We start from the raw sequence: 144,179 nt of genomic DNA, 5'->3' as shown, positions 1-144,179 counted from the left end.
CATCCCCATCCATCCCCCTCTCTCTCAACACATCTCTTCTTACATCCATGTCTATTCATTTTGTTTTATGATCCACCAAGACAACCAGGGCCATCTGTGTGATAGTGAGCTGGGAGCTATCCACTGGAATCTGGTGGATTCATCAGAGAGTACACAGAGAAAGACATTGAGTCCCTCTCTCCGAGAATCTACCTGGAGCCAATAGTTTAGAGGCATAGATTTTTTTTAAGTTGTCAGCGGAAATACAAGAAAATAGACCAACGTTAACAATAAATATAACTTGAGTTGACTGAAAGCAAGATACAGGAAGGAGAAAAGTATACTAATCATTGTGATATTAACATTTATATTTTGGATGATGACTGATTATTAAAATAGTGTGGAAATGCTGAAAATGGACAAAGCTTCCCAATTGAGTCTCATTTCCTATGATAATTAATTTTTATGTTTGATGAAGAGGTAGGGGAGGGAAGAAATGAACAGACTCAGTTGATTATCTTCACTTTATAGGTATGAAAAGGAAATAAAGCACCAATTGATATGGGGTTGCTCTAGAAGACAATAGCTCACTGTTTTTTAAAATTTTGGTGTTCTTCAGAATATGTGAAAGTCCCAACTTAGTCATTAAATCTGGGGCATGTTGGGAGGGACCTTCATTCCATACTAGTCCCAAGAACAAGATAAGACTGCTGGATGGAGCATCATGCTATGTGAGTACCAACATTAGAAATGCAGTAAATTCCATTGTGAACCTACCTATATTATGACGATTACAAAGAAAAACCTGCTTCCACAAAAATATGGAGGTTTTCTGACACCAAGACTAATGCAACTCTATCATCTACTGTTGGATATAGTTCCATGTTAAAATACATTTCTGATTGTGAAATCAGAGATGAATCAGAGAATGGTTGCATTTAAACGCAGAAACCTTACATAGGACACCCTGCCTTAGTTACTTCCTGTCGCCATGCTCTCACCATGATGATGATGAACTAACCCCTGAAACTGTAAGCAAGCCCCCCAATTAAGTGATTTCTTTTGTAAGAATTGCCTTGGTCATGGTGTTCCTTCGAGCAATAGGACAGTAGCTAAGACCCACTCCAAGCTTTCAATGTAGGGTTGTAATTTCGATGTTGGTGAGACATTGTTAGTAATATAAATTGCTAGCTCTACATTCACAGCTTTTGATTTTTTTTCTAAAGAAAGAGAAAGAAGGCACGGAGTTGGATGGGTGAGGAGGTGGGGAGAATCTGGCTGGAGGGGTTTGGGGAGGGAAAAACCATGGTCAGAATATATTGTATGAAAATTTATTTTCAATAAAACCTCTCTCAATCATTTTAGTGTCCATTTAAATAAAAGTTCCTGAGAGACTGAGGCTGAGGAGAGTCATGGTGATTTCTCCCAGGTGCAGAAGTGAAAAAGGAGAAACACAGCTTTAAGAAACCTTAGAGGTAAAATCAACAGGCTTTATGCAGATGCTACTGCAGGCTATTGATTTTACAGCAGACTGCAGTCTTTGCGGTACAGCAGTCTTTGCAGTACAGCTGAGTTAAAATCCTCCTGTCACCTATGCTTGTGAAATCTAAGTTTTATTACATATATTATATAAGACTATCCCATTTGTATTTGGCTTTGTCTTTTGTATTGGGTCCTTTCTATTGATTTGCCAATTCTGAGCCAGTACTACAGTCTTTTTATCACCATATATCATTTTATTACTATGTGCCTAGGTTTGCTCTTCCAGGAGAATATGAGTTGGGTATTACAGTCCCAAAGGATCTGCATAGGGTTTTGAGTGACATTTCTTAGAATATTTAGATTACTGTAGTGTCTTAGTTAAGGTTTCTATTGCTATGAAGAGGCACCATAACCACAGAAACTCTTTTTTTTTAAAGATTTATTAATTTTATGTATGAATGCTCTATCTGTATGTACACCTCTATGCCAAAAGAGGAAATCAGATACTCCTAAAGATGGTTGTGAGCCATCATGTGGTTGCTGGGAATTGAATTCAGGACCTCTGGAAGAGCAGCCATTGCTCTTAACCACTGAGCCATCTCTCCAGGCCCCATGGCAACTCTTATAAAGGAAAATATTTAATTGGAACCTGCCTACAGTTTCAGATGTTTATCTCATTATCATCATGTGGACCATGACAGTGTGTAGGCAGACATGAAGGTGGAGAAGAAGCTGAGAGTCCTACATCTTGATCTGCAGGCAGCATAAGGAAAAACTGTGTCACACTGGCCAAACTTGAGCTTATAAAACCCCAAAGCCTACCTCTATAGTGACACAATTTCCCCAGCAAGGCCACACCTAATTCAAGGCCACACTTCCAAATAGTGCCACTCCTTATGAGCCTATGGGAGTCATTTTCTTTCAAACATGTGTTGAACCTTTCTTTTAAGGGATATTCCATTGCTCATGGTATAAACATTTAAGATATAGTACTATATTACATTAATAATTTTGGAAGTATGCTAAATTTTTTTCTAATGGTTATTTTAAAAAATTTTATATAATCATTATCAGAGTCTCATGTGTGTATAACTCTCACTGTACACAATTTAGGGAAGGTTTTACTTTGGTTTCAGAAATTAGGCATTATTTAAATGCATCAATGTTTAATGCTTAAAATAAGCCAGATCTGCAGTTTCCCATGAAGATGTCCTAACTTGATTAGTGTTTTCAGTTGTTGGACTCTAGATATGATTCTTTGCTTCAGTCAAATTACATAATTTATACTTCACCATAATGCCATGGCATCTCAGATTTCACATACTATTCGTTGTCAAGGGGAGAGAGTTGGTTCTTGGTGCTACAAAATGTCCCCAGTATCTTTCATAACTGAATTCTCTGCTATTGATGTGAAGTGTCGGCTTCACTTCCCCCCTCGGATTATTAAATCCACTGCTGCTCTGGCTGGTGCTCCAACAGCTGTCGCTGCCACTGCTTTCCAAGAGCTACACCTGGGGAACGTGTGATTAATCCCACTTCTTCCTCTTCTGTTCTGAAACTCATTAATACCTTTATGAAATCACTCCTGCCACCTGCCTTGTGTGGCTTTTGTGATCTCCCCGGGTTCCTTGTCTTGGATATTTAATTAGCTGGTTGTAATGCTTTCACAGTTTTCAGTATAGCTGTTTAGGACAACCCAGGCTTCTCAGGGTGCATCTGTGGCTTCCTCTCTTCCAATCCTTTACTTGACTCACACACAATCACACTTGTTTTAAATAGGTTTGGGTGACTTATCCACACCTAGTTTGGGTTTTGGTTCTTTAATAGAGCTGGCATCCTGTTTTTGTTTTTGTTTTTGTTTTTTTTCCATTTCATTCCAGCTTCACATTGTTTCCTAAGCAGTATTTTTTAGTTGTGTTTGAGTTCTTTCCCTGGCCCAGTCAGTGCATTTTACCTGTTACTGTTCTTGTTTTGTTCCTTTGGTAGTCTGTAGTCTATAATACAGTCCATGTGCTTTTTCTTAAATAATTCAGAAGGAATATGATTCTAGAATTCTATAAATGAATTCCTAAAAGAATTCTTAAAGCTAACTTGAATTAGCACGTGACATGGGGACTGTGGTAGACATCAGCAATTCTCCTATATGCTTTGTATAAGAAAGCATGAACATCCCTAAGACAGTATAGGGCTACTGACTGAAAGGATCAATAAAATGTAAATAGAGGTGACTAATGTGATATTCACCACCTCACACACAACCCCTGTAATGTTCCAGAATGCAGAGGCCAAACCCAGCTGCCACCTTCAGTACCTTTGTATTTGAGGATCTACCACCACCTGGACAGTTCATGTGAATGAGAAATAAACCTTAATAACGATGGACATTTCAGAGTTAAGGGTTTTTTTGTTTTTTGTTTGGGTTTTTGGTTTTTTTTTTTTTTTTTTTTTTAGACAAGTTCTCATTGGGTAGCCCTAGCAGATCTGGAACTCACTGTGTATACCACCAGACTGACCTTGAACTCTCAGAGATCCACCTTCCATTGCCCCCAGAGTGCATGAATCAAAGGTGGCGTGGACCACTATGTCCAGCCCCATAGTTAGGTTTTTAAGACAAATACCAGCCTATGTGGCCCAATCTAAGTAGAAGCAAGATGATGAGCTCATGCAGTGTGACCTGAAATCAACACTCAAATAGCTGATACTGGTTGGAGATAAAGAGTTGGTTCACAGGGAAGACAATTCAGAATAAAGACACAGACTTGAGAGTCAGTCTTAGTCTTATTTATGAAATGGAGTTAATAACCTTCAGGGACTTCTCTGAGTGTTATTCAATAAGACAAAATTTTGTTAAGTTCATGAAGTTTTACTTTGTTCCAATGAATGGATATACAATAATTGTAACTGAGTTATATTTGCTTATTCATAACCCATCACAAAAAAAAATGTTGCTAAATTTTTCTGCTGGTAAAATCGTACTAATATCAATGAAATTTATCAAGTAAAGTCATTTAAAGTACTGGTTCAAATCTCATTATTTAGTGGCTCATTTTAAGACTTGAGTTTTCTTAAACAAATGGCACCCAATACACATATGGACTGTATTTGAAGGGAGCATCAGAACACACCCAGACACCAAATTCTCAGCACAAAGGAGGTTTGATTACCCCTGATGAACCAGCGGGAGGAGGGGGCTGCCTCTGGATCAGACAAGACAGCGACAGGTGGCTCTGCAGAAGCGCTTTAGAAGGAGAAGAAAGAGGAAGTCTGTGCCAGGGTGAGGTGGTAAGTCCCGACTGGACATGCTAGTCAGTATAGCCAAATAATGCATTTTGATTGCTAGACCTTGAAGTTTCAGTCGGGCCTAAGGAAGTGGCCAAATGAGGGGACAGACCTTGTTTGTTTTAGTGAATGAGAGGGAAGTGAGATGGGAGAGACCTCCAGCACCATCTTTGCCATCCTTGGACCTGTTAGGCAGCCCTTCAGTATTAAATTCTTTCTCTGGGTGCTGTTGGAGCTTGGTATTCTTTATGTTGCAAAGTTTTATACCTAGACATTTTATTTCCAGATAAGTATATGAAAATATAAATATAAAAAATATAAAATGCAAAAGTTGTTTAAAAACATAGTAACAGATTTGTTCTCTCTCTCTGCGCCCCCCCCAATACCACATATCCTAGTGAATATTCTGTAAGTTTTAATGATTTAATATTCTTGGCTTTTTTCTTTCTTGTTATTATTTCTCCTGTGTGGAAGGGCTGCTGTGTGTACTGTAGTGTGAATGTGCGCACACGGGTGGGTTGTGAGTGTGAGTCCTCAAGCTGAACAGCACAACACTCTCCACCTTTTATTTTTTTGAGATAGGATTTCTCACTAAACCTGAGACTCATCAATTAGGGTAGGCTGACTTGTCAATGAGCTTCAGGTATCTACCTATTTCTGCCTATGCTCTGCCCAGTTATGAGGTTACAGGAACATGCTCATAACCCTGATTTTTTACACAGGTTTTGGGAATCCAAACTCAAGTCTTTGTGCTTGTGGAGAATGCACAGACTGACTGAGCTACTTCCACAGCCCTCTTATTATCCTTAATTACTGAGAAGTTTAGTTTCCATGACCACATTTAAAAGGCAACTGGGTTTATTTTCTTAATTTAGAAATTAGAAATATGCATGTATATGCAAATATGTATAGGAGCATATATATGTGTGTGTGCATGTGTGCGTGTGTGTGTGTGTGTGTGTGTGTGTGTGTGTGTACACACCTACACATACCAAGATTCATTTTTCTTATGTCATTTACAGGAAACTTCTTGAAATATGATTAGTTACAGTTGTCCTTTATTTAATCCTTCAGGCAGGACTATATTTTTCTGTTAGGTTAACAAATAATGAGATTTAGACAAATTCTGAAGCATACAACTGAACTCATATATTCACCCACAGTAGAATTTGGGGAATCAAGATATTGCTTATCTGGAAAAATAATAATGAATTCAATGCTTTAAAACCTTCCCTATACAAAATCTAAAACAACCGAAGGCAGGCTTCACAAATACTTGATGCTAAATCTTTTCATAGATGGTACTCAATCTGAAGTGCTGCAGGAAAAACAGACTAAAATATTTAAATACATTACATATATATAATTTTCTTTCCATATCAGGAGTAGATGCCTCCCTAGCCTACCTAGTATATAACTAGGTTTATGGTTAGTAATTTGGTTGTAGAAATGTGATTTAAAACATATTAACTTAATTTCCAAAGTCCAAACACACACTGAAGAAGTCCTGTTAGAAGTCATTAAAGAGGGGAAGGGGGAGGACAGAGCTAACAGATAATCTATTTATCCTGAAAACTGGGAGCTGTTATCACATCAGCCTGAATTTTCTTTCCATTTCCAAACTGTGTTCCTTCCAGAACTGGTCAAGAAAACACACACACAATAAGAAGGAGAGAAACGCAATTATGGCCATGGCAACAAGACAGAAAGACTTTGCCAAGGGATCATTCAGATATGCATACGTTTCAATGGATGTGCTCCAGACAGCGAATGCATGGCTTATGAGGGTGGGGTGGTCTCTTTCCTATCCCAGGGAACCCCATGGGCTTTCAGCTCTGCAACTCACATCTGATGCCAGTGAAAGGGACTGGGAGTCCAGTTGGCAGCTAGTGTCCCTGCTCCCACTTTCTACCTGGCTGCCTGTCTTCTCGGGCAATCTGGAACATTATTGCATTTCTTGGTAAGGACCTAAAGAGAGAAGGCATTTCCCTGACAAAGAATTAAGAGAGAGACTTAAATTGGGACTTCTCCATTCTACTTCCCAGCATTAGCACTGATAATGGGTATTCTCAAGGGACAGAGGCAGAGAATAGAGAAAACAGAAAAATTTCACCTGGCAAACATTGCCTGGAAAAAAAGGATATGATCTGTTTGTTGGTTTTAATACAGTACACAAAAGGCAAATTCTTACTGATTAATTTTAGCAGCTATAATCATAAGTGGGCCAGGTTCTAGAGGTTTTACAGCTTAAAAAACCAAAGCACTTTGGGCTCCAGAATAAAACAGCGAAGAGGAGTGACTCTCCTCCCCAACATGACCTGACGCACCCACCCAGGCAACACTACCTGCACCATTCGAGACTCAGAACTGCTCCCTGTGAAGTGGAAAGCATGGAAACACAAGCTTGTTCTGAAAACCAGGCTAGTAGACTCAATAATGAGACCTATAATGGAATTAATTTTGTAATTTTAGCTTCCCATGAACACATGAATCTTGGGCAGACAGTGTTCTCTTTTTAGGGATACAGATAAAACTAAACGTTCCCCCCCCTTTCCTCTTCCATTCTTCTTTTACTCCCCTGTCTTCCTACCATCCCCTCTCTCAATTCACTGAATCCCCCTTAGCTTCATTTTGGAGGCATCACTGGTTCCGTTGCTAGTGGGCAGTGACATTAAATGTCGAGCTTCCCAAGCTCCCTTATCCAGCTTATTTTCTAGCTTATTCCTTTGGCTTTGTGTCTTTGGACATGAAGAGAAAGAAAAACTACAGTTATGATGTTTTTCAGAAAACATAACATTTGTTTTACTCAGAGATTTATCCCTGGAACAAATGGTACTCCCAAGCAATAACACTATCATGTGTAAAGCATTTTTTAAAACAGAAATCCTACTTAAAGTTGTCCTGGGAATGAAACTCTTAGACAAAAATGACAGGCAAATGCAACTATTCCCTTCAATATAGAGAAATAAAATAAAATGCAGAAGCAAATTCCAGTGACATTGTGTTTAGGATGATACTGAACTTTATGTCTCTATGGGGCAATGTGCACAAGCTAGCCAGGGAGTCAGGTTTTGCAAACTAGAGTACTGAAGAAAGGCCTGGGGACTCCTGGGGGTTTCCTCAGCAACACAGGTGGTTCCATTACATACCTCTGAGCAAGTTGGCTAGCCTTACTGGACCTCCATTTTCTTTGTACTTAGTAGTTGAATATAGGACTTCCTTTCTTCTCTAGAAAATGACTCCATATTCCTTTTAATTCTCCTATCAGATCTAAATCAAGAAGCAAAGGACCTTACAATATGATGCTTGAGCGATACTCAGGATAAGATGCAGATTGGGTCTCCACACTCATCCCATGAGAGATGCCTTCCCCAAAAATTATAATCAGTTTCCTGATGAAATGGATGTATGTGACTGAGACAAATAGCTTTCCTGTTGAAAGCATGTTTGTCTCTGATGTTTATGCTGACTGGGAACACCCCATCTTGGATTTATCCATTGGTTCTCTAGAGCAGCTCTTATCTGGCAACAAATTTAGTTGCAGGTTTTGGAAGGTAGTTCTCACAAAGGTAAGATTTAAACACAAGCTCACAAATCAAACAAAAGAGTCTGATTCTGTGAGAAGAGAGGTTTCAGACATACCTGGGGTGGCAGCTGTAATGTTTGGGTGATTAATTCAGGCTCTTCTGTTAGACTTTAATTTTTTCCTACTAGCCAACTTCATTATCTGGCTTTTATCTCTGATGTAGCTGGAAGAGAAGTAATGGGCCCAGCCAAAAGAGTGGTACTCTACCAAAAAAAAAATGCTTTATAAGTACTCCAAAAGGGACTGTATTAAGAAATACCATGGATGACAATAAAGAGGATGATAGTCAACACTAACATTGAGGAGAACTTCTATCCCTTTCTAGTCAGAGACACAAAATACTGGGCAGTCTGTGTAAACAGAGTGAAACTCAAATTGATCTTAGTTGTAGAACTCTTCTGCAAAATATTCCAGAGCACTAGAAAGTAGGAAACATTTAGAGAGCTCCGAGAAGCATGATGGAAACCCAATTCATGCCTGCTATGTCTCTTCAAATCCCACTTCACACTGGCAGCACCCCAACTGCCTCCTATTTGTAACATGGCACCATTGAAGCCACTGGATATAGCTGGGAAACCAGCAATGAACTCAGGCACATCTGAGTTCCAGTCTCAGTTCAAGTTCTGTGAGCACCTTAATTACCTAGATCCATGCTGATTTCTTCTTCTGAAGATTAGAAAAGATAACAGGCATAAAACATTAGCACATTACCCAAGTGACAGTACAAACACTAGCACATCACCAGAGTAACAGCACAGAACCTTAGTAAACATCTTTGTTGGAGGCAGATTCAATTAGAAGCTGACACTGAGCTCTTCCTAATAAGCTTAACTGCTGAGGTTTGGAAATTACTTAATAGGAATCTCACGATCGGAGGAGCCTTTGATGGGTATTTTCAGTTGGGAAGTATTCTTCTTCTTTATACCATCTCTCTTTCATACTGGGAATGTGCATAAAGCAAGGATAAACCACATGGCCAGGATCACTTCTGATTCAGGAACACGAGACAGAAAATGCAGGTCTCCTCCTGAGATAAGAGCAGATAACAGCACCATTTTTATAAAGGAAAGTAGAAATAAAGTCATCCACATACATTCCTGCAACACCAAACCAGAGAGTGTTAGGGGCAAATAATTAAATGTATGTTGCCAGGGGAATCATTCTTCAGTACAACCCATGCATTTAAACTCTCACAATAGGATCATTTAATAAATGATTCATCCAGACACTAATATTTAATCAGTTCCTACTTTTAATTAATTTAAAAGGCTCTCAAATACTATGGCATATTTAAAATTTTTTCAGGATTCTTCTTTGTCCAAGGTTAATTCCTTAGTCAAACTTTTTTTAAAATATAAATAATAGATGCAAAAAGCATATTATTGCATCATACAAAACGCTAATGTTGAATTAATTTATTTAGATAAGTAATATATTTATCTTCGAAATTTTCCAATAATTTAATTGCTTAATTAAAGCTGTCTTTGGGGCCATGCTAACTCTGCTTCATTACAGCTTAGAGATAGATTTCAGTTGCCCTGTGGACTTGCTTTTTAATGTTTGCTATATTGCACATTTTAACTACTTCATTTTATATTGCAAGTCATTGATAAAATGTTTGCTGCATTCAACAAAACCATAGATGATGCCAGATTATTATTAGCAGGTTTTCCTTGCATTGAGCCCTCTGCCTCACAATCCCTTGGTAGGTAAAACTGCTGCCCTGAATTATTACGTTTTTCCACAAGAGGGCTCTAAACAAAAGCGCTGCCCACTGCCAGTGATTTCCCTACATCTATTGGCGAAAACTGGAGACAAGAATTTGAACTATTTCCCAGAGAATTAATTACACTTAAAAAAAAATAAGTAAGCAAATATTTTTACTATCTCCAGTGAGTTGATAGTGGTAACAACCAAGTTTGCAGAAGCATCCTTTATAGCAGAAATATACCTATTACTGTGACTGCTATTGTTGCTAACATGCTAGACTCAGTTGTGATAAAGGACGTGACTATGGAGCTTGACTTCGGAGTCTGAATCCTAGTCCTTCCATTTTTATCATTTCTGTACCATCAGACAACGCACTCACTCTTGCTATCTCTTTTATTAGTCCTCAGCTCTCCTTGTATGAAGTGAGATTTTTGTAAGGATTAGGGAATGAAGACACATAACAGCAGTGAGGAGAAATTCGTGGCTATATTACGTGCTTTGTAAACTTTGGCTGCTGCTCTTTCTACTGACACACAGAGAGGATTAAAAGACAAGCCCCAAGTCACATGCCTATTGGCCTAGAAGATAGCCCTGAGCAGTGTGTTGAGGTGTGTAACAAGCAACAGAGACATCTGACAACGTTGTCTCTTCGTCCTTCCCTCTCTGCCGGCACGACAGGACCCAGTCTACACTGATGTCTTCGCCTGGAAATTACCCAAACCTCTAATGCAATCACACATCTCTGTATTAAGCTTAGACCCAAGACTACTTGGGAGTCAGCACCATATCTTATTTATGTTTATATCCACATCACACAGTAGATACAAACCAAGGGTTAATAAGGAGGATTTTAAAACAATGAGCATGCTCTAACTTCTGCAAATGTCTTGCGTGTATGGAACCACAGTTCTCAAAGGCTCTGTCAACCTGACCTCAGAGTTTGGGAATTGCCATGACTTCAAAACCCATGGTTTGTCGTTGGTGTTGTTTGATTTTTTTCTATTTTATTTTATTTTATTATTTTGAGACAAGGTCTTTCTACACAGCCCTGGCCATTCTGGAACTCACTCTGTAAACCAGGCTGGCCTCAAGCTCACAGAGGTTCACCTGCCTCTGCGTCCAGAGTGCCATCACACCCTCCTAGCCTGTGTGCAGTTTATTCCTGCTTATGGTGTTCTGTATGTTTAGTGACTAATGGGAAACCACAAAAGCCACACCAAGAAGCTTATCTGTCTTCTGGAGACACTGGAGAGATGAGGAAGGAAGGATTAGAAGAGAGGAAAAGAGGGGGGCGAGGAGGTGAGAGGACAGGAGACTGTTTTTCCACATTATTCTGTTCTTTATAAAAAAAAAAAAATAGCTATTCAAGGCCAGAGAGATGGCTCATCCCTCAAAGGCTAGGCTCGCAACCAAAACTTCAAATATTAAGTATAGAAATTCTCAAGTTGTTTTCTTTTAATTTCCCTTCAATTTTTTTGTGAAAATCTTAAAAATACAACACAGGCTAAAATTTAATTTTATTACCATAAATAAGCAAGCCATATTTAACAACAACAACAACAAAAAACACGGGTCCTATTAGGATGAGACAGATATGAATGCAGTAATCACCCAGGTGATTGACAATCAGAAGTCAAAAAACACTCAGGAATGGGAGTGTCCCACAATGAAGACATGGCACTCTGTCCACTCTGTGAAAGCCTCCTCAGGAGACAGCTGAACTAAAAACCAAATGATGGGCTAGGATGCGGGAAAGGATGAAAAGAGTAAATGTCCAAGCAGAAGCCACCTGTCCAAGGGCCTGTAGAGGGGGCACCATCCCACTGAGGAAGAACTAAGAGAAAGGGTTGGAAAGCAGGGTAGAGTGTTCAAGAAGCAGCTCAAAGGTGGAAGGCAGAGAATTCATTCCCCTAGGAAATACAGTACAGAGGATAAGAGTAATAAATAGCATTACTCTGAGGGAAGCACGTAAGTCACACACACACACACACACACACACACACACACACACACACACATGCTTAGAATATATTGAAATCATGACAGCCAGGGTGTTTGGCCATCCAATCACCAGAGTAGGTCAGCTCAAGCACTCTCTCGACCATTGCCAGTAGTCTACAGTGGAGGTATCTTTGTGGATTTCTGGGGACCTCTCTAGCACTCTGCTTCTTCCTATTCCCCTGAGTGGGGTCTTTTTTGGTGCATGGGCTGGCTTTTTGGAGCCTAGGGCCTATGCTGGGACACTTTGCTCAGCCTTGGTGTAGGGAGGAGGGAAATGGACCTGCCTCAGCTGAGTCTACCAAGCTGGACTGACTCCCCCGGGGAGACCTTGCCTTGGAGGAGGTAGGAATGGGAGGTGGATTTCAGGGAGAGGGCTGGGGGGTGGGAGGAGGCAGGATGGGGGAATCCGTGGCTGATAGGTAAAATTAAGTTAACTATAATTTTTTTTTTTTAAAAAAAGGATATATTGAAATGAGAATTGTCATCCAAGTCCAAAATGTGTTGAGAATACAATAGAAGGCATGAGTATTCCTGATTAGGGAGCACAGCAAAGAAGAACTGGAAATGAGTTTAGTGAGTGGCTGACATGGGATCTGAGCATTCCAGGTAAGAGCAGGAAGAAAAGCTTTGACTAATAAACAATGTTCACAGAACTATGAAGTAACAAGCCACTTGAGCAATCTAGCTATTGGTTTTAAATTACAAAAGAAATCTATTCCCTGAGGGAAATTTTAAAAATACATAAAAAGAATGGGGAGAAATGTTAGTGTTTTCTATTCACTTGAGTGCTTAAAGGCCATGTCTCACTGGAACAGGTATCAGTGGTGAAATTTAGAAAATGCTTGGAAATAAGCGATCGCTGTCATACCAACATGCACAAGGTGTGCACAACCATGTCTAGATGAAAACTTACAGAATTATGTGCAGATATAAAGGGAAATATGAAAAAAAAATCAGACCTTCAAATTAATTTCAAAGCAATGAGAAAAACAACACAGGCGAATAGATACTAAGCATCCAGCAAAGCAGAAATCGACTCCCAGGAAGGACAGCACTGAATCTCTAAATCAAATGGAAAGGATGACGGAAAAATAACATCAGGCCCTGCAATGAGCATCGCGGACAGCTGTTAAAAAAAACTACAGACATGGGAAACAGTGTTGTGGCCAAAAACTGCTAAGGTGAAGCCAACAAATACGGAAGCACCATTTTACAAACCTGACAGGAATCGCTGGACAATCAGAACTGTGCTGTCTCTGACAAAAAGGAAGAGTGTATTTACTGAGGTAGCCAGGGTTTTTCTGGCTTCCTACCAGCCAGAGTGCTGATACTATTCCGCATTTCCGACTGCGACCACCAGGTGGCAGACGTTTCCAAACTATGGCGGGTAACCGTGTATCTGCAGGACACCATTTGTGTGTGTGTGTGTGTGTGTGTTGTGTGTGTGTGTGTGTGTGTGTGTGTGTGTGTGTGTGAATGATCTGCAATCAGGAACAGAAGGCTTGTCAATGTAATGAACCATTTTCATTATCGTCGCCTGAGTACCTGCATTGTTTCCATGAGACAAAAGATACCAACAGGAACAAGACTGTGTTTAAAAATATTTAAGAACAGGGTCGTTCGATTAGCCAGCGTTGAATCCCACCCTAACAACAGAACCTTCCACTTCAGGCTCAGAACAAGGCCAGGGAAGTGGAACAGCCTAGCACAGATTCCCATCACCATGACAACCTTTCAGCTCATAGCACAATTAAAGCTCCAGCATCATCTTTTTCAGAGGAAAAAAAAAATGTATTTGAGTCACGACTAGTATTCATTTTTTAAAAGAAATTAAAAATTGATCCTAATTAGGGAAGCTAAGTTATTGGAGGATGGAAGGACAAGGGTTTGAGAATGCTTCACATAACATCCATATAATTGAAAAGATGTATTTTGTATGACCCAGTGTACCGAAAGTATTGCTATCCTCTTCTGCCTTCTTCCACAACATCTCCTTTGTCCCAGGTATTCTCAAAAATCCTGGCTTGATCTCCTTTTGAGGCTTGCTGTATTTGTGGATGAAAAGAAAACAAAAACTGTTCATCTATTAGCAATTAGATTTTGAGCAGATAGTCTAGAGCACGTCGGGACTTGCTAGGGGTCCTTCGATACCCTTCTCTTCGGCCTATGAGATCCTTTTCCTCTTTGGAAAATAGTGCTGAGATTTTTCAATTGTCATTTGAGGAAGGTTGTGGGGCCCAGCTTCCCTCTGCCCTGAAGGGATTGTTTTTCTTTTACTTTTTCTTTTTTTAAGAATTTAAAATATTCAAAGTGGATTTTTAGGAGGAGGAGGAGAAACATACAGAGAGGGTTTTGTGGGATAAGAGATCGGTATTGAAGAGCAAATAATTAAGAAAGATTTTGTGATAACAACATTATCCAGGGTACAGGATACATTAAAATATTTGAAATGGTGAGTGAAGACAGACTGTGTTTCTTCATTCAGAACATATTAGTAGAGTGTGGTAGTCAGGGTTCTCTAGAGGATCAGAGCCTCCAGCAGGAGTCCGTGAGGCTGGATGTCTCCGCTGGTCTTCAGTATACATTTGATGTGGCTCTAATGCTGGTGAAGGAATGGACTTGCTAGTGAGAGCAGTCAAGCAAAGAGAGCAAGCTTCCTTCTTCCATGTCCTTTACATAGGCTGGCAGGTGTGCCCAGACATTTGGGTTTTAGTTAACTGAATCGTCAGCACACAGTCGCTCTGGGGAGGCTGTCAGATGGATTGCAGGACTCATTCAACAGCCAGCACAGCCCACTTGATTGACAACCACGCCAATGACTCCTTTAAAGAGAAATCAATTCAGACAGCAATTGTCCGAATGAAAACTGTGATTGTCCCGTAGCCTCCCCATGCATAAATACAAGCACACACACACACACACACACACACACACACACACACACGAACATATTCCTATAAGCAGAACAACAGGACTCAGTTTACATGCTATTTGGTGAGCTCTTGAACGTGAAAGACTTAGTTGAACTATAGACATTTCTCAGATACCCAAGGATGGAATCGAGATGGCAAAGTGTTCTAAAAGGTCATTTTATAGAAGCACAGAATGTGCTTTGTTTTTTCCCCTTCTGGGAGTGGACAATTATAGTTTTTCTGAAATCAGAGGGAGGGGACAGGAGGCTGACTTTGTCCAATATGGTTCTCAACCCTGGCTCTTATGTCGTGTGTCCTGGGGATACAGGTCCTCATGCCTGCTCATCCAGAGCTCTTACCCATGAAACCATCTCCCTGGCTCCTGAGTATTTTTATATATTTATATATTTATTTATTTATTTAGTTTTTCGAGACAGGGTTTCTCTGTATAGCTTTGTGCCTTTCCTGGAACTCACTTGGTAGTTCAGGCTGGCCTCGAACTCCCAGAGATCCACCTGCCTCTGCCTCTCGAGTGCTAGGATTAAAGGCGTGCACCACCACCGCCCAGCTGAGTATTTGTTTTAAAGGTGCCAATTTCCCATCTTTAATTGCTTTGATGAATGTCCATATTTTGACTATTTAAAACCTTTCTTATTTCTCTACTTTTGAATATTAGGAATTTTTCATAAGTTTTGAATATTTGGTTTACCAATATTTCTTTCTAGTGTGTAGCCAAAGTTTTCTGTTTTTTTTTTTCTTTGTTTTGTTTTTTATGCTTTGGCATCACATCTAACGCTTTTTTTTTTTTTAACACCAGGTCACAAAACTTTTGTGTTCTAAGCTTCTTTGGATGATCTCAATACAGAAACAAGTTTTAAGAAACTGGAGAGATGTCTCAGTGGTGAGAGCCTGTACCACTCTCACTGAGAATCTGTTTAGTTCTCAGCACCCACGTTGGACAAATCATAGTCTCTTGTAATTCCACCTCTAGGGAGACAGATACCATCCCTTGACCTATGAGGGTACCTGAGCTCACATGCACGCTCGTGTGCGCGCACATGCGTACACGCTCACGCGTGCACACGCGCACGCGCGCGCACACACATAATTTAAAAATAAAATAAAATTGAGAAACACTACCACTCTCATGGTAAAAAGTTTGGTCTTAGACTAACCTATCTCTATAGCTAGCATTGTGTGTAAATAAGAATATCTGATCAACATGACAAACACACCCCTGGTGGTCTTGCTATTTAAAAGACAGAGAGCTATTTTGGGGCGCGGAGGGCGGGGGTTCTTCATATTATCTAGTGTTGCTCAGTAGTGTCCTTGGTTGAAATTCTGTATCAATTCTAGCAGAAGGCAAAAAGTTAAAAAAAAAAGAAAAGAAAAGAAAAAGTTTCATTTTATTCAAATAAACTAGAAATATTTATTCTTTAAAAAGAAATGAGGAAGGGTTATTATTCTCCAGCGTACAACAGACTTCCAGAACCCATTTCCTCTTGCATTTGCCCGGTGCATCCCCAGCAGCAGCAGCAGCAGCAGAATTAGTGGCAGTGCCAAGTTGAAATGGCCCTGGGGAGCACACTGCTACTTCCCAGAAGAACCGTTGCACTAGCAGAGATCTGAGAAGCAGTAGTGCCCAGAAGAGAAAATTCTCTGTCCCTTTGGAATGGCGACACCTTCTGGAAGTGTAAAGTACACCTGGTAGCTAATCAGGTGCAGCCTAGAACTGACAGATGGACACCAAGAAATGGAAACAAATAACCAAAAACCAAAGAAAGGGAGACATTCATCAGAAGGGCCTTGGCTCATCTCAAATTGAATTGCAGCCTACATGAAAAAAAAATAGCCATAATTTCACAGGAAAAGCCACCAAATCCCTTGAATATTTTCTCATTCTCTTTGCTCTCCTACCTTTCTCACACCGTACCCATGGTCTTGCTCTTCTTTTCCTGCCAGATTTTTTTTCTCTTATGGCAGGCTGGCTACCTCTTCTGGATTAAAAAAAAAATGGCTTCTGTATTTTGAACTTTTATCTCTGGCATCAAAGAAGGATTAAGCCCTTTTTAAAATTTCTTAATCCAGTTGGAAGATTCTTAGAGAGGATTCTAATTTTACAGGCACGGGTGAGTTCCCAAAGACTAAGGCAATAGATTGCTTGCTATTCATAGAATGAGGTAAATGAAAATGTGGTAACACTCCCCAGCCGCTGAGACAGAAGGAGAGGACTGCTACAAGGCGGCTTACTGAAGGGTCTGGAGTCTCTCTCTCTCTCTCTCTCTCTCTCTCTCTCTCTCTCTCTCTCTCTCTCTCTCTCTCTCTGTGTGTGTGTGTGTGTGTGTGTGTGTGTGTGTGTGTGTGTGTGTGTGTGTGTAAAATGTATATACATCATGCCCTCAGGAACAACTCCATCATTGTCCTATTAATTTATCATCTATATAGTATTTTGAAGATCAAGCATATTTCTATTGTACTTTGTTTCATTTCTATTTTTCAAATACTAAAATACACATGACAACCAGGGATGAAGTACTTCTTAGAAATGTCATGTCTACTATGGGCAAGAACTGGCGCAATGATCAAGCATTCTGTGTCAAGCCCAAGTCTAATATTGTACACTGTTATGCCTACTTAGCACATGGCATAGGTGCTCTAATTTCTACTCAACTAAGACAGAATTACCGCTCACTGAGGTGGGTGCATAGCACATCCATGTCACCACAGTTAATGAATGGAAATCCATTTGGGGTGAATGTGCTTCTTCACACCATGTTTAAGCCCTTTGAGAACAGGTAAGTGCTTTCATTAGTTAGAATATAGATGGTCCTTTTATCATCTTTTAAATTAAAGGCCCAAACTTCCACCAGGAATTGACATTTCTTAATAGTCAATCAAGAAATGTGCAATGATTTCTGCAAGGTCACTGTCAAAACGTGCACATCAGACCAGGAGCACATTTTGGTTCAAGAGAGAGCCAACCTATACTTCCACTTTCTATCCCTTTTCAATGCATTCTGGAAAACCAAAGTGAAAAGTTTAAGCACAGAATCTGTATCAAATTTATATTTACATGTGTTATATGATGTCAAAATCAAAGTATACATTTCACTCATGTGAATACCCAGTTGGACCAACACTGCTTATCAGGAAGGCTGCCCTTCTCCCTAGTCACTATCTTGATCAAGTCTTCTCTTCAAATTTTTTGTTCCATCAAGTTGGATTGTTCCTACCATACATTTGGCTCTATTTTTTTTAAATAAGTGTCTAAGTCAGCCTCTTGGTTTTCTCAAAGCCTACTTGAATGTTTGTTCAGATTGTATTAGTATATAAGTCAATCATGGACATGCATCTTTCCATTTATTTATTCCTTCTATAATTTACCTGAGCAGTATGGTAGAGATTTCAGCCCACAGGTCTCACTTGTTTAGGTATCATGCAGATGGAGAGTACATGAGTGAGCTAAGCTGGACAAGGATCTGGAGCCAGACAGGAAGCCAGGGGTCAGGAATGGATAGACTCCAGGAAAACTAGTGTCACCTAGGAATTGGTTGGCTCCTTTCCTTCAAGTGATGGTTACACCAACAATATAATCTTCTAATTGAAAAGAATATTATGGTAGCTAATACAACAATCCTTTTTCTTCAAGTTGCCAGATCGTCAGATAATGTCATCTACAAGCTAACATCACAGTGATACCTCATTCTGTGTGCAGGGAAATCACTGGTTACCATAGCTTGGAAAAGTAGATGTGGAAATCGTTCCAAGAAAAGTATTTGGCCACCAGATGAGAGAAGGAAGGGATTCTCTCCTAGGACTGCTGAATGATGTATGGGTTTGTGGCTGACTTCATTTCATACTTCAAGTTTCCAGAAAGGGGACAGAGTAAATACCGATGGTTACAAGTCACCTAGTTTGTGGACATTTGTTTTAGCACCTATAAAAAGACAATGCTGGGCAGTGGTGGCGCATGCCTTTAATCCCATCACTCAGGAGGCAGAGCCAGGTGGATCTCTGTGAGTTCGAGGCCAGCCTGGTCTACGGAGTGAGTTCCAGGAAAGGCGCAAGGCTACACAGAGAAACCCTGTCTTGAAAAAAATAGAAAAAAAAATTACAACAGTTGGTCTGTAGGTATAGATTTGGAAATTATAGGCATAAAGGAAGATGGAATGATATAACAGAAACTTGATAGAAAAAATATTTCAAGCACTGTCAAGTGCTCAAGAATTACCAAGTGAGGTAGAAAGTAATGGAGGGCAACAGGGAAAAGTCGCTCAACAAGCTTATAGTCAGACAGGAGGAACAAGATCTAGTGTTTTGATATGTAGTCAAATGACTACAATTATAAATAAAGTGTGTGGATTTCAAAACAGTGAGAAGGGAGTATTTTAAATGTCCTCATCACAAAGAAGCAGTAGATGTTTAAGGTGATGTGTCTGCTGACCACTCTGATTTGATCATTACGCAAAGCGTGTGTGTGATAGACACCTCATAGCACTTGCAGGATATGAGCAATGATTATATGTCAATCAAAAAGAAAATTAATAGAAATTTTATCAGGCTTAGCTACAGATGTGGCAACAGGAGCCTTGGTGTCAGCAGTTTTATTTTGAAGGAAAAAGCAGGTTTTTCTTCACTGGATGTTTTTTACAAATGCCAGTTCTGGATCTCTCTTGTTTTAAACTGTTTTACCTGGAAAGTGTATGGCTCATTTAAGGGTCTTGTTTACTTCCTTAGAGTTTCTACTTCAAACTATTTTTATTCTTTAAATTATTTTCTTTAACTCTGTAAGTTAAATTAAATTGTTTAAATTATTTTTAAGGGGCCCACTGGCAGTAGGATCAGGATCCATCCCGGTGCATGAGCTGGCTTTTTGGAGCCCATTGCCTATGGTGGGACACCTCATGCAGCCTTGATGCAGGGGGCGGGGCTTGGACCTGCCCCAACTGAATGAACCAGGCTCTGCAGACTCCCCATGGGAGACCTTGCCTTGCTGGAGGAGAGAACTGGGGGTGGGTTGGGGGAAGAAGGTGGGAGGAGCGGAGGAGAGAGATCTGTGATTGGTATGTAAAATGAATTTTTAAAAATCCTTAATAAAAAAAAAAGAAAAATTCTTTAAATTATTTGTAGCTTTGAAATGGCAAAGCGAAGAAGTAGAAGGTAAATTAAAGATGCAAAAGGTAAGAGAACTAGTCAACGGGGACACATCCACAGTGCCGGCTCGGAAGAGCTTCGACAGGGAAGAGGGTGGTGGCCTGCGTGGGCTACATAGTGAGTTTGAGGAACACTGTGGTCTGGAACTTGACTAAAACCAACACACACACACACACGCACGCACACGCACGCACGCACGCACACGTGCACATGTGCACATGAGTGCACCACTGCTCTTGCCACACCTCCAACAACAAAAGAAACCAGAACGCAATTCTTGAGAACACAAGTAAGTTTAGCATCCAAAACTCCAGGCAAAGGGCACAGCAGCACCTTTTCTGTTGGAAACACATCGTGAGGGACGTCTCAGACCCGGAACATCGTGTGTAGACTGAAAGAAGCTGAGAAAATGGAGCGTGGTGGTTTCTACTTTCCTTTACAAAAATGAAGGTGAAACGTTTTTATTAAATTAAAGGTAAGGCCTGGAAGCAGGACGTTTTTTAGTACTTTTTTTATACAGACAATGAGAAAGAAAGCCAGTTTGAACAAAAATAATAGTAGGAGTGTCTGCATAGACTTGAACACACAGTTCGTTCAGAAACTATTACTCTATAGAGGTACCAGTGTGCACACAGGGAGTTTCCCCTACTGTGTTCAGAGTCTCTCTTTTAATCAGTCTGGACGCTAAAAGAACAAGCTAATGGAGATAAGGACAATGGCAAGGAAATGGTGAGACAGTGGATGAGCATCTAGTTTCTGGGCTTGATGGGGTTTGTTTTGTTTAGGATTTGTTTTCCATCCCTCTGCTAAATGTTAATGAATAAAAAGGAGTGTTATTTATGGGAGAAAAGCAATCATTGAAAGCAAAACAAAACATCAAAGAGGCAAAAGGCAAGAGAAACGAGGCTGAGTTGAAGACAGAGTGACCTATCTGAGGAAAAGAATGACTGGGACAGGTGTGGATCACAGTGGTACCTCTGCCAGTTGATGAAACAACTTGAAATGTTAAATATGGTTATCTGGTTTTACTGGTGTGAAGTGATACCTTGTGGTGGCTTAATTTGTGTCTCCCTGATAATTAATGATATAGAGTTTTTCATATACCTATTGACAGTGTGTGTGTCTTCAAGTCAAGTTTGTTTTGTTTTATACTTATTGAGCAGTCAGTGCTCCTTATATATTCTAGATATTAATTTCTGTTAGATGGATAGTTTGAGGGGGAAAAAACCCTCTAAAAATAACAAAGCCTGGCAAGATGTGGAGAAAATAAAAGTATTCCTAGAGTTCTGTAAATGGGAAGATGAAAAGGTTGGGGGCTGGAGAGACAGCTGAGCAGTAAAGAGTGACGATTGCTCTTGTAAAGGGTCCCAGTTTAGTTTCTAACATCTGTATCAGGTGGCTTAAAACATCTGTTACTCCAACTCTAGGGATCTGACACCCTCTCTTGGCCTCTATGGGAACTAAAATGTTATGAGGTCTCTTTCTGTATTCTGAATATGTGTTGCTCCCATTGGTTAATCAATAAAGCTGCTTTGACCTATGGCAGGGCAGAGTAGAGCCAGGCCAGAAATCCAAGCAGAGATACAGAGAGAAGAGGGAGGAGTTGGGGAAACACCAGCAAGCCACCCAAGAAGTAAGATGTGAAAGTACCGATAAGCCACAGGCCATGTGGCAATACATAGATTAATAGAAATGAGTTAATTTAAGATGTAATAACTAGCTAGGATTAAGCCTGTGCCATAGGCCAAACAGTTTTATAATTTATATTAAGTCTCTGACTGGTTATTCAGGAACAAGCAGGAGGGAGAGATCCGTCCATCTACACTAAAACATACACATGTACACATAATTAAAAAATAAAATTATTTTTAAAAGATTAAAAAGTAGACTATCATATGATATGATAATCCCACTACTGGCTCTGAATCCAAAGAAAATGAAAGATTGTTGAAGAGGCACCTGTATTCCCGTGGTCATTATATCACTATTCACAGTAGCCAAGAAAAGGAATCAACTTAAATGCCCATCAAAGGCTGAACAGATAATTGTGTGTGTGTGTTTGTGTGTGTGTGTGTGTGTGTGTGTGTGTGTGTGTGTGTGTGTGTGTGGTTTGTGCACATGGGTATAGGTGCCAGTGAAGACCAGAAGATGATATTGGTTCTACTGGAGCTGGAAATGGTTGTAAGATACCCAATGTGGGTGCTGAGAACTGAACTCAGATCTTCAGCAGGAGCAGTACTCACTTTTAACCACTAAGCCATCTCTCAAGTAGATGGCTGAATGGAATTTTAAAGAAGTGTGGTGTATACACAATATTAACCAACCATAAGCAAAATTAAGTCCTGTCATTTGCAATGAGTGAGATGGAAATCACCATGTTAAATGAAGTAAGCCAGGGATAAAACAAGTGCCATGTGACTTTACTAATATGTAGGACAAAATAAAGTTGCTTTCATGGACACTGAGAACAGAATTATGGTTACCAGAGCCTGAAAGACCATTTAGAAGAGGAGAGAGAAGGAAAGGGTTGACCAGCTAGCCATTTAGAAGTAGGAATTTCTGATGATACACCATTGAAAATCAATGTGACTACAGATAACAAGAATGGGCTATGAATTTCAAAGGCCTGAAAGAAAGATTTTTAATATTCTCATTATAAAGAGGAAATAAATGTTTGAATGGATATGCTGTTTATCCTGATTTAAACATTTTCTAATGTATGCATGTGCTGAAATGTCACATGGTACCCTGCTGTGGATATCGCTCTGTATACTGATTGGCCAGTAGCCAGGCAGGAAGTATAGGTGGGACAAGCAGAGAAGAGAGTTCTGGGAACAGGAAGGCTGAGTCAGGAGATGCTGCCAGCTGCCACCATGAGTACCAACATGTAAGATACTGGTAAGCCACGAGCCATGTGCAAGGTATAGATTTATAGAAATGGGTTAATTTAAGATGTAAGAACTAGATAGCTAGAAGCCTGAGCCATTAGGCCAAACAGTTTAAATAATATACGAGTCTGTGTGTTTATTTTATAAGTGGGCTGCCGGGCTTTGCAGGACCCAGAGAGAAAAACTCTAGCTACAGTACCCAGTGTCACATGATCTTTTATGTTTTTATATATGAATTTAGAATTCATTTCATTGGTAGTGTGGCTACCCATGAAGAGCTTGTTAAGATTAATTTTAAGCAGCTGAGGCAAGTGAGGATAAGGGATTCAAGATAAGGGGAAAGCATGCCTAGCTACAGACCTCAGGTGATTCCTAGCCCACCAAATATAGCATATAGTACCAGTTTAATTGGAACTTCTGTAGATCACAGCAGAAGGTTTAATCTAAGAAGTAATTCCAAGCATTGCATGTGGCAAAGTTAAATTTAGAATAGCCATGATGCATCAGAAATCCAAACTGTTGTATTTTGATTTCCAGAATTTTCTAACCATATCATTCCTTCAAGATGTTGTAGTCAATTTCCCCAAGAAACAATATTGTACAACCATTACCCTGAGAGATTAAAGTGATAAATGTTTTTAAAATGTTGCTCTTATAATGTCTGCATCCTGTAAAATTTTTTGAAGAAAAGGAGGTGAGGAACTGACTGTGTATTTAATTTTGAAGATTTTCCTTCATTTATTTTCTTCTGAAAGGCTCCATCTTGTATCTGACAGTATATTCCAGAAATAGATCTGATGTTTATTAAGGTTCATATCACTGGATTGAAGCTGTGTTCATGTTCTGACTGTTTTGCCTCATCTTGGAGCTATCTAAATGAAATCTGTCCATGTGTAAGTCATAAATGAGTAAGTGCATTTAGCAGGCTTCCTGGAACTCCCAGAAAGCCCAGCCTAAGAGAAAAGATCAGACTTGTGGAACTAAAGACAAAGGAAATAATGTCTAGTGAGGTCTTTTAAAATGGTATTAACATAGTACAATAGCAATTAATACCAGTTAGAGTAATTACTAACATCATTGTCTTAAGTGTTTTGTATGTACTACTGTCAGAAGAATCTTATGGATCAGATATTATGAATATGCATATTTTTTAAAAATGAGATTCAGACATTACATATGAGAAACAATGATTTTAAAAGGGCAAAGCAAGGGCCACTAGGGCAAAAAAGTGTTACTTTTTAAAATATAAATGTAAAGGAAATTCTCAATTAATGCTTTATGTATGAGAACCACCATGTAGAATTCGTCAATGATGTTAAAGTTTAACACTGAATATGTAGAATTATACATATAGGAAGATGCACTTTACTTAAAAGAAATTACTAAACACAGAAGGAGCACACTGCCAGTCAGAATCAACTCTGTGACTGAAATCAAAGAGGTAATGAGCAAGTGATGGGACACTTGTTAACTGAGGCAGATTCCTGTTTCCATGAAAAATATGTTTCAACCTTACTTCAGTAGTTCAAAGCTCATTCTTAGATGTGAATTATTCTCTTAATTATTAATAAGGTAAAATACTACATTTGATGTCATTAAGTTATGTCACAATGATGAAGGATATTTAGTCACATTTTCTTTGCTGTCACACAGCACCTGACAAAAGTGACTTAAAGAAGGAAAGGTTGATCTGGGTTCATTGTTCAGGGTGACGTGGCCCAACATGGTGGGAAGGAAGTCAGGGCAATGGGAGCATGAAATAGCTAGTCATAGTGCTGTGCAGTCTGGAAGCAGAGAGATGAATGGAGGTGCTCATTGGACTTTCCTGTCCCTTTTCCTCCTGTTATGCAGCCCAGGCACCCCATCCACACTTAGGGCAGGCCTTTCTGCCATAGTCAATCTCTGGACACCCTTCACAGACATATCTCACAGGGATAGCTCTTAGATGATTCTAAAAGAGAGTTGACAATAACAATTGCCAAGACAGAGAACAAGTGTTTCACTCATGGGTCAAGTTAGTTCCTGTACATTTTAAAACAATTGTGTATGCAAAATACTTAACTTGAAAAAAAGTAACACATACTCAAAATTTCAACAATATGGATGTAGGCCAGGTAAAAAGTAAAATTGCTCCTTAACTTGGGAGCAGGTAACAGAAAGGGCTTGGGGTATGTAGGGAGCATGAGCCTTAGAGTCTCATCATCTTTTGCAAATGCCATTTGCTAGACAATTTTGATTTGCATACCTCATAATGGCCCTGTCAAAATGACCTGTATCACTGCAATGTACATGAAAGCCTGTGATTAACCTTTATCTATTCTGAAAACAAACACATTGCCTAAAGCCATTTCTGTGAGAAAACCGTTGCCTCCCTTTGAGGTTTTCTTTATGTATAATAAGCACTGCCTTTAAATATTTTCTCTCTATGTTGGTAACCAATCTCTACTACCCTGAAGAGATGTTTACTAATAACTGGTAACTAGTTATTAGTAAGCAATTAGTGCATTCAACTTTTACATGTATGCATAGGTTACTAATTCTAGACTTCATTTTTCTTCCTATATTATTGGGATATGTGACTTTCTCTAACTCAGAGATGACTTTGATGAGATAATAGGAGGTAATACAGGAAAAAGCAACTGCTGTCTTTTGCTTATTGATTCCTCTGTATCAGCTAGACAATATACTCCACAACTATGTAGCAAGTGCCTCTGCCGGCTTGACACTACTGTATACCTCAGAGATATTGCCATAGACAAGACAAAATTCCTTGCAGGTGTACTGAGTATACAACTCCTACTTTGTGCTACTCAGGAATAGACTCAATGATGGATCAAGCAATTTCAAAATTCTATCTACACTAATCCTTCCTTCACACAAACTGCCACCATTCTTTAAGACTGAGTCTAATGCCTTTAATGATTTCTGCTTCCAGGTCTTAAGATGAAAGCTTATTAAAATTTGGATTAATATATAACCTATAACAACTGAAATACACATAGTTGTAGCTTTATACATTTAATTATGTGTAACTATTCATGTACAGCTGTACACAGTTATAAGAATCTATAAGAAAGAGATGTTTGAAAATATGTACCACAAGTATTGTAGTCCACGTAAAAATAAATCAGTGAAAGCTAGTCTATGAACATATCCAAGACTATTCAAGCTTTGAAAAGCCTTTGCTGAGCACTGTGTGGAAAGCTGAGTATAGCATAACAGAGTAAACAATATGAAACTCCATCTTCCCTGAGTTTGGAGCAGAGTGAAAAATACCAGCACCAAAATGTATAAATTTACTGGTGAATCCAGAATTTTTGACTCTGCCATAAGACAGGAAGATAAGCAAATTGCAATCTAAGGAATGACAGCCAGGACTTAAATTGAGGGCAATATCACACAGAATTTGGCCCAGCTGATCTTTGAGGTAAGAGAAGATCTCAATGTTAATAGAATTTTATCATTACCTTCTTATGACCTTGAAAACATGTCTGAAAAACTCCAATTAAATGCTTCACTCAAAATTATTTCAAAATCTTATATATGCCATATTCTCATTAAATATGATTTAACCTTTGAAAACTTCTGCCCCTTTACCATAAGTGACATGAACATAACACATCACTAGATCCAATTCTTAACATAAGGGTAAAAATCATTTATACTTGTATAAGTATAATAATAAATGTCTCATAGATTCAAAAGATACATAAATTTTGTCTTAAAATTCAGTGAAAATGATTTGTCCATGTTTTCTGATAGCTTTTTATAAGGTAAGGGTACAAATATGGGCAAATGTTTATAATCTCTTTGCTTCATACCTGACAAGCAATGGAATATACAGAAGAAATTAAAAGGGTGAGCAAAAGAAGTATGGAGTGGAAGGTCAATGGAAACTGGATGGGAATTGTTTGTCCTTCTATTTGACTATGTTTTGAAAAAAAAAAAGTGTAGAAAAGTTTTCAGTCACTAACAAGACTTCAAATGGTAGCAAAGTAACCACAGTGACACCAGCTTCCATATAATGCTCATTTACAGCATGCTTGGCCTCATGCTTCCCAAAGAATACCTCACTTAATTCTCCTGGAAATGTTATGAAGTCTGGACTATAATGAGTGCTTTTTAATCAAGAAAACGAGTTCAGAGAAGGAATGAGACTTATCCAGGATGACACATAGCTCATCAAATGCAGTCAGAATTCAGTTCCATGTCTGTCATGCCCTGTCATTGGGTCTTTTTGTTATATGGTAATGAATGTTCTACCTTTCTTTTGTTGCTGTGCATAATAACAAAAGCAAATTAAGGGAGGAAAATCATTATTTGACTTACACTTCCAGGTCACTTGACATGGTTGAATGAAGTCAGGGTGGGAACCTGAAGACAGACCTGCTTGCTGTTCCACAAAGAATTACCTTTAGCCAGATAACTCACTGGCAGTCAAGGAAGTATAGCAGAAGGCATGGAGCATGTTGCTTGAGGAGTCTGTAAAATCATGCTCAGATGCCTTCTTTGGTAGTTTGAATGTAATTATCCCCCTCCCCTAAGCTCGTAGGCGGTGGCACTTTTAGGAGGTGTGGCCTTGATGAATCATAGGTGTGGCCTTGTTGGAGGAAGTGTGTCACTGTGGAGGCAGGCCTTGAGGTCTTTTGTGCTCAAGCTACTCCCAGTGAGACAGACCAGTTCCTGTTGCCTACAAGTCAAGATATAGGAATCTCAGCTACTTCTCCAGCACCATGTTTGCCTGCCAACATATCACACCATGATGATGATGGACTAAACCTCTAAAAATGGAAGCCATCCCAATTCAATGTTTTCCTTTATAAGAGTTGCTGTGGTCATGGTATCTCTTCACAGCAATAGAAGCCCTAACTAAGACACCTTCAATGTGTAGCTCAGGACCACTTGCACACAACTGGTACCACCCACAGTTCCTGGGCACTTATATGTCAATCTGACAATAAAGACAATCCCTTAAAGACATACAGACAGATTCGTCTGATCTAAGAATTGCCTCACTCGAGGCTCTCCTCTCAGGTGATTTCTAGGCTGCAGCATGTTGATAGCTTTAAGCTAATTAGGACAGGTGACAACTCTGTAACCTAAGCAACGCTGTTCACAAGGTCAGTGGGCTTTCAGAACGTTTTGAACTCTTTTCACAATTTAGAAGCTATAGAAGTCTGAGACTCCAGACTACTGTCCTGTCTTCAGTGATGGCTCTGAACTAGGCTCCTGCTTTACACTGATTTTCATGGGTACAAAAACTCCTTATAAAATCTTACCCTTTTAGTGAGGAAAGAGAGCAGTCATGAAGCTTCTTCCAAATCCTTTATGGCTTTGCAACATCTTCCCATACCAAATGTTTTGTGTGCCTTCCTAGGTATTTATTTGTCTGTGAGTCAGTGCAGTATGGATGATGAACTAAAAGCATCATTTATATTAAATTTAAGGCTATTGCTTTCCCTTCTTCAGTGGCACTTTCTGAATGGTAATTTGTGTTTCAATACATTTCTTTTTACTATTTCTGTTACTGGTGACTCACCCAGTGCTACAACATTACCCACCAATATGGCAGCTAAGCTTTAGATACCCAGAGAACAAGAGAACACACACACACACACACACACATGCACACACACACACACACACGTATGCACTCACGCACACACGCGCACACACACACGCAATCACATGCACATGAACATATACATGCACACACACACACACACACACGTGCACATGTGAGTGTACATGCATCCCATATGCATGCACACATGTGCTTTGGCTCTGAATTAGTTATTGAGTGTGACGAAAGACCTAGTTTTACACTCACTTAGCATCTCATAATGATAAACATTTATAATTTTTCTGTTTCTGTTCAGCAGCATCTCAGATGGGAAATTTTGGCTCAGTGGTCTCTTTAAAGGTTTCTTCATGATGCTGGTTAGGGATGAGGTCACTGAGAGTTCTGACTGAGAGGACAGACCTCGTCACAGATGGCTCCCTCATTACTGCCTGAGGTCTCTGTGTCTTGCCAAGAGGACACTTATGGTGACTGTTCATATGGCTGCATGACATGGTAGCTGAAACTGACCACCACTCTCTCCTCGGGATGCTGAGTGGTGTTGTTAAGAGCACCGTGGCTTCAAAGTACATCCACAGAACACATGACATTAAAACACAAGAGGAGCCACACAGTGGGAGGAAGGGGATCCCCAAAAGGAGGAGGAGGGATGAGGGAACATAGCAAACAGGGGCTGAGAAAGTATTATGAAATGCCATAATGAAATCCATTATTTTGTATGTTAACTTTGAGAATAAATTTTAAACCAAGGAAATATATTCACAGGTAAGAACATACACAAAGATGGAGGCTTGAATGGATTGAGACTGAATTCAGCATCCCAAATTTGACCCACAAATCTGTGTTTGTCTAAACTTACAGAGTTATATAAATTGGCTTTTCTACTAAAGTCTGTGGATTCTGACTGCATCAAAACCAATCCTAGAAATAAATTTTATTTTACTTACAAAGTTAATTTTGTTAACTGCTCCCAATTCTGAAATTGGTGGACTATAATAGAACATATGGTATTAGACAGCTAAAGGTAACTCTTGTTCCTAAATATTCATTAGAAACAGTTTTAACCTGAAAAGTTACCCCAGTGGCACAAATTTCTTGATTTACTATTATAGGACCCAGCTCTACTCATGCCAGTACAACATCCACTTGAGAAATTAAGAATATCTCACAGATAGTAATGCCTATGCATTAATTCCTAGAGAATGAGAGGCAATTTAATGTTAATCTGTGTCATCGGTTGTGGTTTGAAAGAGAATGTCCCACATAGACTCATATGTTTAAATGCTTGGTCTCCAGTTTGTAGGACTGTTTGGGAAGGATTAGGAGGTGTGGCCTTGTTGGAGGGGATGTGTCACTGGGGGTGGGCTTTAAGGTTTCAAAAGCCTATGCCATTTCCAGTGTCTTCCTCTCTACCTCATGCTTATGGGCCAAGGTATAAGCTTTCAGCTACTGGTCCAGCATCATGCCTGCCTGCCACAGAAATGTCCCACACCATGATGGTCATGGAGTCATCCTCTGAAACTCTAAGGCCCCAATAAACTCTTTCTTCTATGAATTTCCTTGATCATAGTATCCTTATCCCAGCAAGAGGAAAGTAACTAAAGTAACTAAGACATCATCTAACTTAAAACATTAATAGTGATGTAATAATATATACATGTGGGGTAGATGAGATGGCTCAGTTGCTAAGACACTTGCTGTCAAACCTGATAGTCTGAGTTTGATTCTTGAAACCCACAGGATGGAAGGAGAGAATCAACTTCTGCAATCTGTTCTCTGACTTGTAACACTGTGCCACGTGTATGTACACACACAAAATAAATAATTATAAATAAAGTAATTACCATTTTATATGATTGGCATTAAAGGGACATTAGAAAAATCGCTTTTCATTTAATTTTTCTTAAACTAGGTATGCTAGTTTTTTTTAAAAAAAAAAAAAAAAGTTCTGAAAGCCAAAAGGACCACAAATGCAACTTTGCTCTCTGGTTAAGAAAATAATGCTACATGAATGCTGATTTTAATTCCTCTGGTGTAGAAATTTGTGGAAGGAGAAACAAACTCTTCCATTATACTGGCAATGTAGTACAATACCAGACTTTTTAAGCTCCAAGTGATCACTCAATAATTAGAATTTTCTTAATATTTTGGAGTAATTTTCTCTTTGTAAGGGCTGGGCAGGATTCTTTATATTCGCCCAGTAAATACAGCATCTATATAGGAAAAGGAGTGTTGTAGGCACCTTATTAGTTGCTATGAGAGTTGAATGCCAAAAACACACATCCTTTCTTAGGAAACTTAAGGTCTATCCAGTGATGCACATCATAGAGGAAGAGCTACACACACCATATTTCCTGTCTGAGTACTGTCAGATTAATGTTTCATTGATTAAGTATTAATTTTTATTCCCTTTATCAGATAGGTCAATCAAATACGAAAGAAAAGCAAAAATATTTGTTGAGACTATGGCATACAAATACTTCTCTTCAACTACATGGGAAGTAAAAAGTATCTCAACTAAAAAGAAACAACTAGTATTCATTACATAGTGATTCCCTCCAAAACATTCCATTTTAGAAGCTTGTTAAAAGCTGAGGATATTTGAAATCAAAATGAAACATTCCATCCTGTGGAAAAATTTATTCAGACTCAGGAAATAAGCAACTCAGTCACTTCAGGAAATCCCTGAAACTGGCCAGATTCACTAAGCCTCTTCCTACCTAAGTTTATGTAAGCAGCAAGAACTGGTGGGGGACACTGGCCAACCTATTGAGCTATCTTCAGGTGGTGCATTATACTACAGGTTTCCAGTTTTTGTGAGCTCTCACTCATGCGCAGGTGGGTTTTGTGATGCATCTGTCTTTGAGTCACTTATGGTCCTGTAGGTAACTCCTCATCCATACTCCTGTTAAAGTAAAACTAATGAAACCCCATTGGTTCACCAAGTTGGACTTTGAAGGCATCCTTTCTTTGGCCTGCAGTTAGCTCCCCGTATCTAGGATGAGGAGACATTTGTTTCACATCTTCCTAAGGGATATCATCACAAAACTTAATTGAGGAAAGAGAGTTAATGGAAAAGAACCAAAAATTACAAATAAGATTCTGGTAAACTGTGCACACAAAATAGAGTGGGAGGAATCCACTCAGGAAATAATGTAAAGAATATCATTATACTTCTTGATGCCAAAGTTAAACCAATTTAGAATTGTAATATTGTCTTTAATACTATTGGTAACCAAATGCCTATTCATTACTTAAATGTTTTGCTAAGCAAATTTGATCCACCATAGCATAAGGTAGTTAGGGATACTTTTAACTCTTATATACAGTTGTTTCACATAAAGAAATTCAAACCAGGTCAAGGGTGGAATAAATAGCATCCTCTTCCCAGCAAGTTCTGATCACTCAGAGCTTTGCACATTGGCGATGGACGAGGACATTCCAACACAGCCTCATTCACCTTCACTTGAGCTGTGGAAAATCAAGAACGAAGCGTGATGACAGCAGAGTTTGTAGATGGGCTGATGTAACTTGACCTTGTCTTATGATACCTGTACCTGCTATTACCATCATCACTTGGTCTGGGTTAATTGCTGCTACCGAGCAACTGATCTGGTGGCAGGGTATCCCGTGACAGAGAAGGATGGGGGCAAGGCTGTATGCCTTCATTTCAAATGCTGGTTGGCTTATTCTCACTGACTAAACAAAAGAAGAGACTCTGGTGCCATGGTCTGAAAACTGCCTGGCTTACATTTAGAAGGAATTTAGAAAGAAACAGCAGAAGAAATTAATCTTTTGAAGGAAAATAATTTATGATGATAGCTTTTAGACAATATTCATATCTAGTCATTTTGAGAGAAACAGCATGTTACTTCAAAAATACACATACATCAAAAGTTACAAGTTGATAGAAAGGACCAAGTTCTCACCTAAAAAAAAAATCCTTGCCTAAAAAAAATCCTTGCCTACACATCAAATAATAATCATTTATTACCTAAAATTGATCACAGCTAAGTGTTTGCTAATGACATCCTAAAGGTCTACTTTAGGGAGGTAGGAGTTGACGGCTGAGATGAAGAGATCAGGTTAGCCTCCTTTCCAGAACCCAGCTTGAATGTGGCTGGAATAATAGTTCCTCTGCAGCCAGCCCATGCTGACCTCATGTCTTCTCTGCCATGCATGTGAACCTCCAAAACATCTTCAACTAGGAAAATCACCCCACAGATCCCTTCACTCTTTCACATTGCTTTGGAGATAAGAAATTACCAAAGGACAGCACAAACCAGCAACATGAGTTGAAAATGGAGCCAAGCATTTCCCTCCCTTTTTTTTCCAGTTGCTTTAAACAGTTTGTTAATGTGAATGCATTTTCTTCTCTTTGAACTTTCTACAGATTCCTTAGAAAACTAGGAAGCCTTTTGTCAGTGTTTTGATGAGAAACTTCTTTCTCAAGGACCTGAAATCCACCTCTCAACATAAAGGAACTGACACCCATCCCCCAGTCTCTAAGGTAGGGTAGGTGCCTACCTTCCCTGTACACCTTTCATCTATATACAATACCTCCTCTATTCAAGAAAAGACAAAGAACCTGAGTTTCCCCTTCTCTGGATAAAGACAATTATCTAACTCAGAGGGACCCTCCATTTACCAGGTCCACTTAAGGGAACTTGTGCTTTACAAGGGGTGCCGTCAAGTCCTGGTTGTGTTCTCCTTGAAGCCTGCAACAGGTTGTACCACCTTAGTACACAGAGAAGCCTAATTCTTTCTTTCTGCAATCCCTTAAGTAAATTGTCTCAGCTAAACACCATGTTCTCTTTCAATGTTTATGAAATAATGACAGTTGTTGGGCTTTTTACCCACTTTATTGCCTTTGTGAATAGGAGAGATGGAAGATTTCTTGTATTTTGCTTGTTTTTGTTTGTTTGTTTGAATGGTTGTTTGTTTATTCTATTTCTCCAACATAGGCTAAGTTCTTCTGAATGCCCAGAGATCTTTTCATTTCTGGCAGAAACCCCAGTCTTGATGTTAGAATCAAGCACTGTTTCACTCATTTGACCCAGAACTGGCCCATGCAGCTCCTGACTCAGCATAAAGGAGGTTTGGGGCACTACATCTTATTGTAGTGATATAAATGCCCAGAGTGCTCCTAGTAAGTGCCTTTAGACTGCAGCTACATTAGTTTCTATCTTTTTATCCTCCTCTGAACAGCACCTGTGGTGAACCAGAACTTCCTTCCGCATCACGAGAGACTTTCCCTCCTAACAAATGTTTAAGTGCACAGCTCACTGTTACTAACTGTGTGCATGTAGTTTTACAACAGATCTCTACAATTGTATTGTGTTGCAAGATTGAACTTTGACACCACTGAGCAGCCACCCCAACCTTTTCCCTCTTCCAACCCCTGGACTGTGTTCTATTTCCTGAATCCATTTTTCCAATGCCTTTAGATACCCCTGATAAGCATAATACTATTATTTATTTTTCCATGGCTCGATCATGTGATTAGTATGCTATCTTCTGTGTTCATACTTATAACATAAACTAGTACTTCTTTCTTTAAGACAGAGTAATACTACACTGTGTGTATAGATCACATTTTCTCTGTAAATGTCAAGTGTTTTTCTGCCTCTTGAGGATAATATTGCAATGAACGCAGGAATGGAAATATCTTTGGGGGTCTTGTCTTCGATTTTAGGGGATATAAATATGATTGTTAGATGAGGTGACACTTCTGATCTTCAGCTTCTTATTGGTTTCATAACAGATGTACCACTTTTCGATCTCACCACCAACTCCCAAGGATTTCAGTTTTTCCACATCCTCACTAAAACTTATTTGTAAATATTAAAAGTGACCACCTTAAACCACACGAGGTATCTCAGTGCACTGTTGGTTTGCATTTGCCTAATAATACATAATATGAAATATTATTTGATAGACATATCAGCATACTTTCATTAGAGATTTGTCTATTCAAGTCACGTGATCATTTAAGTTGAGTTTTTGAACTATTGAACATCCCATCCCTATGTATTTTCAAAATTGGACTCTTAGTTAGATATTTGGTTTATAAAATTTTTCTCTCATTATATACATTGATTTTAATTATGAGTTAAAATATCAATATCAATTTAAATATAATTACATTAATCAATTTAAATATATAATTGATCTTAATTATTAATAAATTATTACTTATTTACTTTCCTGCAGAGAAATATTTGTTTGCTGTCTTCCTTTGTTATTGCTCATGGTGCTTTTGGTGTTGTGTACAAGAAGTCATTTCTACAGCCAACATTTTAAGACTCCACTGTTTTCTTCCATCTGAAAGTTTCAGAGTTTAAGTCCTATAGTTAATTTCCTACTGCATTGAGGATTTATTTTTATATACATACAATAATATACATACAATATATTTCATACAATAATAGCCATTGTGCATGTAAACATCCAGTTTTCCCCCACTATATTGGTTGAAGAATCTGTTCCTTCACATTGTGTTGTCTTAGTATCTCTGTTAAACATTTTTCTGATCATGCACCCTGACTTAGGTCTAGCCTATTTATTCTGTTCTATTGGTCTATATATCTATCTTAACAATGGTGTTACCACACCTATTTGATCAATGTCACTTTGTACTGTGTTTTGAAGTCAGGAAGTGCAAGGCCTCCAGTTTTAGTCTCATTCCTTAGGGTTGCTTTGTCTATCTGTGGCTTTTTCTTTATTTAGAAGAGGTTTTAGTTTAGTTTATATTTTTAAGTGCTATTTGAATGTTTGAAGGGTTGCATTTGGCGTGCAGATTGCCTTGGGAAGCAAAGACATTTTAAATTTTTGTTTATTTTAATACACTATTTTAATTAATTCCTCAGGAATTTAATGCGATATATTTTAATTTCATCCCCTCACTAATCACCCTAACTCCTCTAAGATCCCCATCTCCACACAAACCCCAACTTTGTGTCCTCTTTTCTCAAATGACCAACCAACTCCAACTTGTACTGCAATATATTCATGAGTGTGAAGCCAACCACTGGAGTGTAGTCAACCTTCCAGGGACCACAAACACTCCTAAGGGAAACAGGCTCTCCATCCCCCAGAAGCTATAACCTGTCAACAGCTCCTCCATTAGCAGTAGGGACGCATGAATCTCTCTTCCCTCCATTCTAGAATGTTGATCGGCATCATCTCATGCACACACTCCTGCCGGGAGGGAGTTCATGAGTGTAGAGGTCCTGCTATCTCCCTTAGACACTGTATTCCTCTGGTCCTCTTTGTTTTCTGTCTCTTACAGTCCTTCTATGCCCTTATTCATCATGGTCCCTGAGCCTTAGGTGGATATGGAATGTGCGAATATATATATATCCCAGGTGTGGCTAGGCACTCTGCAGACACTTACTACTTACTCTGCAATTTGACCAGTGTAAGTTTTTTGCATTAACCACCATCCACTGAACAAAGAAACTTCCCAGATGACGTCTGAGAGTCATACCAATCTAACAGTCATCTCAAATCCTTCCAAAAATTCCAGAAGGAAGCAACCAACACTACCAAATTGCAAATGAAGGATAAAAATTAACCACGACCTCTACGGAACTATGTTTTAAAGGGGAAATCAATTAAATGTATTGTACATGTTAATAATACTAATGATCATAGTAACATCACCACATGTGATATACCAAAAACATCCAATGAAATTTAACGCCTTTTCATGACAAAGACACTCAAAAAACTAGGAAAAGAAACTTCCTAAATTAAATGAAAATCATTGTTGAAAAGCTCACAGCTAGCTAGAATACTACTCCTTAGTGAAAAACTGAAGGTGTTCCTTCTACAATAAAGAAGAAGTGCTGAGCTACACAGTAGCTCTGTCATTAAAGTACTCACCTCAGAAGTTTGAGTAACTGACTTTCATGTCCAAGAACCCCCCTTTTTTTAAAGAAAATCTGTGTGTGGAGGCATGCTTGCTTACTTTTTGTTTATTTTGAGACTCTGTCTCAAAAAAAACAAGGTTGACAGACACTGAGACACAACTATCAAGGTTATCCTCTGGTCTCGAATGTGAATGTGCACACAACAGCACACTCACACAGGGCATCAGGAAGAAAACAAGGATGCCCATTCACTCCACAATCCAGAAATATTATCATTCACAGCGGCGTAGTAATAAACTTAACCAAGGAGGGAGGCGGTAGAAAGCTTGTAGACTAAAAGCTACCCCACACAATTGAAAGAAAGGAAAAAAGATCCTTTGTCCCCTCCAAGTGGGGTGTGTTCCCACCCTCTTGTCAGTGGAGCTAAATATGTAGACATACATTTAGCCTCTTTAGCTCTGATCAGAGTTCCTTGTTAATTCCATTACTTTACAGTTATAAAAAGATGGAAAAGCATCTCCAGATGGGGTAAGTAAAGCTGATTAGGTGGATGAGTTTAATGTAAAACAGAAAAGGAGTGGTGCTGTGTGACAGAGAAGTGACTGAGAAATGCAGACTCTGGGGAAAATATTGGCTATGATATAAGTCTGACTCAAGGTTACCATACCTCATGTGTCAAAGGCTGGCTCCCCATGCAACAGAGCTGAGGCCTAGGGTTTAGGGAAGGTGAATGAATCATGAAGCTACAACCTTATCAGTGTATTAATTCACTGATTCGTTCATAATCTGATGTCATTGCTAGGAGGTCATAAAACTTTAAAATGAGGACACTAATTGGAAGAAGTAGATAAGTGGGTCATGTTCTGAGAGGGTCTGTGTGCTTTTGAGCTCTCTCTTTGGTCTCTCTCTGATTCCCAACCCCCTTGAGATGAGAAGCCTGTTCTATGTTCTTCCACCATGATGACCTGATTCAACTCAGGCCAGAAATAATGAATGCTTCTAACACCTGTGAAAACATGAGTAAAAAAAAAAAAAAAAAAAAAAACCTTCCTGTCCTTAAGCTGATATTCTCAGGGGTTTTGTTACAATGATATAAGACTAACGTCCTATAGAATCATAGGAAGAGGAAGAATTAATACAGTCCAATGATCTGACTTTAGTAAGATGCGTACAGGAAATGAAGATATCTGTTACTCTGGACCAAGAATTTGATGTTGAAAGTGATTAATTCAGATGTGTTCAATATCACATGAGATATCCCATTTTCTTGAACAGAGAATTATCCCTTGAGCTGATTCAGAAAGGGTCCTAACATGCAGCAAGAGCAGAGATAGATGTGATCTGACAAAGTTAAGTTCTAGAAAAATAAACCACCTTATGTAGTAGCACAGGCTCCAGTAATATGATCAACATAAAATCTGCTTTTTCCTATGTAGTTTATTTACAAGAATCTTTATTCAGTTGCAAAGTAATTTTCATACATCATGAAATTAGGTGAGCTTGTGCTTATCTTAAAGCCACTGCAAAGGGGAACTAAGACACTTCTTCCGGTGAGCCTAGAAGACTAATTGTTCTTAGTCTCTCGATTGATGCTGCTAGAAGAGGCTAAAGGCAGAGACAACATGCTCTGATAAATGTATTTCTAAATACATTCATTGTCTGTTATGCCCTATCACTGTCCATGCTTCCTGTCCTCCTCAACGGGGCCTTGATTACAAATGCTAAAACTAATTGTATTTGAGAGTCAAATTTGTCCACTGCCGGCTCTGATAAGGAAGGGACAGTGTAGGAGAAAAGGTAGGTAGCATGTATGACAAGGCCACCCAAGAAACATTGTTGTATCTCTTCCTCTTGTGCTACTGACCTCGAATGACTTGAAAGAACCACGTAACCCCTTCTGGCTCTAGCTGCTCCTTCTAGAAAACCCCAAGGGATAGCAGATGGAGTGTTCAACTTGCAATGACTGAGAACTGTGAAAAGGTTTATTAACATGCCTCGGAAACCACTTACGTGCCATAAGTTTGCTAGAGACGTTGCCTGACTTCCTAATTTCTCATAAAGTGGGGAATGAGACAGAGCTGACACGTTTTAAACTCTCCAGTTTTACTTTATCCTTTGGCCTAGCCATGCTAGTATTTCTGAAATGCCCATTGGGCTGATTATGACAGAAGAGACAGCTTCTTCAGTTAGCGACCCTTTTCAAAAGCACAAGAGATACTAAGGAAGCAGGTGACTTGCTTGACATAATGGCTTCATATCTCTGATGGCGGTGCTTCACAAACAGTGGCTATTGAAGAAGGGCACTGACCTTGAGTCAGGGGACATGCAATGGCAATAATTATGATGTTTGTACCAGGGACATGGAATTCACAGAAAGAACTATTTCAGTCTGGGTCATGACAAAGAAACATGGATGTCCTTGAAGAGGACATTTCAGTAATAATTTTGTTATGGAGTAGAAAAACCTCTTTTCTCCTCAAAATATTTCCCCAATCATCTCTTGATTTGAAGGCAACTTTAACATAGATGATCAACCGTGATCTCTTCTGTAGACACAACAACTACCAACAGCTTTGCATCTAGTTATTTCACTTTACACAGTGTTTCTACTGTTTCTTCACCTTTATATCCAAGGTGGACAGAATTCTTATTATTGCTAAAGACTCTAGGGCTCAGAGACCTCATTCGTGCACCAACCCCTAGGTATTGCTAGTGCATGAGCACCATCATCTCCCTGGAGAGTCTCTGAAAGAAAACAGAAATACATAGCAACTGTAAGAGAGCACCCCCCTTTAGCATGGGCAGTCCCCAGGACCAAAGATCAAAGAAAGGCACTGGCTTAGATAACTTCAGACTCATTTGAGCATGCACCATCAGAAATGGCAAGTAGTGTCCCAGTGAACCATGATGAGATTAAATAACCGTTTGAGTGTGAATGACTGATTTGTAAAATGTGATCCTTAGGCAGAATTCTTCTCTAGTATTGCTTCAGAATCACCACTCCAAAAATAAGCTAATCATTCAAAAATTACATTTCCAACAATCTCTAAATGAGAGACTTGCCCATAGCCAACTCCAAAATTTGGCCTGGGACCACAATATTGATTTAATGTACAATATTTTACCTTAGTCCAGTATGGTAACACATATAATTTCAACACTTAGGAGGTAGGGACAGAAGAATCAGGAGTCCAGGGTCATCCTGAGATACATAGGCAGTGTGAGGAGAGCCTGGACCATCACTAACAACCATGGCTGACCTCTTGCCTGTTTACTTTAGTGTGTGTATGGGGGGAGGGGGGAATGTCTCCTTTCATAGAAAGTTGTAATAATCATTTGATAGTCAAGCCCTTCGATGTATGTTCTGGATTCTCAAAGCAGATATTAACCTGCCCTGCTAATCACATAACTACTAATTATTAATACTCACTTCTCACCCTGTCTACATGTCATAGCACCAGGCATGTGAAAGATGTAGACAAACATGAGATGATGAAGCAGAACCCTTGAATTGTGAGGATTAAGGCAGCACATGTGTGAAAACATTTAGCATTCTATAAATGCTTACTCTGCACCCATTTAACACACTCTTCTCAGAATCTGTACTAGTTGAGCAATAAAATACCTTAGAATTATTGCTAATAATTCTCTTTACTACCATGTTATTTACTGCTGATAATTGTAGTTAAGATAATAGTCTAATTCAGTAGTTCTCAACCCGTGGGTCATGACACTCTGGAGGATGAACAACCCTTTCACAGAGGTAGCCTAGGACCATTGGAAAAAACAGATATTTATGTTATGATGCATAACAGTAGCAAAATTACAGTTATGAAGTAGCAACAAAAATAATTTTATGGTTAGGAGTCACCACAACATGAGGAACTGTATTAAAGGGTCAAGCATTATGAAGGTTGGGAGCCACTGTTCTAATTAGACTCATAGTTCCTGTTTTCAGCATTAAAATTTAAATAATAGGGAACTAATTGAAAATAAATCACAGTTTTGATTTATGCAATTTTCAGAGGATACTACAGGTCCTGGAATCATACCTAAAGAAAATGACTTTTAAAAATGTCTGGTTTATTGTGAATTAGCATGAATGTGTAGGTGACATTCTACAGTCCATGTGTGTGAGTCACAGGACTATGGAGTTGGTATTTACCTTTCACCTGACTTTGGTTCCAGGAATTAAACTCAGGTCACTAGGATTACAGAGCATGTTCCTTTCTCCATTGAACCATCTCACTATCCCTTAAAATATCCATTTAAAAAAAATTTCAAAAACTGATGTCTTCTTTGGGTTCCAGTATTAAATCCAATGTTTTCATTCTTCTTTTAATATAGAGTATGTGCTAGATATTGGAAATATATTTAACCTCTTCATTGTTGCTTGGTTGCAAAAGATTTATTTTCTTTTTTCTTTCTTTTTTGACAAAATAAAATGTAATAAGATAAAGCAACATTATCAAAATTGACATGGAAATTCAACAGAAAGATTTCCAAGAGAAGGCACAAGAGTCAGAGACCCATTGTTCTCACACTCAGGAGTACCATGAAGATACTAAGCTAATAGCTTGAATAGATACTCAGAAGACCTGGTGCAGAGCTATGGGAGCCTTGTGCTTGGAGCTTCGGTCTCTGTGAAATCATAGGATTTGTGCTTACTCCAGCAGACATGAGTGTAGAGCCCTGAGTGAGTAAGGTGAACAGCTAAAGGATAGGGAACATGGATGGGGCGGGGGGCTGGAGTTACAATTGAATGTTGGGAAACAGGCATGTGCCTAGAGGTGGGTGTAAGGGTTAAGACTGAATGTAGCTGTGAGAAATGAGCCAGAAATAGGTACAAGGAGGGGCAGCTAAGAAAGGAGAGAAGATATGATGCAGCTGTAGCTCCACAATGGAACAATCAGGCCCGGAAAATAGAAACATTCAGCCAACTGATTATCCTGCTTCCCAATGTGCTCAGGGATGAGCATGACCATGACCGCTCCCAAGAATCTGATGCTGGAGTCAACCAGCTAGGTGGGTGTTGGGCTGACTCTAAAGCTATTCACCATCTCTGCATTTCTGGGTGACCTGCAGTTAGGGTTGGTCTCAATCTTTGTGGGGGAAATACGGGGTAAGTGAAGGAGAGGAAAAATTGGTTACATCACATTAGGTGGTGGAGAGCTGACTCACTCTTAGGGCAGACCCATGTAACTTTTAGTATACTTCTAGGTCCTCTCACATTGATTACGAGCTCCAGTCACTCCTGTCTTGACTTAGAAAAAATTAATTATGCTCAGCTGTAGATGGGACATCTATGGTGGTCTCCCACCCACCCCTGAGGTTCAGGGAACATCCTAGAAGAGGAGATGGAAAGAATGTAGGAGGGCATGGGAAGAATGTGAGAACCAGAGGATGACAAGGAGGAAAGCTGTGGAGATTCTGACTTCTGAATGACATAGCTTTATGCACATGAACTATCAGAAGCCCTGGTTGCCTGAATAAAGCCTGCACAAAATGAAGACAGTTAAAATTCCAACATGGGGATGCCCAAGACCATCCGTAGATAAGGAACTATTGGCCATTGATAGTTGCCAAGGGAAGGAGAGTCGCCTCTCCTTAGGGCTGTGGCAATGACAGGTTGCCTATGCCCCCATGGGTGGCCCCACATTCATGCTCATGTGGGCAGCACTCACTGGACTCAGTGGAATATAATATATACATATATATGGATAGATGTGAAAGCTCATGACATGGGGAGTGAGGTGTACCGAGAGGTGCCTGGAAATTGTTGGAAGGGGGAATGGGAGGTAGATAGAACTAGCCACATTGTACATACTTAGAAAATTTTCAAAGGACAAATAAAAATATTAAAGATAGCAAAAATAATCATTAAAAAATCCTTTCAGTAATAGCCTAGACCACAATCAAAGCGGGAAAGCTAGGAGTCACTGTGCACTTAAAAGACCTTGAGCCTCCAATAACTTATGTGTCTCTCCTCTACTGCACACATTCATGTGCACACAAACACGCAGACACACCTATGTGCACACAGAAACTCACGCACATACTAAGGCTCTCCCTTCTCCCCAGGTATTGTTTCAGGACTGACAACACAGACAACACCACAGCCTTCCTGACAGCTTTCTGCTGCTGGTCACACACCTTACTTCTCATACCTTCCCCACTGGGAATTCACGCTGAATCTCTCAATCTGACCTTGTGAAATATTTACATAAAATCTAAATTGCTATTAAACTTCCCTAAATGTCCTTAACTTCTTTTGTATTTTTTGCCAGTAATAAACAACCTTCTCTACAAGACACACACATAGACACACTAGACACACACACACACACACAGGACATCACACATCAGACATATCCACCCAAACATATACTACATCTCACATTTTCTCAAACCCTGCCATTACTGTCGTCTTGATCTAAATGTGACCCATTTAAAGTGCAGGCCAATTTTACAGCTCCATGGAGTGGCATTTTAAGGCTCATTACCAGGCCTAAAATGATTTGCATCGCCTCCTACTCTAAAATATAAGCTTTTTAAAAATAAAGTCTCACTATAAATAGCACTGCTCTGAAATTACACGGGGCACGTAATTAAGTGGCACACACTGAAGTACTCAGAAGCCTCATCAGTCTCCAGGAACTCATGCTGTGACACTGACATTCAGAAACGACACCGCCCTTATTCTGGAACCATCAGACCAGTGGACACCGTAGCCACAGATGCAGGTCCCCTGGGTAAGGCGTGCAGAGCAGTGGGTAAAGCAGCTACATGTGCAGCCCCTCTAGATGGGCTGAGAGGACCCAAACCAGTAAGCATTTTGTTCTCAACTCTAAACCACTGAGACACTAGCATCTCAACTGTGCCATTGGCCATTGCCCCGCTCGGTGAACCGGGGCTGACCTTTCCTCCTGCTTCAGGGTAGCCCAGGCAGCTGCTGATACAGCATCAGAAAGTGGACGACAACCTAAGGGAGCGGAGCTTCTCTCTGGGCAGCAAATCTGCCACGCACATGGGTTTTTCTGTCCTTGGCAAGCTTGGGGCCCAGAGACTACAGGAGAGCAAGTAACAGATAGGAGGCAAAGATGCCTAACGTCTCTTACCTGCTGCCAGGCTGCAGCTCCTCTTGCCCGTGCAGAGTGCCAGCCACAGTTACTTTAGTAGGTGCCAGTGAGATGGCATCAATATTTAAATGGGGAAAGGGACATGGTAGGAGGGGGTGAGGAGAGAGGGAGGACTAAGAAGTAATCTTTTCAGAACGAGGCCAGAAAGTATCTACTTTCCTTCTCTAATGACTGATTGTCTCTGGGCCTTGGGGCTGAGTGACAAGGCCTTTGGCAAACCTTTTCTGGACAAGGGTCAGAATGCAAAAAGGAAGGAGAAAAGCGGTGTGGAATAAGAAAAAAGAGGTGGAAAGTAGAGAGGGAGCGAGCAGGAGGATGGGAGAGAAAGAAGTGAGGGTATTAGGGGGAAAGAAATTAATAAAAATAGAGATTAATAATAAAAAACGAAAACCAGAACATAAACATGTTGAGTGATGGGAGCAAATTCATACAAAATCAAATCCTGGAGGAAGACTATTTTACTTTTCTGAACAAAGAGAAGAAACAAAGATAAATGATGATTTATTCTACAAAGAGTGCTGAATGGCTCTTGGGAACAGGAGACAAGGGGATCTCTGTGAGTTCGAGGCCAGCCTGGTCTACAGAGTGAGTTCCAGGACAGGCACCAAAACTACACAGAGAACCCCTGTCTCAGAGAGAGAGAGAGAGAGAGAGAGAGAGAGAGAGAGAGTTCTGAATGGCATCATGTGGGAAAGTCCTTGATCAGTAACTGTCCAAAATTATAATGGAAACATTCTATGCTAATACCAGAAAGAATTTGGGGCTGTGCAATCGTTATGATGCCGCGTGCGGCTTTTAAGGAAAGTGGCTTCATTTTCTCTTTGCTCATCTCTTGAAGCAAAGGGTTCACTACCAAAAAAGTTATTTGTGGCCATTTTATGTAATTATCAGACAAAGGGATTTCTTCATTCTTTACAGCTGAAAATATTTCTGTTAGAACTTGCTTACAATAACAGAAAGAACAGAAAAGAAACAAACCAAAGGGAAGGGAGGGTGGGAGACTGTAACATCCTAGCAGGAAGGGAGATATTGAAAGAATCATGTGTGCCCCTCCCATGGGCTGTTGGACTATTGAAACAATAGACCTTGAGAAACTGGGCTTTCCAAGAAGTCTCTTACTGGGAGAGGAAAAGGTTGAAGCCTGGTCTTGGCCAGAGAGGAAGAAGAGACACTAGAACCAAGAGAGTGGATCAGTGGTGGGTGAGACCATATCTGGACAGGACTGCTTAGTTATACACAAACTTCGCCTTCTATTTAAACCTAAACTTCATTACTTCACTTTAGGTCCCAGCTGGCGAGCTTGGTGCCAGGGTCTCTGGACCTCTTTGTTCTTCTTCCTAATGTGGCCATTTTGGCGACATCTTGCTCTGTTCTTCAAAATCAGCTGCCTCTTAATTGGAGTGTTGACGATGGGTAGCCCAACCTGACCAGGGTCATCAGGTTTCTCTATCCTAACCTCACAACTATGACAACCAAAGTATAGTGGTAGGTCACCTGATAACCAGGACTTAGAAAGACACATTCTACTCCTTCTTAAAGGAATAGAAGTATTGAGACTCACAACAAAGAAAGAAGTTGGAAGAGGAAGCTGTGAAAAGATATCCACCATAGGATAAACACACACACAAACTCTCTCTCTCTCTCTTTCTCTCTTCTCTCTCTCTCTCTCTCTCTCTCTCTCTCTCTCTCACACACACACACACACACACCATGGTGGGGGGGTGACCTAATTATTCTTATCTAATTGATTTTATTTTAATATTTCTCTGATGACTTACTTCTCTTTTCCCCCAAATGGAACTTTATTATTCTGGGGAATAAGGATAACAGCTTTAATTGTCTTTTATGCTATAATTCTAAAACTGTTGTTTTTCTCTGATTTTACAAAGGCAGTCACAGTCTCCACTACCCAGTCTCTGATTTAAGGATGATGAAGTTAAATGTGTGGCTCTTTTATCTAACATGGTCATTACACGGTTGGAGATACAGTAATTGCTTTTTTGTTTTCCAAGTGTTAGTGATTTCTGTGCTATAAATAAAGTGGATGTTCCCTAGTTATTCATAAACAACTTCCATCTGGGGTCCAAAATTATAATAGCTTTGGCTTGCTGCAAATTTATGTATTGCCAGCATCTGAAATCTACTAAAAGGAGGAAAAGTTTATCTACTGTTCTTAGTCACAAGTTCCCAAATTTCCAACTAATTTCAAATTGCCCTGTTCATTTGTGTTTCTTGAGAGCAGATATAACCTCACAGAGACAATAGTCATCTGTAACTACTCCAAAAGGGTGCCATAGGAACAGATTATTACTGTGGAAAAATATTCCCCTCTCACAATACATTAGACTAAAAGAATTCTAATGGAAATAACTACATCATAAATACTTTTACTGCTTGTAGGATATTTTTGTTTGTTTGTTTGGTTTTCCTATCTATTGATTAGAGATGTTTGAAGTAAAGACATATCTGTGATCAATGCTATCTAGTCAGAGAGAGTGTTCTAAAAGGACTATTGAAGCTAAGGCTTAGTTTAAAGTTTGTCGTTCAAAACAAATGCCACAGGGGATGGAGAGATGGCTCAGTGGTTAAGAGTGCTTATTTTTCTTTCAGAGCAACTGAATTCAGACCCTAGCATCTCAGGACTGTCTGAAATTTCAGCTTGAAGGGATCTGATGCTCTCTTCTGGCCTCTGTGAACATCTGCACTCACGTAAACACACATACACACACACACACACACACACACACACACACAATCACAATAACAACCATAATAAAAATAAAGTAAAACTCTAAAAAGATAAATACCTCATTTTGAAAATTTTCAGCATTTCCTATAAATTCCTCTAAGCAACTTGACTTGAGTGCTAGAAAATTTCATATAAACCCTCATATGAGCATATCATTTGAATGTTGCTTTTGAATTGTAAATATTCCTGTAATTTTTGCATAGAAAAGTTTTCCATAATTAGTTTCACCATTCATTTTTAATTTTAGATTTACCATATAATAGAGCAACACGTTAAGTAATCAAAAATATTCTCCACACTGTTAGGAGAGCACATTTGTAATTAAGGAAGGCGTTTTTTTGTGTGTTTTTTTTTTTTTCCACCAGAACAAAACAAAAAGCAGCGATGTTTGCTTATTTCAACAGACTTACAGATAACTGGTGAGAATGCTGATGATAAACAAGCCATTCACCAGGTTGGGTAAGACTAGCCCACAGGCAGGGCCACTCTTTTCCCCAGGGTAAGCTCTGTGATCTGCCAAAACTGGAGAGAGACTATCTGCACCAACAACTTCTGCTTTCAGCATTAATAACTGAACGCAAGAAAAATCGCCTTCTCTCACTCAGAACCTTTATCTGTTTTGTCTCCAGATGCACTTCCTGTTGATCCCCTATGATGGAACTGTTGTTTAAGAACTGGGTGATGAGTAATACAGGAACTGGACTGTCCTATGCCACCCAATAGCTTTTGGTGCTTTTTGGTTGCACATTGTTTTATTTCTGACAGTAGAACTGTATTAAACAAATCTCTCTCTTCCACAGTCCCTCCCTCCCTTCCTTCCTCTTTCCTTCCCCCTCTAGATTTCCCATCCCTGTTGTTTTTTCCAAATTATCTTCAAATATTTTTTAATTACATATGTTGGAGATAGAGGATGTGCACATGAGAGCAGATGCCCTCAAACCAGAACACAGTATCAGATCCCTTGGAGCTGGGGTGACAAGCAGTTGTGAGCCACTTGATGTGGGTACTGTGAACTAAACTTGGCCCCCTGAAAGGACAAGAAGTGCCTTTAACTTCTACACCATCTCCCCCAGCCCTGTTTCCTGCAAATTTTACAAAATACAAAGTCCTAGCTTTGCCACCATTATCCATCTGGTCTGTGAGATTGCCCATCTGCTTAACCTTTCTGGCTTTTCTTGTCCTCAGAGGAGACCGGGGATTAAGCATTCAGGTAGTGAGTTAATCAGCTTTGCAAAGGGATGTAATACTTTATAAAGAAAAGGGTTCTTTATCTTGCAGTTTTGGTGTTCTTACTTGAAGAGCAGTTGTAGGAGGCACTGGCTCAGACACAGTGAGGGCATCTGGTGGGGACACATTGTGATGGAAATGTGTGTCATATGGCCATACCTTGTGTGTAAGCAGAGAATAAGAGAATGGGCACTGCTCTTAGAACAATGCTCATGCTCAAATTACCAAAGGAGTCTCATGAGGAATACCTCATGTCCCCAGTCCCTTAAGTCACTCTACTAGATCTCACCTCACAAAGGTTTCCCAATAGCTTTGTTCTGGGGACTAAGTCTTTGACCACAGTAATTCCATCTAAACAGGAGCAGCAGGGTAACCTTTGGATATCTTGTCACATCTTGTCTTGAAGTTCACTCTATGTGTATAATTACTATCAATGCTATAAAAATTTAAAGTCGGGTGTGCTGGGATATGACTATAATATCAATCCTCAGACACTGGGACAGGAAGGTCACGAGTTGGAAGCCAGCCCAGACCACATTGTGAGACCTTCTCTCAAAAGAAACAAAAAAAAAATTAAAACAATAAAAATCTATCAATTTTCTAGGATGGAAGAATAACATGGGAAAGGTTAAAACAGAGATAAATGATGACCAAACACTCTATAAAATTTAGGAGAATCCATATAGTGATGTGAATTTTATAAAGAACATAGAATGGTTATCCTTTAAAGGATGTCACAATGTTTACCTTTTTAACAAAATAATAACTGTTAAAAGGAGAAAGCAATTGTACCATCAGGAATAAAATCTTTGTTCAACAAGTAGAACTCTAACAAAAGGAAAGACAGCTGTATTTTCTTTAATAGGACCATTGATATCTTTTATGTCGGAGACAACAGACAAGCCTCGGGTGACTTAACTTGACATACATATTAGGTATTTTTCCAGGAACAGGTGAAATAAAACACAGTAAGATAACAACAATTAAAGAAAAAGGGGTTCATGAATTTGAGAGACACAAGTGTGGGAGGTACACGGGAAGGGTTGGAGGGAAGAGGGGGAAGGGGGAAATGACATAATCTTACTTTAATTTCAGATAACTAAAATACACTATTTTAAAAAGATATGTGGATGTACTGACATCTACAGAAATGATTAGACAATATCTAAATATGCATTAAAATATCAGGCTTTAAACCCTTGATAGATGGCAAGATAATGAGGGGTGGACCACGTTGGGTACATCCATACCCATCAGAGAGAAGATATAATCCTAAGTTCATTTCAACCAGAATTTGGAGAAAGAATTAATCAGGGAAGGAGGTGTATATTCACTTTTGTTTTGTATTGAAAACTCATGTCCTTTCTATGTCGTTGAGCACCAGAAGCCAGGTTTTCTGAAATAAGCACTTACTTCAGATATCATGTTCCCTAGCTGGAAACGATGGTAAGCAAGTCTGGGAATCTCACTGAAGTTCTGAGAGCATCCTGAGGGTGAAGTTGTTTTCTTAATCCCTCAAGAGCAAAAAGGCACGCCACACTGATAAGCTGCAGGTCCTCTTCCAATCTGATGACATTGCAAAGCTCTAGTTGACCACTCAGGTCTGATCCTACAGGAAAACATAAAGCTCTGTGTTGGATTTGAGAAGTGTAGGGGAGAAAAAAAAATGCCTGAGCCCCAAAGCCTGCCATGACAGCTCTAGAAAGTCATTGTCTTAACACATCATTTTCATTTTCATTCCTTTAAACTTTAGTACCGAAAGCGTGTGTCTTTGCATTGTTGGGTGAGGCACTCTATTTGACTTGATCCTAGAAAAAAATAATTCAATCTCAGACGAAAGGAAAGTGAAGAGGATCCCCCAGCCCCCAGAGGATGAGGATTAAACAGAGACCTAAAATGCTTTCAAGAGTCATGTATTTCAGTAAGACCATGGAAGGAATGAAAGTAACAAGCAACCTGCCCTAAGACTGCAGACACTGGCCCAACTTGACCAATCACCTGTGACATCTGGGCCTCGGAGACAAGGAAACAGACACCAAAATAGGGCAAAAGCTCTGGGACAGCAAGTGTGGAGGCTGCTGACTTGCTCAATGGGGATATATTTTGAGTGACAGCCACCTCTAGCAGAGACATTGTTCAGAGTCCATTTAGGTTGCTACAACAAAAGACCATAAATGGGTAGCAAACAAGTACAGAAACTTTTCTGCAATCTGGAATCTGGAAGGTCCATACTCAAGGTGCTGACAAGTTGCATCTGTTAAGAGCTGATTTCCCCTTCATAGGGAACACCTCCTCAATGTCGTTTCCCATGTTAAGTCACTACTTTAATGTATAAAACTCCACATAGAATCATAACCTTACTTAAAACATTATGTTGCTTTCCACACACACACACACACACACACACAGAGAGAGAGAGAGAGAGAGAGAGAGAGAGAGAGAGAGAGAGAGAGAGAGTGAGTGTTTTGAAACTACACTATTGAGTACTGAAGCTCATGAAGAGTGTCATGTTCCTGCATCAAAAGGTTGGACAGCCCTGAAGTGTTCTATTTTATAAGGGTATTGTTTGCATTCACACAGATACCACCATCACAGCTTAATCACCTTGCAAATACCCTGGCACCACATCCTTGGAAGTTAGAATTTCAACACGTTAATTGAGAGGGACACAAATGTTCAGACTACAGCAGAGGTGTGTGGGAAATACTGGGAGGGGGTGTACCCGGACAAAGTACTGCTCAAACAGGTTTGTTTGTGGTTGGCCATCCATTCTTGGCTGCTGTGGCTTGAACTCCAGCAACCCTGACGCCAGCAGAGTCCCCACAACTGGTTTGGCACCTTGAATGTCTTGCTCCTTCTCTGAGTGCAGCTCAGTCATCTTAAATCTAGTTCCAGGAAACCCTACCTGATGAGGGCTTAGCCCACACGCTGCCAGTAAGTTAATAGGAAGTGAATGCATTCTGTGTGCATCAGGTGCAACATATCGGTTATCCCTGAACAGGGAACAATGTGATTTCAGCCAGTGACAAAGTTGATTGCCTTTCAAAAATAACTGTATGAGCATCAGCCAGTGGTTCTCAACCTTCCCAATGCTGTGACCCTTTAATACAATTCTTCATGGTGAGACACCTCTCAGTATCGAGGCCTGTGTGAGAGACTGTGGGACCAGGAAACTGTTTGGCTCCATTTTTGTGTGTTTGGTTTGGCTTTCCTAGGTTATATGTGGATATGTGTTGGGCGCCATTGATAGGTGGGGTTTGTCATCAGGACTGCCAGCTCCCCAATAACGAACATGGAGACATTACTAATTAATTATAAATATTCAGCCGATAGATTAGGTTTGGTGCTAACTAGTTCTTTCAACTTAAATTAACCCATATTTCTTTTCTATGCTCTGCTATATGGTGGTACCTCTTTTCAGCATTGGCATGTTCATCTCCTGCTTCTTTTGCATCTGGCTGACAACTCTGCCATCCGTCTTCCCAGAATTCTCTTAGTTTGGCTCTCCCGCCTAAGCTCTTCCTGCTTAGCTATTGGCCAGTCCGCTCTTTATTAACAATGTGAGCAACACATATACACAGCACACAGAAGGATTATTCCACAGCATGTGGTGACACCCCCAACCATAAAATTATTTTGTTGCTACTTCATAACTGTAATTTTGCTACTGTTGCAAATTATAATACAAATATATGATATGCAGGAGATCTGATATGTGACCCCCCCAAAGGGAGTCCAAAAATGGAGCCAAACACAGTTTCCTGGTCCCACAGTCTCTCACACAGGCCTCAATACTGAGAGGTGTCTCACCATGAGAACTTCTGGTAGAATCTGATAAGAAAAGTAATTTCTAAACAAGATTGACAGAACAGCTGTAGTTAAATATATATAGTCCTGCTGATGATGATCCTGAATTCAATCCCTGGAACCCACAATGTGGGAGAAGAAAACCTACCTCTGCAAGTTGCCTTCTGACCTCCATATGTTTTCTGCATCACACAAGTATCAACACATAAGCAGGTACACACACATACACAAACACACACACACACACACACACACACACACACAAAACACCCTCACAAAAGAACTAAAATGTAATTTTTAAATTTTTTTTTTTTTTTTTTTTTTTTTTTTTTTTCGAGACAGGGTTTCTCTGTGTAGCTTTGCGCCTTTCCTGGAACTCACTTGGTAGCCCAGGCTGACCTCGAACTCACAGAGATCCGCCTGCCTCTGCCTCCTGAGTGCTAGGATTAAAGGCGTGCACCACCACCGCCGGCTGTAATTTTAAAATTTTAAAGAAATATCAGTGCTATTTTTCCAAATGAAGAACAGACTACAAGTACTATATAAAAAAATACTTTGAGGGGAGAGTGTTGATTTGAATATGTAAATGTATATACTGTTGAAAGGACTCATCAGAATATTTTGTAATTTTTTGGAAATAGGAGGGAGGGTATTTTGCCTTCATGATTTTCTATTTCAAGTTGTTTTTGTTTTTGCATCAAGGATGTCATATCAAAATGTTTTATATATGTTTATATATATAATTTAATAAGATGAAGCAATGTATAGTGAATCGTGTAGCAGGTGGAAAAGCAAATATCTGCATTCTGAAAATTGAAAAATGGTCATTTTGCCTGTCGGTGGTGGCACACGCCTTTAGTCCCAACACTCAGGAGGCAGAGCCAGGTGGATCTCTGTGAGTTCAAGGCCAGCCTGGTCTCCAGGAACGGCGCAAAACTGCACAGAGAAACCCTGTCTCAAAAAACAAAAAAAAAAAAAAAAAAAAAAAAAAAAAGAAAAAGAAAAATTGTCATTTCATACACTTAAGGTTATTGTTTAACTTGTATTTCTCATTGTTAAAAAATACAATAGAAGGCTTGAGTCAGTAATTTTTTTTAAATGTTTGGGATTACCATGCATGTCTTCATCAAATGAAAAGGATCATGTCTCTAAAATCATTTTAAATAGAATACAGTTATAGCCTGCTCAGTCCACTGCCCCACTAACAGGCACTGTAATGAAAGGGAAGTGTGACTGTTATCTCAGGCTGCCTTCTCAAATGTCCCATCCAGTACATTTTGTAGACCTCCCCAGCTCTTCTTATTTGAGAACAGCAGATGGGCATGGAAGCACACAGTGTGTTAGAAACATTTACTCCTCCTACTCAGTATTTGTGCCAACAGATTTCACTCCATAATTTCTCTTAAACTGTACCCTAGCCAATGCCATTATGGAATGAACTCCAAGCCAGCGATGGAGCCCTTGGTAACGTGCTTGGCAGCAGAGGGTGAGCAACTGACACTTAGTTGCCATGATCAGGATGCTGGATTTGATCAAGGGTGCTTTCTCTACATTTTCAACTGAGAACAGAATGATAACGTCATTATTTAGTGAGGCACAAAAGGAAGGCTAGGTCTGTGGGAATCACACTGCTTCTGACCTTGTTGATACCTATTAATGTATGTCATCACTGCGAATGCTCACTGTACCATAAATTTCACCCAAAGTTGTTGATCAACAACTCTTGTTAAAATTCTACTCTGTTTATTTTGTAGCTTTTTTATAATTGTAATATGGAATCATAAACAAGATTATACATAATTACTTTTTATTTAATCCATACAAGAATATAAGTTCTTCAGAAATAAGTTTGAAACAAATATAGTGCTTATGTGCTTTGCTCAGGGAACTAAATAATGTGAATTCCCATAATAAAGCTTAGCCATTGTTGAAACAGTGTACAGTTGGTGTCTTCCCCCTCCTATTATAAATATTACAGTGGCAAACATAATTGAAATCTGCGAATACAAATTATAAGTTAGAGAGTGGTACTATTATTGTGTTTCTCTTGTAAACCCTGACCAAGCAATTGCTGATGCTTTTTATGCAGCTCATTGTAGACGTCACTATCTTCGCTTTTCAACACACTTTGAAATCCATAGGACTTTTGTGTAAAGGGGGAATAATCTATGAGATGCCATGAGAATAGCCCCTGCCAAGATAATCTCTGCAAACCTATGCTGATTCACTCACACACACACACCCAAGAAGGGGGCTTTTAGCAGCCCTTCTGGCTAGTGCATTTCCTGAGGCCCTAATCTGGTAATGAAGATGATAGAAAGAGATATCCAGTCTCGTGCTGCTGAAAGAAACCTCTGACAACTGCCCAGTGAGCCCCAGTACCACCTGTACTTCCAGAGCATTTGTAGGCTGAGGCCATTTGACCAGGAAGACGTCCAGGGGAGGACGGTGGTGGAGAGGCAAGAGTATAAACCCATACATTGTGCACATTGCCATAGAGGCACATAAGGGAGCCTCTGAGTAGAATAAACAGGCTAAGCTAAGCTCCACACCAAGCAATTTCCTAAAGGGAGTCTCGGGAGAATTATGGCATCAGTGGAATTGATGGGGATGTTTCCAGAATGTCCATCTGAGGTCTCAGAACTCGGGGAATGCCCTCTAGGTTAAAGCTGAATATACTCCCACCCATCGTATACAGACACCTCTTTCCCCACATCCTCGCCAGCATTTGTTTTCCTGACAGCTGCTGTTCTCACTAGGCTGCTATAGACTCTTAAAGTGGCTTGAATTTGCATTTCTCTGCTGGCTGGAGATGTTGGAGACTAAAAAAAAAAATTATTGGTCATTTTTATTTTTTCTTTTGAAAACTCTGTTCAGATCATCTGTATGTTCATCTACTGGCAGTTTTGTCTCTGTTCTGTTTAATTTGTATAGTTCTTTGTATATTCCAGAACTAGACTCCTATGTAGCTGGCAAGGATATTTTCTCCCACTCTGTAGGCTGTTTATTCTGTTCATAGTTTGTGTAGAAGATTTTGTGTTGTGTAGAAGATTTTTAATTTCATATAGTCTCATCTGCTAATTCTTGGGCTTATATCCTGTGCTACTCGGGTTCTGTTCAGGATTGTGTTTTTTACCTGCCCCTGTGTCCAGAAGTATTACTCCTGTTTTCCGTTAGCAGCTTCAGTGTGTCTGATTTTAATTAAGGTTCAGTTTTAATGATTCCTTTATTTTAATAGATAATTTCACTAGGTGTAGCAATCTTGGTAGGCAGCCATTTTCTTTCAAGACTAAGAATATAACATTTCACACTTCCCTAGCTTTTATGTTGTTGATGACAGATCTGCTGTTATTCTGATATTTCTGCCTTTCTAAGCTTTTTGGTGTTTTTCCTTTACAGCTTTTGGTATTGCTTCTCTGTATTTTTTGGCATTCTGGTACATCTCAGAAAGTCTCCTTCCTCTCTGGTCATGTCTATTTGGAGTTGTAGATATTTCTTATGTTTGTATGTCCATTTAGTTTTCTAAGTTTGGCAAATTCCCAAGTATAAATGACTTACTTAAGCTTTTACCGCAATTCCTTCCTCTATCCCACAAATTCTTAGTATATCTTAGTATACCCCAGACTTCTTACAGTTTTGTGTTCTATTCATTGGTTTTTTCCCATTTAAATGTATCTGTATGTATTGTTGTCTCAATCTTGTCCTCCGTCCCTGATATTTGTTCTTTTGCTTGTTTTTGTATGTTGATGTTGCTTTCTGTTATGTCATTTATTTGAATGGTTGCTTCATTTTCAGAATTTCTGTTTGATTCTTTTCCAATGTCTCTATATCCTTCTGTTCTCTTCCATATTTAAATCCTTCTCCACCGAGGTACTCATTCTTTCTTCTACTTTGACAACATTCTTGTCTGTCTTGAATCACTTTTCTAAGTTCCTTTCCATGTCTTGGATTAAATTCCTTATCTATTTGAGTTCTCTACCTGATCTTTGACTCTTTTAAGACTTTTGATGAATAGTCTTCAGAACCTTTTCTGACGTCTCTGCTATCTCCCAGTCTTTGGTTTCTGGTGTTTGAAGCTGTCAGTTTGTAGAGCAGTCACAGAAGAGCGGCATCTCCTGGGTTTTGTGTTTCTCTGCTGTGCTTTGCGTATCTGTGTCCTCTACTTGTAGCATCCCTGCTTTCCCTCTGCTTTGGTTTTGCTTTCTGTGTCTTCCTGGTCCTCACTTGGATTTGTGCTGGGGAAAATCAACTGTGAGAATAATTATGATGATTTGGTAGCTGCAGGGGAAGATAATGTGGTCCTGACTTTGAGTTTTGAAGTCAGGAGCATTTGGGTCCTATTACACCATATGCTGGATTCTGCCTCTAGCTGCCTCTAGATTGTTTTCTGCTCAGCAAGTTCACAAGAATGAAGTTCATAGAAAATCTCAACTCATAGGCAGGTGTCCCATTGAGATGGGAGCCAGCTTCTTTGGCTTCAACAGCCAATCATCATGCCTTATTTTTAGTAAACTGCTCTCTTATCTCTACTCCCTTGTCTGCTTGTAGCATCCTGTGCTCTCTCTCTCTCTGGGCCTAGGCAGTCTCATTGGCTCAATCTGGGGACAGTCTGCCTAGATGTTGTTTTGATAGTTTAGCAGACAACCTATAATTAATGCTGTCCCAAAGTCATGCACCTCAAAACTTTCCTAATCAATTAGAGTCAAGTAGTTCTGAGCTTTATGATTATAAAAAGAACTTTCAATTAGAAAGAAATAAAGAATAAATTCATAGAAATGTGTTGTGGAAGATAATGTAAAGTATCAGTGTCTTTCAGAGAGTTTGTCTGAGATAATATATTTAGAACCCATACAAACTGCACAAAAACACAGCATTCCATATATCCTTTGATTTTGCTACATATTGAAGCTAAGATGTGGTGAACTATGGCTTTGGGGAACGGAGTGGGACTTTGGGGGTTAGAATCATCCAATCCTCCTACACGTTAAATGCAGAAACAGAACTGGGAAAATTGACAATTTGTTAACAGCCACACTAATAGTTAATAGTAGGATCCGTTCTAGAAATAATGAAGCGTGGCTCCTAGACAGGGAGCTGGAAGGAAAGCTGTGCTCCACCTGCAAGTGGATCACTGAGGTACCACATATGAACTATTGCTTTCAGCCATAAACGCTCTGCATTCCTCAGTATCTTGGAGGCAGTTTCTGGAGTGGTGCCCTACTAGGCAATAAGAATAACTGGAGCTTCCCCAAGTGCCCGTTTGGTCCTCCAGGGAAGTCCATAGCAGAGAAAATCTGGTTCACTGTACTCAAAGCAGCACAAAATGCCATATATTTTGAAAATAAGAATACCATCCTTCAAATGAATGATTCTGAAAGAAATCCTGAGACACAAACAGATGGTCTGTGCAACTTAGAACAAGGAGGGTAGTTAGTGAGAGCTTGTTTCCTAGGTGGAATTTATAGTGAGCAATCTAACACTGCTCTCCTCTCTTGTCTCCTCTGAAATAGGACTTAAGTCCTTGATGAGGGGAATGATGAACTTCAAATACCTCCACATTTCAACACGTGTTGGGCATTCTTTTTTCCCAGTCCTAGAGGATTTACACTTTATATACTTTATGCACATGGTGGAAGGGCACGTGTATGACACAGTGCATGTGTGTGGATCAGACGACAACATGTAGGAATTGGTTATGACCTTCCATCACTCCTGGGGATTACACTCAAGTTGCCAAAGATTGATGGCCAGGACCTTTACCCATTGGACCATCTCAGTGACCCAACCATGAAGTGTTCTTTTTTGATAACTGACAGAGGAGAGTAATAATAAATGATAGTAAGATCTTCATATGCTCCAATAACCACAATGGATGCTGGAAAACACAGATAATAAAACATACAAAGACTCTATCTCTTTCTATACTTATATATCAATTAATAAACTTTAGTTTATTATAAATTAGGCACAGTAAGAGGCTGAAACTTATAATTAATAACCAAATAGATTAATTAAAACAATATACAGTGAAAGACATTGTATAAATATATTCTCTGTTTCTCAGTCTTACTGTGTCTCTGTGTCCTGTATTTGTCTAAAAATATCTTGTTATACTATATCCACCCTTCTTATTATGATCATATGAGATGATATAATGCCTACATGTTGATACAAAGTGAAGGAAATGATCTAAGCATTATGATTTAGTTTTGGGGTCTTATGTAAGGTTACTTGAACATAAACATGGTGGTACTTCAACAGTCAGCCTGGTAATCAAGATTGAGTGATTGACAAGTGTATAGTGCATACAGAATGTAAACACTACACAATGGGATGAGTTGTGTTCCAAGCAGGACAAAACTGGGCAGCATAAGATTTCATCATAATACTTAGAGAAACAGACAGACTTGAATTTGTGTGTGTGTGTATGCGTGTGTGTATGTTCATGTGAATGTACAGACATGTGCATGCATGCGTGAGTTTAAATGGTTTAAAATATATATACTGACATACAAAAACATTACTTAAAGCAAGAAAAAAAGATTTGAAACATAATGAAAAACATTTAAACCAGTTTCCCGATGCTGTGCCAAAATACCCTACCGAAGCAACAAAAAGTGTAAAGGGTCTGTTTACTGTGGCTCACAGTTCAAAGTTACAGTCCACCATGGTGGAGAAGTCACAGCAGGAACCTGTGGCTGCTGGTCAGATGTTTCTGCAGTCAATAAGGCAAGAGACATGAGCATTTATGCTCAGCTCATTTTTGCCTCTTTGTACAATCCAGGATCTCAACCCAGGGAATGGTACCACTCAGAGTGGGCAGGTCTTCACACTTTGTTTAACCTCATTTAATCAAGATAATCCCTGACAGGCATGCTCAGAGGCCTATGTCTCAGATGGTTCTAGAGCTCATTGATAATAGAGTTTAACCATCACACCAGGTATGAGGTTGCTACTCTGAACTTACAATAAAAACTCCATTCCTTCCCATTTTCCCTCAGAGCAACGGAAATCTAATATCTTAAGATTTCATGACTAAGAAAAGGCATTTTAGATTTAGTCTTATAGTCTCCTTTTTATTTATTTAAAGTTATACATAATAATGATTGATGCCTTGAGTGGGTTTTTTGGAGCCCAGTGCCTAGGGTGTGACACCTTGCACAGCCTTGGTACGGAGGGAGGGGCTTGGACCTGCCTCAGCTGAGTATGTCACGCTCTGCTGACTCCCCATGGGAGACCTTGACTTGGCAAATGTGGGGATGGGGGTGTGGGTTGGCGAGGGAAGGCTCAGGGGTTGAGAAGAGGGAAGAGGGGGCGATTTGTGGTTGTTATGTAAAGTGAATAGAAAATTTCTTAATAATAAAAAATAATAATGATGATGCCTGATAAGGTAGAGTAAAGATAAATAGAGAATATTTTGAAGATCTTTAATTCAGTTCTGTGTGCAGAGTAAATTTATTAGTATTTACTGAGTTAACAACACATTTATATCACTTAAAAAAAGTTTTATTTTAAATTCTGCTTTTCTAGCTCATGAGTTTCAGATGCAATTTTGCTACTTGACAAATGGAAGACATTCCACACATGTGCACTGAAGAAAGATTTTTGAAGACTTCTGAATGCTTCCAAGAATAGCCAATTTAGAAAATGATAAATCAATATCTATACACTTTTAGACAGAGTGTAAATGTGAGTTTAACAGCCAAAACCAAAATAGAGCTGGGAAACTTGTGAATTCCTGGTTTTAGAAATTAAAAAATCAATTACAAAAGTGCAAGATGTAAAGAATCTAGCTTGGAAACAATTCATAAGAAAAATCTTTGAGTTAAAGTAGACATAAAGTCAATATAAGCTAATAATGTAACAGCTAAAGTTCACAGGGTTATTAATAATAAGAGTAATTACTTATATAGATGTAGCACATAATCTAATCCTTAGTCCTACATAGATGTACCAATGGTTTGCAGATTAGAAAAGAGAAGTTTGAAAGGGTTATTTTTGAAGGCAATACAGCTAATATGTAACTTAGCTCCTTCAGATTCTGAATCTAACATTTATTTGCTGAATAATGTACAATATTTATTTGAGGGCGTGATGTGGTATTCAGATCAAGTTGAGAAATGAAGATACCCATTAAAAGGAAAAAAACTTGACATATTAAAACAAAAGAAAAAAAAAAAAAAAAAAAAAAAAAAAAAAAAAAAAAAAAAAACTTGACATTTCAAAGATTCCATGGAAAGTGCTGGTATTACACACACACACACACACACACACACACACACACACACACACACACACTTGGTGACAAAAAGAAATTTATCATTTAGAAGAGAAAATGTTTACATTGAAGAAGTCAAGCTGCTAACAAACACTGAAGCTCTATCACTTAGGTAATACCATCATGTGGCTGCTTTGCTTAGCAATGGGGACAATTTCAATCACATTACAAGGTAGAATGTAAACAAGGGTACAACCAATAATGGATAAGGCCTCTTTCAAAAGTAGCACCTTTCTTATTACTTGAGATGTTTTAGTCCTGTGGAGTTTAATTTTTTTTTTTACCCTAAGGAAAGCTACTTTCTAATTTCAAGCATTCCTTAATTTAAATTATTAATTTCTTTATAGTGCTCCCTGCCTTACCACCTCACTTTGTGAGAAATTCTCAAAATCCACCCATGGCCATCAAGGCTTGCCCTCACTTCTGCCTAGGAACAAACTTCAGGTTTGCCACTGATTCCTAGCTTTGCTGACTAGACTCCCTTTCCTGCCTCATGTTGTCACTTCTATAGATAACTCAGTACATGTATCTACTGTTGCTATGTCCTTTTCCAGCAGAGAAAAGCAATGATTTACCTGGGCAGTTATCTTCTGGTTCCCACCTGCCAGCTTCCTGTGAGTAGGCTTAGTGTCTATCACCCACTGAGACTTGGGCTTGACGTGGACTTTGGAAACTGAGGGTTAAGTAAGCATCCGAACATTACAGAGTGAAAAACATCCTTTCAAGACCTTGAAAAGAATCATTTGCTGAAATTTAAAGTAATAAGTCAACCAGCTAAATGCCATTTTTAACATGAAGTTTGGGGTAATAAAGGCTATGCTCTTGTATCTGCTTGTCCCTGGGTAAATGGCTAGAATTTCTATATTATGTCTCCTTCAGAGAATTAAACAGTTTAATTGTAGATATCAACCTCATAAATATGTGAGAACATATTCCAGTCAGACAATACAAGTACAAGCAGTTAAGTGAGCATACTCCAATAATCTATCTTTATAATATCTGTTTTATTTATTTTTCCTAAGCTTTTCTCTGAACAACATCTCCAGTTTACTTTGGGATGATGTTGGATAGTCCTCAAGAACGTTGTATCTATGGACACATCAGGTCTATTCTACCCATACCCCAGGTACTAGTCCATAAACACACTATTTTACCAAATGTCTATTATTGATGAATTTTGATTTTGACTAAATGCATCCTCCTAACACTTGCAAACAAATGTATGCTTCTGACCCCTTAACTTTCTTCCTTGGCATTATCTTCCCCAAGTAGCTCTCTCTGTTGACCCATTCTTTTCTGATTAATATTGAATCCAAGTCAATTCCTTTTTTCATTCATTAAATTTCCATGAGTTTAGCTAAATGGATTTTCTTCAATCGAATTCCTAAGTGCTATCTGTATTTTACACGTCACATGGGTAGCACAACACATATTCATTTGTGACGCTTTGTTTATTAACTGATTTCCATTGGAATTTGACAAAGTCATAGATTTCCATAATACAAATCTTAGTTGGAATCCCAACTTTAATTTCAGGGTTCTATGGAAACAGATATGGAAAAAGCACTTCCCTGAGCCTTGGAAAAACAATATGGAGATGTCTCGTTAGTGCTAAGCATGCAAAGGTTAATTGCCCTTACTTGAGTAAATACCCCCACCATGGCTCATGTGTGTGACCCTAATTAACTGTAGCGAACCAGAAACAAAAGACATGGAAATAGAAAGAGGACTTGGGAGAAATGGGTTTGATGGGAGGAAGAAGGAAATGAGAGAGGAAATGGGGAAGCTGCTTCTAAACCATCTACTTTCAACAGATTTGTCAAGCAGCTTGGGAAGTATTTTCCTTGGCTTTGGGTGGTATTGGACTGTTGGTGTCCATCCAGATGTACAGTCATTGTTATAACGCTGTTTTCTCTTAAAAGAATGGATATTTAACCCAGATGTAAGGCCATTCAGAAGCATGCCTTAAACAAGGGAAGACAGTTGTAAACAGGTAGAGAAAACTGTAAACAGGAGAAATCTGTTGTGAAGTTATTCTAGCAACTGATGCTAAATGGTTTTCTGACACACGTTAGGCAGACTTAGAAATACATGTGAAGAATAACACAGAGACTCCAGAAACTGGAAACTTAAAATTTCTGTCCTGTTGAAATATGTAGACTCACATGGTAGACATTGTTGATGTTAGAATAAGGAAGAAATAACAAATGTCTTCAATATAAGTAGATTATAATCTAATGAAAGATACCAATACACCTATAAACAACTGTATAACAATGAAATGGGTGCTATTGTGAACGTACATGCAAAGTGCTACAGGACAGCATTGAACAGGGCATCAAACTTTGGATTATCAGCATTAGACTCTCCCACCATGGAAGGAGCTTCACTTTCTAATTCTCATCAGGATATAGAATACAGTCTTCTTTACTTGTCTATTGCTGTGAAGAGACACCATGACCAAGGTAAGTTATAAAAGAGAACCTTTAATTGAGATCTTGCTTACAGTCTCAGATTAATCCATGATCATCATGGCAAGGAACCTGGCAGCAGGCAGGCATGATGCTGGAACAGTAACTGAGAGCTTACATCTGATCCACAGGTAACAGGCAGACAGTGAGACTGGGCCTCACATGGGCTTTTGAAACCTCAAATCCCCACCCCAATAACACACCTCCTCTGAGAAGGCCATGCCTTCTAACCCTTCCCAAAATAGTGTACCAACTGGAGACCAAACATTCAAATATATGGCCCTAAGAGAGCCATTCTCATTCAAACACCAGGAACAAATTCCAGGTTCAATGATAGTCCCTGTCTCAATAATAATAGCAACAATAACAAGGTGGAGAATGATGAAGAAAACCACCCAATGTGAACCACTGATTTACTTGTGTGTACACGCAGGTGAGTGCATCCGTACACACAGGCACACACACATATAACACACACAGGCACACACACACACACACACACACACACACACACACATCATATACACACATGCCAGAAATTTATTTCTCCTACTTCTGGAGATTATAAAATGTATGAAAAAGTAGTCAGATCTTGTTGCTGGAGAGATTCTCTCCAGGTTCCACCAAGCCCCACAGTCCCACAATCCACATATAAAATAATCATTCAGACATTTATATTACTTATAAACTGTATGGCCATGGCAGGCTTCTTGGTAACTGTTCTTATATCTTAAATTAACCCATTTCTATAAATCTATACCTTGCCACGTGGCTGGTGGCTTACCGGCGTCTTTACATGCTGCTTGTCCTGGCGGTGGCTGCAGTGTCTCTCCCCCTTCTTCCTGTTTCCCCAATTCTCCTCTCTCCTTGTCCCGCCTATACTTCCTGCCTGGTCACTGGCCATCAGTGTTTTATTTATATAGAGTGATATCCACAGCAAGATCTTCTTTCTGCTAAGGGACTATTTCTTAGTTGATGTCTCATTCTTCTTATATCACCACATGGTGGACAAGACAAGTCCCTTTGGCCTCTTTTATAAAGGCACCAGTCTCAAGCACGAGGGCTCTGACCTCATGACAAAACCACCTTTCAAAGGTCTAATCTCTAAATGCACCGTGTTGGAGATTAAGTTATGGGTATATGAACTGGCTTGGTAAATGCAAAACCCTCCAGACCCTAGCAATGGGCACTCTGTGCTTCTTGAAGCACATTATCATCTCTGATCCTGTGTGTGTGTGTGTGTGTGTGTGTGTGTGTGTGTGTGTGTGTGTGTGTGTGTGTGTGTGTGTTTTAGTCTCATTTTCCTCCCTTGAAACTTAAGGAGGTAAAAAAAAAAAAGACACCACACAGGCAGCTTGGGGAAGAGTTTGCCAGATACAGCTAACCCACTCAGTTCCATTCTCAGGATAAAAGCAGGCAGGAACTGCTGCATTTCTGTAAGTTGTCATCTTAAATGTGACTTACCAAATAACCTTTCCCTGTCCTCCCCAATTATAGCAGCCCCTTCTCCATGAGCTCCACCCACCCTCTGGCTTCTCTTTAGACTTACTTTTCTCCCATCATCTCCAATAACTACAATGTCTTGACTCTTACACTCATCCCTTTTCCTCCTTGAAGCTCAGAAATTTAGTTGTTTTGTTTATTGCTAATAGCCCATGCCTAGACTGTTCTTGTGTAGCAAATCATCAGTAATTATTGGATGAACAATAACTGAGTGGAGAGCTATTGCAAGCTCACAGCCACCTTGCTTTCTGCACTATGTACAGAGCACACGTCTTACACAGTTTCACTTGTCGAGTTCTCTGAGTCTTTCCCATAGTAACATGAAGTAGTTCAGGGAAACTGCAGTGCTCAGCAGGTACTCTTATCTGGTTTTTCAGATTTCCTTTACTTCTGCTCACAGTATTTCACCTTGAGGAAATAATTTCCAGAATTCAAGGCAATGCTACACGGCAATTCTCTCCCTGTGGCTTTTTGGGAATTGTAGTCTCTGAATAGAATATAGGTAGAAACACCTATCTTACCATAAAAAGCAAGGATTTCCGATAAAGGGCCTAGCCCCTCCATTTCCTGTTGATACAAGACTGTAGATCAAGTCAGAAACCAATCTGAGGAGGAGGAATTTGTATTTTTTAGCTTTTTATGGGTGGACCCGGTTATTTAATATGGGATGATAAAGCATCAGTAAAGGTATTGGCTATTTTTCAATTAATAAGATGCTCACCCCAATGTTTAAAAAGAAGTTGTAATTTTCAGGTTTGTATATTTGCATTATGTTGTCACTTATTTTTCATTTTTACGGGTATGCTTTCTGAAAATGTGGTAAGTTCTGTATCATTGATTATCCACATCTCTCTAACTCTGAAGTCTGAAATAGGCATGCATTCCCATTCTTAACATCTTCTAACAACGTTAAAGGGGAAAACTGCATCTCCAACCCAGGTAAACTTCCTGCCAACTTTTAAATACTACTCAGAGTAATATTGACAATTTCTCAAAGAAAACATGTTTAAGAAATAAAATATTTCCCTTGACAAGAAATGTTAGCAAAGATATGGAGAAAGAAGAGTCTTTACTCAGGGCAGATAGGGATAAAACTCTATAAAAACTATTATGGGAATTCCTTGAAAATTGAAAATATAACAACATGACCCTATAATTTCACTCCACAGTATATGCCACCCAAGAACATGTTAGTCAGAATACCAGAAATACTTGATGAGTGGGACAGTTCCTAGACAGACTCATACCTTCCACACACTGGAACTCCTCTGAGGCTGCGGTTCACACAACTTCAGTGATTGGGAAGAGGTTGAAACACTGCAGGTGCAGATCCTAATTATGCTTTATATTGACCTAATTTTAGCCTGCAAATAATCCTTTCTTGACCCTCTCTATTCTGAGTTAACATCCTTGTGAATAACCTGTAAAACCTTTCAGAACATGTAGGTGAATTTCTAAACGGTCTGATTGAATTAAAAATATGGGGGCAGATATATGGGTGAAAGCCTGAGAGAGATCAGGGAAACAGGGAAAGTCACAGCTAACCTCACCTCACCAGCTCTGCAGCTTCCAAATGCCACAACTTTCTGTTTACCCATGCCTATATGCCTTGCTGTTCTGCCATCTGATTTGCTCTCTTTGTTCAGCTACATCACTTCCTCTTCCTGCCCAGCTCTGACACTTCCTGTCTGTCTGTACAGACCTCCAGACCTCCATGGTTAACTAGTGTTGGAATTTTAAGCATGTGTACACCACACCTGGCTCTGTTTCCAGTGTGTCCTTGAACACACAGAGATTCTGCCTGCCAAGTGCAAGGATTAAAGGAGTGTGCTAACATTGCATGACTTCTGTGTTGTGGCTGGCTTTTTCCTCTGATCTCCAGGCAAGCTTTATTTATTAAAGCACAAATAAAACATCACCACATTTCAGCACAAATAAAATGTCACCACAGGAATATATCAACAAAATCCTGGCTTCTACTGACCAAGAGGTTTAATGGATCTCAGGCCTACAGCTGTGATTTTCTGGTTGTGCTGTAACCCACCTGTCTGTCTGGTGTTTTCATCCATGTATTTAAAAACACATTGATTTACAGCTTTCTTAGCTGTGTTTCTGTAACTCTTCCATCGATTTCTTACCATGTTAGAACCTGCAATTCGGGGCAACCTGATTCTGTTTCCAGGCTGTGGACACTCATATTTGGCTCCAGAATAAACTATCTCTTATGTGCTTTGAGGTGAGAGATGTATTCTTATATTGATATTGTCCATCCATGTTATCTGCTGTAGTCAGTACTCACAGTGGCCAAGTTAGGCAACCAATATGTGTGAGTACAAAAATGGATAAAGGAAGTGTGGTATGTAGATCCAATGGAGTTTTTTTATACACCTTAAAAGAATGAAGTCATGTCATTTGCAAGAAAATAAATGGAACAGGAAATCATAATATAAAACAAAACAAGCCAGTCTCAGAAAGACAAATACTACATCTTTTTTCTTGTATGTAGAATCCAAATTTAATTATATGCATTTAAAACTATAAACACATATATGTACATGCGTGTGTATTTACATGTGTGTATGATGTAGGTCACAAAAATAGAAAAGCAGTCAAGAAAGAGAAGGAAGTGATCTTAAGGGAGATGGAAAATACAGGTGGCCCATTACTTTACATACTAACGAAATAAGACAAGAATAAAAGGTAAAAAAACTAAAGTCTGCCAACTGGGTGTGGTGGTGTATGTCTTCAACACCAGAACTCAGGAGACTGGGGCCCAGGGATCATGAATTTGAGGCCAGTATGCCCTAAGAAATGGGGTGTTAGCCAGTCTTGGGATATGCAGAGAAACTCTGTTTTAGAAAAAGTTACTCACTTGTTTCTTGAGAGTTCACAAATCACCCACAAAAGCAATTGATAGAAATAGCCAACTTCTCATAAAAAAAAAAATCAGAACTGTGAATTTTAGGGGATAAGGCAATGTGCTCAGTTTGGACACAATCACCCCCATTTCCATTGTAGTTAGGTCTTTGACCTGTTTGTAGAAGAGGATGCTAGTGAGTAAATGAACTCAAAGTAAGAAATCAGGACTAAAATGTGTATTTACATTGTGTGTGTGTGTGTGTGTGTGTGTGTGTGTGTGTGTGTGCATGTGTGTGTGTGTGCACATGCATGTTCATGTGTGTATGTATGTTGTATCCTGAATGCACTTTTGGGATCATTGCTGCTGGAGAGCTAAAGATTAATGACACGGCCAAAATTAAAAGAAGAGCCCAGAGAGATGCTTGGAAGAAGCACTACAGTAGCTATTGGGCATGGGCTTTACTAGAATTCAGACCTATTAGATGAAAGCCCGTGAGCAGCAGAGACAGACTCCAGGCATCCAGCAAGGTTTGCCATCCCTCTTTCCCCCAGATCTAAGCTACAGGAGACCACATCCCCAGGGTCAAGCTGAACCAGAAATAGAACGCCCTTGCATGCCATTGCAGACCTATTTTAAATTAATTGCCTGACTAAGAAATCTCAATGTGTAATTCAGCTGAGGTGATTTCAAGTGAGCAGTACTGCCCAGCAGAAGGAATTCTCCTCCCCGTGGCAGAATTTATCTAAAAAATAAACTTGTAAGTGTATTTCAAAAACACCAGTGTTTCAATTACAGTGACTAATACACTGAGAGAGAACTTAGCTCAGTCGAGACTGAAGGCAAGAACCACTACAAACAATAAGAACTTCTGAAGAATTTCAAAGGATGGAATTATTGGAGGCAGATTATAAAGCATCTGTATTTCCAATATTTAATGAAATAAATAGAAAAGAAAATTATTAAAGAATAAAACTGTCATTATTCTCTAACAGTACGAAGGAAACTATGGCTAAGTCATGAAGGCAATAGTGCGTGTGTGTGTGTGTGTGTGTGTGTGTGTGTGTGTGTGTGTGTGCGTGCATATGTGCCTGTACATGTTTGTGTTTACCACAGAATGTATTTTTTTTCTGTTGTCTCTATATAAATGTCTTTAAGAAGAGTAATGGATATATATTTTTTTATTTTGGGGTTATTTGTAGGAGGGTTGAGTGTTTTTGTTTTTGTGGGTTTTGTCTGTCTGTCTGTCTGTCTGTCTGTTTGTTCGTTTGTTTTGGAGACAGGCTCTCCCTACTTTATCCAGATTGCCCTGAATTTAATCACAATCCTCCTGCCTCAGCCTGATAATTCAGGATTACGGGAATAAATGTATCACCTGAATGGTGTTTTCTTCCACTGCTCATAAACCCACCCGAACTCACCTGGAGGATCATAATTGTCTATAACTCCGGGTCCAGGGATCCAGTGCCCACTTCTGAACTCCTGCATGCCAGGCACACACCCAGTGCCCATACGTACACGCAGGCAAACCACTCATACACACAAAATAAGATAAATAAATCTTTAAAAAATTTTAATGTTTGTAAAGTTCTTTAAATTTTTATTTTATCCCAAATTTCATTAAATATGCATACTGGAAAGTAGCTACCTCTTTCTTTTGTATGACTGTATATTTATGTTTGAATATATGTACATATATACCAAAACTATCTATTTTAAAAATTACATTATGTTATAAGGGTCAACAATGCAAAACAGTTTTATTTCCATAAATCAAATCCCCTTTCTCTCTGATCAATACAGCATTTGGTTTCACCATTCAGATGGCATGAAGACCAAGGTGCCATCTGCTTTTCCTGAAATATTGGTTAATTTACTCTGATTGACATGCCATTTTACATAACTTTCAAAGAACCCAGCACAGATTGAGCAAATTAAAGATATTTGTATAATGTGGCTTTTGCCATTTTATGACATTTTAAGGCTTAAAGAGTCTCTCTGAATAATATTTGCAAAGGCAAATAGATGCCTGAAATTTAAATGTCACATTAAACATATCACTCTACTCACTTTACAGCTTATTAGAGAATATTCTTTTATTTCCATCAACTTTGATAAAAAAAAAAATAACTTAGGCTGTATTTTGTGCCTGTGTTCCTCCTATGTGTCTGAAGTGGTATCAGGGATTCACTGGATTCGGTAAATTGATACCCATAGAATGCAACGGTCAGAACCAAGCTCTAGGCATTGTGCCTTATTTGTGTCAGAAGAATTCAGTCACGACAGATTTGTTAGAAATTGAATATGAGGAAAAAGTAGGGATTCATTCTGGAAACAGTAAGATCAACCACATGGGTGTAGAGTAAATTCAGGCTAAAATTCAGAATTAGGGAGGGTGTAAGAGTGGATATTCTAATTCTTGTGAGCTTGTCATCTGTATCATAGCTATTTGACTTTGTCTTTAGCACCAAAACAGCCATGGTCAGCACAGGAAGGTGTGGGTGCCCTAGTAATCCAAGAGCGCTCTTGAGACAAGCAAGCAATTTGGTCTGTGGGTTGGGCCTCAAAACACTGCTCGATAGGACCTGACTAGGGCTTACTGGTTGCTTAAAGTGTTTCACTTCCGAAACCAGAAAATAGAGTATTGAAAAGCTTCCCCCCACCCCCAGGACAATTTTGGTCCATTTTCAAACACATACTGTCCCTCCATGGTCCAGTACAGGCTAGCTCGAAGCTGCTGGGACTCCCTCACTGACTTGCGAGGTGGCATGGTCTGCAGCAGCAGGAGTGTTTAATCTGTTAGCTCAGAACTCTGTCATTTCATCATTCAACATACAGAGAAAACAGATAAGCAATTTCTTTGGAATCAAAGCTTCATGAACTCCTTCCCTGAGGATGGTGAAGCCTATTTAGTCACATTTTCATTCATTCTGAACACACGACATGCCAAGGGGTCAAAGTGCAGGGAGCCTTTAAACCCAGTTATATATTCCTCCATAGCTAATCTTTCCAAGACTATTCAGCTCTTTGAATTGGGGCCATTTTGCTGGTTAGATTTTTGTTAACTTGACACAAACAATGTGTTGCCTGGGAAGTAAGTTTTTCAACTGATGGAGAAATATCTCCATCAGATTGGCCTGGCAACAAGCCTTTAGGACATCTTCTTGATTAATGATTGATTTAAGAGGGCCCATCCCACTATGATAATGACATTGGTCCTGGAGTATATAAGAAAGCAGGCTGAATGATCTATGGTGAGCAAGCCTGTGAGGCATGTTCCTCCCTGGTCTCTGTTTCAGTTACCTCCAGGTTCCTGCCTTGGCTTTCCCTGATAATGGACTGTGATATGGAAGTGTAAGCAAAATAACCCCTTTTCTCTCCAAGTTACTTTTGGTCATAGTGTTTTATCACATCGATAGAAAGTAAACAAAGACTTTCATCCTGATTCCCAACCCCCACCCTGGTGCTACTGCTGTTGTTTCTAGTGAGTTCTGCTTTTTAATAATTTGTCAGTTCTTCCCGAGAGACCTCTTGTTTCAGGACTAGTTAGGTGACCTAAGAGTTCCTCTAACTTTTCAATCAGTAAAATTAAGATTATTAAGATCAGACTCTGGGTCTCTTGCATAAAAGTGTTTAGCTTTTAGTAAGACAGATTCATCTCTCCACATCCAGAGAAGATAGAGAAACAACTTTTTGGAACACACATCTGTGTGAAACACCTTGGGGTAGTTTAAATGAGAAATGTCCTCTATAGGCTCAGGTATTTGAACACATGGTCTTCATCTGGTGGTCCTGTTTGGGGGGGCTATGGAACATTTAGGAGGTAGAGCCATGCTGGAAGAAGCACATCACTGGGCAGGGATTTGAGTGTTTATCTTCTGTCCCCATTGCCAGTTCACTCCTCAGCTTCTTGTATTATTAAATATGACCAGACAGTTTTCTGTTCCAGCCACCTGCTGATATGCCTCCCATCATGACAGACTCTACCTAACCCTATGGTACTACAAGCCAAAATAAACATTATCCCTTAAACTATTTTTGGTCATGATACTTTTTATCAAAGCAACAAGTGTGTAAATGATATACCCTTCCTTAAGGATAGTAGAACCCAATTATTTGTCATTTGCCACTTTTCCATGATCTGTTCCAAGATGACTTATCTTCTACCCTACTTAAAAGCCACTGTTAACCAGGTGCAAGGTCGTCTTCCTCAGATGGAAGAAGCCTTTTCTGAAAATACTAGTCATTCTAAATTCCAAGCTCTGTTTTTCAAAATGTAAATGGAGCCAACATTTTGCATCTTGATTCCTTTAGATGGCCATTGCTCTATTGATATATGTCCATCCCAGCACCACCTTTCTAGTGTTAACCCAAAACACAGCATGCAGAATTCACCAATAAAACACACCAGCTCCAGTTATTCTCACTTATGCACATGGGCAAGATGAGTTCTTGCCACAAATGGAGCTCCACAGTTACTACAGACACAGGTGTGATAGACATCCTTACTGACTGTGATAGACATCACTCCTGACTGCAATCTATGGGTAGTTCCAAATTAAGCACTGATATGTGACTTGCACTGAGGCTTAGTTTATAGTTTAAGACTGCTGACACCTCATATCTTACTCCCACAGAGAAACCTTTACAAGTTCTTTAATACTCTCTATATTTGTGTGTTTTGTATAGTGTACATTATACAGGTATTTCATTGTTGATGAACAGCTGACAGGATATTCAATACAAAAAATGTATCACATCTACAAAAAGGCAAAAATTGTTAGTGGGAGGGAGAAGTTTACAGAGAAAAACTGCACTGACAGGAACACAGCTGAGCCTCAGGAGTAACTATAAATAATTTTATTCAGGCAGTAAAGCTCCATGGTACTACATAGCCGGTCTGTTATCCGATCTGACAAAATTCCTATTTAGATGACTAGCTATTTTCTTTTTCTGTTTTTTCTGTTACAAGTTTTCTTCTTTTGGTGAAGGAAATATGACCAACTGTTGTGGGAATTTATTCCATTCAACCTATGACTTTGGGGGTATCTGACTCTATGGACATGGTCTTGTCTGCATACACAACCACTTAAGAGGAGAGGAGGGGTCACTCTCTCTCTCTTCAGGTGAAAGGACTGGGTAAGGTGGCAGAAAGCAAGCAGTTTGCAGATGGTCCCCATTGGCCTTGAGGAGAATGGAAGCTGGATCATCAGCAAATCACCAGCATGTCTATCTTGCTTTGTATTAGTGAGTCTGTTCCCCATCACGCCCCTTAATAAATTGATATATATACTTCTGTGGACTCTCATACCAAGTGGCACCCAACATGGGGCATGAACTCATGACCCTGAGATTAAGAGTCTCATACTCTACCAACTGAGCCAGCGGGGCAACTAGTTGTTACACCTGTACAGCCTTATCACCAAAAATAGAAGAATACTCTTCCCTCCTGATATGAAGCTTACGAGAGGTTACACTGATTTTATGACCATCTCTGAACAAAGGTACATGCCCATTAGGTATTGCCACTCCAATAAGATGCCTTAATCAGTTTAGCGCTCAGTCCCTTATTAGCTCTGTGAGTTCAGAAGTGTTCCCATCTTCTGGGACTTCATATCAGTCAATATTTGTGTTCTCTCAACTCAAAAAGATTTTGTAAGTAAAAGTTAATTCAGTTACAAATTTATTAGACACACTTGTGTTGGTATATGTCCATGAATCTGAGTTAAGCGAGCACAACAGGTCCTAACTGGTGTGACTTGACATCCATCTGAAGTCAAGTCTGTGTAGCTTTGGTCCATCATAATAAGTTCTGCAGGAAAAGTTTCTTTTCAACTATTAGTACATATCTATCAAGGGAATAACTACTGATAAATAATGTAAGCATATACTTTTAGATATTTGATATATTGTAATATTAAATCATAATTTTAGTCTGTGGCCATACTGTCATAAATGCCCCTTACCTCTTCACAAGGCCTTCTATTGTGTGTCCATACTTTTCTGAACCACCCTTTCCTCCTCACAAGACCTTCTTCTAGTCAGTGTCCATACTGCCCTGAATGCCCCTTACCTCCCCACAAGACCTTCTAGTCACTATCCATCCTGCCCTATATGCCCTTACCACCCCACAAGACCATCTAAGATATGCTGCATAAATAAAGGAGGAAGAGCATCAACAAAGCTTTCCATTATTATATCATGTCCACAAGGATATTTCATGAATTCCTTGCAAAAACCAGCTGCATTCCTTCCCTGCTTTTTCTTAGAGCTGGTTATGACACATATTGATTATCACCATCACAGTCAAGCAAAATAATCACATGAATTATAATTTAGTGTGAAAAAATAAGAGATGCAGCTCAAGAAAGAGTTACATGCTAAGTAATCCACAGGTGGGAAGATGTTTGGAAAAGCTACATGTACACACAGACATGCAGAGATTAAAGGAAAAAAATGACAAATACAGTATAGAAATTATTTTAAACTTTCATAGTCTGAAGGCAACCCTAGAAATTTTCATAGAGCAAGTGACTCCTCAGTAGAATTTAGGGTAATTTGCATAACAACGTTTAAGAAAAGATGTGATAGCTAGACACTGGGAAGTGCAGAGGGGGTAGAGATGCACTTTATTACAGCGTGTTTCTCAGCAGCTCCAAAGAGATGTTCACAACTTTCATGTGAGACTAATTATAATCCAACTTCTAACTACCAACCCATGGATAATTACTGAAAGATGGAGAGAACAGGAGCCACTCTGAGCTAATTAAAATAATTTCTCAGTTGCAGATGTCAGGCTCTTTTAACACTTCTTGTGGGAGTTGAAAGTGCTTGCAAAGACTTTTGGGGGGGAGAAAGTACTTATCTCAAGAAAATAAAAATATATGAAACCCCAAATTAATCAATAATTGTTCCTTCAGAATTGTTATGCTGTTCCTATGTTATACAAATCACTGTGACAATTCAGGCATGACCAACCTGTGGCACATGGTCAAATTCATCTAAGAAAGCTATAAATACAGCGAAACACATTTGTAGAGGACAATATCTTTTCACAATGCCAAAGGTCTTGACACCATTACCAGAGGATAGAAATTGTGGAATTTATATATTTAATGATTATTCAATGAAATTTGGACATATGAAAAATATTATGCTAATGGTTCAAAAGAAAAAAATCAAACATTTTTCATGTTTATAAGAAACAAAACAAGGCATAATGGAACAGGATCTACCAAAGATGCCTAAAGAAAGTCCTAAATATCACAGAGGTATGAAAGACCAAAGAAAGTCTATAAGGAAGTTGGTACAGATTCTAAAGTTAGAATGGAAAATAGAAAGAAAAAAAGATCTGATGAAAAGTTTTAATTCAAGAGAATAAGGCTTATTCAATACCACTTCAGTCAGTGCTTGCAAACAGAAAATAGTTGATAAGATGCAAAGACTGGTGAAAATTAGGATATGGATGATCTTACATACCAAGCCTCTGAATTTAAGTGCAATTTCCCAGACAATATAAAGTCACAGGACATAGTATTGTATTATACTTATGTTTGTGTGTATATGAGAGTGCTGTGTAATGTGTTTATATGCCCATGTGTATGAAGGTGTGCATACTCGTGTATGCACATGTGTGTGGAGGTCAAAGTCAATGATGAATATACTACTCTGTCACTCTTAATCCTATTTTTTGAAACAAAGCCTCTTGGGTGACCCTGAAGCTCACTGATTGGCTAGATAGAATCTTGCCCAGGGAGCTACTGGGGATCTGCCTATCTCTACATTCTTAGGACCAGGATTACAGATGCATGCTGCAGGACCTAGCTTTTATGTTGGGTTGGAAGATCTGCACTCAGGACTTTAGACTTATACAATGAGTGGTTCACCTGCTGAGTTGTCTTCTCAGCTCTCAGCCCCTTCATGAACATTTTACCTGAAGGAGCAACCGAACCATTACTGAACCTTGGGAAATTTTTTTCCTGGTGCAAAATTACAGGCTTGACCAGAAAAGGAAAATTTTGAAATCAGGGGAATTAAATAAGTGGCTCTTCCAATATCATGGAGCTGATGACAGATCAAAATAACAAGAGAAATGGAAAAGATGAGTTGGACATGTAGTCAGAGATTTCCTGTGTCCCAGCCTGCTGGCAGTTGGGACAAATCTCTCTCACTCACGTCTCCCAAGTAAACGCACAGAGGCTTATATTAATAATAACTGCATGGCCATGGCTCAAGCCTTTTGCTAGCTAGCTCTTATATCTTAAATTAGCCCATAACTATTGATCTATGTATCGCTACATGTTCCCTGACTTTACCTGCATCCCATTACATGTTGCTCCTTGGGCAGCAGGATGGTGTCTCTCTCTGCCTTCTTTCTGTCTTTCTCTTTGAATTTCCCGCTGGCCTCTAAGCTGCCTTGCCATAGGCCAAACGGCTTTATTTATCAACCAGTCAAAGCAACACATATTCACAGCATACAGAAAGACATCCCCCCATCATGGACAGAAGAAAAATGATCATTTTTCTAATTATTTCTTTTAATTAAAAGTATAAGAATATACATAGTAAAATAAAACCATACATAATCAAGTTCCAAGTTGTAGAGTTGAGGAAAATAGATAATGGTGTTTGGAGAGAGAGGTTCCTGAGAGCTGGAAGAGAATAAACTGAATTCATACATGTGGCATCCCAGTGCATGTCTGAGAGAATGGCATGTGGGAACCACTAAAGCAAAATAAACCTAGCACACACCCAGCTCAAAGAACCTGATCAGAGGAAAAGACACACATCTACAGAGTGAGAGACAAACAGGTGGCTGAGACAGGAGAGTCTCATGGAGGAACTCCACAAGAGGGTGAAAGAGGTTGGAGCTGGACTCCTGAAAAAAACAACAAAAAAAAAAAACCTTTTATTTCAGTTTTGTATTTTTGTTAATTTTGTGCATGAGGAATAAATTTGCATCAATTGCACTACTCACCTTTTTCATTACAACTCTTCCAGTGCCCCTGTTCCTTCTCAGATTCATGAATTCTTCCCTATTATTAGTATACACACATACTCAGTACTTTCACTCACAAATTAATAGACATTTTATACTACACATATAATGCCTATATATCCTCTATACACAATACATAAACACACATATGTATGTGATATATATATATATATATATATATATATGGCATCCTACCCTCTTTCAGCAGCCATTGATCTACTGTATCTAGGGGTGGGGCCTTGAAAAACTTCCCCATCCATGTTGGCATGTCAATTGGTTCTGTCATTATGTCGGAAACCAAAATTTAATTGATGCCTATGGAAATATAAAGAGAATAATTCACAAGGGCAACACTTTATTAGAAAGTCAGAAGATTTGGGGACTAAGTATGAGAAGCATTAAGAATTATGGGATGTTTGAACTGGCTAGATGTGGCCATTTAATACTTTAATTAGCTTCTGCTTTCTACTCTCCTGTAAGGTATATGGGAAACATTTGCATAATGTAGTAACAAAGGAAAAAAATAGACAATTTATGTGCTTGTGTTTCTCAACACTTTCAGTCGTGAAATAATACATTAACATAACACTTAACTGCAAACTAAAAGAAAATTAGGACCAGCTATATAGCACTTGGTAGAAAAAATAAAACCATTTTTACAAACCACTGGCAACATTGAGGCCACCAGGAAACACTCTTATATTAAGAACTATTCCTTACCCATTTTCACCATGTGAATAATTCTCATCTGGGACAAGAGAAGTTGCTTAAAGTATGCCAATTGGAGATCTTCATCATAATAGCTGTGTAGAAGCAGTTTAATATGCTTCCCAGAACTTGAATGTTTTCAGTGGAAATCTTGTTCCATTGAAAAAGGGCAACCACTGAAAAGGCAGTTATCTGACATTTCAAGACAGAATATTTCACAGCACCAATAACCTGGAAAAATTCCTTAAAATACACCTGACATCATTATTCAATCTGTCAGTTTTCTCAGCTAACAAAGTAATAAACAGTTTCTATATTGGTTTGAGTTCCTATAGTCAAGCACAAACCACTTCCCCTTTCTTAATAAATATTCTCATTGAGTTATTTGGGTGGCATTTACATGTAAGGTCATAAAGTTTATTTAATTTTTAATTAGCAATATTATTTCCAAGGCACAGCCTACTCCAAAGAATTTGAAAAGACTGTGTGAGAATTGATTGCCTTTTTCTAAAAGAGAAAGTCTTCAAGAGAACTGATCATGTAGCTTTGGGAAGCAGCGTGGGTTCTGACAGGAGAAAGTGCTGGGAGAGGGAATGGATTCCCCATGAGCTGTGGGGAGGGACTTTTTAAATCAGTGACTCAGTTTCCTCATCTAAAAGTTAAAGTTTTAGATAGGTGAAATATTTAATTAATTACTAAAATAGTGGTAAGCTCTAAAAATGAAATAAAATATTATAAAAGAATGAAGAGGGGACTGGAAAGATAGCTCAGCAGTTAAGAGCATTGGCGTTCTGAGTTTAGTTCCCAGCAACCACATGGTGGCTTACAAACCATCTATAATGAGATACAATGCCCTCTTCTGGTGTGTAGGTGTACATACAGACAAAGCACTCATAGATAAAGAAATAAACCAAAAGAAGGAGGGGAGGAGGGGAGAAGGAGGGGGAGGAGAAGTGGGAGGAGGAGAGGGAAGGAGGAGGGAGGAAGAGGAGAAGGAGGAAGAAAAAGAGGAGGAGGAATCGAAGTCTTGGGTTGTAACTGTTACTTGTATGTCAAAGAAAAATTTGACAAGCACCCCATTTTTAAGCAGAAGCATGAAGTACATGAGCAGTTAACTGCAATGTTGATAGAACTGCATTTGTGAACATATAGGTACTGTAAGTACCAAGGTTTTGAGGCAGTGAAAAGCTAAACTGGGTCCCCTCACCTTCAGGGCCAGAACAATCAGTGAAGTCCAACAAACAGAATGGCTATCAAGCTTCAAGATAAAATAAAGAGCTTGGGGGTTTCTTCATGTGGTGGGAAGCTTCTAGAATGTTAATCAAGGAAATGAAATAATTAGTTGCTTTTCAGAAGTACATTTTGGCTACTGTATGGGGAATAAGGAATGACTTGAAGATTGTAGGGACTGATTTTTTTTTTTTCTGCCAATCAAAGCAAGACATGGTAGTGGCTATGGGAAGTGAGCAAGTACTCCATTTTGTAAGATAATATAGTCTTTTTCTACAGCTTCTATTTTCTGAAAGTTAGGAGAAGATATGGATAGAACCATAGCCAATGAATGGAACCATGACCAACTAAGAAGGAAACACTAAGATTTGCGGGGTGGAGAGATTTAAAAGTATGATCCCAAGTCTCAGGGAAAGCAAGATCACGTGTTATATTTTTATTCTACTGTAGTTTGCTGTTCAGACAGACATCTGGTTTACCTGAGGATAGTTTCACTACGTGAGTATGGTACATGGGGATGCGAACCCAGCAACTGCACTGTAGGATTCGGAAACCTAATCCTGGTGGAATGAGTCGGGACAGGATGCTGCGTGGGTAGTGAAACATGATCATGAGTGGATGTGGCCCCTAAATCACCACAACCCGACTGGAGCAGCATGGAAAAGGGCAGCTGAATAGTAGTAGGCTGGGGATTCAAAGTCTTGTGGTTGGTAAGGAGACTTTGGAGGTGCTAGAAATGACCTAGAAAAGATAGTCACCCAAGTGGGTGATTATCTGCATAATGTGTTACTTTGTGTTCATTAAGTGTTTCTTCTGTATCACTTGATTCTGGTGGCTGGTCCAAGAATCACAAAGTTGAGAGCAACCATGGTAGAGAGAGCTGCCAATCAGGCAAAGGGCTTCACTCAGACCTCAGTGTTTGGAGCCATGCTTGCATGGTTGTGACTGTGATGCCCACACTATGCTAGGGAATAAGAGTGAGGTTAGAGAGGGGAGGTGGGGGGCGGGGCGTGGGATGGGAGAGGGAATGGGAGGAGAGGAGGGAGAGGAAACTGCCCTCGGGGTGTAAAATAAATGAATAAATTTAATAAATAAAGGAGAGTGAGTTTAGAGCCTTTCCTGGCTTTTGGGGCGCATGATGATGCCCCTTCACCCTGTCTCTTCAGATGCAGGAAACACTCACTTCGCTCCCCAGCTGATCCAAGCTTCCCTGGGAGTTACCTCCCTAGAGATCCGCAGGCAGGGCTGTCACGCTTGGGCAGCAGCCAGCTCCCAGTGAATCTCCCCCCCCCCCCCGCCCCCATGGCCTACTTGTCAGTATGAAGTCCGAGTTTTAATTTTACACAGGTTGAGGTAGCTTTTCTTGCTGTGGGTATGGGTGCTGTGCAGATTTCTGCTCTCCAGGAAGCCAAGACGAACACCAGATAGACTATCTGAGACCAGGTCCCTTGGTTCCTCAGCCTTGCTTCTGCAGAAATCAGGAGTGCTTCCCCTGTTTTTTGGATTTTTTTTTTTTTTTCTCCCTGTTCTTGACGTCAAGCTCCCACAGCCAGCGGAGGAGCCCTTCGCCTGGGCGGTGAAGAGCGCAGGGAGACTGGCAAGGAGGGGAAGCCATAGCAGCAACAGCTTGGAGGAGGGAACTGACTATCCCTTGCCAACACAACCCGGGCGAACCCAGCGCTGAAGAAAGAGACCTGCGGGCTCGGGGAACCGCGGGGTTACTGCAAAGAGGGGCGGGGAGAAGGCGGGGGCGCTGCATGCAGCGCGCTGGCTCCAGCGGTGCCCGTGGGGAATGTGACATCAGCGGCGCGGGGCGCTTGCGGCTGGAGCAGGCTGCTCGCCTCGGCCGCGCGGTGCACACCTCGCCCGGGGGAGGACGCGGAGCCCGGCAGGCGGCCGGGATGTCGGCGAAGGAGAGGCCAAAGGGCAAAGTGATCAAGGACAGCGTCACCCTCCTGCCCTGTTTTTATTTCGTTGAGGTGAGTTGGCCCAGAGCCCTGGCATAATGCAGATCTTTCCGAACAGCTCCGAAGCGAATTTGGGTCCTGGGTAAGATTAGTGACCACACCGGAGCACCAAGGCGTGCGCATCTGCTGTCCCAAATGCTAAACCCTTTCCCCCTACAGGTTTTTCTCCAGAGCTCCCCTGAGTCTGCTTGTGGGCACCTGCCAACACCAGCTGGTTATCACTAGGGGTGGTTTGCTGGGTGGCATTAGGGGAAGGGATACCTGTGAGAGTATAGGTCTAGTGTTGGCCCTGTAGCGCCAGTGTGCACGGCGTCCATAAGTGCCCCGGAGGGGCCATGATGCCTATATTTTGGAATTTGCAATTTTAAATTTGCTGACGGTATCTAGAACTCAGTGAGCTTTTGGTGGGAATTCAAATGCATACAGCTTTGCGTGGACTATAGAACCGGAGGTGTTTATGTGGTTTTAGGATTATTGGTGGCTTCCATTAACCCTTCCAAACCCTTCTCCTACTACAGTTGCTATGGTACTTCATCCGCTTCCAAAATTGGGTCATTTCTAGATGTCAATCACCAATCTACTGGCCTTTTTGCCATGGTGTGTGTGGGTGTGTGCACAGACAAATATCCATACGTATGTATACAGCACAGTGTAGATACATACAAAAACGTGTGAATATATATTTTAAATGTATGACATCATCTGAGTTCACATGATTTGTATCTGTGCTTTTATTCTGACCTGAGCAGTATTACAGTTAAGCAATTAACATGGGATTGCACTCATAATGAACCTCTCTGACTTACCTAATGCAGCATTTGAGGGAGGAACAGTAGATGGGAGGGGTGTAAAGATTGACAGGTACAGGATTCCATGTACTGTGATCCATTGCATTCAGAAGACATTTTTAAGCAAGGGGTTTGTTAAATTACAGGTGGAGAGGGGATTATTGTATAAATTTAGGAAAATCTAATAGTTTTAAGGGTAAAACTGTGCTCCTTGTAATTACATCTCAGGTTGAATAGAGAATTTTTCAACTATTGCTGCATTATAAATAGCCTTCCTTCGTTGTCTTTTCAGCCAAACATGGAGGTTCTCACTTCCAAGTACAGATAGCAGATTCTGTATTTGATGATTGGGAGGCTTATCTGGATTGGGCAAGAGCCACTGTCTTGAAACTTGGGGAAGAAATATTGTGTCGAGCCTGCCCTTAGAGATAACTATATATCTGGAAGTTTCCTTTATGTGCCATATATTTTTAAATGATTCAAGTGTTAAGATGTATGTGACATGCATAAGTTTCAGAGAAATGACCTGTGACCCCTTTATCTAGGACTTATAGAAATGAAAGAGAGAGAGAGAGAGAGAGAGAGAGAGAGAGAGAGAGAGAGAGCCCTGTCTTCTTAAAATCATTGTTTCATTTATTGCCCTTCCTTTTACAAGGAATCTTAAAGCTATTGCTTGGGTGATTGAAAATTTTGGGCCCAGAAGATTCCATGAACAGAATAAAGGAGTAGGAAACCAGGCTGCCTGCCTTCCAGATCAGTGGCTAGACCACTTGTGGCATTGCTAATACATTTAGTGGTGTTTCTTTCTAAAGCACTTTCAATCACATCTAAATCTATTATATTTATTGGGAAGAAATTAATGTATTGTTGGGTCTGTCTCTAGAAGATACTCACTTAAGATCAGCTGGAATCTGAGTACATCAGAACACAACTGTATGGCTTCCTGAATGAGGGTACAAACCAAAAATCTTAATTATTTCCTTAAGGAATGGAAATACAGACTTTTGAGGAAGCTTTTATGGAATACATGCCCTTTAACCTAGGATTTTAAACATAAAGGTGTTTATAATTCATGGGAGTGGTGTCTCTGGGAACAAATGTCTTACAAATGTGTATTTTTTCAGGAGTAGAAATCACTACTTTCACTATGACCCACTCCAACACGCTCTATGAGTTCCTTAGCAGGACAAGTTACAGAAAGATCACTTGAAGACAGTCATTGAGTTTATTATAAGATTTGTTTTTGCACTCATTTTCTTGTTTTGCTTTTTGTTTGCTGATGTTTTGAAATGGGATTCCATGGAGCCCAAGCTGGCTTCACACTAACTAGTTGCAAGACAGGCCTTGAATTCCTGACCTTCCCGCCTCTCTTTCTTCCACATATTTGGGTGGTGGGCATGCATCACGGAGTTTAAATGAGCATCTTTAGCACTATATTTGGGGAGTAATAGACTTCTAATAGAGAGCTGCAAATTTGGATTGCAAATTATCTCCCTTAACCTTAAATGCATGATGAACCTCTAAAGAGACTGCACAAGATGGGAGAAAGCATCAGTCTTCCAGTTATTTAGGAGTTGGCATGAAGCACTACCCAGTTCCTTAGAAATGACTCATTTTGAAGCTCGTGGGATGAATCTTCCCAGGATGAGTCTCTTTTGCAAGATGAATAAACAGAGCCTGAATTAACATGTCAATAAAAAGCACTAAAAGAATGGCACCTGGCCTTGGAGCATAGTGTCCCAAGATCCCAGGGATTAAGAAAAACAGCCAAATACAAGTAAATCTCCTTCCGTCACATATCAGGCCCAGAGCCTAGATATCATAACTGAAGTAAGAAAAAGTGTGTGAGAGAATCAATATTGGGGTGGGGGGAGTACTAGAGTCTTGTGATGGTGGAGACAAAGCTGTCTTTCTTCATGACACTTGGCTGCTTTAGATTGCTATTTACAATACCTATGCGACACAGAGGAATTTAATTGGGAAATTTTGACTTGGACCAGAGGGTTAAAATCAACTTAGATGCAGTTCTGGCAGGAAAATAGCAACAAAAAATTAGTTGACTGGCAACAAAATGGACCTTAAAGATAGATTGACTTGGTTCAAAAATCACCTGTGCCATGTAGTGGGTAATTTTGACTGTGTTTGCTCTCTCACCCCACATTTTTTTAATATGATAAAAATTATGTAGGCTCACTATGAATGCTCATATAGAAACATATATGAGATTTCTATAATAGAAAATAAGATGCCTATTTCTTAGCTATGGAATATGCTCCATGGTTAAAGCACCAGGCCTGTGATAAGATGGGTGCATTGTGTTGTTTCCTTTTCTCTTTTACAATTGCCCTTGACCTGAAGTGGATTCTTTCACTGCTAGGCTGGACAAGTTCTACTTCATTAGTTCACACTGTTCCCCAAGTTTCTAGAAGGGGTTTGAATTTCACAGGTTCCATGGAATCAATCTGTAATATTGGTCATGGGTAGGGACAGTGGGGTGCTCTTAATTTTGTAGAGGAAATGTGACCATTATTTATGAAGCCCTTAGAAGAAAATGCACCTTCTTGTTCAGTCTTTCTGTTTTAGAAAGAAGCCAATGAGAAGTGAGATGGCTCAAGCCCAGTGACCTGACTTCAATCCCTGGCACCCACATGGTAGATGGAATAGAAGGAGAGGATAGACTCACTCCCACATGTTGCCTTTTGACTTCTATATCATAATGTGTAACATGCATACATACACACACACACACACACACAACACACACACACACATATATAAACACAAAATGAATAAATTAATTTTTAAATTAAAGAGGTCATTGTTATCTGGATTTTTTTTTTTTTAAAAGAAAGAAACAGATAGAGATTAAATAACATGGCCAAGTTTACAAAACAAAAGTTGAGGCAGAGTGGGCACCAATTCAGACTTCCTGTTCACCATCACAGAGACTGGTACACCTGGGAGGCTGGGGTGGGATTATCACTAGCGTCCAGGAGTCTGAAGCCAGCCTCAGCAACACTTTGGAGACCCTGACTCAGAAGGAAAACAGCAGATAAACAAGTAACAACCAAACAGGAAGATGTGGTAAGAGATGAGCGCATTGTCAAAGGTGAGAGGAAGACATGCTTCCTCAGCTCAGTAGTCCTCAGCTGGAAGACACTCAGCAAAAGACTTAGCAGACAGTGTGAACTCCGCACACTGCCTCACTAGCCAGGAGCTAGTGTCCCCAGGGTAGACAAGGAGCAGGGATGTCCCAGCCCCCTTACTCTGGTAAAGAACCTCTTTAATCCTGTAGACACAAGTCATAGCGTTCAGCTTCTAAGTTCAAGTAATGCTGTTCTTGTTTATCACCACATTCATTAGTGAGTTAATGGGCAGAATGTTTCCTCTTTTATCTTTGGTTTAGCTGAGAAAGAGGTTCATGGTTGATAGTAGCATCCTATGGTAGTTTGAAAAAAAAAAGGATAGCTTCTATAATAGCACCCTACTTTATGGATAAAGTTGGATAATTCTGTTTTTCAGTGTTCAATGCGAGAAAAGAAAGGTCAGCTATGGAAGTACCCTCAACGAAGCGTATATTCGGGGCAGCCTTATATTAAACCAAAGTAGAACAAAATGTTATTGTATTTTAATTTGCAAAGTTCTCTTCAAGTGATGGGTGTCTCATCTATGTTGGTAATTGCAGCTGGAAGAGAGCTAGTATTAGCCGAAGGCTTTTGGGGCTTAATCACTCAGCATTACATTCAATGAGGCTTATAGTCTGGTTGCATCCCCTTTATGCTAAGCACTATAACAATTCCCTTGTCCTCAGACTCATATTTTTTTTCATTAGTCACACTGCTCAAAAATCATTCAGTATGTAGTATAAACACATGATAGATCTTTTGTAAAATCCCCAAAATAGAAATTCTGAAAGTAAAATAAATGGGGCATAGATTTCTTTTTATTTAAACATTGTTCAACTTTGGAGCATACTTTCCAGTCTCTGGGATGATGCTTACCTATGGGAGCAGAAGAAATATTTAATGTATATTCACATGTTTTGCAGGGATATCCATAAAAATAAGACTGAAATATTTTGTTTCTGGTAAATAGATACACATGCTTAAAACTCTACACATAGATGCATATAAGCACCGATGGTGTGAAAAAAATCATGTTTCTCCACTTGGCATAAAAAACAGAATCAGAAACATTATGTAACCTCAGTATTTTAACCTCAAAATAAATTAAATTATTTCTTTTAAGAAAGTTTTGTTTCAAAAAATTTATATCTTAACTTTAACTACCATGAATCCACAACACTTCTGTGTTCATATCATCTTTTTTTCAAGTCTACATAGCTTATTTGATCTTTCCAAAATACAGTTGTTTTACATGAACATTAATATCAGCAAGAAAAATAACATCATAACATTTCTGCATTTCCATGTACCAAAATAGTAACTGTGAATTTCCCCTCCTTTTCTGGATTAGATAGAGATAGTCTCCTCAAAAACTACTCTAAAGCCTGCCAAGTGAGATGAGCTTGCAAACCACCCCTCCCCAGTTGGTTGTGATCCACAAACTGATGCAAAGAAAAAGTCAAGGGAGAAGAGAATAGATTTCTAGTCATAGAGACAGAGTTAAATGAGGACACTTCTGCAGCACCAAGTATGGAGCACATAACCTTCTGTTAGTGACTCTGCTCTTCTCCTCTCCCGAGGCAGTCGCTATCTTTCTCCATGAGTAAACCACTCCTACATTTTTATATGAGGAAAAAAATTACTTCATGTCCATCAGCTTCAGAGATTTGTAATGGTAGTGTTGTTGATGATGGTGGTGACAATGTTCTTAGTCATAATAAAAATAAAGTATAATGAATTTCATGTGTTCTTTGGGTGGCAGAAGCTCTGGCTACATTATCATTAGTTCTCCAAACCACTGCACCAATGATGTAGTTTGTTCTTATTTTTTGTTTGTTTGTTTGTTTGGTTGGTTGGTTGTGTTTTTTTTGTTTTGTTTGGTTTGGTTTGGTTTTGGTTTTGGTTTTTGCCTTTTGTTTTTGTTTTGTGACAGAGTCTCAATTTATAGACCCAGGCTTGCCTCAAACTTAGATCGTCTGGCCTTAGTCTTCCAAGTACTGGACTTATGCCTAGCCTCAAACAAGGCATTATTATCTTTGCCTTTTAAACCAGAAAATTGTAGCTCAGATAGATACATATCTTACCAGAGACGTATTACAATTAATGGAAGAAGCCAAGATTTGAGTACAGACCCATTTTGCTCACACACTGTGACTGCACCATGTGCATCACACATGCTTCCAGTAATAATGCTAGACTTGGTGAATAGAGTAAAGAGACCTGCCTCTCTTTCATGTGGCTCGCTTCATAGTATTGGGGGTCATGGGTTTAGGTAAGTCTAGTTGGGATTTTGTCAGAGCTGAGGAATAGAATTTTTCTGTGCATTTAACTATTGAGTTTGGCTTTGTTGGTACTATTTCCTATTCAGTGGTCAGTGATTTCCTTCCAGCATGGATGTTTTGAAATGATGATGATTGTTCACTTGCAGAACGGCAAATGGCATTTATCAGGTGCAATGGATGGAAAGGAAGACTTGGACCTCAGAGTTTAAGAAAGTGAAATGGATAGATGAGTTTATAAAGTGATGGAACTGGAGAAATGACTCTTAGTAACTAAAGACAGAGTGAGGCTAAGCCAAGCAGGGTTGGGAGAGACAGCTCAAGAACACTGAACACAGGAGCGAAGTGCACGTGAGAACACTGGAGACCTACTCTGTGAATGAAACTTGGAGACCTCTTTGGAGACTCAAGCTGTCTAAGGTGACTTGCATGAAGCACAATGGTTGTTTTTTATGCTGGAAATGCGTTACAAATGTCATTTACAAAAACAATGTCCTTTTGGCGTGAGTATATATTATACACATAAAAGCCTAGGCTATCTCTCAAGCAAGCACTTTTGTGTAAAATACGAAATTAGGAATTCTTTTTTTTAAATTTTATTTTACAATACTATTCAGTTCTACATAACAGCCACAGATTCCCTTGTTCTCCCCCTTCCTGGCCCCCTCCCCTTCCCCCCAGCCCACCCCCCATTCCCACATCCTCCAGAGCAAGGCCTCCCCTGAGGACTGAGATGGACCTGATAGACTCAGTCCAGGCAGGTCCAGTCCCCTCCTCCCAGATTGAGCCAAGTGTCCCTGCATAAGTCCCAGGTTTCAAACAGCTAACTCATGCAATGAGCACAGGACTCGGTCCACTGCCTAGATGCCTCCCAAAGAGATCAAGCCAATCGACTGTCTCACCTATTCAGAGGGCCTGATCCAGTTGGGGGCCCTCAGCTTTGGTTCATAGTTCATGTGTTTCCATTCTTTGGCTATTTGTCCCTGTGCTTTATCCAACCTTGGTTTCAACTATTCTCGCTCATATAAACCCTCCTCTTTCTCGCTAATTAGACTCCTGGCGCTCCACCCGGGGCCTAGCCGTGGATCTCTGCATCAGATTCCTCAGTCCATGGATGGGGTTTCTGGCAAAACTATTAGGGTGTTTGGCCATCCCATCACCAGAGTAGGTCAGTTCCGGCTTGTCTCTCGACCATTGCCAGCAGTCTTTTGTGGGGGTATCTTTGTGGATTTCTGTGGGCCTCTTTAGCACTTTGTTTCTTCCTTTTCTCATGTGGTCTTCATTTACCATGGTCTCCTATTCCTTGTTCTCCCTCTCTGTTCTTGATCCAGCTGGGATCTCCCACTCTCTTTCCCTCGACCCTTGCCCTTCATTGCTCCCACTCATGTCCAGGTTGTTCATGTAGATCTCAGCCATTTCTCCATCATTGGGCAATCCTCGTGTCTTTCTTGGGGTCCTGTTTTCCAGGTAGCCTCACTGGTGATGTGAGTAGGAGTCCAGTCATCCTTATTCTACATCTAGTATCCTCCTATGAGTGAGTACATACCATATTTGTCTTTCTGAGTCTGGGTTACCTCACTCAGGATGATTTTTTCTAGATCCATCCATTTGCCTGCAAACCTCATGATGTCATTGTTTTTCTCTGCTGAGTAGTATTCCATTGTGTATATGTGCCACAATTTATTTATCCACTTTTCAGTTGAAGGGCATCTAGGTTGTTTCCAGGTTTTGGCTATTACAAACATTGCTGATATGAACATAGCTGAGCAAGTGCTCTTGTGGTATGATTGAGCATTTCTTGGATATATGCCCAAGAGCGGTATAGCTGGATCTTGGGGAAGATTGATTCCCAATTTTCCAAGAAAGCACCATAATTGATTTCCAAAGTGGTTGTACAAGCTTTTATTCCCACCAGCAGTGGAGGAGAGTTCCCCTAGCTACACATCCTCTCCAGCATAAGGTGTCTTCAGTGTTTTTGATCTTAGCCAGTCTGACAGGTGTAAGTTGGTATCTCAGAGTTGTTTTGATTTGCATTTCCCTGATGATTGGGGATGTTGAGCAATTCCTTAAATGTCTTTCAGCCATTTGAGTTTCCTCTCTTGAGAATTCTCTCTTTAGTTCTATAGCCCATTTCTTAATTGGACTGTTGGTCGTTTTGATGTCTAATTTCTTGAGTTCCTTATATATTCTGGATATCAGCCCTCTGTCAGATGTGGGGTTGGTGAAGCTCTTTTCCCATTCTGTAGGCTGTCACTTTGCCTTGTTGACCGTATCCTTTGCTCTACAAAACCTTATCAGTTTCAAGAGGTCCCATTGATTGATTGTTTCTCTCAGTGTCTGTGCTACTGGTGTTATATTTAGGAAGTGATCTCCTATGCCAATGCATTCAAGACTACTTCCTACTTTCTCTTCTAGCAGGTTCAGAGTAGATGGATTTATGTTGAGGTCTTTGATCCACTTGGACTTAAGTTTTGTGCACTGTGACAGATATGGATCTATTTGCAGCCTTCTACACGTTGGAAATTAGGAATTCTTGTTACAGAAGGAACTCCATAATCCAAGAACATCTGGTCTGACTAAAGTCTGTCAGGTAGAGGAAAACTGTTTTCAAAAGTCAGAGTTAACTAAAGATTTGTACAGTTAACAGCAGACCAGGCATAGGACCAGTTCTCCTAACTTCTAATGTAGTAATCTTTCCTGGTTATTATGATTTCTAGAATCTCTTTATTAAATATATTTTATTTTAAGATAATATAATAAATTATATTTTACTTCACACATGAACATAATGTGCTTTGATCATGCCACCCCCACTCCAATTCTCCCTAGCTACCTTCTACATCCCCTCTAACTTATATTATCTTCTTTTTAAATACACCGGCTAGCGGGTTGGCGACGCCTTAACCCAGCACTCGGAGCAAGCAGCAGATCGCTGTGAGTCGAGGCAGCTGGTACGGTGAGCTCAGGAAAGGCACAGCTACGCAGAGAACCCTGTCTGAAAAACAAAACAAAAAACAAACAAAAAAATAACAGCCGGGTGGTCCTGGCACACACCTTTAATCCCAGTACTCGGGAGGCAGAATAAGGCGGATCTCCGTGAGTTCAAGGCCAGCCTGGGCTATAGCGTGAGTTCCAGGAAAGGTGCAAAGCTACACAGAGAAATCCTGTCTCAAAAATAAATAAATAAATAAATAAATAAATAAATAAATAAATAAATAAATAACATACAGAGTTAATGTCTCCCATACAGAGCATAAGCAACCTCCTAGGAGCCAAAACCCTAAAGAAAACTGACTAACCCTCCCTCAGTGGCCATCAACAGTCAATACCTCCTCAGCTAGGACCTTGTGGTCCTAATCCATGCTTGGATTTTGATTGGTTTGGTCTTCTGCAGGTAACCACAGCTGTGGGAGCTCATGACTGAGCAGCCCTGTAATGTCTAGAAGACACTATTTCTCAGTAGTCCTCCCCAACTTCCGGCTCATAAAATCTTTCTTCCTCTTCTTCCACCATGCTCCCATTCTTTATAAGAGAATGTTCTGGTCTGAATAACAGTTCATGCTAATTCAGCATGTAGATGAACTGTGGTTTTTATTCACTCCAGTTTCCCAGTGCCTTTCATGGTGTCATGTTAAATGCAGTCAGCATTGGATCTGCTGCTTTTCTGAATTGTTACCACTGTTTTTGATGGAGCATGGTTGAATTGAAAGATGAAAATACTAAAAGATTTATTTTCCCATCCCATTGCCAAACTGTTCACATATAATTTCACAATTTCTTCACTCTACATGAATGGAGTCTCTTACAGAGAGGAAGGATTCACTAGAAGAAATAAGAATGTGATTTACAACAGTATTTATAAAATAACTGAATTTACGATTATTTTTTTCATGTAATTTTTGCAAATATATTTTCATCTCACCAAATTCTTAAGCACAGGTTAAGAGCAGATATTAACTCTTATTTACTAGTTAAATAACTGATACAGGGACATCTAGGGACTTGCCTAAAACCCACCTACTGGGAGCTGAAGAGATGACTCAGAAGTTGAAACATTTGCCCAGTAAGTGTGAAGACCAGAGTTGGATCTTCAGATGCCCAAATAAAGGTCAAGTGGGAATGATGGCCAACCTGCAGGGAATTCCCCAGGCCAAGCTGGCTAGCAAGACTTGCCATATCAGTGAGCTCTGGGTTTGGTTGTGATATCCTGTCTCAATGAAAAAGGTGCAAAAGCAGGGGAAGATGATTCCCAATGGCAATGTCTGGCTTTCAGATGCAAACACACCTAAACATGTGTTCATCTACACACCTGGCAAATGCATACACATATCACACACATACTGAGAGAGAGAGACAGAGAGAGACAGACAGACAGACAGAGACAGAGAGACACAAAGACAGAGACAGAGAGAGACAGAAAGAGAGAGAATGGAAAAAGAAAGAAAAAAATCAGCCAGTGATGTTCTCTTATCTTGTCATAGGGAAATATAAAATCTACATTTAAACTATGAACTGTCTTAATTAGGAGGGCCATGAGCATCTCAACTTTGTAAGATATCTTCTAGAGTAGGTTAGAACTGAAATTCCAAATAGCTATGTAATGAAATAATTTTTTTCTGGTCAAGTGAGTTTTGAAATGTTGAATGCCAGGGCTAAAAATGCTAATTATGATATAATTAATGCTAAGGTGTTTTTCTGTGAGTAATTAGACCCTGAATCAACTAGCACTGAGGTCCATTACTGTTTGCTTGGTTGTTTTTAAGTCAGAAAACATTGTCAATCAACATGAGAAAGGATAATTGCTTGTTTATTGTAAAAAAAAAATAAATAAAGTAGTTTCTGACTATTCTAAAACTGGCCAACCCATTGGGCATATTAAGGAGAAAAAGAAATATGCATGATTAAAATAAATGTAACTTTGGTAAAAGTGATGAAAAATATCAGTATACATAACAGATGAAGATTGTTAACAATTGGAACAGAAACACTTAAGAACAGATTGTCAGCAATTTAATATGTCATCAAAAGCCTGTTCTTTGAAACTGGTTACAGGTAAACCACCACCTCAGAAGGTTCTAGATTTAGACACTGGTTCCTCACACACAGAGTCCCAATGAGACCAACTTACTATGTCAAATAGATATTAAAATGGTGTTCTGGGGTTGATTAATTTTATAATTTCATGACCATCGATTTACCCATAAATACATTATTTACTGATTACTATGATGTGCCTCTGTGCATTAGTTGGATGGAAACAATATCTAAACATTGTTGGCAAATTTCCTACCAGGAAGGAAATTTTCAGTAAATTGTTATTGAATGTATGAAACAAAATAAGGCTAATAGTAGAAACATTTGCTTTTCATTTCATTTTTTCCTAGTATTAAGATTAAACCCAGCTGTGCAAAAACTACCACAGAGTTACATCTCCAGTCTGTAGCTTTTTCATAACTGTCAAATTTAGTTTGTGTCAACATTTTTAACTCTAAAGTAAATGACAGTGAATGGTCTATCAGAAACATTGGCCTGTCCTCTAGATCATTGAAAGACTGGAGATTAGTGTCTGTGGTCCACATGAGCCCTCGTTCAAAACTCTGCTTAGACTTATTTTATCATTTAAAGGGAAAATACTATGGACTGTTTGTTTAAGACAGAAAGCAAACCAGATAATCTGGTAAGTGTCTGTATGGTTTCTCTTTTGAAATGAAATCAATACTTAGAAATGAAAATGCCACTCTATCTAAGCATAATGCTCACCTTGTTTTCTTTGATCAACACCACCCAGCAGATAGTATACAAAGGAAAATGTTTCCATATTTAATTTTTAAATTCCTTAGTGATGTTGGAAAAGGGTAGGTCACGGGTAGCTATTTCTAAAAAAGGAAATTATATACAGAGATTATAAATGTGAACTCAGGAGTCAGATGCCTTGAGTTAGTAATCCAGCTATCAAGCTGAAAAACTTTACAAAAAAAAATCATGTAATTTATTCATGTTCTGTTCTTTCATCCATAAAACATCTGTAATAGTAGCATCTTCCTAAACAAAAAAATCAGTCTTGGAGATTGCCTAAACTCAAATATGCAAAGTCCTTTAAATAGTACCTGTCAAATATCAGGAACATTAAATTGCTGTTAGTACCATATTTTTGAAAGTCAGCTGTATATTACAGGGAAAGAGAAATTATGCCTGTGAGAAAGGATTTACAAAGCAATTACTTTCAACACATGAAATACTGGTCCCCAGCCTCAGGTCTTCATCTCTAATTTGGTTTCAAGAACAAAATTCTTTCCAAGACAATGCACATACTTCAGTGTCTAATCATGTATGAGAAAACAATCTTCAGTGCCAGGGGTTAAGGCCAATGCTCACAAAGCCCAGCCCCCAAGCCCAACGCTACATCAATGTTCAGATAATAAAGCAGCCACTAAGTATTATATTAAGCTTTACTATTAAATCTTTGAGTGGTTGTCATTAGTCTTCTTAGAGCTATAGACATAGAGTTTATATTCGGGCATAAAGACATAGAACAGATTTTTCCCATTAGAGTAAAATATATATTAGGTGTGGTAATTATTTTCTATTAACCAGCACTGCTATTGGGAGGACCTTATGTTCCTTATGTTGAAGTTTCTTATGTTCTTGAACACTAACAAAATCATTAGAATTTCAAAATAAGAAATATTTCTATTGGTGTGTATGGTTGATATAAACAAGGCTTTCAATAAGACTACACTGTGTGTGTGTGTGTGTGTGTGTGTGTGTGTGTATTTCACACAACAGAAATAGCCTAAGTATATGTCATTACCTTTCTAATCATCAACATAGGCATAAACTTACTTAACTACACTGAGGATTATCAATGTATCAGGAATAAAGAAGTAATTAAATAGGGCAGAACAGTTTCTGTGCTCTAAAAGGCACTGTTGTTTAAATAGGAGAGACCAGCTAATGAGCAATTTTCATCCCAAATAATGAATGACGACTGCTGTGACTCAGGCATCCGCAGAACACCATAGTGTTCCTGAGGCAGGAATCCTGGAGAAGTACCAAAGGCCAGAAAGCTTTCAGAGCCTTAAGTGTGCCCAATTTCTGATGCACCAGAAACACTTCACTAAAGAAGATGGAGACAAAACCAGCCCAAATCCTAAGTATTTCAAACTCTTAAGGTATCACCAAAATAAATAAAAACAAGGATGGCTTTGAAGAATCTGCACAAAGAACCTCTAAGCCCTGGGAATAGTGTATTACTAGGACTGCAGCTTGAAAATGTCCAGCATCCCCCATTTCTGGTGCTGCTCATGTCCCTTGCACACATGGCTCCCTCTGTCCTTCTGCCCTCTGAGCTGGCATGGCCACTGACCCCTGGGGTTACTTTTCCTGAAAAGCATCAGACAAATGCCAGATGGTGACATGTTACAGAGCAACAGTAAGATGTAATGGGGGCACAGGATTCCAGGAACTTAACAGAGCAGGATTCAGTTACTGGCCTTGCCACGCAGACCTCAAGCACACTGTTTAATGTATCTGGGGCAGAGTCTTTATTCTAAAATATATCATAAGATTCCCAAGGAAGTAACTGAAGTTAAATCCGACAAGTAGGAGGAAACATCAAAATAAAAATCAGTGTCCACACCTCTCTCTTTACGTATGAGTACGCTCAGTAAATTCTGTTTTAAGTCAAATTACAATGTGATCTAGCTAGGACAGATCATAGACTGGAGCAAGGGAAACACTTGTCATGATTAGTTGATAAGGAAGAAATAAATATAGAAAGTGGTTAAGAGTTAAAAGCAAAAGGGTGGCCTGTTTTCAAAGCACGCAAGTATAGCTGAAATTTTCTTTGGGCCGCCAATCAGTTCCCAGACAAAGTCACAGAGACTTGTTATTAAGTATGAAAGCTTGGCCTTAGCTTAGGCTTGTCCCACTAGCTCTTTTAACTTAATTTGACCTGTTTCTATTCATCTACAATTTGCCTTGGGGATTTTTACCTTTCTTACCTTCTGTATGTTCTACTCTCCTGCTTCCTCCGTGTCTGGCTGTCCATCCCCTGGTGTCTCTTGGTCTCTTTTTCTTTCTCCCCTGAGCTTAAATTCCTCCTCTTACTCTCTCTACCTGGAAGCTCCACATATACCTCCTCCCTCAATATTGACCATTCGACTTTTTATTAGACCAATCAGGTGCCTTAGGCAGGCAAGGTAAACCAGCAACCCATCTTTACATAAATAAACAAATGCAACACATCTTTACATAGTTTAACAAATGCAATACATCTTTGCATAATTAAACAAATATTCTGCAACACACAAGTTACCTACAAGACCCTTTTCCATCTTGGGAAATGTAGTCACTGTTGTACATGAATTGAGGCGGGGGCAAGTTAAAACTCACAAGCAAATCAGTTCAGAGCAACTTCCATGGACTTAGGTACCTGGGCAGTCGTCTGGTGCTCTCACTGACTTTCTGATGGTTGTACAGTTTATATAATTTATCATCACTCCAGTTTTCATACATAAGTTGAAGATGTCAACAAATACTTAGACTACATAAAGTATAAATTCAATATAGCAATCTATTAAGATCAGCACAGTACCCGGCTTAAGTGCCTAAATCCTAACCACATACTAAATACTGTAAACCAGTGATATTTCCCTTTTTTGATAGTAACTTCCTGGTTTCTTTCAGTTAAACCCCTATGTAATGAACACATTCTAAACAGAGATTTGTATAGAGATCTGACTTTCAGATTCCTGATCTTAGCATAAGACTAGTAAGATACAAACATTTATAATCCAAGACAAATTAACAAGTCTTTTAATGAAGCTTTATATGAAATGTAGGGAAGTGGGAGCCTCAGTTTTGAACAGAGGGCAGAAAAATTGCAGGGAAAAAGATATGAAAGAATATTTGTTTAGAAAGAAGAAAAATGGAACTGTACTATAATGCAAAAAGTTAGATGTCACTTTTCAGATGTGAGCATTATAGGGACCTGAGAAGTGTTTGTGGAGCATGTGATGTATAGACATAGGTCAGTGTTTTTAAAAGAGAAAATGTTATACACAGAAGGTCATGAATGTCATTCTAAAAAATCCTCACATGCTTTGGTCTTAGCAGGGTGCTGTTAGTTGCATGATGTGAATTCTACGAAAATCAGTCTGTAAGCCCTGGTAGGGGAGGGGAAAAGGAAGTGTGAAAAAATAATAGAGACAGGAAATCTTGATGCTCTTATTTAGGGTGGTGACAGCTGAAAGAGGCGATGACCCTTCATCATGTGGCACGTGGAAGATTTTAGAATCAGATAGCTGTGGAAGGATTCCTTATTTCACTGGTGATGAACAAAGCCACAACAAGCTGAGAACCTGTCCAAATCCTCAAAAATGCAGCATAAATGGAGGAAGAAGGGGGCTTATCTGGGCTCCGAGGCCAGCACTGGTTTCCCATGCTCCCACTGTCCTCTTTTAATTTGTATCTGCACATCCCATTTTCTGTGTGAAAACTAGTTCAGATTTCTGGACCTTTGTATAGTAAATATTCATTCTCACATGTTCTTTTGTGGAGACTAAAAATGTTGGTTTATTCTCATAACCCATTCTTGAGTTTCATTTATTCATCTGAATATGTTATAATTAAAGCAACATTGGTTTTAGAAATCATAAAACTTTATACTGTATTTTTGACACTATTATTGCCAATATTCTGAGGAAATATTGTCTACACAGAAAAGAAACTGCCATGGAATATTGTTAAAGCTTGTATAACAGGGAAGAGAAAATGTCCTCATCACAGTGTGCTACCTCTTGACAACTTTCTCAATGGTCAGTCCTATTTCAACAAATGTATTGCTATGTGAAATTTCCCACTCTGTGCATGTGTTCATGTGTGTGTGTGGATATATGTGTACCTATACGTGGAAGCTAGAAGTACGTATCAGTCTTGTTCTTCATTCTCCACTTCATCATTTGCCTTTTTTCTTTTGTGTGTATATGGACTGTGTGTGTAAATGGGTACACATGTGCAACAGCACTTGTGTGGAGGTCAGAGGACAGCTAGAGTTTGGGACTTGCCTAGCAAGCTAGAGAACTTCAGAGATTCCCCTGGTTCTGCCTCCCATCTCTCTATCAGATCACTGGGATTTAGAGAGGTGTCTAATACAGTCAGCTTTTATGTGGATTCTGTGTGATTTTATGAGACTCACAGAGGATCCCGGCTGTGATCCTCTTGGTTGCTCAGAATGTGTTTTATCTGCTGAGCAATATCCCCAGCTTCTCCATTTTAATTTTTGAGGCAAGGTCTCTCACTGAGCCAGGAGGTAGACTGTTGATCAGAAGACATCAGTTCCCCCTAGCCCCCCTCTCCACCTCAGCACTGGGATTACAGAAAAGGCCACATTGGATTATTTTTCACATGGGTACTAGGGATCCAATTCAGGTCCTCATACTTTCAGCAGTTTATTGGCTGAGCCATTTCCTCAGCCCTAAATTCTCCCTTGTATATGAGTTGGGGATATTTGTCAAAATGGCTTTTAGACTTTCCTTTTTTAAGTTTCTTATTAATCTAAAAATGTTCCTTTGAACAATTTGCATAATTATGTTCTTTGACTTCTTGTGGCATTACTCATAGCAAAACCAAGATAACTTGGTTGAATTTTTTATGCAAGTGTAGCTCTTCAAAAGTGAGGATACTGTTTATGTTTAAACAATCCTATGGCCATGGAGCTTCATCCTTCCTCCTTATAATTTTTACTCTCTAAATAACACGTTACTGTTTGCTGGACAGCTGCAATTAAACAACCAAAAGACATCTCAATTGAATAGTTGTAAAACAGAATCTTTGATCACTCCCTACCAGGTTTTTCCCAGCATTCTTCTTCCTAGGAAATGGCCCTGCTGCCCTACTGCTTGGACTGCAAATCCTTGAAATGAACTTTTATTGCTTTCTCTTCTTCAGTGACCATCCACCAAATTCCTATCATGTCTCCACAACTATAACCATAACTAGTGAGTTCTCTATAGCTCTAGTTCTGGGTCACCTAACAGTCATCTCCTCTTTTGGACTGAGTGGATCTGCAGAGCAAACCTACATTTGAATTGGAAAGTTCTTCCTTCCCGCATTTAGTTTGAGCCATGCACTTGCACCTGTTACATGTGAATACACATTTTGTTAAGTTTTGAAGGACATTCAAATTTTCACTCTACCTCTATTTTAGAATTCCTGCTGTCTATCCTCAATTTCACACCCATAGTGATCTTGGTAAAACATATATTGAGTTCTGTTTTACCTCTGTTTCATCTCTCAAATGTTTCCAGTTTTACTTGCATAAAATCCGAGCTCCAAACGTTGATTCCCGTTTTCTGCTGTGTCTGCCTTTCTGACATCATCTCAGGTTACTTTCTCAGGTTATTTACATACAATTACATGGCATCTAAGCTAGGTTTGCTTAAGGTATAGGGAATCCAGTCATTGAAATACTACCACTTTCTTCTTCAGACAATGTAGTTTTTCCAATATTCTTTCTTAATTTTTTATCTGCCTTCCTCATCTAAAAAATATCTATGACATTAAGGTCTCTGTTTAATCATAACCTGAACACTGACTTGTATAATCAGGTGGGCTCTCAATAGATATTTATTAAAGAAAACAGTAAGCAAATCATCCAATAGTGCTGTGTATGTTGAGTGGCCCTTTGTGGAGACAGTACTACTGCCTCAAGAGGATCTTCTAGGATTCTGAATCCACCATGGCCACAAAATAGTCCCAATACAGGAACCAACATGTCTTCTACCAGGTGGAGAGCAAAGTGAATGCTCCCCAGTGGGGATAACCATGTCCTTAATATCAGCTTGCTGAAAGCAAGTAAGCTACCTGTCCTAGATAAGATTCCATGGTGGATTGCACCAATATGCCACTAAAACCCATACATAACTATAGATTTTTATTTTTAAAACTGACTTGAGAAAAATCAACATTACACAGCAAATGTGATCTTTTAAAATAACTTGCTTTCCATGGGCTCTGTGCTCCAAAAGTTACCATTTTCTTTTCTTTTAAATTGCTCTATCATTCTCACTCACAAGTTCCTTAGTACATAGTAATTATAAGAATCAATCTGTTCTTTTGAAAACCACTTCTCTACTGTTCGGGTAATTTCCCTTCTCAGTATGGCTGCATAAAACAGGTTGGCTCACAATTAAGGAATAAAATATCTATACTTGCCTATGTGCACAGTTTTAAATCTTCAAGATTTCATTTTAAATGCTATCAAAATCTGTGTGACTTTTCCTATTATGTGCACATAAAATTCTATGTATGTTTTTCCAAATTAGCACATCTCGTCTGCTAACTTTCTTACATTCAAAAGCAACTTCTGTTGCTAAGCATCTCCGAAATGAAAAGACACTTCTGAAGACAAGCATGACAGAAAAAAATTGTGATTTAATCCAGTGTACTTGGGTATTAAAAGACAAAAACTGATGACACAGAAAGAAGCTAAATGACCTTTTAAGAAAAAAATGGAGACACTGACATCAAAGGGATAGAAAATTATTCCTAATCTTGAAAACAAGTAAGGTATTGAAACAGGCTTCTACAGAAACACGGATGACTATTATACAGCTACAAAAATTGGCTAATGTGAGAAAGACAAAAAGACCTAGATATTAGTAATAGAATTTTTTTAATTCACATATTAATTCATTGTTTCTGTGTACCAATGCATGTTCATCTCCTTGGATGTCATTATTATATTAGCAAGCACTAATGGCAATATAGGAAGTATGATCAGACCACAGCCTAAAGATTTTAGTTTGGAAAAGCATCAGACCCATTCTAGATAACTAAAAAAAAAAAAAAAAAAAAAAAAAAGGAGCATGCAATAATTTCCTGGAAAAAAAAAGGTGCTAGGGAATTAAGGTGAGTGTCAAGAAGTATAAGAAGTATGTTGCTAACATTATGCAAGGACGTTGGACAACTTTAGACAGCAGCCATCCTTATCTGCAGAGGATCCATTCCAGGAAGATCTGAGGCTACCTGAAGCTGTTTATAGAAACCCTGTATGCATTTTCTTTGTATACAGGCTTATGATAAGGTTTAACTTAGGAATTAGACACAGTGAGAGATTAGCAACATCACCACTAATAAATTTGGACAATCATCACATCCTATAATAAAAATTGTTGTAAGCTTTTGCATTTTATCCATAGATTTTCTGCTTAATATTTTTAAGTCACAGATAACTGAAGTCACAGATAGAAAAAAAAATGTGCATAAGGGGACCAAAGTACTAATCTCTATTCCAGGTACTATGTCATCTTCTTTACAATAGTGAATCTCTTCTTATCAACTGACTGGCAGTGGTGGGCACTCCCAACACAGCCAATTTCACAGTTAAGAAAACTGAATCTAAGAAGCACTTCCAACGTCATCTCTGGAACAAGCAAACATACTGTTTCTAGAACCTCCTAGTCACCTGAAAGCCATCCGACTCCACTGTTTTTATTACACTGGCAAACTTCTAGGCATTCTTTCCCACTTTCCCATGCACATGCACTGAAAATAATACCTTCATCTTTTGGCTATATCTTTGCTAATACAGTTGAGCATGGTCTACATGTGATCAGCTCAGACACAAACATCCAATGGGGAAATATGTCTCTGCTAAGGAAGGCTAACTTCATTTTCAGATTGATTGTATTGTTAAAAAAAATTGCACACTTGTAATTTCATGAGCATTTATGAATTTATGAAAAGGGGGATCATCAAATATTATCTGGATGGGCACTGAAGATCTCAAATCTGACTCCCATGTACAAAATATATGCAGAAGAATCAAGAAATTTTCCAGAAAAAAAGACAGAAAGTAGATGGGGAAATCTGATTAAAGGTGAAATATTTAGCCGGGTGGTGGTGGCACATGCTTTAGTCCCAGCACTCGGGAGGCAGAGCCAGGCGGATCTCTGTGAGTTCAAGGCCAGCCTGGTCTCCAAAGCGAGTTCCAGGAAAGGCGCAAATCTGCACAGAGAAACCCTGTCTCGAAAAAAAAAAAAAAAAAAAAAAAAAAAAAAGGTGAAATATTTAGCATTGAAATAGAGAAAATCTTTCAAATTTTATAGAAACCACACATTTAAGATAAAACCTGTTTATACTAATTAATGCATATTTTAACTGAAGAGTAATAAACACAGAACAACCACAAGCTAACAGTAATCCTTTAAATTGATGCTAGTCATAATTCATTATCTGAACCATTTATTTCTGTTTAATTTTTGGAAAGGAGGAAAGAATGGTGTTTAATACATAAGACTTTGGAATAAGCTGGGTTCACCATCTAACTACCACTTGCTGTTATAAATGTTTATCACCTATACAAACAAGGACAACAATATGACCTATCTGCTGAACAATAATATTTAAATTAAGTTAAAATCAGTGAATCACATTAATTTCCAAAACAAAATTATCTGGCATGTAGGATCTGATATATTTACTAAATTAAAGATAAAATGTATTACTGTAGATTGAAATGGAAATTTCAGTCACACTTATACACCAGGGAGAACTGTTTTATAGGTCATGATGGAAAGCTACTGTTACTGTATACCAGGTTAGGAAGGAATGTGAAGAAATAACCAGCTGTTTGGAGCCATCAAATGATAATGGATAAGATAAAAAACATAAATATTTCAATGCAATGTTTTGTTCTGTGAAAACCACCCACTTGAAAACCAGAGAAACAAACCATATTAATCACCATTCATCACTAATTTTCCAATAAACCTAATGCCTACTTCATTACAAAAAATAAGACTTTCTGAAAATAGAAAGTGTAATTCTATCTTGCATATTTAATATTTAAACAAATAGCCAGAAATCATTACTGGTTAATCATGTTCTTATAAAAAAATATTTCCTATTTGGCTATGTAAACATTCTGTATTCCACAAACATCAAAACCTTAAACTAAAGAAGGGGTTGTGTGCAGGTGGGGGAGGGGGTGGGCCGTCCATGGAGGCAAGAGACTGACATGTGTATCTTCCTCACTCACTCTCCACCTTATTCTTGAGATGTGGTTTCTCACTGAAATGAGCTGCATCAATTCTCCTAGACTGTTTGGTCAGTATGCTTCAGGAATCCTCTTCTCTTTACCTCCCAAACCCTGGGATTAAGAGTGTTGTGTGGCAAGTTTATTACATGGATAGTGGGGATCAAACTTAGATCCTCACATATGCAGAAAAAGCAGTATAATGATTGCTCCATCTGTCCAATGCCAAACTAAACTTTTTTGAATGATACATAAGTCTGTAATGGTAGCTTTGACAGGTTTGCAATTAAGCAAAGAATTCACATTTTTTTTTTTTTGCAAACTGCGAGTAGCTGGCTCTCAAGGCTTTTTTCCCCCTGGATGGCCAAGCATATGTCATGTTCTCTATATGATACCTAACACCTATGTAATGAGAACCTGGAGCATTATAGGTTGAATATAAAACAAAATGTTAGAAACTACAAGGTGACTGACTGGTTTAAGGGTAGCCAAACAGATGGCCAATGAAATTAAAATTTCAGATAAACAATGAATAATTTTCAGTGTATTTATCAATCATTAAATGGGATATTCTTACAATGAAAAATTGGTCATTACAATCCAAAATTCTTATTTCACTGGTTAGCATGCATTTTTTGATAAGTCTTGTAACTCCAATATAATTACTGTAATACATTAAGTTTTACACATTTATTCAGTTAGTTTTTTATTGGTAAGTAGTTATTGGCCATTAAAACTACTAAATGACGCATTGAATATTACTATGTGCTAGTAATAGTTTTATGCTCTGGGGACTCAGAAATAAATAACATTGACAGATTCTTATTTCCTTAAGTGTTTATTGCAGCGATAGTTTATAGAAGATGAAAACTAAATTCGCTATTTGTTAGTTTTGCTAACATAATGTTAATTTGCAAAGTAATTTTGATTAATAAGTGCTATTGAGGAAAAAAGGTAGATGACAAGGTTGAGGATGGATCAATGTCCACCATGGCTAGAGGGTACAGGACAGTCCCATTAATGATAGAGAAATGCTCCTCAAGAGCTGGGGAAAGGACATGAGAGGAAGAAGGAGCCACAGATGCAAAGGACCATGGGAAGGAGTACATTTCACTCTCACAGGATAAGCATGAAGAATCTGAGTGTGGTCAGCAGCAAGCTTAGGAGTGGTAGGAGTGTGGAACTACAAGAGTCAGACTCTGAGACAAAGGCCAGACATTGAGGAAAGTTCCATTCCACAGTGTAGCTCTTGGATTTTGTTCATGCTAGACACTTGGGTTTGGTGAGAACGGCAACCAACAGGACGCTTACAGTGGGGAGTGAAATGAGTTAGAATATTTCCAGAAGTCTCCTTGTGATGTTAGTGGTGACAGAGTGGATAAGAGGATTGGTAAGTGAAGAGAAAGGTGGAAAAACTAGGCGAAGAGTGACAGGTGAGAGCGGCCTGGCAAGGTAGATAATAACTAAGAGGCATTCTGTGAATGTCAAACCCACAGCACTTTAAGAATGCATTTTACTCTGCCCCACAGAGGGGCCATGACAGAAGGGGAAATTTTCACAGATTTCAAACTTCAAGATGTACTGATTCTATTTGTCCTATTTACAAAAATAGATTGTCTCCTGTGTCTTTCACCCTCAGTTGCCTATATTGGCATCATCGGTGGTTAGCCTCTATTTCCTGGAACTCACAGATGTCTTCAAACCTGTGCACTCTGGATTCAGCTGCTATGACCGGAGTCTTAGCATGCCGTACATTGAGCCAACCCAGGAGGCCATCCCATTCCTCATGTTGCTTAGCTTGGCTTTCGCTGGACCTGCAATTACGGTGAGAATTGACCCCCAAATTCATTGATAAGTCCAGAGAACAAAAGATGATCCAGTTTGTGTAACAAGTGTGCTTAAAACAAACAAACAAACAAAAACAAGAAAAAGATGAATTCTAACCCTTGAACTGGGAAGATCTTGTCTTTGGGATATATATATTGACATTCTCATGTAGTTGATTGCCTAAAACTGTTGGCATTTAAAGTTTTAAAAAATTACACGATTTCCAAAAATGATTCGTTTGCATTTATATATCTTTGTGAAAAAGGTTTTGTAACCAGGGTTTCTCTGTGTAGCTTTGCGCCTTTCCTGGATCTCGCTCTGTAGACCAGGCTGGCCTCGAACTCACAGAGTTCCACCTGGCTCTGCCTTCCAAGTGCTGGGATTAAAGGCGTGCGCCACCACTGCCCAGCTTACTGATATACTTTTAACGGGTGTGTTTTTCATGTGTTTGCTATTTGAATTCTAGGGAGTTGAAAATAAACAATTATGTGCCCTCTCCTCAAAAAGTTTTACTAAATAAAGTAGCACTTTATGCTGATTATAAGCAATCAGCCTTACCAACTGTAAGCCTCACCTTCTGGTCATGCATGCATGCATGTATACTACACACACAAACACACACTCATGCATGCACACATGCACGTATGCATGCACGCACTCATGCACGCGTGCACACACATGTTTGCATGTATGCACATGGATAGACATAGAGAATGAGATCTTTCAGATTCACAACAGGCATCTACATTTTAAAACATGTATGTATAGAAACACCCCAATCTACTAGAAGTGAATTAAAACAGTTGTTTTTATTTTTAAACTCTACTATAAAAAAATGTTGCAAAAGAAAATCACATGCTAAAATTATCCATACTAAACACTATACAACTCAGTGAATTTCTATACAGAAGTTGTGAAGCTTCACATTTTATTTTATACTTCTACTAATGCTTTTATGCACTTATCTACAACCCAAAATGGAAAATCCACTGCAGGGTTATATCCTCTTTCATAATGAATGCATGATCATTGCCTGCATTCAATCCATCTCAGTCCCCTGTTATTTACCTTCCTTTTCTCTCTTTCCTGCATGACATACTGTACCAACAAGCACACTTGTTTATTTACATGCATGTATTACTGACTAGATTTTGTATGTGAGGGAAAGCATGCAGTTTTATCTTTCTGAGAATGTGAAATACTGCTTAATGTTGTGCATTCTAAGTTCATTTATTTACCTAAAAATTGCATGACTGCATTTTTCTTTAGAGCTGAATACTATTCCATTTTATATACCTATAAATTTTCAATATCCATTCATCTGTTAATGGATAACTAAGTTGATTCTGATTCAATACTGTAGTGAATAAAGCAGCAATAAACATTGGGGTGCAAATATCTCTAGGGTAGGGTATAGAGTTCTCTGGGTATATGCCCAAAAATAAATATTGGAGTTATACAGTAGTTCTATTTTCAATTTTTTGAGAAATCTCCAAATTATTTCCATTGTATTAATTTTTGCCTCCACCAACAGCAAATAAGGCTTCCCTTCTTGCTACATCCTCTCTAACATTTCTTGTGACATTTACTGATGATAGTCATTCTGACTAAAGAAAGGTAATACCTTAAAGTAATTTTAATTTTTTCTATTTCTGATAGCTAGGAATACTGAAAAAAAAACTTTTCTTGAAAATTATCTAACAGTTTATTTGTCTGTTTTTTCATTGGCAGTTTTATTTCCTTGATATTTAATTTCTAAACAGCTGTTTTAATGTGTCACTACACACCACAAATAGCATGTTTTATATAAATCCACTAATTAATAAGGTTAGCCAAGCACTGCTGCCATTTCTTCTGACCTGACACTACTACCCCAAAGGACAGGAAACACGTTTTCCAGGGTGGTATTGTTTGCTTATGCCAGAAGGAGCCTTTGCTCATCTCTAGCTCTTTCATTACACTCATGCATGTTGAACAAGTGACATTAAATTAAAAGGCACACTTACATGGATCTTTTATAAGATGCTCTGATGCACTGGCCTTTTGAGTTTCAGTACATCAGCAGTTTTTAAAAAGCTTCTTTGTAGACTTTCTAAACTCTATACTTTCATGTAACCATGACTCTGTATTCAAAGTACCACCCTATAGTTAATAATAATAATAATAATAGTGTTATTTACACTATAAATATATTTAATAAAATATTTGGATAAAACAATTGAAGCCTAATTTATTCACTTTGTAAATTAATGTTATTTGAGCTCCAATGAATTCTGGGGGATTAGAAATATTTATGATGTACTTGGAAGCAGAGAAAACTTCTTAATGGATGACACTTCTTCAAATAGTAACATCTTCCTGTCACTTTGCTTAGTAATTTGACCATAGCAGAACTATTAAATTTGTTTTAAACCTCTCACATCAGAAAACATGTCTCAGCCAGAGTGCAGTATATGGATTTAATTGATACATCTGGAATAAAATGCATAAAGTGCTACATGGATGGGTATGACTCTGGTAAAAAGAGTGTTTATATGCAATCATTTGAATAACTCTCATTTTATAGATGCAAAAGTGCTTATTCACTAAGCTATGAGTGAATAAACTGAGCAAATAAACACCAAGTCACTTGGAAAATGTCTCATTGCTATGTTACATATCAGCAGCATTTAGCACATGATGCTTGCTCTCCTGACATTGTTGCATGTACTTGGGACAATGACCTTGGCATCATCACAGTGTTCCTACTTCTTTTGAATCCCTTGAGTCCCATCACAAAGTCTCAACACACAGGTTAAGGATGCTTCCTAGGACCTTGGGGCTTGAAGACCTAAGAAATCAATGAAGATCTACCACCTCTTCCTTCCACTGAGCAGAACCCAGTGCCACCTCCTTCTATGGGGCATTTCTGTAGTGCCTCCATCCTGCCATGTGCCTCTTAATGTAAAGAGAAGTAAAACAGGAACTGTTTGTGTTTAGGGATAGTCCCCCACCCCTTGAAAGCTTCCAAGGCATCAGTGACATTTTTCCTTCCACAGCGGTTTCATAGACCTTGAGTGAACAACTTGATGTTCAGATGAGCTTTGGCATTATTGACATAATGATAGTATCTGACCCCTTCTCTCTCCAAATACATATATTATATTCTTCTGGTTTTGTTCTCATGTCATTGTTCTTTCTGGTTTTTTTTTGGGGGGGGCGGGGTCTTTCCCCTAAATAAGAGCTCTTCTCAGCATTGATTCTGTGGCACACAGAGTCATTGTGATGTTACTGTAACCTTACTACAAAAATTACTTCTGTAACTCCTATATCCTTGCCATTTCCTACGAATGAAAATTAACAGACTCTTATCTCTGACCATCAAAGATGCCAGTTTTCTTCTCATCTCTGTAGGTGAATAAACTTGGTACAAAACTGTACCTTCCTGGGAAGAAGGCAAGCTCAAGCTTCACAGGGCTCAGCTTTTAGAGCAGCCTGGTCTGAGGAGAGGGGCTAACTACACAGAAGAGAGAGCCTGGGGCATGTCCATGTCTTATTTGAAGTAACAATGTCAGAAAACATTAGTAAAAAAGAATGAATAGTTCATTCAGCATTGGATAATATGAGATAAATTCCCCTCTATAGTTTCTGTACTGATGGACTGTAAAAAAAAAAAAAATCTATCATACCATGTGATATTTATGTTTGCCTTATCTTCAAAGTTCCTCAAAGAATATATCAAAAAATTGTAAACAAATCATTACAATTATCTACACACCACATCACCTGTACAATTAAATGTATATAAGAGAGCTATGGTTTTAAGCACTTTGTAAAACAAGTAAAAAGATTTCAATGAGAACTTAGACGCTCACCCAGAAACATCTAACTTCAACCATTGTTCAATCCTAAGTACATTCATTATCATTACAGTGACATGATCCACTGTATCTGATGCACTATTAATCTCTTGAAACCTGACTTCCCTCAACTCTATGCATTTGTGAAACCACTATCTAATTTGGCAGAGTTTATTAGGAATAATCTCAATATTTGAAATCTTTTTGGTAAATAAAAGTCATAAATTCAAATCTTGCCTGTATTATACAGAAGGAGTAGCAGCTCAGATTTCTAGGATAGTTATCAGAGTAAAAATCATAAACACAAATCCCATCTAAAAACGAGAGTAACTAAGAAGTGGCTCTTGTCTTGGAGGGCCCTGGTCTAAGGAGAGACCATCAAATGAATGTGTAGTGTGCAATTCAAAAAGCTGCTCAAAGGAAAAGACACAGTACTAAGGAAGGTGATGAAATTCATGTTAGGGTATAGTAATAGAATATTTTAAAATAACATGGAATTCCCTCACTGATGTTATAATTCTTAAAGTCCCACAGCAAAATCCACTATTTATGTCTCAAAATACTCCTGATACTTCAGTGTGGGTCTTTATCTACTGTGAAGATGTACTCTGAAAGCTTATCTCTCAGGAAGACTACCTACTTATCTTGTCATTGGCATTCTCCAACAGGTAGTCATCCACCATGTGGCTTTTTCAAGTCTATTTATTTAGTTTTAAATTTTTAATGTAGTACAATTAACACTAAATAGTCAATCCATTTGCAGTGTCTACATTTTTTGAGTTCTTGGCAGCTACATGTGAGCTGTCGCTACCATATTAACCAATAAAAGACATAGTTCCATCCCTACAGAAATATGTGCAGAATGGCTACACTCAATGGTGCTTTTATTCTCAGACATGCTTTTCATGCATTTTTCCTTCTGTTAAATTAAAAATGGTTTTGTTGGCCAAATCTGCTTGTCAAATGTCCCTGATCCTAACTCTATACTTATTTGATTCTTCTAAGGCATCTTGGGATTGATGTCAAGATTATTAGAGTTAGAGCAGAATCAGCAACTGTGTGGTTGATTGAATTACTGGGTGTGATGGGCAAAATGACGAGGGGTAATTGTTGTAATCAAGTTGAATTCTTAGATATTTTCACACCTTTGAACAATGCGCAGGAGTAAACAAGATACAGCCAGACCTCTTTACAGTGTCCCAACCGGTTATTTCTCATTGCTTGTTCAATCCCCAGAATAAATTGCTTACATCTCTGAAGTACTGAGAAAAACACCTCTTCTCTTTGTTCAATTGGCAATGTGTGAGGGGATGACGCATAGCTTATGCTTGTCAGTGTGTAGGTATAGTGACACTCTTGCTGACACCATGTGGCCTTTGCAGATCATGCTGGGAGAAGGGATTCTGTACTGCTGCCTTTCCAAAAGAAGAAATGGGGCTGGACTGGAACCCAACATCAACGCTGGGGGCTGCAACTTCAACTCCTTTCTCAGAAGAGCCGTCAGATTCGTTGGTGGGTGTGCAGAGCCAAAAAGAAAGGAAATGCTTTTCTGCACAGAAATACAATGTCTAATTACAGATATTAAACCCTTAAAGCTGTAATTTAGATGTATACGTTCAGGATGTGGTGAGTTTTACATTATACAGGAAACTTGTTCAAAAACAGAATCTGGGATCTCTATCGAAATGTGCTATTTAGAGTCATGGCCCTGGTTCTGTGAGCTACCACACCACACATTTCAGGGCATTTTGCCAAATGCTGGTTGGAGCATAAATTGACTTTAAAATAGTTTCACAAAGTGTGTGTTTTAGGTTTTTTTTCTTTTCCTGTGGAAGAAGGAAAGAGTAGGGGCAAGTTCCAGGCAGCCCTGACTGGCCTCAAACTTAATATGTGGCTGAGTTTGGCCTTGAATTCCTCAGCCTCCTGCCTTCACCTCCCAAGTGCTGGGATTGCAGGTGAGTGGCCCAATGCTCCATTTTCTGTTTTGTTTTTCAATGGAGAAAAATGTCAGTAGGCCATCTCTGACAATGCTTCAGAAATTAATTTATTCACATAAGTGAGTCTGTTCCTTTGTGGTTTCATCCAAAGTCACCATGCATGGAACTGTCATCCTAGACTTCTGTATTCTGGTTATGTTTTCTGGGTTAGACTCTTTTATGCCCCCCCCCACACACACATACCTTACATTTTTTAGTGAAGTCTGTAAGAAAACTACAGCCCTGACTAAGAAAATATCTGAATCATACTAATTCCTAAATCACAATTAACATGAGACCATCTTAACATAGTTTGAGCAAGAGATTTCTTTTTACTTTTTTTTGCTGACTTAAATGGTCATCTATGATACCAGACACCAACCTGAATGTTTTACATTCATCCTGGTAAGTCAATATAAGGTTATGTTTACCTATAGCATATCAGCATAAAGAAATTTGTAGCTCCAGGTAATATCTCATAAATAATTACATTAAATTTTCTCTCCCATGACTGGCTTTGAATCATTCCCTAAACTCTGCTCTTTGAAGATACCTTCTTACCATCATATTAATATGGTAATAAAATAGTAGCCCCCATAGCAACATTTGAAGTAAGGAAATAAAACTCTAAGATATAAAGCTGAACACAGAGAAATGTTTCCATAATAGAATATAACGCTATGGAAGAAGTGTATACTCCAAAATGCTATCAGCAACCTCATCCTCCCTGGGCCTGGAGAGTCTCATCTTCCAAAGGTAAAAAGTTGACTCCCTTCTTATTCAGTCTTTACCTAGACCATGCAAATCTCAGATCACACTGCCTGCTCCTTGTGTCCTACACACATGATCTATGCTATATCATGTTAAAAGTGAATTATAGGGGAGCTGGAGGGGTGGTTCAATGGTTAAGAGTATTTGTGGCTCTTCCAGAGGACTGGAGTTTGGCTCCCAGACAGAATCCACATTAGGCAGCTTACAACTGACTGAAACTCCAGTTCTGAGGGATCTAACACCTTCCCCCTGCTCTCTATGGATATCCTTACACTAATGTGCATACTCATATACCTATATGTAAATACATTTTAAAAAAGAATATACCCTGTGCCTGCATCCAGGAACTGAAATGCAGAGATCAGCTTTCTGTGTCATAACTTCATGGTGTAATTGGAAAAGGAACTGAGGCTTTGATGATTAGGGGACAATTACCACAGGAGAAAAATGAAAATCAGTGCAATGTGACACTCTTGGTCTGGAGATGGTGAAGGGGTGCCTCTCAGAATGATTTCTGTGGGTGTCTCATGAATCAGAATGCAAGCAATTGAGTCAGAATGAATGCAGGGAGTCAAGACAGCAGGGGAAGAGTAGGCGAGTTCCAGATCATCTGTATCTTAGAAGGAACTACTCACAAGATGAGCCAAGAAAGTGACTTCAAACATGCATAGAGATTGAGGATTTGTAATTTAAGATTGGTTCCAGAATATAAAATTCAAAATTTGGCAGGAGATAAAAGAACATCTTCACTAAATAAAGCAGCTCCCACAGTTACCCAGGCTGTAAGTATTGTTTGGTTGTTATGGCAAATGCTGCCTTTCCCCTTCTTTGCTTAATTAGCCCTCTTAGCAGCACTGTGCTTTATAGAGAATGAGGATGGATTCTGTAGGGTTTAGTAACTGTACCTAGTGTTATAGACCAAGGTGAGGAAAGAGTCCTAACAACTCAGAAATGCTCAGAATTTTTAAATTATTATTTTAAAAAATTTGTTGTGTGCATTTTATTACAAATTTAAGTAACGTTTATTAAATTTGTTCTTCAACAATTTTATACATACAGGTGATGCAGACTGATGACTCTCACCTCCTGATTCACTTTCATCTCCTCCCCATCCCTGTCAACTCCTCCTCTTCCCTAAAACTTGCTTTCTAGATTACTGAACTATTTAGCTACTGATGGATCAGGGGCAGGGGCAGTCACTGTCTCCAGACTCCATGAACAGATTCAAACTCATAATCACACAGATGGCCCTGAATAAGTTCAGTTGATCACAAACAAAAATATATTAATGTAAAAACATTTTTTAATTCTATTAACATTTCTCATATTCTGTACTTCTCTAATCATTCCTCAACTTTCCCCAGGTAGATGGCAAGTGACCTATGGTAAATCATGTTAAGAACTGACCTTAGACACTGGAAACATGGTTCATCAGTTAAAATACACACTGCTCTTGCAGAGGACCCAAGTTCAGTTTCTAGCACCCACATCTGGCCACTCACAACTGCCTGTAACTCAAGCTCTGAAACTCTGACACCGTCTTTTGTACTCTGCAGGCATCTGTACAAACAGGTGTACAGACCTACACAGAAACATGCTTAATTAAAAGTAAATATTTATATATAAAAATTTGCCCTAATTAACAAGAGTGGCTATAGTATATTTACTAGTTGAGAGATTCTCATTGTACTATTTTGCCCCTGAATAATGCCTGTCTAAATAGATGTTTAGAAATTTTCTGTATTATCTCTCAAATTATCTTACAGAAAATGACAGCACATTATCAGGTCAATATATTAGTGTGCAATAAACATTCTTAATATTAACATAAACCCAGCTTTAGCCATCAAGTAGGTAACAGTATTTTCCATTTTGCTTCTAGGTGTCCATGTGTTTGGACTGTGCTCCACAGCTCTCATTACAGATATCATACAGCTGTCCACAGGATATCAGGCACCATACTTTCTGACTGTGTGCAAGCCAAACTACACCTCTCTGAATGTATCCTGCAAAGAAAATTCCTACATCGTGGAAGACATTTGTTCCGGATCTGACCTCACAGTTATCAACAGTGGCAGGTTGAAAACAAATCTCCAGAACTATTCCATGACAGTACCTGTATCCTGTAATCATTGCACCATCCAACCATGCCATTTTCAGTCATGATGATCTGTATTTTACTTATATTTTCAATGCAACCATCAATTCAATGACTATAACACAGAGATGTGCTAGTAGCTTGTTCAAAATCACATTCTTGCTATAAGCTCTCCTTTTACTAAACTTATATTTTATGTTCTATCACAATTGACTTAAGATATTAATGATCTATTCTTTATAGCTGATAGACAATATGTGCATTGAACTCACTTAAGTCAAATACCCAAAATCTGTGTTATATCTTCTTCATCATTTATTTTAAAATCATGTAAATTTTGCTTTTCCTCAAGTTTGCAAAGAAGTAACAACTGCCTACGGTTGCATCTCTTTTCTTTGAATGAACACAGAAATGTTAAACAGCTCCTGACTTGACATTTCAGAAAGTTAAAGACATGAAAACCCAAGAAACTACTAATACATTAATTTTTTTCAATCAACAAATTAAAATAAACATATAAGACAAGAGAAAGTTTCTGAGAAGCTCAAAAGAAATAAGTAGAGAGATAACAGAGCACTAAATAATTATTATGAAAATTGGATTTGTTATTAAGGACTTCCCCACCAAGCAAATTCCCATGGACCATTCAGTAATTTTGAATCTATGTTGAAGAACCATGTCCTGTATTCTTTCTCAATACTTCTACATTTTCTTGTCTGTGTTGAATAGCAAGTATCAAATAACTAGAAAAGCAGTAATATAAATGACTCTTTTTCCATGTTTTTATTCCATTAAAAGAAATGTTTAGTCCTTTTTCTGTGTGTCCTTTTCTGTGTGTGTTCCACTGACCAATATTCCAAATGAACCTTGCTCCCTAAGTTGTTTAACTTAGGAAAATTCTGTGTTGTTTTAGAGGTGACAGTCATATTTAAGTGGGCTAAGCAGGAAAGCAGCTTGTTAAAACAGGACTTTTCTATACATTTTAGAGTATGAGAGTACATTGTAATGAAACTATTTTGGAGCATAAAAATGTTTAAAACAGCCGGGCGGTGGTGGCGCACGCCTTTAATCCTAGCACTCGGGAGGCAGAGGCAGACGGATCTCTGTGAGTTCGAGGCCAGCCTGGACTACCAAGTGAGTCCCAGGAAAGGCGCAAAGCTACACAGAGAAACCCTGTCTCGAAAAACCAAAAAAAAAAAAAGTTTAAAACATAAAAGCCCTACATTTTATGAACTTTAACAAGAAATTGATATAATTGTAACCAAAACATAGTTGTCTTCCAACTCATTTCAGACATCTCACATGTTCTTTTGCCAATGTCATACTTGTTTTCTACTTCCTTTCATTTTAATTGTCACTGAAAAGTATATCACTGCTATTCTTTCATGCTAATGGTGACCAGCAGTGCTCCCGAAGAGAATGAATCACTTTGGTTTTCTCAGTAAACTAAATATAAATGAAGGTTATGGCCTTCATTTGTTTTGTGGCCTTAAGCTGAACGTCTTACTCAGCCTTCCTGAGATGATGGCTGGCATCACATTCAAACTAAAACACGCATTGTGACTGTCTTTCTTTGCAGGAAGTCGTTCCCGTCCCAGCATGCGACCCTCGCGGCCTTTGCGGCTGTGTATGTGTCGGTAAGTAACGGACTCCTTGTTGTTAAATTGTGACCTAGAGAAAAACCAAGGAATGAGTGTTTTCACCAGGGGACTAATCAGATTATAATTTAGTTCTGCCTCCCTTCAATACCATAGCATCAAAAGCAATGATCAGATGCTACTTTTTTTTTTAATGGTAGAACCAAAGAATTTTTCCACAGTGAGTCATAATACTTGCTTAACCTTGGACCATTCTAATGCAATACTTTGTTGGAAGATATTTATGGAATACATGAATGTGATAAAAATCAAAGGGCTTTTATCAAGTAAGTATACAAAAACACAGGCAGGAACACAGCTTTCAGGATTTATGTAACAATAGTGAGTTCTGGGTCACTGTCAATTTGATAAGTGTTACACAATGTAGAGTCCTTGTGTTAGATTGATACTACAACCTGAGTAGTCTTTTGTGAGACAAATGTACTGAAATTTTGTGGTATATAACAGGGATATTCAGATTCTCTGGCCAAATCTATTGCTTCAATGTTTTTTCAAACTTTCCTGCAAGCAAATGAGAGCTCTGATGTTCATGTTATGAATGTTGCATGTGCTTTCCTCCTTGGTAGATTGAGAACTTAGCCATGGCAAGGGGAATGAGTGAAAGTTACATCAAGTGTATCAGGCAGACTTTTGAGTTGAATTTTTATTTGCCTAGACTTTTCTAACCCAATGACCTTTCCAGCATACTTAACTCACGTCTTTCATTTTAAAGATGTACTTCAATTCCACATTAACCGATTCCTCCAAGCTCCTGAAACCTCTCTTGGTCTTCACATTTATCATCTGTGGAATCATCTGCGGGCTAACACGGATAACTCAGTATAAGAACCACCCAGTCGATGTCTATTGTGGCTTTTTAATAGGAGGAGGAATCGCCCTGTATTTGGTAAATAACATTATTACTATTTAGTAAAGTGCAGTTTAATATGGAAAGGCATGCATAGAATATTTTGTAGATTAATAAGTTACTCATGATGTATTTTATATTCATGAGAAAATCTTAGGGTGCATCATTATAAGTCAAATTATACTCTACTTTCAATAAAATGATTTAATGAGTTCTTCTTATGAGCTGAAATTGATTTAAGAATTGTTATATCATAAAGAAAGCACACAGAGAGAAATATCGTGTATACTGAAATTTTACACAAGAGGAAAGTGGATATAAGTAAAAGAAGGAATAGTGAACATTTAGTCAAAGTTGCTGTAATTTTCCCAACAACACAAATATGTCACTTTCCTGAGTGTAGCTATGTTCCAACTAACAGTGAATTTTTATAATTTTATCATTTTTAAATCTCTCAAACATGCTAAGTGTCTCCAAGATGAGTATCTGAATTATAAAGAAACTAATAGTGTCTATTGAACTCAGTCATGCATGCATCCTTTCATTCATCTTACTTATTCATTGTCTACCCATTGTTATCCACTAAACAACAAAGGAAAATAAGATATATCTTCATCATGTAATGAGAAGCATCAGCATAAATGGTTACAACGTGCTTAGTGATGGAATGTGGTTCCTTGAGAATAGGGAAGTGCCAAAGGAACATCAATAAGCCTTTCTAGAAATGGTATGGTTTAAATATATATATATATATACATATATATATATGTATATATATATATATTAAGGTAAAGAAAGTAGAAAGCTCATTCAAGCAAAAGATATTATCATACAAAGAGATAGATATTCGGAAGAGCAACTGGACAGTAAGGGAAGTGTTGGAATGAGAAATGATGATCAAATTTATAACTTGCAAGAGTGGACTTATGGTGACCACATGAAAATAATGAAACTAACAGGTTGCTGAATTTGAGGAGTTCGTGATAAATTAATAGGCACTCAAATAGTTATGTCTGAAGGGCAGAAGAACCATGAGTGCTTTGGAAGCCAGGGGCATTGTTTATAGAAGTGGCACTGTAATTATTTAGGGCATACAAAATTGCCAGGTCACAGAGTGAGAGGGATCCCAGGACAATCAATATGCAGGTGAAAGACAGGACAGACAACAAGAAGGAAACGAAGAGAGGCTGACAGAAAGAAGAAAAAAAAAGTCAGTTGTCATAGCCACAGTTCTCAATCATGTGATCTTGGTACCTGCAAGAATTACAGGAAGCAGCAGAATTACAAATTTAAGGCCAGCCTGGCCTACCTAGTGAAACCTTCTCAAAAAACAACAAAAATCAGTCTAAATATGATGGCTCACACCTGAAATCCTAGCACTTGAGAGGCAGAGGCAGATAAAAAGGCTGTAAGTTTGAGGCCAGCCTGATCTACGTAACAAATTCCAGGCCAATTAGGGTGACATAGTGAGATCCTGTCTCAATACACACACACACACACACACACACACACACACACACACACACACACACACGGCGTGGGGGGGGGAGAATTTATTTTATTTCGTTTGCACGCTGGGCCTCGAAAATGGAACATTATCATTCCTAAGCATATGCTGCTCCTCAAAGTTAAGCATTTTGTAAAATACTGAAACCATAAAATTGCATTACTTAGATTTAAAAAGTAGACCCAGCCACCTTCAATTGAAATTAGCTCACAGGCAGACACCTGCTTCATGATCGTGTCTCTGGAAATCCAGCAGGCATTCAATCTCCTGTAACCAGGGTAACAATTTTGAAACTGAAATGTAACCTTTTCCAAATCTAAAACAAATAAAAACGGGTGGACTAAGTAGGAAGACAAATTAAATAAAATTTGGCCCACATTTGTTGTAAAGCCGTAATTGAATCCAACTTTCCCATTGGAAGGTCAAGTTTAAAGCAGACAGGCAAGGCTGGAGTCACTGTGACTTGCAAAAATGTGTGTCCCTGCCCTATTTTCAAACCCTACACAGCTTTTTTTATGAATGATCCATTGTTCTCTATTTCCCGCAGCTCCTCTGCTTGCCATTAGAAGGTATGAGTGAAAATGGAAGGGAACATAAATTTTTCAGGCCTCTTGGGCTGTCACTCAAAAATGAAGCTCCTAGTCCAGAAAAAAAAAAAAAAAAGAATAACTTTGGAAGGCAGGAAAATGTCCTTATTTCTCTCATTGTTTATCTTTTCTTTTCAAAACACACAGAGTATGACAGCAACATCTGTTGGGACTGAAAGGAATCATCCCTATTTTTAAGCAATTAGTTCAGTGATCTAGATAGTGGCAAGCTTACACCCCCCCCCCAAGTTATTGTACTTTTTTTCATTGTTTTATCAGTCCGTGGCGTATGCACAGTATCTACCTCAGTTGCATGCTCCCTTGGACATTCTAAGGGAAACCTTATTAATAGCGTCTTTTAGTGTGTGATGTTTGTTGTTTTCCCTTGAACACCAGGGCCTATATGCTGTGGGGAATTTTCTGCCTAGTGAAGAGAGTATGCTCCAGCAAAGAGATGCCCTCAGGTCACTGACAGACCTCAATCAAGACCCCAGCAGGGTTTTATCAGCTAAAAATGGCAGTAGCAGTGATGGAATTGCTCACACAGAGGGCATCCTCAACCGAAATCACAGGGATGCAAGCTCCTTAACAAATCTCAAGAGGGCCAACGCTGACGTAGAAATCATCACTCCTCGGAGTCCCATGGGGAAGGAGAGCATGGTGACCTTCAGCAACACGCTGCCCAGAGCCAACACCCCCTCGGTGGAAGACCCAGTGAGAAGAAACGCGAGCATCCATGCCTCCATGGATTCTGCCAGGTCCAAGCAGCTCCTCACTCAGTGGAAGAGCAAGAACGAGAGCCGCAAGATGTCCCTGCAGGTTATGGACACTGAGCCGGAAGGGCAGTCACCACCTAGGTCCATAGAAATGAGATCCAGCTCAGAGCCTTCGAGGGTGGGGGTGAATGGAGACCACCATGTCCCAGGCAATCAGTACCTCAAGATCCAGCCTGGCACTGTCCCCGGGTGTAACAATAGCATGCCTGGAGGGCCACGCGTGTCCATCCAGTCCCGCCCTGGCTCCTCCCAACTGGTGCACATCCCCGAGGAGACCCAGGAAAACATAAGCACTTCGCCCAAGAGCAGTTCTGCACGGGCCAAGTGGCTGAAAGCTGCAGAGAAGACCGTGGCCTGTAACCGGAGCAACAGCCAGCCGCGCATCATGCAGGTCATCGCCATGTCTAAGCAACAGGGCGTGTTGCAGAGCAGCCCTAAGAACGCTGAGGGTAGCACGGTCACCTGCACAGGCTCCATCCGCTACAAAACCCTGACGGACCACGAGCCGGGCGGCATCGTGCGGGTGGAGGCCCACCCCGAGAACAACAGGCCCATCATCCAGATCCCATCCACCGAGGGCGAAGGCAGCGGCTCCTGGAAGTGGAAAGCTCCAGAGAAGGGTAGCCTACGCCAAACCTATGAGCTCAACGATCTCAACAGGGACTCGGAAAGCTGCGAGTCCCTCAAAGACAGCTTTGGTTCTGGAGATCGCAAGAGAAGCAACATCGATAGCAGTGAGCACCACCACCACGGCATCACCACCATCCGGGTGACCCCGGTGGAGGGCAGCGAGATAGGCTCAGAGACGCTGTCGGTGTCCTCCTCACGCGACTCCACCCTGCGCAGGAAGGGCAACATTATCTTGATTCCCGAAAGAAGCAACAGCCCTGAAAACACGAGAAACATCTTCTACAAAGGAACATCCCCGACGCGGGCTTATAAGGATTGAGTGATGATGGTCCTTCCTGCCATTATACAGGTGACCACCACCACCACCCTCAAGACCACACATTTATTCTACCTGTGCTTTTTGTTTTGTTTGTTTGTTTGTTTGTTGTTTTATTTTGTTTTTTTTTAGGAGGATTTGGAAAGCTTTCTTGCCCAACTAGAAGATTGTTCACCATCAGCCCGGAACTCTCATTGAACTACCACAGAAATCGTGGCAATTTTACACCAAGGGAAAGGAAAAGCACAACGCAAGACCGGAACTAATCTCATCACCTGAACAGTTCTTAAGACTGAGGCTTCGCAGAGGGCAGTATTAAGACAAAGCGATTTCCTTCTATGTATAGTATTTAACTTTCTGAATGTGCCAACTTTGAGATTTTTTTTCATTATATTTAGCTGTGGGAATCCAAAACACACAGGTTTTCCCTACAGCAGAGGCCATGCAGTATTATATATTATTCATTTTTTGCTGAATCTGCACCAGAAGCGCAGTCTGGGAGGTGCTGATTATTACAGTTCATATACCATGTAAACTCTCAAACTCTACTTAGCTGTGAAATAGTGGTGTGCAACCCCTCGTCAGAGAAATGCTCCTTTTATTCTGAAGATGTGGTAGAATAGACCGTCCTCGGCTTCCCTGTAGTGGCTCTCTCACAGTGAAAAACAAAAAAATGTTTTGAAAAAGGTTCTGAGCATTTCTTTGAAAAAATGCATTTTTCAACATCTGAAACTCTGTAGGAATGTTTTCAGTGAAAGGGAATAACTAGTTATCTGCACCATTTTTCTGCTTTTTATTTAAGTATTGGTAATGCTGATTTCTGATATTTTTAGTGAGTACATTTGCATACTTAAAACATTGTTTTAGAGAATATTTTGTAATTACTGTGATTATATTTTCCATTTTATGGCTTCTCCTTGGTTTATTAGGTGTTTTGAGGTTATACATATATTCTTCTATTTTAAAAAGCAAAAATGACTATTTACATTCCTTGTGTGAACTACACTGCTGTGAAGTCATAAACAAGAAATCTGAGCCAAAAGTTGAGATTGTGGGTCCCATTGCCAGACATGTCAGTCAAGTTCAAGATGTCTCCAACCTGATGGCATAGGTTATGACGTCAGTGAGTAATCACAAAATTTCATTTTCATATTGATCCAGAGAATTTCACTTTTGCATTATCTTGATAATAAATTGGAGCCACAGTGGGGTGAGCTTGACTTTCTTCCGTGACATACTTGTAATGAGACACTAACAGTAGGAATGTAGGCAAGTGCTAATTGATAAATCAAAATGTCTCACAGTATAAATTAAGAAAGTATATCTTCAAAATATCAGACTAGGCATTGGCTTTTGTGCTTAGATAGTAATTGGCAGTTTTGGCTGCCTGTCTTGAATCAAAAGCCTTGAGCCTAAATCAAAGGCAACCATATTATTGGTCGCAAGGAGAGCACCAACAAATTATTTTGAAGGGTTTTTCCAAGTTAGATATTTAAAGGGTAGAGAAATATTTGGTTCTTGAAATTTGGTGTTAAACACTGTTATGCCATATCTTAAGGATTAGAATGTACACTTAATGATTGCCGAGAGGGAAAAAAGAAAGAAAACACAGAGCTGGTTGATCCGAACTCAGTGCAGTTTCCAATGCGAACAACAGCCGTCCAGCAAGGAATCCTTCCATCCCATTATCAGCTTCTCCATGCAAAGGGCAGAGCTTTTTAGAGAACTCAACCTCCTAAGGCATTAGGAATTTAGCTGAAACCAGCAGAATTGAAAACTCTGGCAATAAAATACAGACTTAACAGTAACCCTTCTGGTAATTTCCTTCTCAGAGAAGGAAGTGGGAGTAAAATGTTGCCTTCCCCACTTCTTACATCACCACCGTCACGACGTCCCCGCTGGCCTGGCCAGTTCCTAGAGGGAAGGGTGGGCTGGTTTTAGTACTCTGAAGAAAAAACCAAGCTGCAGTATTTGAGGTGCAGTATGATATTTCCTAATCTTTCCTATTTCTTAACAAAACAGATTTTAAAGTACTTCTCTAGTCATTGAATTTTTTTTCTTTACATACTATTGATATATTCTTTTTCTACTCAAAGTGCCAAAGGCTACAGTTTTTAATGACTTAACAAATTGTACCACATTGTTAAGGAAATATAATGATAGACACTAGAATTCAGACCTCTGCATGTATATTTGATAACACATCTTTTGTAAAAAATAAATAATTACAAAAAATTTGTTTACATTCCACTGGTACCTTAATTTAAAATAAATCAGACTAGCAGGTGTTATCTCTCCTTAGTGTTCTATTTATCTTATTTGCTAATGAGAGCACTTCTTCTTTTGTTAGGCTGTGCTTTATTGATAAAACCAAGTATTGAATAAAGAGAGTTAATTATCTTTTTAAAGTAAATAAAATTATGAATATATAATATATATGAAGTATTGTGTTTAATAAAATGTTATGCAATGTTTTCCAAACTGATAAAGTTTGTAAAGTGCTATAAATGTATTTTGTTAAGTACAGATCAAAGCTATCGTGTGAGTATATTGTGCTAACATCATAGAAATAAAGATTAGATTTCTTCATCAAAACATATTTGGGTTTTTATTTCAGATAGAATAAGAATTGATAACAACTTGGAAAAGGCTAAGGAAAGTATAAATGAGTTGGTTAAACTCATAGGTGATGAGAAAGAAAGAGTATTGCATAAAGAAAGGAAAGTTTGTCAAGCTACATGTTTGTTTGCTTAGAAATTTTATCTCAGGAGGCTGGAGAGACTGTTCAGTGGTTAACAACACTTCCTTCTCTTGCAGAGGACCTGAGTTCAGTTCCCAGTACCCACAACAAGTACCTCACAACTGCCTATAACTGCACTCCCTCTTCCGGCATCTTGGAGCACCTACACACATATGGAACACACACATGCACAAACAATTAAGTAAAAATAGATTTTTAAAAAAAAAATTGTGCCGTGCTTATTATGGGATGTCTTTGCACTTAAACATACTTTCCACTCTTCAATACTATAATATATAAAAAATGAAATAAGAAAGTCAAGTCTTAATGTCTAAAAGTAGTCAATATAGCCTTCTCAAATATTGCCTTTCATGCCATTGTAGGCAAAAATGTTGCAGTTTTTCTTAAAAGAGTGCTTGACAATTAACTGTATTTTCTTTCAAGCCATAAGTGCCCACTCTCTGACTTATACTGCTCTATATCACATTAGAAATTGTTAATATAAGGTTTAGATTACAACCAAGATTTATGCTTTAATCCAATGGCTTTAAGCACTATGTTTTATGAACACAAAGTGGCAGTTATCTATAAATGTGACTAAGTTTTTACAACTGTTCAGTAGCAATCATTTTCATGGATACCAATGGATGAGATCATTACTGCTGCCTAGACAATAGCCAATGCAGGCTGCTATGAAATTACAGAAATATTCTGGTTTTACAAACAATATGCAAACCACAATGTCTGTCTCATAATTATTTAAGTGCAGTTTTATTATTTTTTTGGAGGGGGGGGTTTCGAGACAGGGTTTCTCTGTGTAGCTTTGTGCCTTTCCTGGAACTCACTCTGTAGTCCAGGCTGGCCTCGAACTCACAGAGATCCGCCTGGCTCTGCCTCCCGAGTGCTGGAATTAAAGGCGTGCGCCACCACTGCCCAGCTTAAGTGCAGTTTTAAACTCCTTTGATTCTTTAAATCTTCATTTCTGAATCAGATATACCAGCTTTCTGAAGAATTTCTGAAGAATATTCAACAAAACTTTATAAGTTTCTGTGGATTAGCAATACTGTTTTACCCAGCAAATAAAACTACTGATATGGAAACAGAAAATTACCTGATCAGATGTCTAATTATTATTGCCCTCTTTGGCTACAAGGTTAGGAGAAATGAGAAAATACAGGATGTGTCAACCATTTTACCATATAATATATCAAAAGAGGTGATTTGTGTAGTTATGTCCCCAGAACAAACATCATCTTGTGAGGACTCAAGTGAGCAGCTTCTGTACACCGAAGAAGCTGTCATCACAGCTGCCATTTCTTTCTTTTATAGGTCAAGAGCTTAATGTTGTTGCAGTCTACACGCCAGAGCAAAGGAACACAAAAATGCGTGTGTGGTTGAAAGAGTAATCTAGTTAATATCATTGAAAGCAAGCAAAAGGAATTGCAATGTTTTATTCTAAGAGGGAAACACACCTGCAAAACAGGGAATGATGTGTGTGTGTGTGACCCTGTATTTCATTTCCTCTGGATGTTGGAGATGTATCCTGCATTTATTTGGTAGAAAGCTTTAAAATGCTAGGATCAAACATTCCAGTTGGAAGACAACATAGATTCCAGTAACGGTATGTGGCTTATAGAATATAAAAATGTAGTTATAGGATCTCTTTAGTAACCATGCCATCTAGTTGCAAGAAAATATCTATGTGAACCATTAATACAGAGACGAGCCATTTCACTACTCCAGAAATGTAGTCACAAGTTCCTAACTGTGCATATCCATGCCTCATAGGTGATGTCAAAGACTAGAGAACTGAGTTAACCAAAGTTCTGTTGCCAATCCAATTTTCCAGGCTTGAAGTGTGTCCATTTCATCTCATTGTATTGCCTGTTTTAAGAGCTTCTCATCATTGCCATAAGAAAATCTATCAAAAGTCTAAAATTCTCTTTATAAAATGGTAAAACAAACATTTAAATGAATGAGTCTGAAAAAATGTGAATGTGTTATACAAATTCACCCTTTCCCTTAATGAATTCAGGGTGCTATGTAGGGTAGTTAATGGCCATGCCTTTGTTGGAAACTGAGACACTCTATAAGCTAGGATCCCTTGCTTCTTCCCTGTGGATATGTGTCCACCTGATAACTGTGATGTATAGATAAGGTATGCCATCTTGGAGTTTTGGAAAATATAGTTTATTCCACATCCAGGTTAGTTTCCCCCACTGTGAGACTAAATTAAATTATGATAGACATTTCAAAAACTGTCTCAGACGAGCTCAAACACTTAAATATCGAATATATAACTTTGTGTTGAAAACAGGAGAAAAATACTTCAAATCTAAGATTTTTGAAATGCTGGTCTGCAAATATATTTTCCTAGTGTGGGGTTTGTCTTATCATGTTTTGAACAGGCTCTTTCCTTTGCACCCCCTTTTCAGGGATGCATAGCTTATTGATATATAATTGTCAAATAAAAATTGTATGTGGTTAAGGTATACTCAGGGGTGTCTGATATATTAACACGTATATGTTGTGAAATGGTTGCCATAATTAATCTAGTGGGAAAACAATGGTCCAACCATTCTGAAATGCAGTTTGGTCATGTCTTAGTTACTTTCCTATTGTTGTGACAAAGCACCACCACAAAAGAAATTTATGAAGAATTTAATTGGGGGCTTGCTTAAAGTTGTGGAGGATGAGTCCATGACCATCATGGTGGGGATCATGGTAGCAGGCAGGATTGGCACTGCAGCAGTAGCTGAGAACTTTACCTGTTGAGATAACAACCATGAGGCAGAGAGAGAGCTAAATGGGAATGGTGCTTGCTTCTGAAACTTCAAAGCCCACGCCCTCCAACAAGACCACATCTCCTAATCCTTCCCAAATAGTTCTACCAACTGCAGACCAAAAATTCACATATATGAGCCTACAGGAGCCATTATAATTCAGATCACCACAGACCATTTCGTTTTAAGCTAAACATATACTTACCATGTGGACCATGGAAATATAATTTTGTCCATTTAGCACATAGAAAAGGAAACTTGTGCTTCCACATCAAAAGTCTGGCACATAGCCATTCAAAGATGCTTCATTATTAGTAGACCAAAAACAACCCAGATGTCCTTTTACGTATGAACCGTTAAAATATTATACATCCATCCTGTGGAATACTGTTCTGTGATTTAAAAAAAAAATGTATCTAACTTGAATGATTCTCCAGGAACTGATGCAGAAAATAATCAGACAGGTCCAGAGTGATGGCTTGGCCATTAAAAGCTAGGCAGACAAGCCAACACAGAACTGTCACATATTACATGATTCTATCATATGAGGTAAGTAATTTTGATATTGAAAAGCCCATACTTAGAGAGAGGGATTCACAGTCTTTAACATATGACTTCTCAGGTCACTCCGTTTGTTGCAAATTCCCAGCAGAATGAAGTCAAGGAAAAGCCACTTTGACTTCAAAATGATACATAATTAGAATCCATCATTCACAATCTACCACATGGGCCTTATATATATATATATCACCTTGCAGAAAAGAAAGAGGCCTGGACTCAGCTAAAATTCATTGTCTTCTCCAAGTAGGTGAAAGACAGGTGTAGTCCTGATGGCTGTTTAAATCCTCCTTACTCTTAAGGCTATAGCTCAATCCTACCTGGTAAGACCTGAGAAATCCCCACTTCTGTGAACAAATACTACAGTCACCCATGTTCCACACATGAGAAAACAGAATATATGGGAGAGATTTATTTATCTACACAACTGTCATGTGTCAAGGGGACACTGGGGACAGGGACATGGTTTGATCACATTTTAGTCCCTCGCTGGTCATTACATCACTCCATTGCATTGGGCAATGAATTTTGTCTTTCATTTGTTTTGACTGAATCTTTGAACACAAGACCAAACACATTTCTTCTCAAAGAATTTATCCACCACCCCCTTTTGAGAATGCGGAAAAAAATCTCTGTTGGATATAACCTGTGTATTTGCTTGATCATACAGTTTATATCATCAATCGTTTTGATGAATGAGGCTTGTAACTTTTATCATACACTGTACTGTAAGGTCCTTATGAAGAGCTTCTACCACCACAGGTGTTCAATAGGCAGAAGAATAATTGAGTTCAGAATTCACTGAAGTAAGCAAATGATCTAATTTTATCTATAGAGGAAAAAGAGAATTTGAAGTGGATGTTAGAAGGGAGAGGTGGTCCAATGGCTAAGGGCACTTGCTGCTCTTGCACAGGATCTGAGTTTAGTTTCCATCACCCACCTCAATTGGCTCACAACCACCTGAAACTCTAGCTCCAGGGAATATGACACCATCTTTTTTTCTCCTTCACAGACGCCTGAGCATACACATGGTGTACACATACACACAGAAAGAAATACGCATATATGTAAATTAAAAATATGAAAATAAAGGTTAGAAAAAGAAATCTTTGTCCATGTGATTTAGCACTAGAGTTCCAGCACTTTAAAAATCCACCTCCAAACTTTGAAGCTGAATTTGTACTGTTTGTATTTTTCTCTTTGTTTCTCATCTGAAGCATGTTTTAAAGAGTGTTTACATAGTATAAATCAGAGTTCTTAGAACAAGCTGTCTTCTCACAGTGCTTATGATTTAGCTTGTTGTTTGTTCAAATGTTACCACCTCCACAGTCAACTTCATAGAGAAGGTGAGTGGAAGTAAACAGAACCTTCTCGTTCTACTGTGTAAAACACCAAACCCAGAAGACTGAGAAACCCTGCTGTACTTAAGCAGCCAAAATCAGACATCCAAGTGCAGAACCTACTGGTTTCTCTCTAGTTTGGTGTCTGCTGGGTGCACTCCACCTTCTCTGGTAGGACATCACACTAGATTTTAATATTTCTTTAATATTGGAGCACAGTGCTTTGGCTTAGAATTCTTATAGCTAGGTCAATTATGAAAATGGAATGGAAACTATGGAAGATACATTTACGACACTGCACAGCTTTCACTGCATTGCATGTAAATGTGTGTGTGGTATGTGTATACAGGTATGTGTGCATGCATATATGGTGTGCATACATGTATAAGTATAGAGGATAGGGGTGGTGTCCAGCGTCCTCCTTAATTGCTTTCCACCATACTTTTTAGAGACAGAGTCTGACAGAGTCTCTTGCTGAACCTGGAGGCCACTGATTCAATTAGATAGCCAGTAAACCTCAGGGATCCTCCTGTCTCCACCCTCCCAATCTTTGAATTACAAGCAAAAGCACTCTTAGAAGTGTGTGTGTGTGTGTGTGTGTGTGTGTGTGTGTGTGTGTGTGAGAGAGAGAGAGAGAGAGAGAGAGAGAGAGAGAGAGAGAGAGAGAGAGAGTCTGTGTACTAGGATCTAAACACAGATTCTTCCCATGCTTGTATGGTTAGCTATGGTTAGTACTTTATTGAATGGGCCATCTCCCCAGTCCATGCTTAGGTGATCTTTAAAAAATTAGATTAATTTATTTTATTTTTATATGTATGAGTGTTTGCCTGTAAGTATGTATGTGCAATGTATGTATTCCTGGTGACCATGGAGGTCAGAACAAGGTGTGGGATCCCTGAAAGTTATGGACAGATGTAAAATGCCATGTGGCCACTGGGAACTGAACTTGGGTCCTCTAAAACAGCATCAAGTGCTCTCTGTCTCCTAGCGGTTTCTCCAGCCTCCCTTATGTGATTTTCAAATCTCCAGTCCTCTCCTCTCCCTAGCTGTCTGAGCTCAATAATATTGCCTTGTTGATTTATATCTCGGCTTAAACATCTATAATTATCTCAGATTTCATACTTTTAAAATATACTTCCTGGTATGATTTCTGTGCCCAAATTTGTGTTTTCCTCATAGTCATAGCAAAGTTCCATGCCCACCATATCTGCTGAAGAAAAGTTCCAGCTGCCTTTAATACATTCCTTCCCATTACCATCTTCTGCCCAACCAAATCCTAACAGTTCTACTCTCAACTACATCCCAAAGATGTTGTCTTTCCCATTATATGCCAAAACAATTTTAGTTAAATAATTAACAAATATACGTTATTCACTTTCATTGGATTCATAGTTCAAATATGTTCCTCGTCTTAAGTCTTTCAACATCACAGTGATAAGGAATGCCATTCAGAGATCTTACAAAGTCTTCAGTTGTTTTATTGAGGAAGACAAACCAAGCTGTGAGTGTTAGAACCACAGTTCCACACAGGATGATTCTGACAAGCACTACCCACTTTCTTGCAAACCAAGCATCTTCCAACCTATAACCAAATTATAGGGCTACTAATATTAAACTCTTCGAAATATAAATACAAGATCCAAATTGAACTTTGCATATGTGTACAGAGAAAAAACAGCCTCCTTCCCATTATTGTTCTGTGTAGGCTTTGAAGCACATTGCCTCTAGGAGATTGTTATGTGGTAGATATCAAAATTGTTAATTTTCAGTTACTTTGACTACAATATAATCATCCTTGGATAGAGGCTGTGGGAACAGGGCAAACTGAACACATTCAGATGGCAATCAGTCTTGACAGCAGATAACATGAGTGAGAACACTCAAGGTACCCGCCTCAGTCTGGGGTCTCTTTTCATGGAGACTACAGTAAGAAAGGGATAGTTACCTAGGGGTGTACTTTGGGCAGTTTTTTAATTTTATTTTTATATTTTTAAGATTTTATGTTTTTTATAAGATATATTTTTGTCATGTTTTCCTCATCCCCATATCCTCCCCACCCAAATTTACATTCCTCCCTCTCTCTCTCTCTCTCTCAAATAAGCAAAACAAAAAGCAAGAAATACACACAAAAAAAGGTCAAAATAAACAAGCAAAATACTGATAAGACAAAAAAATGCCTAAAAAGCAAACTGAAACAAAAATATGAGTTTGTTTTGTGTCATCAACTACTCCAGGACATGGGGCCTGCCCAAAGGTGTGTTTAGAATACCCAGTGAGACTCAACTGGAGAAAATAATTTTTCCCTTACCATCAGGTATTAATTGCAGATAGCTTCTTTGTTAGGACTGTGAGTCCATGGTCACTTCCCTCTCTCAGTGCTGGGACCTCATCTGGCTTGAACCTGTGCAGGCCTTGTGATAGAATATGATATACATAAAATAGTTTAAGTATCTAGAAATGCACATACATAAAACATATTCTTACAGAATGTAACAAAGGCAAGAGTTGGTTTTGTTTATTTAAAAGTAAATCACAATAATGATTAAATAATAAGCATTAAGTACAGTAATTTAAATTACTAAATCAATAAAAACATTCTGCATATTATATGATTATACCTGAAACTGTGGGTTCAGTGAGGCAGTATCTCTGTTTTTTTTTTAACTTATTCAGTTAAGAAATATTATTCTTTGTAACAAATTACATTGCCTGATAGAATTCTGGCAATAATCCTAATTCTCACCCAAAACATAACAACAGCATATGTTAACTAATTTGATCAGAAATTATTTCTCTTATAGAAATATATACTTAACATATGTTTTGCTTGTAAATTGTGTATCCTTTTTGTGGTAGAGAGAAGATGGTACTGAGTCAAGGTCTTATGTAGCACTGGGCTGGCTTCAAATTACATATGTTGTAGATGGTCTTGAATCTCTGATGCTTATACCACCTCTACATCCCAAGTTCTGGCATCAAAGGTTTGTAGCTTGTACCTCCTTATAGACCTCAAAATATCACTTCTTTCCTAAGCCTATGCAATGTTACCCTTATTCTATAGTCTAAAATTTGCACCAAACTGTTTACGCAATTCTGCTCATTTTCCCTAAAAATAACTGTTCATATTATGGAGACTCTAAAATATGTCAAAAACAGCTAGGAGAAGTGAATTTCTTCAAGCTTTCTTTGGCATTTGATCATAGTTCATCTCTCAACTCTTGACTGTTTTATGAATCATAGCAATCATCTAAACATGCTGTCTTGAGAAGAAAAAAAAGACACTCAGAAGAATAATTTTTATATATAGCCTGTAGTTTAAATGTCAAATAATTGGAAAGTTATTCTGGTCTCCAACTACTCAGAGCATGTCATGTGTGGATCCCTGGCTGTCCTTCACCATAGAAACAGGCATCCAACTCCAGTTGCACCTGTGAATCATGTAGCACATAGCAACACAGATCACTGATTCTAAGGCCCATCTTCAGCCATCCAGTATACGGCAGGTGTTCATATATACTGATTATTTCTAATTTCAGTCTCTTCACTTGAAACTCAATAGGAAAACATGGAGTTAAACACACCCATCAACTGTGTGTTTAACTCCTCTCCCTTCCCAAACTCTAAAAATTAAAACAATGTAGAAAAAGGTTTTTTTTAAAAAAAAAAAAATAACTAAATAACTGTATTTACCCATAGGCATGGAAAGTGGGAAAAGGTAACAGTAGATGGCTATTTTTTAATTATTTTATAGGAGAGCATGGACTAAAATGGTAGTCATATTAGCTTACAAAGTAAAGAAACGGATACTTACAGGACTCTAACCCTAAGAAAGAGAGGCCTGAGAGGCAGATATCTTAAGCCCTGTGTAGGTATTTTGATAGCCCTGTGAGTCATATGACAGAAACAAGTGGCCTTGTAGAAAGTGCATGTAATTATCCCACTCTCCACCTCTCTTGATGCACAAGGCCCCTCAGTCCTCCTTCTAGAGAAGACAGTGTTTACTTGAAGAAATTGAGCAGGAATGTTACCTACAATGGGACACAAGTTTAAGGTATGTGACTCAAAGCAAAAACATGTGTAAATTTGGCCCTCAAACTTCTTGCTTCATGGTAAACTTTTTTGTTTCAGAATGCTGTGATTAGTTGGCTCAATGCTTTCTCACACTCAAAGGTCAAACTGAATTATTTTTTTTTCTTGGAAACTAAACAGTTCCATAGAAATTTCTCCCAAAAGCTGAAATTTGGTGATGCTACTTAAAAATGTGGCTTACTCCCTGATCTTCCATGAGGGTTATACACCACTAATAAACACATACATGAGAGAGAAAGAGACAGACAGAGAGACAGAGACAGACAGAGACAGAGAGAGAGAGAGACAGAGAGAGAGAGACAGAGAGAGAGACAGAGAGACCACAGCTCAGGGACCATTATGGAAAGGGGGCAGAAGGATCATGATAACAGAAGTCAGGGTGGACCATAGCAAAGCAATGTCTTCTACAGCCACAACACTGGCTAGCTTGGAAGGGGAAGGAGCTCGAGAACCCCAACCGAAACCAAGCTATTGACAATTGATGGCTTCCAGGGGAAGAAAGAGTCAGTTTTCTTTAATGTGTTGACCATGTTCCAGTGGATAGCCCCACATTCATGAGTATATGGGTACCACAAATTTGACTTGGTGGGTTATTTAAAAAAAGGGGGGGGGCGGTAGTGGCGCACGCCTTTAATCCCAGCACTTGGGAGGCAGAGCCAGGTGGATCTCCGTGAGTTCGAGGCCAGCCTGGGCTGCCAAGTGAGTCCCAGGAAAGGCGCAAAGCTACACAGAGAAACCCTGTCTTGAAAAACCAAAAAAAAAAAAAAAAAGGAAGACATAAAAAACAAAGTTACAAAGGGGAGAAGAGGTTGGGCATGGATCTAGAAGGGAGGAGCTAGGGGGAAGGGTGGATTGTGAATATGATCAAACTACATTGTATAAAACTCTCAAAGAATCACTAAAAGTATCATATTTAAAGTAAGTGTTAAAGTAAAAGAATAAATAAATCAATAAACAGATATAAATAGGTAGATGTACTGTCTACCCACAGTTTCTAATCTGCACTTTAATGTTCCCCAATAAATCTGAATAAGTGCCCAATGTCATTATGTGACTTTTGAAAGCTTCCATGTAAAAAAAAAAAAGCAGAACAATGTAAAATAAAATTTCATCCAAGTAAACCACAAAATTCAAAGATAAGATTATAATTAAACTACTTAAGGATATGAAAGATACCGTGTCCACTACATAAACTAAGAGGGGTCCATTTAAAAAACAAGAACCTGGGATTAGTGAAGACTTGATGGAGATTTTGAAATTTAGATTCACTGAAGATGTAAAAGGCTAAAGTAAGAAAATCCCCTGGGATTAATGAACAATATGGAAGAGAAAGAGGAAGAAGTGAGAAACACAGAGAATGACAGAATATGGCAATAATAAATTGTCTTGGATGCCTAGCCTGAGGAGAAAATATTTAATAATACAAAAAGTTACCAAAGCAGATGGCCCTAATACCTTAAACTGCAAATTTCTGTCAAACCCCAAAAATGAGTGAAAATAAGCAATTCCTCCCAGATATCAAATTCAAATCCAGTGAGAACAGTGATGACTGATGGCGTCACTCTTCTCTGTCACTGACGCTTGGTGCCATGGCACAGAACAAAGGTCACAGAATGAAAGAAAATAATTTTAACTCACAATTTCATATCCCACCACGCTATCATATAAAAGGGAAAAATTTCAAAATAGTGCAATTTCAAGAAACAATGTATTCCCTATACATCCTTGAATATTCCCATCTCCCACCACATTCAGCTGAGAGATTTAATGAGCTGCGTCAGCGCTGTGCTGGTTGTCATGGTGACTGGATTATGACAACTCCATAACATATTCTGAAACCAGGTATCTTGGGAGTCCTTTGTCTCATAATGTATCAGAGTTTTTTCTTTTCATTTTCACTTTACTTTTATTTTATTTTTAGCCTATGGTTTTATGTATGTATGATTTATGACTTCCAGTTTTGTGTTTTTATGGCATCCCTGAGTGTGCAGATGAGTTTGTCTGTGCGCATATGTATCTGTTTCTTGTGCCTTTTCTTGGACTCTTCCTTCTTTTGGTTTGGTTTGTCCTATTCCCATTTGTTTGTTTTCTTTTTTATCATTATATTATTATATTTATTATATTATCTCTTTGAAGCCTGTTTGTTTTCTTTTTTTTTTTTTTTTTAAAGATTTATTTATTTATTATGTATACAGTGTTCTGTCTGCACACACCCCTGCAGGCCAGAAGAGGGCACCAGATCTCACTACAGATGGTTGTGAGCCACCATGTGTTGCTGGAATTGAACTCAGGACCTTTGGAAGAACAAGCAGTGCTCTTAACCTCTGAGCCATCTCTCCAGCTCCCTCCTGTTTGTTTTCTAACAAGAGACAGAAAGGAGGTGGATCCAAATGGAATGGGAGGTGGGGAGGAACTGGGAAGAGTAGAGGGAGAGGAAACCATAATCATGATATAATCTATGAGGGAAAAAAATCTATTTTCAATAAGAAAAGAACATTGTCTAACTTGTTACACAGGATATCAAACAGTTCAGTGACTAGAACATGAATACCATGGCGGTGCTCTCTCCCACTAGAGGAGAAAGGGTTTTCTTGCTGTTTTCCAGTGCACTGAGTGTTCAGACCTGGGTTCTAGAGCTGTAACACCATTTCAGACCATCATTTCTCCTCCAGAGACTTGCAGGCAGGAGAAGTGTTAGTGTCTGGTGCTCTGTGAATAACATGTTGTCTACTGACCCACTGTGTTTCACTGCCTACTTGTGGAGTCAATGAAGTTGTGAAAATTCAGCTTACTTGCCTAGTCTTCATCTGAGGAACTGCCCCACGCTGTGTCCTCCTCTATGGGACTGAGTTCATTTGTTGGCCCTACATTCCCCACTAATGACTGAACCAGGTGTGTTTTGTCTAGCTTCCAGCAGAAACTAGGAAGCTGAGAATGCCATGTGTAAATACAGAGATACAACTGAAATTCAAGCACAATATCTCTTTCTGAACCACTGATCTTTTTTTCCCCTCCCTGTACAATATTATTTTTAATTACTTTTGAGATTCCACTTTAATTACATTTCTCCTTTCGCTTTACTCCTTTTAAACCCCACTTTATGCCCCTCCCCACTCTCCAAACTCATAGCTTCTTTTTCACCCATTGTTATTGCATGCATGCATGTACACATGTATACTTATGTGTTAAATATAACCTGTTCAATTTGTATAATGTTAACTTACGTGTTCTTAAATATAACCTGTTCAATTTGTAAATGTTAGTGTATGTGTTCTTAAATATAACCTATTCAATTTGTAAATGTTACTTGTATGTATGTTTTCAGGGCTGACCATTTGGCACTGGGCAACCAATTCAGGTGATAACAGTATTCTCAATAAGGTAAAGATTACAGAGGTGAGAACAATTACCAGCTGCTGGAAGCCAGAGCTAAACATGTTGGTGTGAGATACATGTATGACTTTAACAGAGAGGTCAAGGTGATCTCTGCAGTGACAAATTGTCCTCTGTCGTGGCCAGAGAGTATCCCCTCCCCCTGCAGTTGCTTGCTGCTTCTAGGTCCTTGGGAGGGTCCTTGCAAATTTTGAAAGTTGCAGCTCTTCGCAACTTGTGAGTTTTGTTTGCTCTCTGAGTCTCAATTGGGTTAACATTTAAAGAGCAGGCAAATACAAATCCAAGTGTGTCCTCCATATAGATTTATTTTTTAATTTTTCTTGATCATTAATTTGAGTTCATATAAATAAAATCTCAGCATTAATCAAACTTTAACAAATATTTGCTGGAATTCCTTGGGGGGTTGTGTACATTTGCCAACTCCAACTCCTCTCAGTTTATGCTGAGACCTACTCCTACAGGCTCTTCCTGTCTGTCCCCTAGACTGTCCTGATCAAAACCCCTAGTGACCATCCAGTGACACAAATTGAGGTTGAATTAATAGTCAGTGCTTTTATTATGTATCTTTTTAATGTAATGCTGTTCATCTTGACATCAGGAATGTATGCATTTACTTTTTATTTTACTGTCCCAAAGCTTTATAGATGCTCTTTTCATTTGCTTACTCATTTTAAGTTACAATTGGTAGTTTTTCCCAAATGCTCTGATATCTGTCAGATTTCCAGCAATCATTCTTCCAGATGCTCAAACATTTTGGATGCAGCCAGTCAGTTCTGTTCCTAAGGACATTGTTCTCACCACCCTCCAACCGCCTGCTCCAATCTGGGCTACTTGATTTCTGGGCTTGGTTACAACTATATTCCCTTCAACATTTCTGTCTGTTACACTTGTGGCTTTGGGTCCTATGTCTTCTTTCACTTCCTCTCTCCTTTGTTGAAGCAGAGACTCCAGAGCCTCCTAGACGATAAGAAAGAAGAATGCTTCCCCCATGTTGTATGTTCAGCACATAGAACTGTACTACTTACCACCGTACCAGCTCATTAAATATTTTATTATTTTAAATTAGCAAATATCATGGTGTGTGGTGGTATTGTGTTCCCTGAAATATTGTGCATGCTAATAAACTTATCTGCGGTCAAAGAACAGGACAGCCACAATATTAAACATAGAGGTTAGGCAGTGGTAGCACACGCCTTTAATCCTAGCATTCCAGAGGCAGAAATCCCTCTGGATCTCTGTGAGTTCTAGGCCACATTGGAAACAGCCAGGCATGGTAACTCACACCCTTAATCCCAGAAAGTGAGCCTTTAATCCCAGGGAGTGATGGCAGAAAGCAGAAAGGTCTGTAAGGCGTAAGGACCACAAACTAGAAGCATTTGGCTGATTAAGCTTTTAGGCTTTGAGCAGCACTCTCAGCTGAGATTCATTCTGGATGAGGACTCAGAGGCTTCCAGTCTGAGGAAACAGAATCAGCTGAGGAACTGGCAAGGTGAGATAGCTGTGTCTTGTTCTGCTTCTCTGATCTTCCAGCATTCACCCCAATACCTGGCTTCAGGTTTGTTTTTATAAGAACTTTTAAGATTCCTGCTACAATGGTGTATAATCAGGAAGTACAGTTTTATACTTAGACATGAATATACTCTATGGAATTAATTAAATCAAACTGGTTAGCCAATGACCTCTACTACTTATCATTTTTCATAAGTGACACATTTAAGTTTTATTCTTTTAGAAGTTTTAATGAATGATATACATTGTGACTAAATTTGTTAATCTTGCAAAGCAATAGATCACATTTTTTCCTTTTAAAGGAGCTTTTTGTATCCTTTGACCATTCTCTCCCTTTTTCCCATCATGCATTCCTCCATCCTTCCTCTCTAGCGATCACATTCTACCCTTTGTTTCTGTGAGTTTGACTGCTTCAGATGTTATATATAAGACCATGCAGATTTTTCTCATAGCCAATTTCACTTAACATAATATTTTCAAAAGGGTTGGCTAAATTTGAGTCTTCAAAATCATGACATGGAATTTGTAGAATATGGTATAAGTATGTTTGTAGATAATATTTTTAAACCAGTGCATAATTCTCCTTAGCATCTGGTAGCATGAATAAGGCTTGCAGTGAAGTAAGAAAGTTGAGATTCAAGTCCTGGATTGACCACTAGCCTCTGGTATAATCTTTTCTCTTCTGCCTGAATTTTCATTTCTGCCTGCTAAGTTTGGATCTTGAATGTCTCCTAAACACTTGGTCTGCAGTAGTGGAAAGTGTAGGAGGTTTGGCCTAGCAGAGAGAAGTTACATCATTGAAGGCATCACCTCCAAGATGATGCTGATGGCACACTCAGCCCTCTCCCTCTCTCTGCTCTGCTTTCCATCACTCCATGAGATGTGTAGGCTTCCTTAGCCATGTGTCCCCATGGCAATGCAGTGTTCCCGTGGGCCAAAAGCAATAGTGGTGACAAGAAAATCAACATTTTCTCCTCCCTGTGAGGACAGGAGCTATGCTCCATTTACTACAGTATTTCTGCTGTGCTTCATAGGGTCTCAGCATTGAAGAAACTCAAAGTCATCCATGGAAATAGACTGAGTCCTCTCAAGAACAAAGTAGTCATTGCTGCTTTAGTTTAGAGAGTGTGATTTAAAGAAAAAACAAACAAACAAACAAAAAAAAACCTTCAGAAAGTAGAGGACTTTCTCAGGCTGTCTGACTCCAGACTGCTCAGGTTTCTAACTCCAGGTTCCAGGCTGGGAGTTGTGTCTGTGATGTGCATAACAGAAATGTGGTTTTCTTCCCTTTCTAGATGAACACTGGTGTCTGAAATGTAGAACTGTCCAACCTAGTATGACCATCCAGGTTTGGAGGAGATGAGCGTGGATCAATTAATTTGCTAAACTACCACCAAAGGAATTTATCTTGGAAAATTTCTAGTCAATAGCAAAATAAGTAGAAGCAAAAGTAAAAACTGTTTATTCTTTAGTAGCTCACTTTTTAAAACCTTATTCGTAGTTCATTGCCATATTTAACAGCAGCCACAAATAGGTACAGATCTTCCTAAGTTCTTCTCTTTGCCACTTAATTTATCCATTTCCAACATCCCTGCCATAGTGCTTCTTCCTCTGTCCAAATAGAGACATATTATATCTTTTTTCATCTCTCAAAAATTTAACCTTTTTTTAATTATTACTTTTGTTTTCTTTTGAGACTATAATATTATTACATTATTCTTACCATCCCTTCCCTCCCCCTAAGCCCTCCCAGGTAGCACCTCTTGCTCATTTTCATATTCATACAAGTAGCTTACTTTGAAACAGAGGCCTTTTTCTGTCTGAACTTAAAAAGGTAAGTAAAGGCAATTTTCTTTCATTTAGGAAAAACAAAACAAGCCAATGCATTAGTTTATTTGGAGCTATTTAGATGTGGTGGCAGAGAGATAAGTACTTCTTCCAAAATTCATAATTAGCCAGGTAGTACCCTGCTGTCTCTAAACTGACTTTTCAAACTTTGTTGACAGATACCAGGAGTATGGCTGGACCGATGTGCATTTATTCTGCCCCAGATCTCCGGTGTTCTCATGAGCACCCATTGACATTCTCCTCTGTATAACCTCTCTGGTCCACTTCCACACATGCTCAGAGTGTCTGTGCTGAGCTGCTTTGCTACTGAGTTGAAGAGAATTTGTTTTTTCAGCTGTGATGAGGAAGGCTTGGGGAAATATGGAAATTTGTACTGTGGGGATTTCTGTGTGCGTGTATGTATAATCTTTAAGGGCAGGCATGCAGCTGTAAATTGAAGCTGCTGAGCACTGGCTCTATGAATATTTCATGTTTCTTCCTGGACATTGCCTTTGTAACCTGTATCTAAAGTGAGGGAAAAAAAAGAGTGCCAAGAGGCCAGTTTCCATAGTAACAAATGCAGCAATGGAAAAAAAAAACTGTTAGGCTAGAGTACGGCCTCCAGGTAAGGTGAATTCACAACAGCAGTGTTAAAAGCAATGCATTTGCCTAATTTAATTGCATCTTCCAAAACCATCTTGAAAAAAACTTCATGCAGGGAGTATTAATAAAACTCTTGACTGGGCTATATGTTCTCTGAAAATTAAAAAAAAATTAATCAGAAAGGTAATTATATTTTTAACTTGGGTTGTTACAATTTGAATATAAGAAGGGAAAATCAGCCAGAAGTATGAAGGCTACATGAGAAAATTAATGCAATACTAAGTGTTTCTTCATAAAGAGTAAGTCTGTAATATATCTTACTGTAAAACATTTTACATAACCTAAAGAATAAAATAATAGTAATCAATAACCTCGATGTTATTAGATGAATTACTAGTAAGAAATTAAATTAAGAAGAAAATGTGTAACCTACATATAACTTCTCATAGAAAGTATTGAGCTGGAATAGGGAGGGAGGGGGAAAGCAATGAAAGAGATACCATGATAGAGACATCATGGGGACAGAGAGAAACCCAGTGCTAGGGAACTTGCCAGGAATCCCCAAGGGTGACCTCAGCCTGGACTACTAGCAATAGTGGAGAGGGTGCCTGAACTGAACTGGCTCGTCCCAGAGATAAGACCAGTGAATACCCTAACTGTGATCACAGAACTTTTCTCCAATGACTGAGGGAAGCAGTTGCACAGATCCACAGCCAAACACCAGGCAGAGCTCCAGGAGTCCAGTCAACGAAAGAGAAGAGGGATTCTATCAGCAAGTACATCGGGATCGTGATGCGGAAACCTGCAGAGACGACCAAACCAAACTAGTGGGAACTCATGAATGTTGGCTCAGTGACTGTGGAGCCTACATGGGACTAGACTAGGCCCTCTGCATGGCAAGACAGTTGTGTAGCTTGATCTGCTTAGGGGGCCCCCTGGCGGCAGGATCAGAATCCATCCCTGGTGCATGAGTGGAGCCCACTACCTATAATGGGACAACTCTTGCAGCCTTGAGGCAGGAAGAAGGGCTTAGACTTGCCTCTAATGGATGTGTCTCCCCATGGGAGGCCTTACCCTCTTGTGGGTGGGAGGGGGGTTGAGGGGAGACTGGGGGCAGGAGGAAGAAGAAGAGGGGCATCTTTGATCAGTGTGTAAAATGAATGAAAATTTTTCTTAATAAAAAAATTTTTTAAATAAAAGAAAGGAAGAGTCATTTGTAGTGTGTGTTTTAACAACTAAGAATAAAAAACTATTTTAGGAGGATGAATCTTTTTCTGTAAATGTTAAACTTCGACTAACTGAATTTTTCTTTTTTCTCTCTGTGTTCAGTTTTTAATAAAACTCTATTTCCTGTCAGTTCCCCTTCTTCCTGCATGACCTCCCTGATAGTCTTCTGCAGGGTGACCAGGTGCCCACAGTGTGGCCTCACAGAGCTCCAAAGAATGACTTTCAAAAACTGGCATCATAAAATATGTTCATAGTTATGAAGCATCATGTGATATTTCATACATGTATACAGTACATGTAATGTTTAAAACAAATTAAGTGTAATTATCTCCTTAAGTACTTATAATTTCTTGTATGTGTGTAGGTGTTTGTGTGTGTGTGTGTGTGTGTGATTGTGTGCGCGCGCAGGTGTACATGCACATAGGTGTGCATACACATGGAGGCTAGAATCCAATGCACAGCATTTTTTCTTATTGCTTTCCACCTTATTTGTTGAGGCAGTGTCTCTCACTGAAACTGGATCTTATCAATTCAGCTAGACTCGCTGGCTAGTGACCTTCAAGGACCCTCCTGTCTTTGCCTCCCCAGTGCTGGGATTTCAGACACAGACATACACTGCTGTGCACAGCTTTTTACATGAATGCTAGGGATCTGAACTCAGACACTCATGCTTGGGCCATAAGCAATATGCTGACTGAAACATCTTGAAAGCCTCATAATTTTTCTTTATAGTACAAACATTCAAAACTTGTCTTGTAGCTTTTTGAAGACAATATTTATAGTACATTACCCATAATCCCCTTCTAGGGCAATAGTACTCACACCAGAACTTCTTATTCCTGCCATACCACAGCTTGGAAAGCAGTGATTAACCTCTGGCCAATCATCCCTCCTCTAACTTTCTCCAGATCCTAGTAACCACCTTTCTCAAAATAGATTATATCAATTTCAAAGGCTTATACACAGCAAAGAAAGTAATGGACAGATTACAAGAGACAGCTCACAGAAGGGATGAAATTATTTACACAATATGAATCTGACAAAGGATTGATATCCAGAATATATAAGAAATCAAAAGTCTCAGGGGCAAAACAAATGAGCAAAAGCCATGACAGTAAACCCAAAAAGATGTTTCTCAGGAAGATGTAGAAATTTTCAGTAATCACAGCAAAGATACCCTTCCTTTTTTGTAGCTAGAGTTTTCCTGCCTGCCCACAGTCAGGACAAATCTCTATCACCCGCCAGTCCCACAGCCGCTCAGACCCAACCAAGTAAACACAGAGACTTATTTTGCTTACAAAATGTATGGCCATGGCAGGCTTCTTGCTAACTGTTCTTATATCTTAAATTAATCCATTTCTATAAATCTATATCTTGCCATGTGGCTCGTGGCTTACCAGCATCTTCACATGCTGCTTGTCATGGTGGCGGCTGGCAGTGTCTCCTTCCACCTTCCTGTTCTCTCAATTCTCCTCTCTGTTAGTCCCGCCTATACTTCCTGCCTGGCCACTGGCCAATCAGTGTTTTACTTATTGACCAATCAGAGCACACATTTGACATACAGACCATCCCACAGCACTTTTTCACTTACTTATCCACTTGCCCAGTATTAGTGAGCAGACTTCTTGTATGTTTGATAGAAGAGTCTGATTAGTTAGTCACATTATAGTGAGAGTGACCTATGAGAATTTCGATGTGCTACCCTTCCTGTGGTTATCTACATGTGAAAGAGACATGGATAATTCAGGGAAAAAAAATAGTTGGCTGTTTTGAATTCTGGGAAAATTAGTTTTCTCTTAAATAGACATGTCAATAGTCAAAAAGAGTGATTCTGATTGAAGTATTTCAGCCATAACCCAAGTGTGGATCCAAAAGATATTTAATTCACATAATTTTGGCAACAAGATACTTCACATATAATCATCAGCTCAGCTTTCCTTAGAAATAGCCTAAAGTTCTTTACCATCTTATCCACACAGCTGAACTTGCAGGACTGGGTACCTTAAAGCATAGGGATAAAGCAGAGGCTGTTTAAGAACCAGCAAGAACTATCAGGTGTCTTTCATTACTGCCCTTCTTAACTACAAAGAAGAGAGTGTTTTGGCCTGGAGATGTTAAGACTGGGGCTCTTTAGAGTGAGAGGTGTACCCCTGGGAAGCACTCACCACAAGTGGGGATAGGAACCCATACCAAAGTTCATAGTGAAAGCCTATCATATAGAGACTGAATTTTGAAAATGCAAATTCTCCTATTGGATGTCAGGACAATGTCAAAAAGTTCAACACTCTCCAGATCAATGATAAAATTTTAACTAACATAAAATTTGACTAACATAAAATAAATAAGGGTGCTGATATCAGCCTAACCAGACTAACCAGAACTGATGAATGGAGAATACATAGTAACTCTGTGCATATGTATACTTATTCAGAGAATGCTGAAATATATAAAGTAAAAATTAACAATGCCGCACTCATAGTTAGAGATGTTAACACTACAGCTGAATGTAAAATTTTTAAATGACACTACAGAAACTTGACCTAACATACATATATACTACACATATATATTCTTTTTTAATCTTTTTTTTCATTTTTACATACCAATCCCAGTTCCCCTCACTCTCCTTCTCCCGTCCCTCCAAATACCACCCCCATCCACTCCTCAGAGAGCATAAGGTCTGCTTGGGGAGTCAGCAAAGTCTAGCATACTAAGTTGAGGCAAGACCGAGCCCCTCCCCCTCTGTGTCAAGGTTGAGCAAGGTATCCCACCCTAGGGAATATGTTCCAAAAAGCCATTTCACACACCTGGATAAGTCCTGGTCTCACCGCTGGGGGCTCCCCAAACAGATCTAGCCACATAACTGTCACTCACATTCAAAGGGACTAGTTTGGTTCCCAGCTGGGAACACCCCAGCTAACAGACCAGAGTCCATGAGCTCCCACTAACTTGGGTCAGCTGTCTCTGTGGTGCTAGGTAAAAAAGATGAACCTGAGAGGGACACACATGGAGCTGCCAGAAGGAAAATTAGTTAAGATCTCCTGGGTTAAGTGGGAGGGGGTAGAAGGAAAGTGAAGGGGGATGGGAACAGAAGGGCCTGAGATGGCCCAGTGAAGCGGTGGTGGTGCATGCCGGTAGGATTTGCTGAAGGAGGCGGAGGCAGGAGGATCACGAGTTCGAGGCCAGTCTGGGCTACACATTTAAAAAAAAAGAAAAAAAAAGGGGGGGGAGACACTGCAGCCACCTCAAGGAGAAGCAACATGTAAAGACGCCGGTAAGCCACCAGCCATGTGGCTAGTATAGATTATAGAAATGGGTAATTTAAGATATAAGAACAGTTAGCAAGAAGCCTGCCACGGCCATACAGTTTATAAGTAATATAAATATCTGAGTGATTATTTTATATGTGGATTGTGGGACTGCGGGGCTTAATGGAACCTGAAGAGAAGCTCTCCAGCAACAGGAGGGATAGAGAGGGGAAGCAATGAAAGAGATATCTTAGTAGAGGAAATCATTAGGGGGTGAGGGAGAAACCTGGTACTAGGGAAATCCCCAAGAATCTGCAAAGATGATACCAACTAAGACTCCTAGCAATAATGGAGAGGGTGCCTGAACTTACTTTCTCTTATAATTAGATTAATGACTACTCTAATGTCATCAAAGAACCTACATCCAGTAACTGATGTAAGCAGATGCAGAGATCCACAAGCAAGCACTGAGTTGAGCTCCTAGACTTCAGTTGAAGAGAGGGAGGAAGAATCTCAGGAGGAAGTGAGGTCAAGGTCATGATGGGGAAACCACACACATATTCTTTGTAAGTAAATGATGAAACACTCACCAGGAAAGACCTACTGAGTCCTAAAACAAATCTAGTGACTTAAAACTTTTTACTACATCTATTTGTTTGGAGGGGTGGGGCATGTGCATGCCCTAGTAAAGCCTGTGGAGGACAGAGGACAGCCTACAGGAGTCAGCTCTTTCCTTCCACCATGTAAGTCCTGGGGCTCCAGCTCATGTGGCAAGCACCTTACCCCCTGAGCCATCTTGCCGTCTTGGTAAATGCAAAGGACTATAATCACATTTTTTTCATGTTTCAGTTGTATTTCATTTTCAAACATCAATAAGATACCTAGGAAACCCTCAAGTGCTTTAAAACTAATCAGTTTTCTTTTAAGCCACCATCATAACAATGAAAACTTCATGAAGAAAATTAGAAAACAATTATTAAATGATAATAAAAATCCAATACACTCAAACTAGCATGATACAGGGAGGCAGTATTTAAAAGGAAATGTATTCTGCTAGATATTCATGTTTATAAGAAGATATTCAAGGCCAATGGCAGACCCTAAAAATGTAATGGTACTACAACACAAGTCCTATTCAAATAGTGACCATAGCCTGGAGCAATGGTTGTTGTATGGCCACACGAATAACCATTCCCAGGAATCAACAGTCATCTATGAGTGGTAGAGGGGCTCACGGGCCCTGTCACTTACTGCTGAAATACTATGAGTAACAGATTCTAGAAGATAGGTAGGCACAGTATCCACAGTGTCCATTTGCACAGCTGCTGGTGAGCCTTTCAGGCTCCAGTGGTCAGGTTAAACTCAGTGGGTCACAAAACAAAACAAAACAAAATGTCATGAATATGGTAAAAAGATTTGTAGGGAAGGGAAGCAGTTACCAAGGATAAGAGAAAGATAAGAGAAGGTAGAGAGAGACAGTGATGGGAGTGAATTATGTATAGATGTATAAAATTGTCAGAGAACAATGATCTATTTATTAATTAAAAGTTAATATATAAATGTACAATTATTAAAACATAGATCACATCACAGTTTTCTCTTATGAAACAATAACTATATCCAGTACATACTCCATCCAGCACATCTCTATCCAGGGATCAAGCAAATCTATGAAGCCCTCAAATTCATTTCAAATTGCCCAGTAGAAATTACAATAAGAATTCACTACACACCCACCAGCATCGGGGGGTGGCAGAAATGCCAAATAGTGCAAGGATGTGGACCAACCAGCATTCTCATGCTGTTGATGGAAGTTTCAACTAATGTGCAGCCATTTTGCAGAATTCTTTCGAGCATCTACTGAAACTGAACACACATACAACCTACGACTCTGCAGTCTGCTTCCTTATTGTGTTCCCTATGATTATGTATTGACGAAATCATGTTCAAAATCATTCAGAATTGAAGTATCTGTGGGAACCAAAATGAAATGTCTGGAGCAGAATAGAAAACTAAGCTGTGGCATTCACACAAGTAGGCACAATACAATGGTAAGTATTAACGAAGACAAATACATACAAGAGGTAAGTGTGTATCACAAACACAACTGTCGAAGGGAGCAATACCTGAAACAGTATCTGTGGTAAGAGTATGATTTCATTCACATACGTTTCAACAATAGGCAAAATCATTCCAAGGTGGTTAAAAGGAGAATAAACTTAATCACTGAGCAGTGAATATTGACCAATAAAGGTCTGCATGTAGCTTGTGGGAGGCTAACAATATTCCATTTCCTGTGTGCAATGGACAAGAGAGGGTTGATTTAGTGTGGATACAGAATGTGTTTACACTTCATTCAACTGTTACCTTTCAAACAAAATTCCAAATAGAAGGGAAGAAATACTTTTCCTTATTTCCAGCTTAGCTTATTTAAAGCACTATGAAAGTATTTTCATTAGCTGGACGTCTCAGGTCTGCCCTTCCTGTTGCCATGCACTGTATCATTTGTGTTCTTCTCTTGGTTCTCATGGGGTGTTCAAAAGAACAGACTTTTGATATTCCCAAGGTAATTCTGCTGCATTCAGTCACCTTTTCTGGAATGGAGGCAATTAGTGAGGGCAGCAGCTCCCTAGTTCCCTCTGCTACTTCCCGTGGGGAAGGGAAGACCTTGCTTTCTGCAGATGAAGAAGTCTGTATTGAGCCATAATGCTCCTTCTCTCCAACATTGCAGACACAAATGATTAAAAGACCTGGCATGTTTAATTTGTATTTCCTGCATCCTAATCATTTTCCTTTCCTTTCATAAATATGTGAGAAAGAATGGCTTTCTTGCATGCCAACTTTGGAGAAGCTTTGAATTAAACAGGAGGATATTTATAGAAACATGAGTTACTTTGTCCTCCATGGTAATTGTAAACTTCTTTTGTTATGTGAAAAAAAAAATAGTTACTCATTGATTTATATTAGAGTAAATTTAGGTTGCACTGGAATTTAAGATGTAGCTGACATAATGTACTAACTAGAGAAACATAGCTCAGTGACATTCCTTTCATACATCTATACAACTCTTTTTTTTCTGCATGAAAGATTCATAGATTAAAATATCACACTCATAAAGGCATTTATTAATAGAACACTTTTTTTTTCGTAAATCAAAGCATATTTCTAAACATAAAGACTAAATTTCATTCCCACGATAAATCTTTTAATTCTTCCTGCAGTCCCATCGGTGAGTGACAGGCATGAATTCAGGAATGTCTTAGTTACTTTCTTGTTGCTGGGATAGAACACCCTGACAAAAGCAACTTAAGGGAGAAAGGTTTAGTTTGGCTCACAGTTCCAGAGAATACAGTATGTCATTGTGTAGAAGACTTGGCAGCAGGCAAGGAAGGCTTGGTGACCACTTGGCCTCCACACC

At 39.0% G+C, this 144,179-nt stretch overlaps 1 protein-coding gene across 1 annotated transcript; it reads left to right on the top strand.

Moving 5' to 3' along the window:
- The first annotated feature begins 78,747 nt into the window (after positions 1–78,747).
- On the top strand, positions 78,748–120,039 carry Plppr4 (phospholipid phosphatase related 4). Its single transcript, XM_028890174.2, has 7 exons — positions 78,748–79,392; positions 102,252–102,437; positions 107,661–107,790; positions 110,908–111,103; positions 112,703–112,760; positions 113,494–113,667; positions 116,119–120,039. The coding sequence occupies exons 1-7, from the start codon at positions 79,171–79,173 to the stop codon at positions 117,445–117,447; spliced, it is 2,295 nt and encodes a 764-aa protein (XP_028746007.1). The 5' UTR covers positions 78,748–79,170; the 3' UTR covers positions 117,448–120,039.
- Positions 120,040–144,179: the final 24,140 nt, after the last annotated feature.

Source organism: Peromyscus leucopus, chromosome 6 (assembly GCF_004664715.2).
Source record: "Peromyscus leucopus breed LL Stock chromosome 6, UCI_PerLeu_2.1, whole genome shotgun sequence".
NCBI classification, from domain to species: Eukaryota; Metazoa; Chordata; class Mammalia; order Rodentia; family Cricetidae; genus Peromyscus; species Peromyscus leucopus.
Note: the sequence above shows the minus strand (reverse complement) of the source record. Positions and strands in the feature narration are given on the sequence as shown.

Excerpts from the sequence above, each read along its gene's own strand:
- Plppr4 (XM_028890174.2), top strand. The coding sequence starts at position 79,171 with ATGCAGCGCGCTGGCTCCAGCGGTGCCCGTGGGGAATGTGACATCAGC. Across the intron at positions 79,393-102,251 it reads CCTGTTTTTATTTCGTTGAG|TTGCCTATATTGGCATCATC; the intron begins GTGAGTTGGCCC and ends TTTCACCCTCAG. Across the intron at positions 112,761-113,493 it reads TTGCGGCTGTGTATGTGTCG|ATGTACTTCAATTCCACATT; the intron begins GTAAGTAACGGA and ends TTCATTTTAAAG.